The sequence below is a fragment of the Opisthocomus hoazin genome, chromosome 23 (assembly GCF_030867145.1).
Source record: "Opisthocomus hoazin isolate bOpiHoa1 chromosome 23, bOpiHoa1.hap1, whole genome shotgun sequence".
NCBI lineage: Eukaryota > Metazoa > Chordata > Aves > Opisthocomiformes > Opisthocomidae > Opisthocomus > Opisthocomus hoazin.
Window position 1 is genome coordinate 4,800,693 of NC_134436.1, and position 141,817 is coordinate 4,942,509.

Genomic DNA, 141,817 nt, shown 5'->3' on the forward strand with positions numbered 1-141,817 from the left:
CAGGCTGAAACTTCTCCTTTCAGACAAAGCCCACGAACACAGGGCTTTTCTAATTGCATAACTGGCAACTGTGTGGCATGAAAGACAACCAACAAATGACCGTTTCAGAGAATTATGTGGAGATGCTATGGACGTTCAAAGGGCACCCTGCACAGTAAGGTTCTGCACAAATCCTCAAGTCCCCAGGATCCACAAGCCCCATCTGGAGGGGAAAAATGAATGCAAGGGCCAGTGCAGCAAACAAGTCTGAAGACAACCTCACATCCTGGAGGAAACTGCCCAGACTGGGTTGTTCTGCCTTGAGATGCTGGATGAACAGTGGATGTGAAGGGACTAGAGACAATCTTGCTGTGGGCTTGGGTTTACTTGATCATGTTTACATGATCTGGGACTCACCAGCACAGGCTGTACCTGCCAGCATGCCCTGGGGATCAGAGAATGCTTGGGAAGCCAGTATGCATGTATATTATTTGTTGTTTGATATTTTCCCTTTAATGCTTTTGTCCTAAAATAAATATACAAAAGTTCAGGGCCCTGCAGGTTGTGTCTGTTAGCAAGAGAAATGGATGACTGAGTCAGTTATTGCTTTGGAGCAATCGATGCTATTTGTTTACCAGGATGGGCAAAGTCTGGTCTCCCTGGACACTTTTTGCTCACAGCTCCTCATGAACCTGCCCCAAAGCTGTCTCGCCACCTTGCCAACACAGCCTTGCCACCTCTCCTCTGCCTCCCTGGCCTTCCTGCTTGTGAGGAGAGCACCCTCAGCTGCGTGGCAACAAGCAAACTGGCTGACATGCTGCTGCACGGGCCAGGGGGTCTCCTGGTCTGTGAGGACAGAGTACTTTGTCAAGGGACAAGAAGGGAGAAGGCCCACACTGGATCCCAGCCTGGGGCAGTGATGCTGAGGGACAATGGGAAGCAGGACGGGCATGTGCTGTGCGCTCTGTGTCAGCGATGCACCCATCGTCCTGGCACCCAGGCCCAAGCAGGGAGTGTAAACAGCGGTCCTGGTACAGAGCAATGCTCACCACATGCATCCCATCCCCAGTGTGCCACCAGGTCCAGCTGATCCCCACACCAGCACAGGCACCCTGGCACAGCCATCCTCCTCACGTACCCCAGCCACAGGAAGATCCTGACATTAGGCTCCCACACTCCAGACCTGCAGACCTCCCCGTTCAGGCTCGTTCTCTCCCTCAGGGGTATGCTGTGTCTGCGTGGGGCTGGGTCAGGCCCATTGTGGCCTGTCCTACCATTCAGGGCTCCCACTGCTGGGAACTGTGTCCCATGTGAGAGAGTCTGGGTTAGACATTTTCAGCAGAGCCTAGCTTGTTTGTCACTTGTTTAACACTGCATTCCCCTTGGAGTCTCACTCAAATATCTCTGGATTTTGCCCTGGAAGAGTGTTGGCTCTGGGATATTGCAGAGCAAACAAAGAGCAGCGATAAAGCGAGAGCATCATCCCGTCAGAGCAAACAGAGCTGTTGAACATCCATCCCAGCGACTGCAAAGGCCACACAGGTCCACCACTGCCATGACCTCCCACCCCAGTCCCTTGCTGACCCCAAGCTTCTGCTTGTGCTCCTGCCTGGTAGCGCAGGGAGGCCACGGGCCATTTCCAGCAGGCAACACACTGAATTCCCACCAGATACTGCCTGCATGACCTCAGTGCTTCTCCATTCCCAGCCCGTGCTGCCCTGGTCTCCCCCATCCATGGGATCCCAGTGCTAGGGCTGCCTGTTCCTGTACTCTGTGTCCACAGTGATCTTGTTTTACCCTGCTGATGCTCATGGTACCCTGGGGTCCCTGTCCTCCACCTCCCTTCTCCTTTGCTGTCTCCATTCACTAACCTTGCCTTGGGTCCCCACCTCTCAGTCTGTCCCTGCCATCTCCTGCCAAGTCCATGCTGACCCTGAGCTCTCCATCTCCTGGTGTCCATGCGCGTGGTCTGTCTGCCCCTGCCACCATCCCTGGTCAGTACCCAGCACCCTCCCTGCCATCATGCCTGCCCCTGATGCAACCCTGAGCCCTACAGAAACACAGCTGACAGCACATCTGGCCAGGGCTCCCCGAGACATGTCTGCCCTGCAGGAGCAGGGGTGAGGGGACCCCAGCCTCTCCCTTTCTCTATGCACAGCAGCTCATCTCCTGCCCAGCCCAGCCTCTGTGGGCAAGTCAGAGCGTGAGCCCAGTTTCCTGCTGTTGTGTCTCCCGTCCCTTGTATAAGTCAGGCTGGGCAGGGCAGGTCTGATCTGGTCTCCTCTCCTCGAGTTTCCTCCTGTCTCCCTTAGACTGCAGCCAAAAAACAGGATCTTGTGGGGAGAGGTCACAACTGTCCCGACAGCCAACAACTCCTGTTCTGAGGATGTGGAAACCTCCTTTCACCAGTGCTTGCTCGCAGAGACTGTCTCCAGGGTTGGACCATCTCCCAGCAGTAGCTGGAAGCTGGCTGGAGGTGGGCTTACAAGGAGGAGACCACTGGACCCTTACAAAAGCAGGAAATCGGTGTCATTCTCCTTGAAGAGAAGGTACGACTAGCAGATTCCCCGGAGGAGGTGAGGCCACCTTAGAAAGCAGCAGGGATACCTGGTAGTTTCAGCTGATTCCTTGCAAAGCTGTGCTTCTAGAGAACTTCCCTCTTCCTGCTCCTCTCCAGCCTCTCCTCCCTTTGGGACAGCTCTGCCAGGCCATCAGCAGCTCCTGCACCAGCAGGACATGAATCGACCAGTGTCCTGGCCAGGGTTTGGCTGAGGGTTCCTGCTCCTAGACCTGCAGCCTGTCAGGTCCAGGGGTATAGGGACAGGGAGGCAGTGAAGGGGGCCAAAGGACCCCCAGTACATCATACATAACACAGCTCACTGATTCCTACCCAGGAGCCCCCGTGCTAAGCCGCATAAGCAAGAATTTGAGTCCGTAGGGGAATAAACGGAGTGCCAGAGGGAGGGGATGGGAGGGAGGCCACCACAGACCAAGTCCCTGGCATGGGCATGGTGCTGGGAACAGCAGGAGCCACCCTTGGGGGTGGCTCACAGCCCAAGGAAGCTGAGCATCCTCACGGGCTTCCGTGTCTGATAGTCTCTTGGAAGCTCCTCTCAAGTTTGAATCCCAAATTCAGCTCGGGCTTTGAGCACCAAAGCTCAATTTGCCAGCAGGGTTTCATTTTTGGTGCTCTGCTGTTTCTACTTGAAGAAATCTCTGGTGTTGCAGAGGATGGGTGGAGATTGGAGAAACCTTCCTGTTCTCTGCAGAAGTTCACCTGAACCCTGAAACAAGAGATTGATTAATCACTGCTTGAATAATTGCTGGGAACTGCAGACAATCTGTTCCGAAGGGTCTGTGAAGGGAAGGGATGAGGTGAAAGACTGGGCCCATGCGAGGTCACTCACACCAGCCCATTCACACATCAGCCTCAGAGTTCCTCCCAGAAGCTGGATTAAGTGGTTTCTTTTTAGAAAAGAGATCTAATCTCTTTACAAAAGCTTGAGCAGTGCTGTGAGCCCATCATCTCCCTGAGAAAAGCTCTTCCAACCTTCAAATGCTTTCACCACCAGGACACAGGTTTTCAATTCAAGGCTGGATCTTCCTCTTTTCAGCTCCAGCCCTACTCTTGTTACACCTTTCTGTGGGATTTAACCGTTTCCCACTATCTTTTCCACTTGGGACATAGGCCAGGTCCTCAGATCACCTGACAACATACTTTTTCATGAGCAAGACATCACTAGACCTGGCTTTCCAGCCTGTGGTCAGGTCCACGGTGCTCCTTCAAGCTCTCCTGGTATCTCACTGCTTTCCTCCAACTGTGGGTGCCAGACACAGCGCTCCAGCAGTGAGCCATTTACTAGTGCTCCCCTTTCAGACACCCACAGCAGGGCACACCAAATTCACTTCGGGGTACCTGTTCATGCTGATCCATTATTCCTCTTCCATGGACAAATTTGCATCACTGGACGAGGCAGATAGTCCTGGGAGGGCTTCAAATGAGCTCCCCTGGTTGCTGGTTATAAGCCAGTGTTCATATCTGTACCCTGTCTAGGCATGCCTAGAGTCATTGCTTTCCAAGACCTAGCCTTCAGGCTTAGCATGCAAGCTTCATTTCCAGATATTTTTCTGTGTTTATCTGTATTCAGATGCACCCTGACCATTTAACCAGGTGATTCAGCATGAAACCACCCTCGTTCCTTTCTATCTCATCACTCTCGGTGTCATTTTCAAGCTTTACCAGCAAAGATTTCATATCTTCATTTACATCATTGATAAAAATGTTTAATAGCAGTGGACGAAGAACAGGTCCCTGCGGGGAGGTAGGTAGAAATACTGCTACTTACTGATATCTACCCATTAGCAACTACCTCTGAGATCTGCCAGGGAAGCAGTTTTAATCCATCTAATATGTGCCCTGTTAATTCCTTATAATGCAAGTTTTAATCAAAATGTCAGGTGGAAGTAAGTCAAATGCCTCGGAGAGATCCGAGTGTACTATATCAACACAATTGCCTTTCTCAACTAGACCGGTAATCCTGTCAGAAAAATACAACAGGTTTGTGTGACAAGCCCCGGCGTCTGTGCCGCCATGCTGGCTGTAGCTCCTGATTCTGGGGACCTCACATCACCATTTGTTCCTTGACCCAGGGATCAACGTGTGGACCGAAAAGCCACTGGAGACCAGCAATACTCCCGGAGCAACACCTTGACCCCCTGCTCCTAGCTCATAGCCATGTTTCCTCCTCATCTGCAGTGATATTTTGGGGAAGGTGGTCCCTGAGGAAAGACATGAGTTTTTGAGGCTGGATAAGGAGGTCTGTGAGCCTGAGTCCCAAGGGTCTGTCCCAGGAGGAGCTTCCAGTGTGGCAATGGTGGAGCCAGTGTGACCCTGAGATGCGAGGTGGGCTGAGTGCCATGGGAGGACCACAGTTCAGGGGCTTCCCCGGCTTGCAGGATCTTTCATTCTCCGTCACCACAAAGCCGGGCCAGATCTGCATTTGCAGCAGCCCACAGAAGCTGCCTCTGTTGTCTTATTTTTGTTATTTTTGAGAGGATATTTTAGCGCTGAGCACATTCCCTCCTGTTGCCATGGCAGCCGTGACAGGGGTTATATACCGTGAGAAAAATACCAAAATTAATGAGTGAGTGAAAGTGCAGCCGAGAGAAAAACAAGGTTAAAAAAAGAGTTAAAACAGTAATAAAAACAATCTCCCAATAATTTGGCAGCAAGCGTCCCACAGGCGAGACAGTCAGCGACCACTGGAGCTGTTCAGCCCCTCCACCTATCCCGGTGCCAGGGTCGGCCGCTCGCATCCCATGGCCAGCGCGTCTCCCAGCTGCACTCGCCAGCGTGGGGCGGTCCGAGGGATGCGCTGCTCCCACAGCATCCCGCTTACGCTCCGGATCCGGCTGAAACCGCCCGGCCCCTTCCCCCGCAAACCTGCAGCCCTTCATTACGCGGTAGGCATGCGGAGGAGAAGTTCTTTAATGTGCTCATTTCCTTGCATTTGGGTTTTGAGGATCTTTTTGTTTTTAATTGTAGAAACCAGCGAATTGTCAGAACATCTGTGTTATTAGCATTTGCTGCCCAAATCCGCGCTGCTGCTTCTCCTGTGGAGCCCAGAGCTGATGAGAGAGAGAGAACAGAAGAGCCTTTGAACTCCTTGCAGCAGACGGCAGCCAGGTTGCTGCGTGTGTCTGTTGGGGAGGGGGTATTTATACCCTTGTAAGGTTCATTTGCTCTCCGTGTTTCCCTTTCTTCTCGCTTTCCCAGAGATTTAGCTGGATGCTCTTCCCTCGCAGGCTTTGTTCTTCTGACAAGGCCCCACCGGCACCACGAAGCAGCTGTCTCTGCGTGACGCCAGAGCATCCCGGCACCGGGGACCTGCTGCGCCGGGCAAGCCAGCGCCTCCAGCAGCACCTCCAGGGTCAGTGGCACTGCCAGCACCGGGGGCAGGCGGCTGGGAAGGATCTGGAGGGTCTCACGAAATACCTCTGCGGCCAAAACTGCAATCTGGCAGTTTCTCGTTGCTTATATTGGCCCTGCTTTCTGGGAAACAGAGAAGACAAGGTATGGATCGATGACTCGTACCGTAACACCCAAGCGAAGGGCAGACGGGGAACGACAATGCCAGCAACAGGCTTTCCTTGCTGTCAGAGAGCAAGGAGCTTTGCCAGGCAGCTCCTCTGGCTGTGGAGAGGTGGCTCCTGAGGCTGGGACACTTTTTCCCCCACGCTTTTACAGCCTGGACCTGCCTCTCAGAAACACGCCTGAGCAGAGGCTGCAGATGGCAGGCACCGGTCCCCCAAAAATAGGTGGCATCCAGTGATCTATGTGCATGTGAAGCTTCGCAGGCGGCTCTCTGCGCAGCGAGGAGCACAGTGTGTGTCTATCGACCGCCTGCGCCTCTTGCAAAATGGAAATCTTTGGTCACCAGCGATCTCTTAAGTTCGCCTTCACGGCTCCACAGATCCTTGGAGATCTTGCCTTGGATCCACAGGGTCACTTGCTCGGTTCTTCCCTCTGCTGAGGCTCTCCAGCCTGCCAAAGAGGGCTGCCAGTGCCTGATAAATCTCACGTTGTCTCCAGAGAGTTTAATTCCCTCTCTCTGTCCAGAACCCTGGCTCACATTAGATCAACAGGGTAAATCCTGACAAACCCCGCAGCTGCTTTCCCTGCCCTTCCACGGTGGGCTTTGACCTTCCCTGGGTTCTCACTTCACGTGTTCTTCTAAATTGGCTTCATGAGAATTGACACCCAGAAAAAAAAAACAAACAACTCCACACAGACGCAGAGAAGCTGACGTTTCTGCAGGAGCAGAGATGGCCCTGCTGCAGGAAAGTCTTGGAGGAAAGCAGGGTTTTCCACCCAGCGGGGACAACTCTCCAGCTCCTTTCTCCTGCCCAGCAGGAAGCAGCCCTTGCAGGGGCTGAGCTCGCTTCTTGCGGGGGACAAGCGGGGCGATTTGGGCTGAGCCGGAGCCAGGGCTCCTCGGAGCAGGCCAGCACAGCCTCTAGATGGTGCAGTCATCGCAGCCGAGCCGAGCATGTGTGCAGCGAAGGGAGCTGCGCAACAGGTTGGCGTAGCTCAGCGGAAAGCAACGCTCCCATCCTCGCGCTGCGGCGAAGCGGAACGGACTTTCCAGCATCCTGGCGAGAAACCTGCGCTGCAACCGCCCGAGAAGGCGGGCGCTGCTTGGTGAGAGGTCCTGCAGCCCGTGGGTGCCTGGTCCTTGCAGGGAGCTACCCCAGCATCTCCATCAAAGAGCGCTGAGGCCTTCGGCAGGGCCAGGCTGCAGATCCAGCCCGCTGGCAGGGCACACTGGCTCTCCTTGCGGGAACACCGGGGCCCGGGGAGGCATCGAGGGAAGGGGCACGCCTGGAGCACGCTGTCCCCAGGACCCCGGGACTTGCGCTCTCCCATCCCAAGTCCCACGGGGACCAGCAGGCAGGTGAGGACCCATCTGAGGCAGCAGAGCTTGCGAAGGCATCGCAAGGGCAGCCGGGAGCTCGCGGGTGCTTTTGGGAGCTCGCAGGTGCTCTCTGCACCCTAGCCCAGACACCCTGCAATAAAACCATGACTCACCGAGGTGTGACCGGAGGTGACAGTTGCTTTTCCAGGCCCCACTGCCTCACCCGGGCAGGGCTGCCGGAGCCGCACTGCTCGCAGCCTGCCGGGAGCCCTCCTCGGCTGGGGGGGGGGTGCGAGGAGGGGTGGGCACAGCCCCCCGGTGGGCTCGCTCCCGGGGACGGGCCCTGCCCTCCGCACTGCCGGCCGAGCAGCGGGGCTGCGCGGTGTGAAAATAAATGAATGAACGAATAAATGCGAGCACCGGGAGGGGAGCGAAAGGGGAGACGCGTGAGGGCGAGCAACGGAGGGGTCCCCGCGCCCAGGGGATCCCGGGGGGCTGTGGGGACCCCCCCTTCCACCGCCCCGCGGCTTGGCGCGGTGCTCGCAGCCCGGAGGCGGGCGGTGCGGCGGGCGGGCGGCTCTGCCCGGCTCCCGGTACCCGCTCGTCCCGACCCGGCTGGGGCTCGGGATCTGATAAGGAGCCGGAGCTCCACCTCCCCGTGGCAGCGGCGAGAGGCGGAGGCAGCGCTTGGGGTGGGGGGGTGGGGGGGGGTGGGAAGGGGCCGTGCCTGCGCTGCGCTTCCCTTGCACATCCTCACACACACCGAGGGACGGAGGCGGGCGCGGACGGAGCTGCCCACCGGGGCTGCCGCCAGCCCTGCCGCCGCTCCGCCGGAGAGCCGCAGCCCCGGCCCGGGGGAGGGGGGCGGTTCCCACCGGACTTTTTTTTTTTTTTTTTTTTGCGTGTCTCCCCCCGCCCCCCCCCTCCGCTTTTTCTTTTTCCTTTTTTTTTTTTTCTTTTTCGATTTGGTGTTCATCCGTGGATAACGACGGCGAGGAGCCGGGGGGGGTGGGGGGAGCCCGGTCCCGGCGGGGAGGAGGCGATGCAGACGCCGCTGGATCAGCGCGCCGGGGGCCGGCACGGAGCGCAGCGCCGTCCGCATGCAAGTAAGAGCCCCCGCCCGCGGAGAGCTGCGGGGCGGTGCGGGATGCCCCGGGCGGGAGCCCGCCTCGGGGCGGGAGCGCGGGGCCGGACCGGCGCGGCCGAGCATCCCGCTCCCCCCCCCCCCCCCCGCGCTTCTCCGCGCCGGGGTGCGCGGGCGGCGGGCGGTTGCCGGTCCCGCCCGGCGCTGCCACTTGTTGTGCGGCGCGGAGCGGGGTGCGTGGCGTGGGGCGGCTGCGGGCTCTGTCGGGGTCCGCGCGTGTTTTTCCCCCCACCCCGCGGTCGCGGGTGGCTGCGGGCGTGTGTCCCCCATCCACCCTAGGTGTGCGCGCCCGGGGTGCGACTGCGAGCGTGGGAAGTTGCGGGTGAGCTGGGAGCCGGCCAGGTGCTGGGAGCGGGGCTGTGCGTGCGGGTGAGCGGAGCGGGGCGAGGGGGTCTGGCAGGGGAGCACGCCTGTGCCCGCGGCGGGGGGAATCTGCGTGCGTGTGGGTGTGCGTGCGGGGAGCGGGCTGCGTGTGCGTGCGGGGAGCGGGGTGCGTGTGGCTGGGCGTTACAGACGAGGGGGGTGTGCGGGCGAGCGTGTCAGCGGGGCGTGCGTGCCCGCGCCTGACAAAACCCCCGCTTCCCTGCCTGGGTGTGAAGCCGGTGCGGGGAGAGCGGCTCCCGTCTGTTTTCCGCGGGTGTCCGAGTGCGTGCGGGCGTGTGCGGGGCTGGCGGGAGGGACCCCCTGCACCCCCCGGGGAGCGGCGGAGCGGGTCGCTCCGTGCCCGGAGCCGGGGAGCCTCAGCCCGGGCAGCCCCGCCGGCGGCCGGGGAGCGGAGCCCGGTCTCCATCCTTCTCCCCCCGGGTGGGGGCCGGGAGCCGCCGCTCTCCCCGGCACCCTGCGAGGCACGGGGTCCGCAAGCCCCCCTTCCCCAAGCCCCCCCCAGCCCCAGCCGCTCCCGCTGCTGCCGGCTCCCTGCGGCCCTGCCCGGGTGTTTCAGGCCCGCCACGTTTTTGCCTTCCCCCAGCACTCCCCTCCAGGCCGGGATGGCAAGCGGGATGGTGGCAGGGGGGGACAGGAGCCCGCAGGATCCCGGGGGGGCTGTGGGGCACCCCCGGGCTGGGAGGAATGGGGCTGCTGCCCGGGGAAGGCTCTGACAGGTCTCTGCCTCGCTGGCTGCCCGAGTTGGGAAGGATCTGGAGAAGGCGGCAGTAGGAGGGAGGGCCGCGGGCTTCGCCCCCTTTACATCACTGTGCAGCTCCTAAGAGATGATTTTGGGGTAAAGCTGTTCACAAGCGAGTGGGGTTCCTCGCTGCCGGGTGCTCTGGCTCGGGCGCTTGGGCCCAGCCTGTATAAATGACGAGCAACTGCAGTGGCAGCCGGAGCCGAAGGAAACCGTAGACCGTGCCACAAAACACCCAGGAGTCAGCCCATACGTGCCTTCGATGCAGGACGGAACATCAGTGGCCGTTTTTTGGGCAATACGGTCCTTGACCTCAGCCCCCTGCGAGGAAGGGAGCCGGTGGAGCTGTGATTAGCGTTTGCTGCTTGCTCGGATGCTTGCTTCAGCTCTGAGCGTCGGACCAGAGCTTGGGGGGGTGGGGGGATTAGTACTTGTTTGCTCGGTGCAGGGTTTGGGTAGACTTGTAAGCATGGCTCCGAGCCACGCAATCGGCCGTTGGGAGCACTGAGAGGGTGGACTTGGGTGCCCGTTCCCGGAGTGGTGCTGGCTTCTGTGGAACGGGGCCAAGGGACTGTGGGAATCACAGGGAGCACAGGCTTGTTCAAGCAGTTGCTTAAATACTCGGCGCTTTATAACCTCTCTCTCATTAGGGCTTGTTTTTTTTGGGGGGGGGATGGCTGAATTCTGTAGGATTTTGCATGCCACTGTCTTCCAAGAGCTTCCCAGTCATGCATTAAGCAGCGTGACTAACGCCTCTCTCATGTGGTTCAGTCTCTCTCACTCTCTCCCCGTAGGGAGAATTGTGTATGTGGAGGAATAGTTGTTTTGGGAGGGGTTTTTATTTTTAAGTGCTCTGTGCTCTGCCAGCAGGTTGGAAAAAGGTGCCTGGCGCTGGAGAAGAAAGTGTGGGATGGTGCTTAGATCCCATGGGAAAATAGCCCGATGCCTTGGACTGGCCCCTGAGAAGCCTCCATCTCCTGCACAGACGTGCTTTTCCCCGGTGGTGGAGGCTTCCGCCTCCTCCTCCTCCTCCTCACACCCAGCTCTGGGCTCTCACGTCTGCGCTGTGTCATTCGCACCCTTAGGCGCTGAGCAGGATTCCTTACCCCGGTGAACCCGGGCCCCTCACGCCTGCTGGCAGTCCCTCGTGGGGCGAAGGTCCCACTCAGGTTCCCAGCCCCACTCCTGCTCCAGACTCCCTGCTTTGGAGGGTTCCATCACCTGTGGGAACGGGGCTTGGGTTCAGGTTCCAGCCCCTTTTTCACAGAATCACAGAATGGTAGGGGTTGGAAGGGACCTCTGTGGGTCATCCAGTCCAACCCTCCTGCCAAAGCAGAAAGCATGAGTGCTGGGTACCTTTGGGTGATTCCCATCCTCTTCCAGGTTGGTACAGGGCTCCTGGCCTTTCCGGCTCCTTGGGCCCTCCCTCGTCTCAGTCAGAGCCATGTGAGGCATCGCCGTGCAGTGGGAGTTTCACCCTTACCTGCGCTCTTCCACCTCATTCGTATCAAGGCTTAGTCAGGACAGCACTACGTCATCGGCAGTTGCGGCCCAGCCTAGTGCAAACAGACTTGTGCAAACAGTTCAGCAGCGGGCATGGGTGCCTCTCCCGCCTGCGACATCCTCCGGGAGCACCTTCCCCACGGCTGGGGCTGCCCGTCGTCCCCTCCTCCCTGTCCTCACCACACAGCCATCTCCAAAGCGAGCGCAGGGCAGCGGGGCGATGGAGCTCAGTATAGGTTCGGGCACGCCGTGAAGGCAGGTGGGCACATGGCGGGGTCCGGTTCTAGTGCACGTATGTGCTGCGGGCAGACACGCGTGTGACCCAGCCGGGGTGTGCGCACACGCACGATGCAAGTACCCCCGCCTGGGATGACATCACACAGATGAACACCCGGCGGTGACAGGGCCACGCGCGCGTGCTCCCCCCGCGCAGGCACACGCGCCGCTTGGTGCGCACACACCTGCGCCCGGTGCGGGAATGCAAGCGCGTGTCTGGTGCACAGGCTCTCCCGGTGCGGGCACGGATGTGCTCCTCGCGGTGCGTGCCCGCGTGTGGCACGCCTGCACACGCTGCTGGTGCACACGTGTGCACGTGTATGCTTTTCCCTGCAGACACACAGTTGTGTTCTGGGCAGGTGCACACACCCCCAAACGCTCGGAGCGCGCAGACAGATCCGTGCACACTCAGTGCAGACACACACGTGTGCGTGTACACTCGGTGCTGGGTTTTGCCTGTATTGATGCAGAGGTGCGTTGTGTTTCTACTCAGCTTCTTACATCCACCATCCTCAGCCCTGTGCAGGGATGGAAGGAGGCCTGGTTGCCTCTTCCCTTCCTCCCGGGGACAGACATCTCAGAGGTATCTGCACACAGCGCCAGTCTGGACAGTTATGCATGTCCTCAGCAAGGTGGAAATGCCTCTTCTCTGTATGAAGGATGCTTGCAGGACAAGGGAGCAGAGCCAAGCTAGGCTTCAGGACCATAGTTTCATCTCCAGAAACAGATACATTTTCACCTGCGAAGGGAGAGCTCCTCCTTCGTGCCACCGATGAGGCACTTGTCTGTGGGGAAGGGAGGGATGGAGGGACAGGGAGCTGCTGGCTTGAGGGAAGTACCAGGGTGGACAGTACAGGATGCTCCACTTGTTGAGGGTCCGTACGATGCCAGGATCTGCACCAGGAATTAGGCACTTTCTACGTGGCACCACAAAGGGGAGACAGCCGAGAAGTGCTCCCCATCCCACAGGCTGGGTGCAGACTGTGGAGAGAAGGGGCGATGGGAATGGCGAGAGAGAGTTGCTGCCGTGGGGCCATGAGAGATGCTTGTGGCTGTTGGTTGTAGGGCATCCAGCCACTGGGTTTTCTGGGTGCCCGTGAGGTGCACTGCACCCCTTCACGCTCACGGCTCGGCAGAAGCTGTGTGGGTGCGCCTGGACCCTGGAAGAGGAAGGTGTGTTCCGAATGGAAAGCGGGGGACGGGAAAGCTGGTGGCCAGGCACAGGACTAGGCAGAGGGTTGGTGACAGGGCATGTGGCTTGGCGTAGAAGGGGACAGCCTCTTTGGGGCTGGCGGTGCGCCTGGCACTGCCTCTGCAGTGTGTGCATGCTGGGAGGAGGTTTCCAGTGGCCGGGTGCCTGCGGTGCAGCGTGTGCAGTGTGCGTCTCTGCAATGCAGGGGGGCAGTACTTCTGTCACTGCAGCGGGCGGGGTGGGCATGGGCACTGGGTGGGCAGCGCGGGGCTGTCCCTGCGGGGCAGGGTGGGCAGTGTCCCAGTCCGGCGTGGCAGGGCATGGGAAGGAAGAGTGCGTCTGCAGTGAGCGAAGGGAGCAGTGCTTGCCGGCGCAGGGTGTGGGGTTGCCTAGAGACTGTGCAGCAGAGGGGAGATGCTGTGCCTGCCGTCGCAGCGTGCTGGGGCCGTGCAGTGCCGCTGCCCCGCGGGGAGGCACGGGCTCTGCCCTGTGGGGCAAGGTCTGCACCGCTGTGCGGGGTGGGCAGTGAGTCTGCGTCCCGCTAACGCGGGGGTGGGCAGTGCCCCTCTTTCTGCGAGGGGCGCGGGTGGATGGCAGTGCCCTGCGTGCAGTGCGGGATGGGTGATGCACGGGGCTCCTGCATCCCTGCAGAGCCGGATGGGTGGTGTCTTCGTATCTCACAGTGCGAGGCTGGCAGTGCTGCCGTGTCGGCAGCGCAGGGAGGCCGGTGCTCCCCTGTCCCTGCCGTGCCAGTGCCCTGTGTCCCTGCAGTGATGGATGGGTGGTATCCCTGCAGTGCTGGCAGTGCCCTGAATCCCTGCAGTGATGGACTGGAGGTAGCTCTGCATCCCCGTGTCCCTGCAAGTCTGGATGCGTGGCAGCCCTGCATCCCTGCGGAGAAGGCAGAGCCCCTGCCCCCCTCTTGGTGCTCCCGTTTCTGCAGGGCTGGCAGACGGGAGCAGCGCCGTTGTGTGCCCGCCGTGCGTGGCAGGCAGTGCCGCTGCAGTGCGTGGCACACAACGCTCCTGTGTTTCTGTGGTGAGAAGCTGCCTCCGAGCCTGGCCGGCTCCCATCGGGTTGCTGGCAGCAGGCTGCGTGCAGTCCACCCTGTTAGTGGGTGGACTGTCAGTGTGCCTCGTTGGGTCTAATTGCAGTTTCAGTGGTGACAAAGAGGGTGGACAGTGGCAGGAGTGGCTTCCTGCAGCTGACAGGCAGCCAGAGCTGAGGTTTCAGGGACTGGGTTGCTCACTCTCGTAGGGCGTTGCAGGAACTTTGCAAGCCGGGACTGCTCCTCCCGGGCACTCGCTTGCGGAGGCTGCCAGGAGACCACGGCTGGGGCCAGCGCTGCCAGGCGAGCCCCCGAAGCCCCTTCCCTTTGGGGGGCTGCTTTGGGACCATGTGCAGTCCTGCATGGTGCAGGGGGTGCACCCAAAAGGGTATGCCGGGGAAGGGGGTGGGGGAGGAGTGGTCCCAGGGGCTTGGGGTCGCCTAACCTCCAGTGTCCGTGTCTCCTTCCAGCTTCCCTGCAGCGCAGGATGAAGCCGCTGGCATCCTGCCTGGGCCTGTGGCTCTTCCTCCAGCTCCCTGCCCTGGTCTCTGGGACCCGTGTGGTGTACAAAGTGCAGGAGGAACAACCCCCCAACACCCTCATAGGGAGCCTGGCCTCTGACTACGGATTCCCAGACGTGGGGCACCTCTACAAGCTGGAAGTGGGGGCCCCATACCTACGTGTGGATGGCAAGACTGGGGACATCTACACCACAGAGACCTCCATCGACCGGGAGAGCTTGCGTGAATGCCAGCACCTGCTGCCCGGAGACCCCTGCTTCCTGGAGTTCGAAGTGTCCATCACTGACTTGATCTTGAACAGCAGCCCACGCCTGCTCGAGGGGCAGATAGAGGTGCTCGATATCAATGACAACACCCCCAACTTTGCCTCGCCCGTTCTCACCCTCTCCATCCCTGAAAACACCAACATCGGGGCACTCTTCCCCATCCCCCTGGCCATGGACCGGGACTCGGGCCCCAACGGTGTTGCCTCCTACGAGCTGACGGCTGGTCCGGAAGCGCAGGAGCTCTTTGGGCTGCAGGTGGCAGAGGATCAGGATGAGAAGCAGCCGCAGCTGATCGTCATGGGGAACCTGGACCGGGAGCAGTGGGACTCCTATGATCTGACCATCAAGGTGCAAGATGGAGGCAACCCTCCGCGGGCAAGCAGCGCCCTGCTTCGCATCACTATCCTGGACATGAATGACAACGCGCCCAAGTTCGAGAAGGCCCTGTACGAGGCGGAGCTCTCCGAAAACAGCCCTGTGGGACACTCTGTCCTCCAGGTGAGTGCAGCGGCTTTCTTGTCCCCAGCTCCCCTGCTGCCTGGCTGCAGTAGGGACAAGCCGGGGAGCATTTATACAGCCATTTGCTGCCACGGTTCCTCAAGGGATGAAAGACCCTAGAAGTGTTGCAAGCCATAGAAGCCCACAGTGTCACCCAGGGCCAGGGGGCAGGCAGGTCCCTGGGATGTCACATCTGGTAAAACAAGGTTGGAAAGGATGCGTGGGAAGGTGCAGCTAGAGCAGGGGCTGCAGGAACGGGCTGAGGGGCAGCAGCAGTGCTGGTGGGTACGCGGGAGCAAGGCTCCGGGTTATGGGAAGGGCTGGGACCCGAGGTCCACGGGGAGCCTGGCTTCATGCCAGACCGGTCTCAATGCTGCCCACAGACAAGACATAGAGCCTTTCATAAGTTGCATTCCCTTGACCGCTCCATGGAAACTCCAGCTAGCACAGGAGCTGGGGGGCAGGCAGCATCCCTGCTGCCTGTCTGGGGTGGGGGGGCTAGCTGTAACTCCGGGGCTGTCTTGCTGTCTGCAGGGGCCAGGGGCTCTGCCCCATCTCAGCCGGCAGTGCAAACTGGCCCAGGGAGCCTGGGGAGGTGGATCTCGGTGGATTTGGCTTGGAGGGGGCATTGAGATGATAGTAGCCGACATCTGTTTATCTGCAGCTGCCATCTTAATAAGCGGAGCGCGGCCAGCTCTCATCTGCTTGCTAATTCTGACGTGAATTTTTTAAGAATTCATTTTTCACTGTTAAGAGAATGGAAGTTGGAAGCAGATAAGGGAGCTGCACGGCCGGGAGGAGAATGGGCTGAGACGCCGCTGCTGCCATTGCTCAGCTTTTATCTTTTAGGGGGAAAATGACTTCCGCCTTTTTTGTGAGTGGAGGTAAAAGGTGGAATTTACATTTAACAACTTTCGTTCTCCATCCAAATCTGCTGAGCAAGATAACGGCGGAGCAGCAAATGGTGCAGAGAAGAGGCTGCTCGGAGAGCCGATTAGGGAGGCAAATGTTAGACAAACCTCATCTTCTTTAGAAAGCAAATAATAGGCATAGAGGTAGGTTTATGCGAATGCAGAGCTCCTGACAGGCGGGCAGGGACGTCTGGTGCTGTGCAGAGCCGAGGCAGCCCTGTTCCCTGCTTGGCTGCATCCCTGAACACCAGGATGGAGCTGCTGCGGCTCTGCACATCCGCGCCTCCCTCATCCTTGCCTCAAGCCCCTGTTCTGGGAGGGTTTTGCGGAGCGGGTGCAGCCAAAGCCGTCCCTCCATGCTGCTGCCTGGGCTGTGGTGGAGAGGGTTCCCAGAGGATTCCCTGCGTGCCAGAGCTGGCCGGGAGGGGAGCGTGGCTGACCGGCCCAGCCGGTTTTGCCGGAAGAGCAAGGAAAAAAGCCTCTGCGCCGGAGGGCCGCTCCCAGCCGCTCTGCCGGTCCCAGGCTCTTTGCCCCATAGTCCTTGGCCCCAGAAGAGGAAATCCTGGTTTTTCCCCACCAGACATCCCAAAAGGAGGCCGTGGCAGGCAGCAGGGTGGTTTGTGGAGGGACTCGCGCAGCCTTGCCCTCCTGCTCACTGTTTCTCCCTCCATCCCACAGGTGAAAGCCAACGACTCGGACCAGGGCGCCAACGCTGAAATCGACTACTCCTTCCACCAAGCCTCGGACATGGTGCGCCGGCTGCTGCGCCTGGATCGCACCACAGGGCTCATCACTGTGCAGGGGCCCATAGACCGCGAGGATGTCAACACCCTCAAGTTCTCCGTCATGGCCAAGGACAAGGGAGCCAACCCTAAGAGTGCCCGCACCCAGGTGGTGGTCACCATCAAGGACATGAATGACAATGCGCCCTCCATAGAGATACGGGGCATTGGGCTTGTGACCCACCAGGATGGCATGGCAAACATCTCGGAGGATGTGCCAGTAGAGACAGCAGTAGCTTTGGTGCAGGTGTCCGACCGAGATGAGGGCGAAAACGCTGTGGTGACCTGCGTGGTGGCTGGTGACGTCCCATTCCAGCTGCGGCAGGCTAGTGAAACCGGGAGCGACAGCAAGAAGAAATACTTCCTGCAGACCACCACGCCGCTGGACTATGAGTCGGTGAAGGATTACACAATTGAGATTGTGGCAGTGGACTCAGGGAACCCGCCCCTCTCCAGCACCAACTCTTTGAAGGTGCAGGTGGTGGACGTGAATGACAATGCACCAGTCTTCAGCCAGAGCTTCACTGAGGTGGCGTTCCCTGAGAACAACGAGCCCGACGACCTGGTGATGGAGGTGAGCGCTAGCGATGCTGACAGTGGCTCCAATGCCAAGCTGGTTTACTCCCTGGTGACAGACCCCTCCTCCAAGGGCTCCTTCACCATTGACCCCGACTCCGGGGAGATCCGGGTGAAGGCGATGCTGGACCGAGAGCAGCGGGAGCGCTATGAGTTCTTGGTGGTGGCGGCAGACAAGGGCAGCCCCAGCCTCAAGGGCACGGCGTCTGTGGCCATCAATGTCATGGACAGGAATGACAATGACCCCAAGTTCATGCTGAGCGGCTACAACTTCTCAGTGATGGAGAACATGCCACCCCTCAGCCCTGTGGGCATGGTGACGGTGATCGATGCCGACAAAGGAGAAAATGCCCGCATCCAGCTGTCGGTGGAGCAAGACAATGGGGATTTTGTCATCCAGAATGGCACTGGCACCATCCTCTCCAGCATCTCTTTTGACCGGGAACAGCAGAGCACGTACACTTTCCGACTCAAGGCGGTGGATGGTGGGGATCCTCCCAGGTCTGCCTATGTGGGGGTGACCATCAATGTCTTGGATGAGAACGATAACGCCCCCTTCATCACTTCACCCTCCAATGCCACCTACAAACACATCCTGCCCCACACCAGCCCTGGCCAGCAGGTAAGCAAGGTTAAAGCAGAGGACATTGACTCTGGCGTCAACGCGGAGCTGACGTACAGCATCACAGGAGGCAACCCCTTCGAGCTCTTCCAGATCTCCCCGCACAGTGGAGACATCACCCTGGAGAAGGAGATCCTGCGCAAGCACCATGGCCTGCACCGCTTGGTAGTGCGTGTCAATGACAAGGGCAAGCCCTCGCGGCATGGCACAGCGCTGGTACACTTCTACGTCAATGAGACGCTGGCCAACCGCACACTGCTGGACACACTGGTGGGGCACAGCCTGGACACACCGCTCGACATTGACATCGCCGGAGACCCCGAATATGAGCGCAGCAAGCAGCGAAGCAACATCCTTTTTGGAGTCATCGCTGGCATCGTAGCCGTCACCCTGGTCATCGTGCTGGTCGTCCTGGTGCGCTACTGCCGGCAGCGGGAGGCCAAGAGCGGCTACCAGGCAGGCAAGAAGGAGACCAAGGACCTGTACACACCCAAGCAGGTCAGCAAGAGCAGTAAGAGCAAGAGCAAGGTGAAGAAGAGCAAGTCCCCAAAACCGCCCAAGCCCACGGAGGATGAGGAGGAGACAGGGCTGCAGAAATCACTCAAGTTCAACCTCATGAATGACTCTGTCAGCGACAGCCCCCGAATTCACCTGCCTCTCAACTACCCGCCGGGCAGCCCAGACCTGGGTCGCCACTACCGCTCCAACTCGCCGCTGCCCTCCATACAGCTGCAGCCTCAGTCGCCCTCTGCCTCCAAGAAGCACCAAGTGGTGCAGGACCTGCCGGCCACCAACACCTTTGTTGGCACCGGGGACAACAACTCGACGGGCTCCGAGCAGTACTCGGACTACAGCTACCGCACCAATCCCCAGAAATACACCAACAAGCAGGTAGGAGAGCTCATCCTGAGGCCGGCAGCGGCCCCCCCCCTGCACCGGGGAGCCATCTGGACAGAGGTGTGGGAGTGAGCGTGGACTGGCCCCCAGCCCTGCATGCGTGGCCTGGGGGGCTGGCAGAGGACTACCCCGGAGCCGAGCCATGGAGCCTGGTTATGGGGAGGGAAGGGGATGGGGACGGTGGCCGGCGGGAAGCCAAAAACTGTCAGAGCCCTTGTCAGAGCACCCAGGGCTGGGTCCTGGCGGCACTGCCTGGGTGACGGTGATGCGAAGGGTGCTGCATGCATGTACCTCCGCATGTGGAGCTCCAGGTAGGGAATCCCACCCACCCGGGTCCCCTATGGAGACCGGTGCTAAGAGCACCGAGCAGGGCAATGCCCACCCTCCCATCCGTCCCTCCACTTGGGCTGACTTGTGGGGCGAAGAAACTGCTCCTGCTCCTGCCAGAGCTCTGAGCAGCCGATTTCCAGCCCTGCCCCTGTGCGGGGAGCAGCGAGGAAGGCGCTAGCCTTGACGTTGCCAGCCCGGCTCTGCTGGTGCGGCTGAACCTTTCACCATCCCTTCGCAAAGCACCCTGAAAGGGAGTTCTGCACCCACTGTGGCTGCCCAGGCAGGTGGGGCTAGATGGAGGAGCAAAGCTCTGCCTTTCTCCCAGGCTCAGGCTCTGGCTTCCCCAAGGCTTGGGCCCTCCGCCGTAGCCAGCGCAGTGAAAGCTGGGCTTCCCTTAGCGCGAGCATCGGGCTGCGGGAGCTGTGGGTCTGCAGGAGCTGCGCTGCGGCCACTGCGGAGGAGGAGAGCAGATCCTGGCAGCCGGGGTGCTTCCTCCAGGCGGCACGGGTCCAGCTGCGTGCCAGGGCTGGGGCTGGGTCTCGTGCTCGGAGCTGGAGGAGTGGGGCACTGGGGTCTCTGCTGCGTGCTGCGGTCGGGTCGCTGCTCTTGGTCCAGGCGGGGGTTTCTGCTGTCTGCGGGGCAGGGCGGAAGTAGGTCTTGGCTGCGGACTGGGAAGGGCTGCTCGCTGGTGTGCACTGGAGCTTGGAGCCGTCCCAGGAGTTTGTGGGATGAGCCCGGAGCTTGCAGGACCCTCTTTCCTCTGGCTGTCTGGCCAGTTAGCTTGCACCACGTCTCTGCTTTGGCACCTGTCCGGTCTATCCTTAACTACCTAGGGAGGGAGAGGGGGGACAAGTGCTTGTGGCTTTGCCTTCTTCCTGGGGCCCTGTGGGTGAGGACCACCCACTCCCCCACTGTGCTGTACCCTCTGTTCCCTGTGGAGACCCCTGCTCCCTCCTTTGTACCCCAGTGAGCGGCAGGCTGGGCTCCTGCCATGGGGCTGAGCTCAACTGCCCTGTTGGATTTGACTTCAATAAAGTTTTCTATTTTTGACCCGTTGTGCCTTATTTTCCCTGCTGTCCTTGAAGATGCTCTTGCTCCCAGCAATTTCCCAGGCGTATTTTCCATGTCCGTGGCCACCAGAGCACCCAGAACCCGGAACACCCAGACCTGATGCTCACGTGGGCCAGCCGTCTCCACAAGCCCTCCACCATGCCGCAGTGCGGCCAGTTCAAAGGCCTCGTGGTACTGAGCCCCCCTCCCCAGACTGACATCTCTCATCTCCAGTCGCTGCCTGGAGGAAGACTCCCTGTAAGGAGACAAGTCCCTCCAGGACACGTTTCACCACACGTGCACATACGTACACACACACATGTACGTGTGTGGACATGGAGGCAGTCTGAGACATGGACCAGCCAGCCTAGCTTTCTTCCACCCCAACAATTCCCTGCAGAGCTTCTCCTGGTTCATCCGCATGTCCTTCTGAGATCCACCCATGTCCCAAAGCCAGCGCGTGGAGGAGCAGATCCTTGCCATGCGGTGCCTGACTAGCATGACCCAAATCCTGCCAGCGAGGGCTGGAGGACGCGTGCGTCTCGCCCGCCGCAGTGCTGGAATGGGGACGCACACGGTTGCAGATGGAGCCTTGGTGCGTCAGAAGTGCCGAGGGAGAGCACGCGAAGCAAGGTGCTCCCCCCACCCCGGGATGCGATGGGCACCCTTGCAGCAGAAGTGAGGTCCTCCCAGGCAGGCTTGCTGGCAGCGGCAGGGCTGCGGGCGGGCGATGGAGCCAGGTGGCCCCACGCCCCATAAAGGTGGCTCTGCCCCTCCCGGCGGACAGGCCGGGGGTGATGCTGCTGCTGTGGGGCTTGCTCGGGCTCTTTTCTCCAGTGGGCTGGAGAGAGTATGGATCCTGGTAGGCACCCCTTCCCCAGGCCCTGGATGGGGCCGTCCTACAGCCCCCTCCCCCCAGCCACGCATCACATCTCAGGGACCCCCTCCCCTGGCCACCCCTTCCTCTTTCTCATGTTTTTTCTCTCAAACTGGAGCAGACATCCCTGCGTCTGTCACACCAGCTTCACCTCTTCCCCAGGGGCTCCAACCGGCCACACCAGGCTGCTGGAGAAGAGGAGCTCTGGCGCTGGGAGAGCTCAGATCATCTGGGGAAACCAGTGGTTCTGGCTTTGGCGGTTTCAGCCCTGTGCCAGCCTTGGCTCTCACAGCCTCCTAGTTTGTTTTGCTAACAGCATAAGGTTTTATCTTGAACCATCCAGGAAGCGTCTGGGCCTCCTAGGCAGGCAGGGCTGGGACCTGCGGGGAGATGCGATGGCTGCAGAGGAGGAAAGCAGACACCAGCAACCACCCAAATAACTCGTCCCTGAAGGGCTGGGCAGGGCAGTCTGGGGGCTTGGCTCGGCGTTGCTATCTGCTTCCCTTTGGGAACTTTCTGAGAAAACTTTCCCTTCCCTGTCCTCGGCAGCTCTTTGATGAACCTGAGGTGAGAATGCAACTTGTCAGATGCTGGTGTGGGGAGCGTGTCTTTCTTCTGTGCTTCTCCCAGGCTCCATCCTTTGGGGCTTTTTTATTCCGGGGGAGGCTATGCTACATCCCTTCCCGGGTGCACAAACCCAAGGCTTACAGCCCCCCACTATCTGAGAAGCTGGCTGGAGTGATGTTAACTTCAGTGTGCTACTTCGAGCTCAGCAGAGGTGCCTGCACCTGCCTGCAGGCTCAGGAGAACGGTGCAGTATTAATTATTCTCTGTGGGAGGGGGGGGAACGACACAGGGGGGATGAGGGGAGAATATTGTAGCTGTAATGGACAGAAATGAAATTGTCTTGTTTTATAATTTAGCTGAGAGTCTCCATAAATTGCAGATTTAGGTGTTGGCAGATGTCTAGGAAAGTCTCCTACTGTCCTGGGTCAGTGGATTTTCTCAAGGTCGTTCACGCGGAATGAGCTGATAAATGGATCCAGCAATGAGCTGCAGATGGAGCCGAGGGTTCATGGGGCACCTGCCCTGTTTTTCCCCAGTTTCAGAAAGATACGGTGCTGGGAGCGGATCCCAGGCACCGCAGATCAGCTCCTGCTCCCGGGATCAGTTGCACGTGGGTCAGATTTGGCTCTGGCGTGCAGAGAACGAATGACAGAGTGTGTCGGTGAGGTCCTGTGGGCTGCAGCCCAGGGGCTGAGCCCTAGCTGTGCTGGGAAGAGCGCCTGGGCTCTGCGAAATAGCTGTGAATGCACGGCAGCTTGTGAGTATCGATGAGGTGTTTGTGGGAGCTGGGGGAGCACCAGAGGGGGCAAGGAGTTGGTCGTAGGCTGTGCTGACTTTTGGGGAGTTGGTGAGGATCCCCCATGAGCAAGGCAGGAATGTGCAGCAGCTCCTGGCAGGTCTGTGTTGGGGGAAATTCGGTTTATGGCAAGGAGGGGTGCCTATGCCTGGGAGAGCACCGTGGGGCATTTTGGACCTCAAAATGAAGAACTTCAGCCACGGGAGACGAGTGACCCTGTGGCACAGCCTCACCTGTACTGCCAGAGACAGCATGGGTGTGCGCAGGCTGTGCTGCGGGGGGGTGACAGCAGGGTGTCCTCCACGTGTGTGGGGTGACAGTGGGGTGCTCACAGCCTGTACCCCGTGGAGGGGTGGCACGGGGGTCTTTGTGATGGGGGGTGGAGGCAGGTGAACTGGCTGTGCGGCAGGCGTGGGTGATGTGAGGAGGTACAACCCCTGTCCCAGGAGGAGGTGGAGGGGGGTACGTGCAGCCTGCACTGCAGCAGGAGGGGGTACACTGTTGGTACCACAGGGAGAGGTGGCACAGGGTTATGTGCAAGCTGTACTGTGTGGAGAGGTGGCAGTGGGGTGTACACAGTGTGCAGCCTTGGGCAGGTGACAACTCTTCCATAAGCAGCGTGTCTGCAAGGAGACAGTAGCACCTACTGTCCCCATCCCATCGAAGAGGGCATTGGGTCTCTGCTGCCTGACAGCCCGTGGCCCCATCATCACGTGAGACCTCATCCTTTGCTTCCTTGAAGGCTCGCCCAACCTCTGCTACCTGCCTGGGGCTCCTCACATCAGGCTGGGCTGCCTGGCTGGCTTCCAGCTCTGGCCAGTTCCCCTTTTACCACCCTGCTGAACAAGATGCCGCTCATTCCTCCCTGTCCTCCTCTTCCTCTTGCCTCTGAGACCCCCAGGCTCTCTCCTGCCTGATGCTCTTGGATTCAGTGTTGGTCTATGATGAACACGGGCTTCCCTAGCTTGGATCTGGGGGGGGGGGGGGCGGGGGAGGGCTTCTGCTTCCCCCCCTCACCCTCCCCTTTTTCCTTTCGCAATTGTATCTGGTCATCTCCATTCCTTTCTCCTGATCTCTTTCCCTACTCTGCTCGGGCAGTGACCTGCCCGCTCCCTGTTATCAATCTCCCCTGACCAGCTGTCTGCTGGCCCTGGTACAGAGGGATGCTGAGCCCTCTGCAGCGCGGGGCTGAGTCCCCGGCTGGCTCCAACAGCCGAGCTGTGAATCCTCTGTGCGATGAAAGCACTGGCTGTGTGGGCAACAACCCGATCCAAGCCGTGCTGATTGATATTCCCAGCACTGCTCTGCCCGCTCGGCCAGGCTCTCAGCTGCAGTGCTGTTCCCTGCGCTCACAGACCATCCTGGAGTGGGGCCCAGCCCTGCAGCCTGCTTCATCAGTGACCCAGATCCTGGAGCAAAACCCGATGCTGCAACGGGGCAGTGTCTCTCGGCACTTTGTAGTCCCTCCACCCGGAGAGCAGCCAGGAGGCCGGGGATGGGGAGAAGGGTGGAGGGTGGGATGCAGCTGAAGGGGGTGGAGGGTGGGGTGCTCCCGGGTGAGGACAGAGCTGGCATGTTCTGGGACGGGAAGGAGAGGCGGCTGGGGTAATGAGAGGGTGCATGATGTAGGGCAGGGTGGGGTGGAGTGTTATGGGGGAGAGTGAGGGCTAAGCGATACACGGAGCAAAGGGGCACAGAGTGGCTCTGTCTCTGGGAACTGTGTCAGCTCAGGGTGGGGAAGGCAGCCTCAGGAGGGTGTGGGGCAGCAGCCAAGGGGCGGATGCTGTGCACTTGTGTCCCCAGAGCTGGTGTCCACCTGGAACCCCTGGTGAGAATTGTGTCCAAGAGCTGTGCAGATCTGACTGTGCCAGGGTGGATTGCAAAGAGCGGGAGCCCTCCTTCATGGTTTGTGGGGTCTTGAACATTCAACCCCTGTGGTACCCTGCCAAATCTCTCTCTTACTGGCATGTTCTTTTGAATGGTGCCCCTGGAGCGGAGTCCCGTGCCAAGCCCAAAGCACCTTCTTCCTCTTCCACCCTCCATCCCCATGCATACCTGGCATGTGAAAACATCTGTCCGTGGGAGAGCTGTGCTCCTGCATACTCCCCTGCAAGCCAGTCCATCTAAGCTGCAGTTGCACAACCCAAGCTCTGCTCCTGGAATAAACCAAGATGGACAACGGAGTTTACTCCAAAAGGGACTCTGCCCACAGCCCCCTCTGCTCCTTCAGTGCCCCAGGAAGCACACAGTCTGCTTGGCTGAGGCAGAGGAAGACTGAAGAAGGATGAGGAGGAGCCTGGCTGCAGGGGCACAGGCCACCTCTTCTTGTCACCTCTGATGCTAGCTGCAGTGTCCATCAGTCCAACCTGGATGAAGCTGAGTCTTGGTTTCACCGCTGGGAGCCAGGGTCACCTGCGACTCAGACACACTCAGCCTCCCCCCAGTAAGTCCCCATTGACCTTGTCGTCTCTCTAACTTTCTGGACTTTTCTGAAGGTCTCAGTCTGCACCCTTGAGGACCTGCTTTCCGTATCCCATAGGTTTCTTTTCCTGATGGAGTTCCTGACTCAACCCTGTGGTTGAGAGCACAAGAGGAAGAGGAGGTCAAAAAAAGGAACAGAATGAAAGCAACGCCCCAAGATCCCTTAAAGATGTCTCCTAGTTGTTTTACATCTGTGTCTTCCTGTGGTGTAAGCTGTTTACTGCCTCAGTCCTTCAGATGCACATAGAAAAGAGTGAGTAGGAGAGTAGGTTTGTGGCAGTGACCTGCTAGAAGGGCAGGAGAAAGCTCGTACATTATCTCATCATTTGCATCCATTCTGGCATTCAAAGCCATGTCTTGTGGATCCTGCCCGAAGATCCCTAAAGATGCCCCTGCCCTGGGAGGTAAACATCCTCCTGAGCACCTCTTCACCAGCAAAATACCTGCCTCCTGATCTACTGTCTAAATATGGCACAGTGGGGCAGCAGCCAATCTTGGCAGGTTTCATCGAAGCCTTCTTTAAAGCCATCATTTTGGGAGGGCAAGCGAATCACTGCGTCTCGCTCAGAACCGACCCTGCTCTGTAGAGAAGTTGTGGGAGCAGAGTGCCCTGATCCAGCTCCTTGGAGACATCTCTAAAGGCCCGAGCAACCTGAAAGCCTGGAGCTATTTAGCTCCCACATGGCCTGGTTTTCACGTGCTCCAAACTCCCCGATGCTCTTGAGCAGCTGCAAAACTGCTGCCAGGGAGACTCTGACAGATATCCATCCCTTCTGTGGGGGGAGCTTCTTGTCTGAGCCCGGGACTGAGATCGTGCTCTAAATGTCTTGCTAATGTGATGTCTGATGTTCCTCTTACACTAATCTGTTAATCTTTCCGCTTCTTCATCAAAAGCACTCAAGCCCAGTAGAAAGCAAAATCAGTATTTGAGATATTTGAAGAGCCCTTCGTTATTATTCAGGCTGCGCGAGACCTTTTGAGGTGTTGTGATTCAAGGCCCTGGGAGTGTCTAGATGTGCTTGGGCTATTTTTTTCCAAGGATCACAGTTTATTAGGGACTATCAGGATGCCTCTTGCCCAAAGAAGAGAGTGCAGAATCCTGCCCAAATATTCAGGAAATTTTTCCCGTGCCATGGTCTGCAAGGTCTGGTCCAAGGACTTGACAGCTCACCCAGGATTTAAGGACAGGGTGAAAGAAAACCATCCTCAGCTCATCCATACCAGCAGTCCTGTGCCAGTCAGAACAGTAATGCCGGACTGGTGCACGTAAGATAAGTGCCCTTAACAAACCTCACAATATTACTTGTCTTGCCTGTTTGGTCTCTCCAAATGAAGGCTTGTCTTACCCAGTATCATCACCATTCATCATTAGGTGCATGTTGGTTGCAGACCACTAAAGTGAGGGCTCTGCTGGTGTCCAGAGCATGTTGGTGCACAGACTTATGGAATAGACACAATTCCTTGACCAAGCAAAAAAAGCTTCTGTCCTTTGTCTATGAACATAGAGGTGGTTAGAAAGCAGGGTTGCCATCAGAAGAAAATTTTCAATTTGAAAATAAATCAACAAGAATTGTCAGATTCTTTTTTTTTAATTTGACTCAAGTCCATCAATGGACATAGATGCAGAAATATGTATATTTTTCCTAATAACTTCTAAAGGCATGATTCTGACTGACCTTTTTGAATTTAGCTTCATAATTAATACTTGGCTTGAATTCTGAAGTGAAAGTTACCTTTGCAAGAGCATCATTTTTCCGTTTTTACATGTCAGCAAAGATATCCCCCCTGCCCCAACTTTGAAACAAGAAACTGGCTTGAAAAATGATCTGATTTCAGCAAATTGACATATTTTCAATTCAAAGTTGTCAGTTAAATCATTCCTGGTTTCCTGTCTTTTTTTAGAGTCCTGAGTCTACGGTTTGGGACCCCTGCCCTCCCCAGAGCTTTCAATACTATCTGTCAGCTCCCATGGGTGCAACTGGGAGCCAGATTATCTCATTATTTTCCCAGCGTTGTTCTCCCAGTCTACAGCTGTTGGATTCCTTGAGGGCTTTATTCAAGTGTTACTCCCAGTCCTGGAACCTTTTTCTCCCTGGGATCTTCAGATGGTTTTACTGTGATTATGAGACCTCCTTCTGTGTCCCGAGCAATTTCTGCTCTATACCAACTATCTACAAAATGGCTCTATTATGAGCTTAAAGGTGACAGACATTTCAGGACACCATGGTCAGTCCAATTTAGACATTATTCCATAAAGATTATGACCCCTTTAGATTTTATGATTCATCCTTCAGATTATTTATTTCCATATTTTCCTTTTCGGTCTTCATTTCAACCAAAGAAAAGCCAAATTGCACATCCTTGATGGGCTCAGAGCTCTGATAGGCTGAGAGGTTAGGCAGTCTCTGTCCTGAGGCTGTCTAAATGGGTTTCTAATTGCGTTAGATCTTGCTATGAGTTAGATAAATTCCATCTGACCAGGCAGGTTGGCACCGGGCTTTGGCGGCTTCTTTGAGCATCATGCAAATTTGAGAAGGCTTCAGGGCACCTGTGCGGAGTCAGCCCACATTTTACCCAGATTTATTCGTTAGATAGTGCCTTGGGATCTGATGTCCATTTTAGGATGGCTGTTCTGCTATCATTATTTCAGCAGGACTTATAGCACCTCTCCTCTGACTGCAAGGTCAGCACTTGCTAGTTGTCAGCAATGGAAGCCACGTGAACAGCCACTTGACAGAGTTGCTTTTCAGATAATACATGGTTTTGGGATATGTGATTCTCATGGATTCCTGTGAGTCTCTCCTCCAGTTGTGGATTCCTTCTGTCGCTTCATTTGTCAACAGTGAAAAAGTCAAAGGGTTGTTGGGAACAACCCTCACTTCAGACACTGGTATGGGCATGGGCACAAGAGTTTGTGGGCAGAGCGCAGCCATCAAACAAAACCTCGTGAACATCAGATGGACCAGAACTGTCAGCCCCATTGCTAATGTGCTTTGTGCAACCACAGTAGCTGTGATGGAGGTGACCCCAGCAAATCATCAGACTGGTAGATCAGAAAACTGGGCCTTGAAGTCTGCTGGTAGTCCTGTCCAAAATTGTCAGTGCTAGTTTGGAGACACCATCTTCAACGACAAAATTTTGGGAAGGCCTGAATGTTTTTTTCTGAATGCAGGAGGGGTCTTACAGGGGTGCATAGACCACACTTTTGCTTAGAGCTGGGTCCATCTTTCTCCCTCCCCTTTTTTGTGCTGGCTGGAGCTCCAGGCAGACAATTGTCCTGCCTGGTTACTCTGTCTCTCCCTTATTCAAAGCAGGCAGAGCCACCGAGACCTGTTCCCTTGCTCTGCACCAGCTCTTTCCTCAGTTCCTTCATGTTGTGCTGAAAGGGAGCAATCTAGTACTGCTGGGAACTGCAGCTCTGGCGTGGTTTGGTCCACTTTACAAAGTGATAGTTAGCCTTGTGCCTCTGAAAATCAACCTGGAGATGCTGTGGCAGTGCAGGGAGGAACCTCTGGGGCAGACCGAATCCCCAGACCATAAAGGGGACCAGAGGGGCACTGGATAGAGAAGCGCAGTCCTGGAGGAGCAGAGGGCTACCATAGGTGCTAGGAGGCTGACACCAAGTCAGGGCAGCGTTTGCTTTTGCTGCTCATATGCACTCTCCCTCATTGTGCTGCTCTGCCTGGTGCCACGTAGCATTGTGAGCTCTTCACATTACTTGCAGGTACGGCAGCCCCGGGCATGCAGGTGGGTGCAGGAGGAGTAGAGGATGCTCTTGGAGGTTATCTTCAAAAGTCAGTGCAGCGTGCTGTTGCGGTAGCACAGGGAAGTATAGGAAGAGCTATCTGCTCCATCCTCACCCCAGAACACCAGCAGAAGCACATGCTGTTGCTCAGATGATCTGTAAAATGGTCAATTGCTTATGGACACGAGCTGTGCTTGTGTCCTCTTTCCTAAAGCTAGAGTGTGGCCCTAGGTGGTTTTTGGCAATTCAGGTCCAGTTTTCCTTGAGACTTGCCCTGGTTTCCATGGGCATAATATTACCATCAGCCTCCTGCTCCAAAACCTGTGTTGCATTGCACTGGAGCTGTGTTTCTCCCCAGACATGACAGTAGCAAATAAAATAATTCCCACATGCAGCAAAACCTCCATACATGAAAAGCTGGATCTTTGTAGTTTGGGGCATGGTCCCTGGGCTTGTCTTTTTTTTTTTTCAGTGATCGGGGATGTTGTATAGCTCCAGGTTGGTCTGTAAAGAGAGGGGTTCATGAATTAATCTGAAGTTGACTAACTCATGCTACAATGGCTCCCTTGTCGCTTATTTTTATATTCTGGGCATTGGGTCTGACATTGCCTTTCACTTTCAGCCCTGTGAGTTGCTTCATTGTGGCGGCTGTTGGGGAAGCAAGCTCCTTTGGCAGCTGGCTGAAAGGACGTTGAGGCTTCTGGCATGTGGGGAGGCGCAGGAGCAATTGGAGGCTGCCAGATGAGCCCATTAGCCATGGATCTTGCTTTCAGATCAGCAGCGAGGTAGTTAAAAATTTTGATATTTCCACCACTCCAGCATTAATTGGTACTTGGGGGGGAGCAGGGCAGCTCAACTCCATGGGGGCTGTTGCATCACACTGTTTCTATCGGCAGGAAAAGGGTGCCCAGGGAGGATTTTAAGGTTTCCTCTGTGAACAGCACAATTTCTGGTCTGTCAGATGGGACTGCATCTCCTGCCACTTGGTCTGTGTGGTCTATGCAGGTGGAGATGCAGCGCTTTTGGGAAGGAGCCTGTGTGACATGCCACAGCCCTGTTCCCTCATAGCACTGCTCTTGTGTTGTCTGAGTTTGTTTTCCTTTAGCAAAGAGAATCAGCTCCGTGTGTGTCCCAGTGCAAGCTGGAGATATTTGTGATGAAGCAAGAGGAGGGAGGGAGCTGAGTGGGGCTGAGGAGGGAGGGTGCCCACTTGGTCCCCCTCCAGCATCTGTGGGTTGGAACCCTCATGGTGGAGGGCATCAGGACAGAGGAGCCCCCTTGGCCGGGATTGGTGTTGGGGGACTTTGGGGTGTGCGAGCAGGATCAGGCAGGCTGGGGAAGGCTGTCAGGGAGAGCCCGAGAATATTTCTCATCAAAACAAGTCCCTGCTACTGCCAGATGAGCCCTAAACCTGGAACCGTGGGTGTGACCCTGACTTCCCCATTGTGGAAAGGCGGTGGCAGAGCTGGAACAGGCACAGAGCAGGGCAGCAAAGCTGGCCCAACCTGCCCAGCGTCTGCAGGAGGACAGGCTGCACGTACTCGCGTGCTGCAGCTCACAGAGGACACAGTGGAGCAGGATGCAGTGCAGATCTGTGAAACTGGAAAGGGGTAGATCAAGGAGCAATTACTCATGTTTTCTCACAACCCTGCAGGTAGGAGAAGTTCAAGGAAAAATTTCCAGGCAGCAGATGTAAAACCAAAGGGAAGTGCTTTTCTGCGTAGCACATGGGCAGAGAGTTCATTGCTGCAGGATGCCACGGAGGCCAAAAGCAGGTGTGGACTCAAAAAAGCATGAGAGCACTTCGTAGAGGATGGGGGTCATTAAACGTATGCGCTGCAAACAGTTCCTTGCTCAGGAAAAAAACCCGAGCTGAGGCACACAGAAACCCACAGGATTTACCAGGGGATGAATGTCTTCATCAGAGCAGCTGCCACTGCTGGAGGCAGCTACTGGTGCCGGTGCTCCCTGCAGAAAGTGGGGGACCGGGGGCTCAGTTTGCTTCTCAGATGTACAGGCTGGCACAGGCATGTCTCCTCATCAGAAATAAAAGAATGAGCACTGGGGAGTGCTTGAAAGGACTTTTTTCAGAGCCACAATTCCTCATCTAAGAAAATCGACAGCTTTGCCCCACATCCCATTCTAGTGCAGTAGCAAAGTGGAGACAGTAGTTAGAAACAGAAAAACAATGAATATTGGGGGGGGGAAAGGGAAAAGAGGGGGAGTCTATAGCAATTAGTAGAAATGAGTGGTTATGGAGTGTAGAAAATTGAAAAGGAAAGGCAAAAACATTGGAGGAAAATCAGTTTTGACAAGCTAAATACAATAAGGAGTCCTTTAAAAAATGTGCTAGGAAGAGGTGGAATTCAGTAATTGTCATTTCGAAATGGAGATTGCAAAATTGTTAATTATGTAGAAAAATGCAAAAGCATTCAATGAATAGTTCTAGTAATTTGGACTGAGACGTAACAATGTAGGATGCAGTACCTGCCAGTGAGTTGGTAACCATCAAAGACATTCAAAATATCAGCTCCTTCAAATAGTGATATTTGAAATAATCGAAGAAAATAATTTGTCTTCAAAGGTCTGGAGTAGGAGCTCTCTGATGTAGGCTGGGGAACTCAGGATGAGCCAGGAGGAGTGGGAGTGCAGTGACGCCGTGAGCCAGCTGGAATAGTGATGGGGATGCTGTGTGCACCGTGCACTGTCCTCGCCAGCCTCAGGGAACAACTGGATTAATAGCTAAGACAGGAAACTTGATGATGGAAATAGCACTGACGTCAGTCAACACAGTTTGATGGGAAGGGGTACTGGGCAGTGTCATTACATGACAAGCCCAGCTCTTAAACCTTTATTTAGGCATCTGCTCCCGGCTACTATGAGGAACACGATCTGCTCAAGGCATACCTGTGGGTCTGAAGCAGCAAAGCTGGTTTTATGTTGGGGTGAGATTACAGTGTGTAGCTAATCAGCTTGGAGTTTGATGAAGATGCCGAGTTGATAATGTGTTATGTTACTATTATTATTATTTTGAATTAACACTAGTCATTATAAGTAAAGCATTGTTAGATAGATGAAGATATGGTTTATCAACAGCTTAACAAAGAAAAGCAGTCGTTAGTCGGGAGTCCTTGTGGAATGAGGTTCTCCTGGAGGAGCTCTTCGGCAGCGGTACTGTGCCCACTGCCATTCAACATTATAATCAATGATCTGGAAGTAAATATAAAATCACCGCTGATAAAATTTGCAGCTGACATGGAGATTGGTGGAGTGGGAGATCATGATGAAGATAGAGCAGTCATGCAGAGCAATCCAGATTGCTTGGTAAACTGGGCCCATTTAAACAAAGTGCATTTTAACACAGCCAAATGCAAAGCTGTACATTGAGAAATAGGGAATGCTGGTTTATATCCTGGAAAGCACTGACTTTTAAATGGATTTAAGGATCACACTGCATGAGTAGCTCAGCGTGAGCACTCACAGTGCTCCCACCAAAGGGCTAATACAGTCCTCGGAAAAACCTGAGAGGTAGGAGGAGAAGCAAGGCTTTGCAGAAATCCCTGGTGAGGTGGTGCCAGCATTCCTGCAGGGATTGCCTCTGATGGGGAATGGGGAAAAAATGGGGAAAGTAAAGATGAGGGCCACCAAACTCATTCACTGGCTTGTAGGTTGAGACTTAAGGAACCCAGTTTGTTTAACTTCTCAAAAAGAAGATTGAAGGGTGCCTTGACTGCACTGTACAAGCAACTTCTTGTGTAGAAAATGCTGTGTGCTGAAAGGCTCTTTAACCCAGTACAGAAAGGTCAAAGAAAACCCAATTTCTGTAAGTCAGTGCCAGACAAATGGATTCAGTGTCTTTCCATGACTCCAGAGCAAGGCTCTCCGAGTGGAGAGCATCAGCCAGACACAAGCTACTATTATTTTTGAAGTGCATTCGTCACAGCATGGTGAGGACTATGCTGAGTATGAGGGGGGCACTAAGCCCTGTTAGTGCTATGCTGCCGTGCAGGGTTGGAAGGACGTGGGGTGGAGTGTGGATTGCTTTGTCCTGCAGTGGGAAGAGTCTTTTCAAGGGCTGCCAGGCAGGATCTGACACTTAAAGGAGGTGGTTTTTAGGTAAAAGTGATGCTATTTGGAAGGAGACCCCTCAGGGGAGGGATAATAGCTGTCACAGGCTGGGTTTCTGAGGCTGTTTGTATTATTGCAGGCACCCCAAGGAGCCTTAGTTGTTTGTCTAGGGTTTTACAAGCACAGAGAGAAAGCAGGAGCTTCGAGCTAGGGATGCGCCACGGTGACGGAAGAAAGCAGTTTCAGACAGGCAGTCAGGGTGCAGGAGGAAGCTGTGGGACAGCATTGCCCGGCATGGTAGGCAGTGACGTCAGTGCAGTGAAGGATTTTGTAGGCTTTACACAGCTGCACAGCCTACTAAGTGGGCTGGGACATGACCTCCGGAGGCCTGCACACAATTCTGCTATGGGCAGGACTGCTTTGACCTCAGCTCCTTGAGAAGACTCTTGAGAGGGGCTAGCCTATCCCTTCATGACAAAGATTTCACCATCTGCTTGTGAAAACTATTGCAGTTGGCTAAACCTACTCTTGCATTTTTTTTCCAAGTGTCTAACCTCAGTCTTCCCTGCTGCAGGTGAAGGCCATTGCTTCTTGTCTGTCTGTGATCAAAAGCATCAGCTTTCTCTTTGCAGAAGGCTTTTATGAGCTTGGAGACTGCTGCCTTTGCCTTCTCCTCCCCAAACCAGTTTTCTCAGTCTTTTCATGGTTTGTCATGATTTCTAACAGCTGCTTGTTTCTGTTCCTCTCCGCTCAACTGGTGCTTAACTGGTGCACATATTCTTGAAGGTGGTGCCCAGACTGGACACATCTCTGCTTCTGAAGTCCTACTCGATCCCAGCAGAGCGGACAGATCACCGTGTGACTCAAAGACAAAGCGCCTGTTTACACATCCCAGTACAGACACGTTTTTTGGTGAGAGATTGCCACCATTGACGGACAGTCAACCCATGATCTGTTGTAACCGCCAATCCTTCAGCCAGCCTGCTGCTTGCATGGTGATTATTTTTCCCAAGCGTGCAAATGTGGCAGATCTATTCCACATCTGTCATCCAAGCTGCTAATGAAAATACAGGCTAGCAATGGACTCGGGACACAACCTAAAGAATTTCATTTGATACATCATCCCAGCTGAAAGGCCTGTCTTCAGTAATTACTTTCTGAATACAACTTTCTAAATACTTTGCATCCACCCTACAGTGAAATGCACTATATTACCTAAGCAGAGAAGTACTATGCCACACCTACACTGTTTTCCTGCATTACTTATGAGAATATGTCTAAAACAGTGTCAAAAAACTTTCGAAAGTCAAGATATAACATTTGCTGCTCCTCCTCCATCCACAAGGCCTGATGTCTTTTCAAAGGAAGAATTTCAATGGCTTGACATGTTTGTTTGTGACAAACCTACAGTGGCTGTTACTCATTTCCTTGTTATCTTGTAGGTACTTACAAAGAGTTCTTTTATCTGTTTCAGTATTTTTCCAGGAACTGAAATTAAGCTAACTGTTTTATAATTCTCCAGCTTTTCTTTTTTCTCGTCTTTAAAGACAGGCGCTATTTTAGCTCACTTCTAGTCTTCTGGAAGCTCCCTGATTCTCTACAAATTCTTTTTAAAAAGTATATTAAAAAAGAAGAAAAAAAAAAAAAGGCCCTAACAGCTCTGAAGTTACTTAAATCAGGTCTCTGAGCACCTGGGGTGAATTTAATCAGGTCCAACCAGCCTAAAAGCAGCTAGCTCATCTAAATGCTCCCTGTGTGTTCCTTCCCTTGGTTAGTCTCAATTCCTTCCCCTTCTCCTTCCTTCCCTGGTTCTAGCTGTGTGGGATTCCTGATTGCCACTCCGTTGCAGTAAAGACATCAGCAAAAAAGGTATTCAGCCTAAATGGTGTGTTGGTCCCTCTTTCTCTTGATCTCCTTCAGATCCCCATCAAATAGCTCCTTTCTTGGGCTCCTTCCTTTATTTATGGATGATTTTGTGTCTTTTTCTTTCTCTTGGTGTTTGTGTTTCATTCTCTGTGCTCATCATCCTGCTTTTGCCCTATGAACTTGTGCTACCATTTCCACTCCTAGATAATCACAACAAAGAAGGGTTTTATGGAAGGATTTAGAGGGAGATAATGATGTAGCTCAATGGCTTTTTGCAGGGAGCTCCTCCCAAGCATGAGGCAAAGCTGGGGAGTGTGAAGTAGGGTCTTTGAAATGTTTAACAAGCAGACAACAGAAGCGATGGTGACCCTTGATGGAGAACCTCTTAGGATGAGAGATGGTGTCAGGCCAGATGCTGGAAGGTGAAGAATGATGTCACTGTAGGTCTGTGCTGGGCAGTGATCCCATTAGAGAGGGTCTCAGGAGAGGTGGGCTTGACCAGATGAGTCTCTGAGAGCACCAAGGGTACACACAGAGTCTGAGTGCAGAGTGTAGACCCCAGATGAAGGGAGGGGTAGGAGGCCAATGATTCAGGATGCTGTGCTAAGAGGGGACATTTCTGGAGCCTGCTTGTCATGGGAGAGGGCATCTGCCCAGGGTTGCCTCTGGGTGGGAGAGGAGGCCGGGGCATGAGCTGTGGAGGGAGCTGCTGGGTCAGGGGAGCACAGGGACCAGTCAAGGTGAGCTCCCCAGGTGGAGTGGTATCTGATGGGGTGCTCTTGACTGGGGTGGAACCCAGCGCCGCGTCTGTCACCCTGGCTGTGGAGGGCTGAAGATGGACCCTCCTGCTGTCAGGAGCACTGGGCAGCAGCACTCTGCCTCTGTTTAAGGGTCAGGTTTGATTACATCCCCCCCCACCCCCCCCACTTTGCCTTCTTCTGCTGGTGATGCAACAGCTTTTCTCTTCTATTCTCTTCTCTCCCAGTTACCTCATCGCCGAGTGACGTTCTCTGCAGCCAGCCAGGCTCAAGACCTGCAGGATCCCTCCCAGCACAGCTACTACGACAGCGGGCTGGAGGAATCTGAGACCCCAAGCAGCAAATCATCATCAGGGCCCCGCATCGGGCCACTAGCTCTGCCTGAGGATCACTATGAACGCACCACACCTGATGGCAGCATCGGAGAAATGGAGCACCCTGAGAATGGTAGGTGCTGGCAGCACGTGTGCTTGTTCCTTCCCCAGGGACACTGCTCCCGAGGCTCTTCATGCTCAACGCTGCATCTCCCCTGGTGTGGGTGAGACGGGGCAAGGCAAGGAACTTGGTTGGGACAAGCCTGACATGCTCAAGTCTGGTGGGGCTACGAGACTGGAGAGAGAGATGGGTCTCAAAGGAAGGGAGCAGCAAGGACATGGTGGGGAGGGGAAAGGTGGATGAGGGGGAGGAGACCTGGGGGAGGAGATCTGGGGGAGGCCAGGAGATGTAGGATTAGGAAGAGTCAAGGAGGCAGATGGGTTTGGCATGATGTGGATAAGGGGTCTGAGATGGCAGCTCAGGTGGCACATGGAGGGGATTGTAGCCCAGCCGATGGTGAGCTGTCAGGTGGTCCCATAGGTGCCTGCCCCCATGACAGGGCAGGGGTGTAGGGGTGGTCGGGGCGTGATGCAGCTCTCTGTGCTGTGGTGGGTGTTGGAGCCATGGGAGTTTCCCGGGGAGCAGAGAGGGAGAGCAGGTTTAGTGGCATAGACTGAGGTGAGGAGATACATGGAGTGGAGGATCAGAGAGCATGGTGGTGGCAAACCAGAAAGTGACGTGTTCTGCCTTCATGGGGCTCTTCAGGTCACCACCTGCTCAGGTCCACCTTAACCTGAGAACCCCACCGGAAATGTCTGCAATCTCACCACAGGAGAGCTGGCTTTCCCCCACCCTGGTGCAGCTTCAACCCCAGTTCTGCTTCTTGTGCTGCCTCTGTACTGCCTGCCTGACTACCCTCAACCAGCCCACTCCCCAGTCTATCTTCTCTGGCCAGCTTAAGTTGCATTCTTGGGCTTGGCTCTGGCTGTGCACATAACATCTAATTTCCTGTACCTACTGCCTTCTGTGCTCTTGTGCTGAGGGGAGCTTGCAGTGGAGCTGGCAAGTTTAAAGAAACCTCTGGAAGGAAAAAAGAGGAGGTGCAAAGGGTTCTCCTGAAGTCTCCTCCTACTTCTGGGAGCAGCCTTGAATTTGGGACAGGTCTGCATGTATCTGTAGCAAGGCATAGTGGTGCCAGGTCTGGCAGGGTTCCCAAACCCATTTGTTGCTCGTGCAATGTGAGGCACCCTCCTTTCTGGGAGTGTCGTGCAGATAACTTTCTTCCCAAAAGTACCAGCCAGTCAACTGGGAAGAGCAGTGTGGAGACATTTCTGGAGTCCAGTTGCAGGATGACAGTACTGGACTTCCCAAGTGCCCTTGAGTACCAGCCAGGTGCCTACAAGAGACGCTTGAAGGGCATGTAGGCAAGGAGATTCCACATGGCTGTGCTGAAGCATATAGCATGGCAGTGGTGATGATGGGGCTGGAAGAGGAAAGTTTGAGCCCCTGAAGGTGACAGGCAACCCAGAGATGATGAGGAAGGAGCAGGGCTAAAACTAGAAAGATGAGAGAGAGAGGAGGACCTGGAGGGTCTGCAGCAGGAGATGGAGGGCAGAGAGGGCTGCCTGTAGTCACTGGGACATTTGTTGTCAGCCTGATGGGGATAAGCAGACCTAAGGAAGGCTAGGGGACACTGCCCAGAGCAGTGGTTCTCACAGAGACAGACCACCTGGGCATAGTTCCCTGTCCACAGAGTCACAAAACCCGACCTCTCCTATAAATCAGGCAGCTCCCTCCCTTTGCATGTGAGTCCCAGAGTATGTTCATAGCCCAAGAGGACAGAAATCGCCACATACCTGTCCACGAACAAATCCATATGTGATGCAGACCTGTGCAAAGGCTCCCAGGGGATAACTGTAATGCTTGCTGTCCCCCAGCCTGTCCTGGCTTGGCTCTCTTCACGTGTCAGTGGTTGGGAAACAGGCTCTGGTGCCACCAGCAGCTGTCCTGACCTGGCTAAACCCAATTCAGTGCAGAGGCCATGGCAGGCCAAGGCTCTGGGGAATCCACTGGCATTAACTCTGTTTTTTGTCCTGGTGCTCTGCAGATAATCTGGCAAAGGCAGTGCAATGACCTTTAAGGGCTGGGGTCAGGGCTGTGATCTGTTAAGCAGACTATTAGGGGACCCTGGCACAAAGCCAGGTGATTTGAAGATGATGAGTCGCTGATCATGTTAGATCAGTTCGTCAGTTACATTTCCCGTGGTCTGCCTGCCTGAGACATGGCACGTCAGACCTCCCTGTGGTGCAAACAAGGCCTCTCTGTCTTGTTTGTACAGAAAAGGGTCATGTCTTGCTTCCTGCGAAGTCTCCAGTGATGTGGGGCCATCATGACCTTTTGGGGGATTGTCTCACAATGCCCTTGTCTTGGCTTCTGCAGCTGCTCAAGCAGCACCAGCCCCTCAAAGAGATCAGATTTTGCATTTTTGTGAAGCTGGGAAGACTGAGCTGTTCTTGACCTTATATTAGACTGAAGAGACTAATTGGATCCCACACACCCTATCTTGCGGCACGAGCGCAAGACTGACACGACTGTGCATTTTCTAGGCTTTCATCTAGTTATAAATATCCAACATAACAGGGCTTCCATTGCTTTCTCCAGGAGATTATCCCTGCAGCCGAACCAATCTGATAAGCAAGTATGCAAGGCTATTTATAGCTTTTCAACTGGAAGACAGATCCATGCCTTTTCTTTGTAGATGGTTCTTCACTTGATTAACACACATATCAGTGTCCTCCTTTTTTGGACACCTTTCACTGTGCAGACTGCAGTAAAATGCTGTATTGCAGGGGCTGAGCCAGGCCCTTTTCAGGAGGAATTATGATGTTTCTGATGAAGACTTCTCCGGTACCTTGGCAGTGGTGTGCCAGCTCCTCCGTCATCCCAGGCATTTGTCATCCCTGGTATTTTACCTAGCTGCCCACTGTTTCCTCCCCAACATTTTGCCATGCTGTTATCCACTTGTGTGGGGTGCACTGAGCTGGAAACTGAGTTTAGTCTCCCACTTGGACACACGTTGCTTTTGCTAAAGACATCTGCTCCCCCCCGTATCACAGATTTGCTTTAGTTGGAAGGAACCTAGGAGTGATTCTGCTCTGCAGAGGATCTGCCCTGCCATAATGCATGCAGAATTTGGATTATGAAAGTGCCAGTCTCTCTCCATTGACTATGGAGAGAATTTAGTTAGGTTACAGGACCAAATATGTGCAATTCAGGAAAAGCTACATGCAGGCTGTTTCACTCTGTCCCTGTGTGGTACAAAGGTACCTGAGATGGCGATACATTGGATCAAGTATTACTGAATTGCATTCTTCTGCCCACAGAACAGGGGCAAACATTTAATCTGGTTTATCCCCATTATTTAAAGTGGAGACCCCATGCCATTTTTAATGCATGCCATTACAGCCCTGCACTGAATATGTAATTAATAATCATCTCATGATCTTTCACAATGCACTTAGTGCACTAGTATCTGTACTTCACAGATGTTAATGAGTTTATCCTCACAGCTCTCCTTCCAGGGAAGAAATTCCACCATAGGTGGGGAATGAAATAGAAAATGATAATCTGCATTTCTGAGAAGTCTGCTAACTTTGAGTAACCTCTTGGATGAGCTGGCAGCTCCTCAGTCTACTTTTTTTGGAGGGTAAGAGCCACCATAGGATCCCAGTGCTCCTGAGCCATGAGGCAGGTCTCCAGTTGCTCTTGGATGGCGAAGCCGAGGCTGCATCGTCTGCCTCTGGGCAACTGCTGACGTACGAGGCATGAGCAGCATGGCTTTGGGACGTTGTGATGGAGCTAGATGTAAAACCTTCTCGACTGGTTCATAGCCATAGGCTTTCCTGATAAGGCCAGTTTTTTTTTCATGGTCTCCTACCTCCTTTGTACACCTTAGCACAGCATGTCTAAATGAATTGAGATACCGTTTCCAGGGGTTGACTTCTGGACTTAATAAAACCCTTTCAGTCCAGATTTTTCTTTATTTTGAGAAAAATTGGTAGATTGATCCATTGTAAAGCTAGAAGGAGCAGCTTGTCTAACTCTTGCGTGACACAGGCCATAAAATTTCACCCTGTGGTTTCTGCGTCCCACCACGGCTGAGTGGGAGCGCTCCTTTGGAAAGATCCCATTTTGTTAGCAGATTGCAAATGGCGGTGAGTGTTTGAGATCCCTGGTGAGCCCTGCGAGTGGTAGATCATCTCTGCCCCCAGTTTCACAAGCCTATGTTTAAATTCTGCTTGAACTGCTCTTGCTCCCATGTATTTCCATTGAACCTTATGATATCAGAAGACACCTCACTTCATGCATTCTTGTAGATCACATGCAAGCAAGTCAACATTTTAAGTTCTCTTTGATATACTCAGACACTCAGTCAAGTCCCTTATTGTGAGCAGAGCCAAGGCAAGACATTTTGGCAGCTGGGTCTCTCTTCCTTTACGCCCACTCTTCCTTGCGCTCCTCCCAGCCATTGCCATCTGCTCATGACACCACCACAGACCTGCAGTCCCATTCCCGGGCAGCAGCAACATCTGGCCCATCTCGAATGTATGTGCTGCTTTTTGGCAACCCTTGCAAAGGCAGCCTGGGGAGATTGTTTTCCTCCTGCTCCCCTCTGCTACACTTTTGATTATAGTTCAAGTCTTCATTTCCTTCATTTCGTTTTTTCTCTGCATGATGGCCAATTTGCCAACAACCTTTTACTGGTGTGGATGTGTCCATATGATAGCCCGCAGCTCTCCAGCAGTACTCAGTGGCATCAATAGCAGCAGCAGGCACAGAGATAATGTGACTGCTAGCGTTTGTTTTCATAGTCTCACGACAGGCATGCCTGTCCACCACATGCAGACAGAGCTGCTTCTGGCTAGCACTGGGCTGTGTGTGTACCCTGCAGTATCACAGCACCTTGAGAAGGGGGGTCACTCAGAAGATGACTCCCAAGCCAATGGTCCCTTCTCGCTGCTCATGGTGATGAGATGGATTTGAAGCACTGGGCAGCCACTACCTTGTGTCTTCTGCTTACTGTCAGTCTGGTTCTGAGCTTCTTTTTAAGGTTCTCGCTATTGTTGTTCAGTCCCTTCCAGCTAGCAGAAGGGACAAAAAAAAATACTTTCTGTCTTCTCCTCTGATAGAGTGAAGTCTCTAGATCTTAAAACCTATTCTTTTTTTTGCGGTATCTTTAAATGTCCATTTTGTCTTGCAGAAAGTGTTCCAGGCACATGTTCAGTCTGCAGATTTTTTTTTAAATGTACCCTGCAGCATTTTTCTTTGTTGCAGAGCGCTGAGGAATGCTTTTGACTGGGCTCCCGTCTGGGATATGGGATTCGAGCTAGCTCTGTGCCTTCCCCGGTCAAATGCCGGTGAGCCCAGATAGGATGTCTGGTAGACTGACCTCTTCTGTTACGGAAAGTTCTCACACCCTGTGGGCGAAAACTGAGGGTATGGTGTAGGGCAGGATAAATGCTGCTGTCCGTGGAATAAAGCAAGCTAATCTCTGGCTGGCACTGTGCACTAGTCTCCTCTTTACTGATGGAGAACCAGCAGGTCACACATCTGACCAGCTGAGGACTGTTGGTTTGGGTCTGACTGGTGCTTGGACTCCTCTCCAGCTGAGACATTTTGAGATTTTTTTTTTTAACTGATCTGCAGCCCTTTGCTTTTTAACACTGACTACTGATGTCAGGGCTGGAATTACTTACTGTAGATGTTTTGTTAGTACTATTAGTTTCCAAGTGCTGCTCTTGTTCAGGCTATGCATAATGAAGATCTCTCTGTGACCATCTTCTTCATCTTGTCTACTTGTATAAATCATGTCTGGGTTTCTCAGTGATCGTCAGCTCTACACATGTCTGCATTTCTTCATAAGAAATTGTGAGCTTCTCTGCTTTCTTCACTTAATGTTTGTTCATCCCCCAAAATAGCTTCTGATTTTCCTAATTGCTACTGAAGAGAGATGTGGGAAAAGATTCTTATCATGAGAGACAACATCCAACAGATTGCAAATGGTCATGGATTACACCATCTTGGTTTCAACATGCCATTTCTGTCTGAGTTGCAATTTCAAACTTGTTCAGACTCTATTTCTTCTTTTCCATGTTTTCCAGCACCCGTGTCTGGGTAAACTCACTCTTACGAAAGAGCCGTTCAGGTCAGAGCAGTCACGGCACGCCACGTCAACAAGGTCACCTTCCATAATTGTACTGAGGATCCCAGGTTAAACAGGGTACAGCTGTTTTTTCTTCCCCAGATTGAGTAACAAGCACATTGCTATGAGCTACAGAGAATGCCTTTAATCCTCTCAAGACCTTCTAAGAAGGATGCTACTTGCTTCAGAGGTTGTTCAAAATAGCTTTAAGAATTTATTTGGCAGTGTCTTCCTTGTCTCACAGGATTATGTGATAGTGCACACGTGAGATTGTCCTCAAGTTCTCCAAAGATCCTTGGAAGATACTGGACATCTCTAGAGGAGTTACTTGAAGGAACCAAATTTCCCTGTTGGATTCTGATGACTTTTGTCCCTGAACTGTGGCTGCAGCGTATGAAAAATCTAGGCAGAACAGTAGTTCTAAATCAATGCCTAAGAGACAAAGCCCATCATATTTCAGTAGGAAAGTGCCTTCTCTTGTAGAATATATGGGTCTCTGTGGCTGTATATGTGCCTCCTGCATCTGAGATTGGATTTTTTGAATTTCATGCTATTCCTTGTGATCCTAGGCTGGGCTGTGATGTCTTCCATTCCCTCTTGCTGTCTGTGGCAAGATGATGGAAATTAATGGATGTCATCTCCCTTCTTTTATGTCCTTCACATTCTTCCTGCTCTAAATCTACTGGATGGAGAAAATCCTGTCATTTTTCTTAATTGTTATTTTTTCTTCCATTTGAAAGCCCTACCCAACACAATCCTCTCCCTGCGCTATCGTGAGCGCACATCTCGGGGAGGTGACCCTCCTCTAAATTTGCTGATTTATTGGGCAATATGCAGAGACCATAGGCTTGGAGAATATGGTGATAGCTAGCCCAAAACTCACGTTGCTTCTTGGAACCATTCTTCCATGTTCACTAGGCTTGGTCAGCTCCACGGCAAACTTCGAGACTTTTCTTACAGGAACCAACTGCAAACAGGTGGGAGCATGTAATTTTTATCTCAGAAATATAAATGAGCTTGTGCAGGGAGGATGACTTCTACTGTCCCAGGGAAAGGAGGATTTCCCAGTCTCCCAGATGAAGGAGACCAAGCAATGTCATTTACCTCCTCTAGTCCAGGGCAGGAACATTTCCCATCACTGTTTAATCTCAGCAGGCCTGGGACAGGGTGGTAGCTCTCACCTGGCAAGACCTGCACTCCTGCAACCCTAGTGACATTAAACCAGGGAACTTTCCACCTTCACAAGGTGGCTGCAAGGTGAGATATAGGTTACTGCCACTCAGTCAGCACAGGACTTCTTCGTTTTTTTGCTTTTGCCTGGCAATTGTTGCAAATGCCCATGCAAATACTCATGCAAGTGGTAATTCTTATCTGGATCAAATCTATATGCCCCTTCTTTGATATAAAGTCTATTTTCCACAGAGTGGTTTATGTCATACTCAAACTATTCATGGGTTCAACTCAAGTTTTCCAAACTGCAGTACAGGAAGAAGCTTTCAGAATTAGATCCACAACAGGAACAAGAGGATGGTATGGGTCCCTTCTTCGTTAGTATCATGTTGCTCACCAGAGAGGACGTTTCCTCAGAAGTTGGATGAAGCTCCTTCTGACTCTTCTGTTTTCCTTAACATTTAAAACATGCATTTTAGCAGGGCTTGAGACCTGGTGTCCTGCCTTTGGACAGGTGCACTGGAGCAATTGCAGATGGTCCATGTGATATCCATGGGGGAGAGCCAGCAGCTGAGTTGTGAGCATTTCTGTTGATGAACCTGTCAACCACAGCCAGCACACCGTGCGTTTTGTTAGCAAGAGTGCCAAAATAGGCAGCTCCACTTCTCTCTGTCTTGGTCTGCTCATCCCTGTCGCTGTGCCATGTGCTCTGTTGTGCCAGCACAGCTGTTTGTCTGGCTGCATAGTGAACTGGACTGGGGAGCTGGTCAGGCTGAAGTTTTGCTGGATCATTTTTTTTTGCCATATTACATTTCAGTCAGAGCAATTTTCTTAACCTGCCTACTCTGTGGCTCCACAAAGAGCTGAACTTGCAGAAAACACGGATTTTGCAGTGGGCCAGTGAGCGGCCGGATGAGGTCGGCGTTCAGGTTTAGAATATGTCTAAACCAGAATAAGTGTCCGTGTGTAAAAGCAATCGACAGCTAGGATCCCTCAGCAGTCCCAGACTATTTGTTGTTTTCAAAGACCTGCTTCCTTAGAAAGCTCCTTTTGAAGTAATTTGACATGCCATTTCCAGCTTCTGTGTGATCTAACTCAGTTATTTTCCCTTTATCTGCCTTCCAATGCTTCTGAATGTCTCTATAAACCTTCCTGCTTGGCAGTACCTCTTCCCATGTAAAGGGACCTACATTAGTGTGGGATTTAAACTTAATGCCAGAGAAGCTTATGAAGTCTCCCGTTTGAGCTTCCTGAGGACTTCACACTGCATTTTCTTTCTCATAAAAGTAGCATGTGCCTGAGTTTGAAGGATCGGTCAGGTGTAGATCCCTCAGGTGGAAAATATCTCTCGTAGGTATAAGACAGAGGATAAGGGATTCATTCCTGTCCCCCGTGAAATCAATGTGAGCTTTGCTATTGAGACAGGTCAAATGTCAGTCTCAGTTGTTCGCTCTTCGCTGGGATTTTGTCCTTTGTGCTCTCACTATCAATGAATCTCTCTTCCTGTCTCCTTCCCACAAGCTCTCATCCATCCTGATTTGAAGTCACCTCCATTAAGTGGTTGTAACGCTAGCTCTTTGCTTTACTTGCAGAGAGGACACTCCATAAATCTAACATTAGTCATGGCATCTGGCGAGAGATACCAAGGATAGGCTGCTTTGACTCAGAGGTTATCTAACCGTATCAGCCCCTGCGTTTGCCTTACTTTTCAGAGAGCTGAGGTTCCCGTGCAGGAACCAGGGCTCATTTCATGTGAGCTGATGCAACCATGCAGTCTGCTCAGGGCCAGTGCCAACACAACAGCAGTGTGGAGAAGGCACATGGTGGTCATCTGCTCCTTCCCTGGGCAGTGTAGTTGGACTGGGGCTCCCTTTCGAACACCTCAGCACTCTGTCAGGTCTGAGCAGGACAACAAGGTTTCAAGAAGCAGAAATGGGGGAAGCTTATGTGCTTTGTAGCTGGCAGGCTCAGTTTTCCCAGGCAGGAACATCTAGAAAGGTCTCTGAGGCACGCAAACGACCAGCTGTCAATGTTCACTGTTGCTGGAGACCACAGTGGGATGGAGAAGGGGCTATACCTTTGCAATGGCTACAGAGCTTCCCAGATCATCTCTGTGATGAGCTTCAGCCACGCTTCTCATGGGAAAAGAGGGCTGCGCCTCACTGGTGGAAGAACGGGGCCGCCGAGGGTCTGATGGATACCAAATCCTACATGGGTGTTCCTTGCACCACCATATCAATGAAAACAAAGAGCCAGATATTGTTCTTGGGCTGCGAGGCCATCTACCCCACCACAGCTCATGTCTACTTGGCTGAAATCTTTCAGTCAGTGTTCCTTAATCCCTTCTGTCCATTGGGAAGAGTTTCTCCACAGTGCTCACCCCAAACCATGCCAGGGCTCTTGTTCAGCAGAGAGCTGCTCTGAACTAGGCGAAAGCAGGCTAACATCAAAAAGAGCTGGACGATGCGGACAGTGCTCATGGTGGGTCTTGGAGATACTTATATTTACAATCAGGAGCCTTACTCCAGCATAAGGCTGACCTTACAAGATTTAACTTATTTAACTTTTAAAATCATTTGGTGTAAACTGGCAAAAAATGCCGTGAGTCGGGAATAAATCAGCTCAGATGGCCCATGTGTGAGAGGACATGTGCCTCTGTTTTAGTCTATCTGTGTTCATATACTTATCCAAAAATAAAAGGTAAAATATTCTTACATGGATGGCCACAAGCCCTCTCTACAAGAAACACCAGGAGAGGCTGGGGAACGCACCTGGCAGAGAAGAGCAGGATGCTGGAGTACATGGGCACAAGTTCATAAAACCAGCAATTCTCAATCAGTTATATTTCTGTGCCTGTTTTAAAATGACCTTGCTTGGAAGTGAGAAAACAAGGAGGCAGTGAGAGAATGGAGGAGAGGGTTAGGATATGATCTTTGTTCAGGGATGTGTCAGAACAGCATGTTGTGTTGTTTTATAGCTGCTGAGGAAAGAGAAGATGGAGTAAGAAACGTAAAATGACAGAGGGAGAGTAGATGTGATATTTGCCTGATGTATTTTGCTGGTAATTAGTATAATGCCAATTAGACATAAGTAATCTTTTTTTTTTTTCTTCTTCAGCTGTATAAGTTATTGCTTGAAAATATGCCAACTATAACTAAGATATTAAACTTTGAAGGATATGGAGATCTCTGTTCCTTGAGGATCTCTAGATTAAATTACCCAGTCAACAGGGATCTTGACAAAAGCAAGACTTATTATATCTAGAAAGAAAATGAATAAAAGCAAAAGAAATTGTGTATTCCGTGTCTAGCATCTTGCTGCTTATTAGCCACACAGGAAAGGGCACCCACAGAGATGCAGATAAATCAGTGAGAGAAGGCAAATATCTTGCCTTTCGTGAAAACAATGCTGCTTCGACGTTATTGTTCACGCTATCAGTTTTCCTCAGCAGCCAGATCCCAAACTCTTCCTACCTTCACACAGTTCCCCGCTGCAGGCATACACACAAATTTTATTTTTCACTCTGCAAGCCCTCTTGTCTCTCTTTGCTAATACACATCATAAGACACAGGACTTGCGTTGTTTTGCCTCTTGGTCCCTCAGGACATAAACCTCCTTAATGATGATTAATGGCTTTCTTCAAAGGGTCAATTGCTGATCTTAGACCTCTCAAACCACAGATCCTTTTGAGCTCTCTACCTGTCCAGTTCTGGGCTGCTCTTTCAAACAGGTACACCACTGCTTTGCTCAATGACACACACGTATTTTCTATTGCTATGGACTATGTGTAAGAAGCAGACCTGCTATTACCATTTTCTCCCTTTTGAAAAATAATCTATAAAAATTATGCCCTTGGACTGAATCTGGAAGTTTTCATACATCTCTGTTGGACTGTGAAATCAAAATCTTCTCATGATCATCCTGCTGTTCCCTTGTGCTGTGCTTTGGGGGTGACAGAGTGGCAAATCTCCTTTGCCAATCTACCTCTACTGCAGAGTGAAGATGTATCCACATTGTCCTGCCAGGATGTTAGGCAGCAGGTTTAATCCTTGCTTGTTCTTCAAAGCGTGTCTTACTCATTCTGCGCCTTTAGGACTGCCTGTGGCAGGTCTCCCTCGAGTGGTGCAAACTTTATTGCATCTAACCTCCAGCAATCTGTAAACTGCAGCACCCAAGGGTAGCTGGAGGTTGATATTCCGTATCAGAAGCGATTATCCTTCTTTTTCCCACTCTCCCACAAGACCACCTTTCTGCCATCCTAAGAACAAACATAGGACAGAGCAGTATTCATCAGGATCTTGTTTTATTTCCTGGATCTTCCCAAACAAACCATAACCCATCTGCCCTGTTCCTAAACCTCCCCATTTGCACCAGTACACTGGTATCCTCCTGTTTGCTCAGAGCTGCAGCTTTAGCAAGTTGCATTGGCATTGATACCTCCTATTTTTACATGAGGGGGTGACTTTTCCCCGGCTGTGGCCATCAGCGCTGCAAATCCTTTCAATGTCTCGGTGGGGGACCATGCCAGCAAGATGGCAAGTGGTTCAATTCAGAAATGTTAACCACCTGGGTTGATTACTTGGCGTGTAATTTGGCTGCACCACAGGAGGATCTGACCAGTGCATATGCTGCTTCTGCCATGTGCCAGCCACAAAATCTCTCCCCGTTTAGCTTCCACTGCAGATTTTCAACCTCTGAGTTTATGGGTGTTTGAGGCATTAATAACAGGCATTTTCAGCTGGGTTTACAGTGTGTGTGTTCACTGCAGAGAACTGGGCTGGGTAGTTCAGGGGTTCAGGCTCTCCTGCATGGGCTGCTCTTGATCTTCAAGCAATCAGTAGTCAGACACCCTCATTTGGTTTCAGATTGTTCCTCCAAATTAGTATGACCATAACTCTGGTCTAACGCTCACAAAACTGCTGTATGTTGGATTTCATGTGCATTTGCTACTCTGGCTGGATGTGGTGTCTGGACCATGTGTGCATCCTCCACCAACAGACAGACATTTCCTTCTCAGCCCAAGAGCATGAGCCCTGGATTTAGTGCCCGTCCTCTGGTCCTTCAAATATCCACCACAAATTCTGGCAAGGATCTGGCCTCTTCCTCCTCAGTGTCTGCCTTCATGGTTCAGGCAACCAACACATTTCTACAGTCAGAACATACTGTAAAAAAGCTGAAATGACAAGAGAATACACTCACTGTTACTCTTAAGTAGCCCAGGAAAGATCTGTGGAAAGAAAACAAAGCATATGCACGCAAATCCGTACTGTCATTTCCTCTCTCAGTTTCCTTAGGGTTTGGCTTGACTGTCTTCCAGGGGCTCTTCCATCTCCCCTGCTCTGCTGCTCTCCGAGTGGTCTTGGTTTTCTTTGTTTCCAGATACTCTTGTTGAGGCAGGCCCTTTTCATAAAGTTGTGATTTCTTTTGTCAGTTAAACACCTATGTGACTTCAAAGGCCTTGAACAGCTTTTCGCTGTGTGGCTACTGGCCCCCCTGCAAGAATAATTTCCCCCGATTCATTGTCCTGCTAGCGAAAGATTATTAAATTGTTGATGGAGCTTAAGAATGGTTTTGTTCAAAGGCAGACATGCATATGCCAGTTCTTTTCTCCTTGACACAGGAGCTTTAATACAAGCGTACAATGAAAGGCAGCCATCAAGCAGCAAACACAGAGAGTGCTCTGAATACCAGACCAGTATTCCTAAATTGCTGTGCATGTGAACTGGTGCACCTTGCAGTGCACTCCTAGGCTGCACAAGTGGCTGCCTGCTCACTCCCGTCCAACACAAGCCTGTGGATGAGGTGAGAAAACTGGTCTCGCTGAAAATTAATTAAAAAAAATTAAAATATCATGTGTTAATTCTTGCTCGTATGATTAGGACACTAGGAGGATTGAGGAACTAGCAGGTGAGCAATGGTGGGAGAGGACCAGCTTTTTCAGGAGAAGTGGAAGGCCTGTACAGTGCTGGCATCAGGCTGAAACAATTGCTTTATACCTCCTGCTCAGACCGTGTCAAGCACATCATACATCTCCCAAACAGGCTGGGCATTCAGACCAGCTTTTGGAACCCGCAATAAGGATCATTATATAGACTGCGCAGCCTCGGGCTGCTTGAATTTCTGTATTATACAGACGTATTTTCGATTGCTTATCACTTCAGCAGATTTCCAACACTAAGGCTTAAATTTTCCATGCTGGGTTTCCCTCAAGTTGATTTCTTTTTCTTTTTTTCCTTAAGTTTTAGCAGAGGTGTTCCAGCTGTTTCTGAGAACAAGACATGCTGTCTCAGCCCTGCTAACAAACTGGTTATAAGAATTTATTTTGAAGACCCATTAGCTTAACCATGCTTTGGAAGAGAGGTGTGGAATTTGGCATGGAAGCTGTCAGCATCAGTTGGGGGTTGTTTGCCCCAAAATGCCTGAGTGTCTCATTGAATATATGCCAGCACGCATTCCTGTGTATCTGCGCCCACACACCATTGTGTGGCCTTCAACCAACAGCATTTCTCAGGGCTCAGGCATCCTTGCGCTCCCTCAGAGACCTGGTGCAGGAGCTTGCTGCAGTTGCTGTTGCTTGATGGACATCTCTTCTGTTGCTTGATGGCATCCCTCCTGGACATGCTTCTTCCCCAGTACTCCGGGGGTCCCCAGTTTTCTTTGGGGTGCTGTGTACTGCATGGCGTGGGTTGTTGGTTGACTACAGGAGGATTGAGTGTGGCTTGCTCTGCTGCTGGGGCATGTGGCACGCATGGGCTCTGGTGTCAGGGTGCACCTGTGTGTGCCTTGCTGGGAGAGCTGCTTTGGGGCAGGGTGGGGGGTCCAAGGTCCTGCTAGATGGAGCTAGCCTGTACTGCCTCCCAGCCTGCCTGGGGTGCAGGCAGCTTTCTTGGCTGAATCCCACGCTGACATTGCGGAGGTCCATCCAGAGTTGAGAGGACCCTGTGTCCCCCCACGCACAGCACCATCATTGGCAGACTGGCACTGGGGCTCGGTCCCTCGGTGTCCTCCTGGGCTGCCAGCACAAAGGGACTCTTTCTTTATCTTCTTCTCATTTTTATTGTCCTTCCTGGGGCGTGTTCCCTGCCCTTCTCCTGCTTCTTCCTCGGCGAATTGGTAGAGGCTGCCTCAAGCTCCAGTGCCCTCCCTGATTAGTTGCTGCCAGGAAGGGAAGCAGGACTGTGGCTTTAATTAAATGATAAGGGCAGAGCCCCGGAAGTGGGGAGATAAGTGCAGCGGTGTCTGCCACCACACATGCCCAGGCTCTTTCTAATTAGCTTTGAGAAGCTCTAGAGAGGAAGATTAACCCTTGGAGGGAGGCTGGTGGCAGCAGTGGGCTGCAGCAGATGGAGGGTGCTGAGGCCAGCCCCAAGGATGGGGTGCTGCAATTCGCCTGGAAGTGTGTGTGGGATGTGGGATGGAGGGGATCCCTTTTGTGTGCTCCGTATGAGTCCTGTGCCTGAGCAGAGGGGCTAGGTCAGAGAGGATTAGATCCCTGCCTTTCACAGGCTCAGGCACAAGGTAAAGCTCAAGGATTAGCTGCTCAGGTTCCTTCTGTAAGAAGTATTTTCTGCTTTAATGCATCCTATGCCTGGTAGCTGTGGGGTGGCTGGGGGCACCTGGGTTGCTGCACTTGCCCCCGCTGCTGCTCCAAGGCTTTCAGTGTAAGTGGGCGAGTGTCCCCAGCCTCTGCAGCAGTGCCAGGAGTGCAAGGCACAATCCTCCTTGAGGAGCCATGGGACAGGTCTCTAGTCCCCTCCAGAGCCATGATGTGTCTCAGTGATGCTCTAAAAGGGGAGGAGGGAGATGGGCTAAGAGGACCACTATATATCAGCACCCCATATTAACATGAACCAGGAGCTCCCCAGGACCTGGTACTACAAGGGGCACAACCTCAGCAATCCTGCCATTCACCTGTGTGCAGCAGGCCTGGGCTGGAGAGTGCATTGCTCCGGAGGGCTGGGGAAGGGCACCTCAGCTGTAGGCACCCCATAACAAGGTGGCTGGGAGCTCCGGCTCTCACTGGCCCTGGTAGCCTGGGCTCTTTTGGTCACACACCCCTCCTTCCATCGGCTGGCAGCACTTGGGTACCTGAGGCTCGCCAAAACGCTCTGGGCAATCCATCTATGGGTTCCAGGAGAGTCCCTGGCTGGACAAGGGGGACAGGTCAGCCCCACAGACCCCGGTTGGGACAGCCACTGGGAGGGTCTGGGAGGAATCCTATGCATGGGAGGCCTTGACAAGGGAGAAGTGGGAATGTGGAAGAGCAATTGTGTAGGTATTTGGGTAGCAGGAATGCGCATACAAGGCACGCATGAGCTGACAGCCCCTGGGGATAGCAGGTGGTGTTCCTGTGTGTATTTACATAACCATCATTATCCCTTGCAAGAGAGGACTCAGAAGAGCCCTGTGCTCTCACTTGCCCCTGCTCCTTGAGCAGGGAGGGAAGAAGGGCAGCTGCTCCGCAGCCCACAACTCCTTGTCAAGATGTCTGTGCAATCCTGAAGGTAGTACAGGAGTTGTTACTCAGCTGGGCTGGATGTTGCAGGAGCAAATAATAAGACTGGGAAGATGGTTTGGTTATTGCACAGTTTCGTTTGGTTGTTGCGTGACTCCTCGACCTTTCTCCTGGTTATTTGTTGAATGTCTGTTTTCTGTAGGTGTCACAAGAAGTTCTTTGTTGGCCAGAGGACAGCATTTGGATATTACAGGAACAAGGATTTCATTTTGGAGTTCGACTTGTTAGTGTTTCATACAGCGTAGGTGAACAGGATTTCCCAGTAATCCTCTTTACCTGACTTTATTTACAGTTGTTTGAAGTTCTGGCAAACTTTAACTGCAAGGACACAATTTTCATAGTGGGCATTTATCAAATATTTTGAAAAGTGTCAGTAGAATCTGTCCACTTATTTCACTTCCAAAAGGAGGTAGGAGAGGAAATTGCTGGTTTTTTCTCAGTAGTAAAGGAATCCCGCTATCCTCCAGCCCTGTACTTTGGAGGTGTAATTTTCTGTGATCTCTTGACCCTTTCATTGTACTTTCTCCAATTTCTGCACCCTGTGGGACAGAGTCTCACTGGCAAAGCCTCTTCCACCCAAAAAGCCTGGTACATCTCCCAGGTGGTTCTGTCCTCTCCCCTGCAGGCGCAAAGGACCCTAGGGAACATATTTTCCACCAGAGCGTAATTCTAGTCTGCCTCACAAAGCAGACTTGCATGAAGTGAATTAAGACTGCATGGACAATCCTAATTTTGGCAATTGCTAACCTTTGAACCCTGTAATCCTATTAAGGTAGTTCTTAATGTAATTATTCAGTAATTTAATGTACTAATTCTGCTTTTTATAGTCCAGTGAAGTTTGAAGCCCCACTGTGCCAGGGTGGCAGATCATGTAAATGGCACCACAAGCACAAAATCTGTTACAGGGGGATTGAATTTGTTTCGCTGGGTATCACAGGGATTGCGGTAAAGCTGAGGGGTAGATGGTGCTTTTTGCAGGTGCTGTAGTCTATCACTGAGCCCTGTGAGCCCTGCCTGGTCCCTGCAGGAACACAGTCAATGTCCAGAGCCATCTGTCTGGGTGCTCCTGCCACCAGCGCAGGGTACAGATTGCCTCCCATTGCTGTGGCAATGTGGCTGTGGGATGCCTGCGCTTCCTAGCCAGCTGGCCACTTTGCACGGGTAATGGCAGTGGGGAGATGGTCCCTCAAGCTCCAGCTACGGCAAGCAAGGGAAGAACATGTTCTCCGGGAGCCTGGGCTCAGGTCCTCACTGCTGGCAAAGTGGTTTAGTGCTACCTGTGCTGGTGAGGCTGAGGCTGGTGGGTGCATCTGTCCACATTAATTGTGTGCCCATTCTGCTGTGATACCCTCGGCAGGATCTGCGAAGTCACTTGCTTTGGTGCTGCAGTTAGTGTGTGCCATTGTAATATACTCCAGAGGCCATGGTTTGATTCGTGCATGCATCTGGGGTCTGACAGGCCATTAACTTGGGAGCAAGCTGTCTGTACTGGTATTTAGATACTATTGTTTAGCATGATAGGAGAGATGTTCAGTGCTGTAGGGTCTGGGGGAGATGGCTGTGCGCATTATATCACTTGACTTTGGTGCCTAGGAGAAATCCATCTGTGTGCTGGCATCAGTGCTGGCTCTGAGGATCTTTCTCAGTATTTATTGTAAGAGTGGGCGTTGCTCGTTATTGCCCCGAGAGCTGTAGGTGTGGCATTGAACTGCAGTAACCACCTTTATGGGCAGTGTTGGGTCGGTCTCAGATACCAGAAGCCATCTGTCTGCGTGCTGTAGTGACGGTGTTAAGTTTGGAAAGCCATCTGTCTGGGTGTTGTAGTGCTAGAATTGGTCCCCAAAGCCGTCTGTCTGGGTGTTGTAGTGCTAGAAATGGTCCTGCAAACCGTCTGCCTGGGTGTTGCAGGGAGGATATTAGCTCAGTCTAGGAAAAATAGGGACCGACATGGACCAGGCAGAGGTTTCCGCTTCTGCTTTCAGCTTCTGATATTTCTGTACTCATTGATCTCTGGAGCATCACTGTGGAAATGGGCAGAGGTCCAGCAGCCTTCCCCAAGGCCTGGAAAGTGAAGTTGGTGTTGTGCTTGTGCTGCTCAAGAGGGAGAGGCCTTTGGCCATGTCCACATGTGATGTGGGAATCAGAGACCATAAAGAAGATGGACTGAGCTGCTGCTGAAGGCGAGCTTGCCGCTCTGGTCCCCTGTGTCCTGAGGGTGGGCATTCCCTGCTGGCGATAATGCACTGGCCATGCTCGCCTCATCTGGGGACTTTGAAGCAGAACCTTGTGTCTGGGTTTTGCAAAGCAGGTCACAGCTCCACAGCTACCCACAGCAGAGCTTCACCCTCCCAAAATCCCTTGCAAGGGGAAGGCGTGCTGGGAAAGAGCCACTGAACTCCTGTACACCAAAGGAAGCCCTTGCTGAGCTGGACAGGTGGGGACAGGCTGTTGAGCATCTCTTGCTGCCAACGTGGAGGGACTCCTCCAGGCTACTGAGTTGGGCATGTGCTGCAGGGGAAAGGCACAGAGTGGGGTGAGTCAAGGGATGGGATAGTACAAGGGACGTGTCCCAGCACTGCCAGGTTGAAAAAATGTGAAGAACAGAATAGAATAGAATAGAATAGAATAGAATAGAATAGAATAGAATAGAATAGAATAGAATAGAATAGAATAGAATAGAATAGAATAGAATAGAATAGCAATGGGTCTGCCGGTATAAGAAAATGGGGTGTTGAGGCACGCTATCCAAACAGCTGTACTGTTAGGGTGTAGTGAAGACGGAGCAGACCATGAAAAAGTGGTGCCTGGAGGAAGCAGCACTGCAGGAGTGTGGTATCTGGAGGGAACAGCACTGTAAAACATGGTACCTGGAGGAAATGGCACCATTAGAGCAGCAGTGCCTGGAGGGAAGAGAGCAGCGGGGGAAAGCAATACCTGGAGGGAGCAGCAGCACAGAACATGGCACCTGGAGGACGTGGCACCATGGGGGACCAGTACCTGTAGGCAGCAGCGCTGTGGGGGAATGATGCTTCCTGGGAACGGCGCTGCGGGGGGAACGGCCCCTGTAGAGAGCAGCGCCGTTGGAGAGTGGTACCTTTGGTAACCACGCCGTGGGGGACAGTACCTGTAGGGAACAGCGCTGTGGGGGAACGATACCTGTAGGGAGTCGCGCTGTAGGGGAGTGGTACCTACAAAGAACAGTGGCACAGGAGAATGGTACCTGGCGGCAGTACCGCGGTAGGGCACTGATGCTGGTAGGGAACAGCGCTGTAGGCAATGGTACCTGTAGGTGTGAGCACTCCAGGGATTGGCGCCTGGAGGGAGCAATGGTGCAGGAGAACGGCACCAGTAGGCTATGGTGGAGTGGGGAAATGGTATCTGCTCTCAGGAACTGTGCTGTTGGATGGGAGTTATTGGAAAGAGCAGCACAAGGGAGGCTGTTCCCATCACACGGATGCTGTAGGGGCAGGCAGGGAGGTCAGTGCTGTTGGGATATGATGTCATGGGAGGTCACTGCTGCAAGGGAAGTCCCAGGAGTGGTCTACAGAGTTTTGCGGGCTTGGTGTAGAAGGAGAGGTGTCTCCAGGTATCTGCAATGGAGCGACAGAGGTGGTAAAGCTGCCTGTACTGGAAACACTGCATCCTTTCCTGGCTGAAAGACAGCCATTCTGAAAGAAAAACCTTGCACCCCAGCCCTCAGTTTGCAGCATGGGGTGTGCTCCACCCTGCTGCTCCCTGACCAAGGCTAGAAGAGGTACACTGCTTTCAGGATCTGAACAGGGGCAGCTGGTTGATATTGGTGGCCTATGTTCTCTGTGCCGTCAGCTAGTGAGGATGAGTTGTTTTGACCAAACACTATAGGAAAGCATCCTGCTTTGCCTCCAAGCTGCTGTCCCCACACTGTCACATTCCCCATTTCTCTCTACCACTGAACCCCTCCAGCCGCTCCTTGCATGCTGTGCTTCCCTCCTCCTCCCTTCTGGCATCCTTTGCCATGCTCTGCTGTGTCACGTCCCCTCAGTCCCACCGTCTTCCCTCCCAGATCTGCTCCACCACATCCCCTCACCCGCAACGCCTGGCCCGCTGTGCTGCATCATCCCTGCTCACCCGGCGCTGTGCACTACACATGCGGTGCTGATGTCTGACACGAATGGAAGACAGGGAGAACCAAACCAGACTGCACGTTGCAGATGGTGGCAAAAAAAAAAGTGGCTGAGGCTGGCTTTTAGCCTCTACTTGAAGCTACCTGGCTTGCAGTGGGCAAGTGAACCTCTGCACATCTACTGCAGGAGATGGAAGTGCCTGCTGAATGGGGCTGCCTGCTTTTGTCTGCTGTCTAACAGTACTGAAGTGCACTGTTGAAATCCCCCACTAAGAGCAATAATACTATTAGAGGAGCCCTTGCAAGTAGCTGCAACAGGATGTGTTACTGCCCCGCATGGGGATATATAGAGGGAAATAATTAGCAGCAGCACCAATATGTGCCTCTTCCCTGAGGAGACAGCCTGGCACAGTCTCCTTCACAAAGAGCAGAGGTGCCCTGGATGTCGAGAGACAAGACCAGCCACGCCAGCATAGAGAACAGAGCCATGGCTGGAGACAGCTTCCCCTCCTCCAGCCAGAACAAGGTCCCAGGGTTCGTCTTGGTGTAAAGCCCCAACCGTGCCCCCTTTTCATCTGAGAAGTTCAAAGGGATGCAACTTTTACCACCCCCGATTCATTCCTATGCAATGTGCTGAGGCAGAGCAGCCCTGAGGCAGCTAACAAGAGGATGCCAGAGAAATGCAAAGCTGTAGAAAGGGGGGAGCCAGAAGACTACGAGGACTGTGAATGCCCAAACAACCACGCAACCCTCCTGGCTGGGAAGTACAGCCTTCTGGCGAGGAAATGCCGACAACAGGATGGGCCAGCCCTCTGGAGGAGTGCAGCAAGAGGACAAAGTTCAGGAAAACACAGCAGCTGATCAGACATAGCTTTTACTTTGCATGGCTAGGATGCCGTGGAGGAATGAGATGCTGGAGAGGGCACGGCCATCCTCTTCATCACCTGGGAACTTTGTCAGCTTTCATGGATTCAAAGTCACAAAACTGCATTCCTAGGGTGGAGGGTGGATCCAAAATCCTGAGTAAGGTGAAGTGAGCACCGTGACTATGAGGTGAGGTTTAGACTCTGCCACCTCACCACACTGCAGGGCATCCAGAATCAGCACTTTGTGAACAAAATTTCCGCTGGTGTTTACCCCTAAAGGATTTTTGCTTGTCTGTGTTGGCACATTGAAGGCTCCGGCCCGCTGGCATGAGCTGAGAATTAAGCTGTAGGGTTGTGTTTGCTCTAAATCACAGCTATTCAGGAATTACACCCTGGCCCGTTCCCGGGCTCTTGAAGTGGAGCGGGTTGTGCCCATGGCACAGAATACGCTCCTTTAGCGGCAGAGTTCTGATGCCAGCATCTCACTGCAAGTGAAGGGACAACACTGGAAAAAGACTTTGGTGCCAGAAACAGACAATGGGAAAACCAGAATAAAAGACCCTGAACACAGCGTTCCTGCTTGATCCTGTGATTTCTAAGCTGCTGTTGGCATGAGGAAATCACCATAGCTTTGTTTGCTGGAGAGATAGCTTTTATTTCAGTCCTGCCAGTACCCTTGGTAGACTCAGAAAAGCACCTTCCGCCAGAGCAAAAAGAGGTGGCACTCATCCACACCACATCCTGGGAGTGCGCAGCACCAGGGCATTTCTGGAAGTGGAAATGATGATGTGGCCTCCCATTTGTCTGGTAGGAAAGTAGATGAGAGAGAGACAGCAATATTGCCTGTTGAGCAGAAGTGAAAGACAACGTAACATGACCTCAAAATGACGAAGCTGGTGGCCCCCGGGGTAACCTGTTGTTCTGAGAGGAAGAGCTGGTAGATCATCTAGGACACAGGCTTAGACTTGCACAGAGTAGAGGTGAAAACTGAACTGTCTTGCCTCTGGTTTCGTATCTTGCTTTCTATCTGTAGCTGGGAGAAAGAAATGAGGCAACTTTCCACATGCTCAGGAAGTAGGACAGTTGATCTGTGGCCAGCCCTGAGAATGACCTCAAATTTCTGCACTGGCAAGCTAAGTTGTCACACCGACATGTGTGGGCATCTTGTCCCCTGTGATGCTTGGGCTCCTGCTTTTGCACCCTGCAGCATGAGCGTGGCTGTCCCCTGCACACGAGTTCGAGTGTGTCCATTTGTGGTGCATGAGCATGTCGGCGTGCATCCAGCTGGGCTGTGTCCGTGTGTGTTGGTGTGTGTATGTGCACATCGCTCTGTGATGCTCAGCCCCGGTCCCTCTGCACACAGGGGCTCGGGGTGCCACGAGCCAGGTGGCTTCAAGCTTTGATTCAGATTCCCGTGTGAGTCCTGCAAGGGCCACTGGGCTCCAGGGAGGCTAGGATAAAGCTGGAGAAATTAGTGAAAGATCAGCAGAGGTGGCCAAGCAGCCTCGAGAAGGCTGGAGTGGGGCCAGGAGAGGCCAAGGGACTCCTGAAGGTGGTAGGTACCAGAGGGATGCTGTGGTGCTCGGTGCAATGTGACGGGGAGGGCTGGCAGAGGCTGAAGGGTCCAGGAGGATCCTAAGGGTGGGTGTGGAGGCTGGTGGCTGTGCAATGATGTGACCCTCTCGTCCTTTTTCTGCTCCTCATTAGAGTCCCCTGAGCGGAGCAGGCTGTGAAGGGGGTCTGCGCTGAGGTATGTCCTTATGGCTTCTGCCAGGATATCGCAGCTCACGTGTGCGCCAGGGGACGGGACACAGGAGCTTACTCACAGCACGGGGAGCAGTGTGGGTGCCAGAGCCTCTGCAGGAGCCAGGGGTGGAAACTGGTGTGCCTTAGCCCCCAGAGGAGCTGAGAATTTGGGATACGGTGACTGGGGGTTGTTTTAGGGCAAGATATGCTCACATTGGTTTGCTGCTAACTTTGCCACTTCTTCCATGCACATGTCTTTAGCTCTCATTTATGAACTTTGTCAACCACCACCAGCATCATAGGCAGCCTTCTCCTGCAGAGACCTTCCTCGCATCCCAGAGTGACTGGGGATGCCTGTGTCCAAGAGCCCGAAACTGGTGGCAGGAGAATGTGCTGATGAGGTCAGAGCCCCCAGAACAGGGTGGCTGGCTGCAGTTTGCTTCTTCCCAGGGCTGAGGGAGTGCCAGCAGGTCTGTCCTTTTTTGGGAGGAGGGCATTATGTGTACGAGTGTGTACCTGGTGGGAAGGGGCATGCCCTGAGCTGATGAAATTCCCATATGTCTTAAGTCCCCAGAGCTCCGTAGAATCTCCCTCCATCAGTCTGCAGGGCTGTTTGTCAGCAATGCAGTGGAGTGAGCTCTGGGGTGGAGAGATGAAGAGGACTTCTCTGAAGCAGAAGGGGGCTATGTTGTGCCCCATGTTGGGGTAGACAGCAAGGAATATCTTGTGTCTGGGATGGCTCTTGGAGGGGCACTCACCGCTGCATGGAAATGCCAAATTTTGTCCTCATGTGACAGATGCTGTGTGTGTGAAGGGCATGTGGCCAAAGCTCAGGAAGGTCTTGTAGTGTCTGGGGTGGAGGGTGGCTGGTATGTGAGGACACCAGACAATGAACTGATGTAGCTGGTGGTCAGAGTTTCCCAGCTATGCCGGGAGCAAGGAGCTATTGATGCCCTCAGATATCTGGCTCTCTCAGGGGTGGGTGTTTGGTGCACAGAGAGGCTTGGACGCTCCTGTGACAGGGACTCATGTGTGTCAGATATGTCCAGCCTCTCTGAGGGTAGACATGGGTTTTCCCAAGTGTGCTTCACTGTGCTTGGGGATTTTAGGCTCTGCAGGAGACCAGCTGATGTCTGAGGACTTTGGGCTGGGCTTAGGGCTCCTGCTGATGGGTGCTTGGGGAGGCTTGCAGGTGGCCTGGCATGCCTGATGGTGAGCAGGACAGGGCTGCCCAAGGATGGTGCTCAGAAAATACAGTTGTACCTCAAGGCAGTGATGAGCCTGACTGTGTTTAGGGCAGTTCCCTGTCTCAGCACAGTGAAGCTGTCAGTGGTGACCAAAGGTGCTGCACCAAGGGAGTTCCTGGAGCTTAGCAGGGCCCGGGTGGTGCCCACAGCTGTGGGGTGACCAGTCCAGTGTCAGCCTGTCTGCTGCTGTGCACATCTGGGCTGTTGAGCACCTCCTGTGCAATGCTCATCTCCAAAAGATGTGGGCTCAGTGAGCTCTGCCCTGTGCTCTGCATCCTGTTTGTCTCCACACACCCGCTGCAGGGAGGGTGGTTGTCCAGGGGGAGCTGGGGCTGTGAGCTTGGATGGGAGTCATCAACTGCCAGGAGCCTTGGGTTCCCCTCCCAGCTCTGCCTTTGCTCCCTGGGGTAGCCATGGGTCCGGCTGTCCCCTCCCACAGTGGGAGTGTGCGGGTAGGACAGAGAAGCCCAGGCTCTGCTGCTCTCCCCTCTGCTCCACCCTCATATCCTGAGCTGGTGGTATCCAGGCATGCATAACGATGCTTTCGCTTGCTTCTCTGCAGATCTCCGGCCTCTGCCTGATGTAGCCATGACTGGGACCTGTACCCGGGAGTGCACAGAGTTCGGCCACTCCGATACCTGCTGGATGCCCGGCCAGTCCTCCCCCAGCCGCAGGCCCAAGAATGCCCTCAAACTCTCCACTTTTGTGCCTTACCAAGACAGAGGGAGTCAAGAGCAAGTCGGGAATGGCAGCCCCAGACTCTCAGAAGAGCGCAGCACCAAAATGGCCAACCTCCGCCTGCTCCCCACGTACAGTGCCTTCTCCAATAGTAGCCATGAGCCCTGCAAGGACTCTCCCATGGAGGAAATTCCTCTGACCCAGACCTCGGACTTCCAGCCAGCCACCACTCCCTCGTCCCAGACCACCAAGAGGGAGATATACCTGTGAGGATGGGCACGAGGGGCAGGGAGCAGACACGCTTCTGAGGCCAGTGTCCAGAGGAACATTTTAAACTTCAATGCTTTATCGCTCCCGTGGCTGGTTCTCCAGGCAGTGGGCTCGGTGGACAGCAGGGCAGGGCAAGGCAGGGATGAGAGGAGCGCCTTTTTAATATGTTTTTTCCTGGGGCTGGCGGTGGGTGGGAAGGATGAAGGCATCCAAAATCCAATTTCTGAGCACTTGCGGGTGCATGTCTCCAAACTGCTGCATCGCAAGGGAGGGCTGAGCAGGCTCCTGGTGCAGAAGGCACGGCTGGGGAGAAGGGCTTACGTACCAAAGGTCCACACAGAGCTGGTAGAGTTCCTCGGGTACAGGACGAGGGGTGTCCCCGCGCATGGGAAGCAAGCTGCCTGTCTCTTTGCTGTAGACTCCTGTAAATACGAATCTTAGGAATGACATTCAAGTCCTGCCTGATCGAAACTTTTTATTGTCCTTGAAACAAAAGACATTTAAACAAAAACAAAAAAAAAGGGAAAAAAAAAAGAAAACAGAAACAAACCACAGGGAGGAAATTCCAGCTCTGAAAGATTTGCTGCGTGGAAGAGCCCGCAGGAGCGCAGCGTCTGGCCCACACTCGTGTTCTATATTGTAAATAGAGACGTGACCAGTCCCTGAAACAGCAGCTGGGGAGGAGGGGCAGCGTCCTAGCTGGACTGTAGGGACTTTGCTATTTTTCAACCTGGATCTTTCTGAACATTGTCACTGTGCCCACAAGCTGCAGGGTCCCTAGGGACTGCCTGGCGCCATAGGCAGGGTCTGCATTGGGGGGCATTTCCCTGCTAGTGGCCCTGCGCCCGGTGGGTGGAGGAGGGATGCTGAAGTCCCCAGTCAAGGGACCGGCTGGGTCCGGAGAAGCCCTCAGTCCGACTCTGCTGGCAGGGAGGTCGTCATTGGCTGTGGCATCTCAGCCCATCGCCTCGTGCCTCCTCCGGGGCAGGGGATGCCCATGAGGCCGGCTGTGCCATGCCTTCGACCTCCGTCCCGTCCGCCTGTAAGCCACCATTGCCTTTGAGAGGAGGAGCTTTGTCTCAGGGTCACACTGGGGGCCACCGAGCCCCTGCCCACTGGAGTCCCGCTGCCCTTAGGCCACAGGGCCACTCTCACGGGATCCAGCTTTCTCTTCCATTGTCAAAGGTCAACCAGTCTCCCCGGTGGGTCCTTGCTGCCCTGGCATCCTCAGCTCCCTTTCAGGGTACCCCACTGAGGTGACGCTGCACACGTGGCAGGGAGAGGACCCTCTCGCCCCTTGAGGGACTTCCCTGAGGGGGATGCCTGGCAGTTTTCGTGAGCCTCTCTGCTCCCTCAGGAGCCAGGGCACAGTCCTGTTTTGGGGGGCTCCGTGTGGGAGGGGTCTAGGGGCCCTGCGCCTCATTCCTGGGTAGCCCTTCCTGGTCCTCCTCCACCAGGGTGCGGGGAGAGGCTCTGCTGCACCGTTGTTCTTCCCGTACTCATGTGCACATTGGTCATCTTCATCTCTGGGATCTTCCTTAGGGAGCGAGGCCAGTGGTAGCTGCAGGCTGGTTCCCTCTGCGGCTCATCTTCGATCCACGCGGTCCATTGCCGCAGGGCTTGTGGATGGCTCTGTTGGGCTCAGCCAGCACGGGGACACTCCAGGGACAGGGCACCCAAGTCGCTGCGGGTCAGAGACTGCCCTGCCATAGCTGTAGTGCCTGTCGGGGTGCAGCATGCCAGGGGATCCCCTTCCCAGCCTCCTCCCGCTCTCCAGGATCCCTCTCTCTGAGCAGCTCCTCTCCCTTTGCTTCGGTGGCGGTGGCAAGATGCGGCCAGCTCCCCGGTGCAGCTCTAGTTGACCTGTGGGGACATGGTGTAAGCTGAGCCTGGGTGACAAGGGCGGCAGAAGGTGCCTGCTTGCACCTGCTTCCTCGTGCCCCAGCCCTGCTCCTCGCCTTTCCTGGGTGGCACCATGCCACGCTGCATTGTCTGCAGCCCCGGCACCTCGGCGTGCCACCCGGAGGAGGCAGGACCCTCCTCCGAGCCTTCTGCTGCTGCTCCCCGCCAACCGGCCGAGGGCCCCTCGAGGCAGGTGCGATGCTCCCGGTGGACGTCCACCTGCCCATCTGGGCATCCCTGCTCTACCCTTGCCCATGGTGGCTGCCCGACGGGGCCCACATTCCCCTGGCCTGGCTGCCTGAGCAGGTCACGCTCCTGAACTTGTTTTTATTGTAGCTCTGTAGTTTCAGGGCCAAACTGGGCAGAATGTGCAATTTGGCCATGCTGGCCAGGATCTTTGACTCCACTGCCAACTCGACTGCTCATGCCTCCCCTCGGCTCAGGCAGAGGCAGTGTCCAGTGTCCCTCTTGGGGACCCCCCAGGAGAGCAACATAGCCACATCTGAGGGGTGCTTGTCCAAGATCAGCTTCCCCCGGCCCCTTGCCTGTGGATGGGCTCCCTACCTTCTACTTGGGGTCACCAGAGGGACCCTGAAGCTCAGAGCTCTATGGCTGGGGTTACTGTCTTGTCTCCTGGAGCACCTGGCACCTGGCAATGAACAGTGTGAGCGTGGTGCAAGGGAGGGGTGGGAGGGATGGGTGGGAGTCTCCTGGGGTGCACAGAGGGATGGTGGGGCAGGGTCTTTGGAAGGGAGCACTGCAGGGAGACAGCATGGGTATCTGGGGGATGGAGAGGGGATGGGTGTCTAGGGCGAGTGTAGAGGGGGACAAGGGAGGGTCTGTGGGGAAGAACAGAGGGGGCAGTGGGAGTGGGTCCTCAGTTGGGTGCCAAGGGGTGGGAGGTTGTATGGGGTGCAGCGGGGACGGGTCCCTGGGGAGGAGAACGCACTGGACATCGGTCCTTGGAGAGTGTGCACTGGGGATTTGTCCCGGGGTTAGCCGTGTCACTGGGGATCAGTCCTGGGGGAAGGTGAAGAAGAGGTGCTGTTAGAAAGAAGCTCATTTGCACATTTATAAGCCAGAAGGATAAAGCCTCTGTGCACGTAGGGGGGGGGATGCTCCCCACGGGCTCCAGTCTAGACAAGCACAGGGAAGAGGAGGGGGGTTCGACACCTCTGCGGAGGAGTTCACTGTATCTCACACTGCACTAGGACAAGCCAGGGGTAAAACCAAAGGTGGGAGCCAGGGAGCAGGCGGGCTGCGTGGGAAGGATCTAAGCGACCCCTTTGTAGCTCTTCAGTGTTGGTTCTATTTATACGAGATTTCATTTCCTTGCTTGTGATGCCTTGTTTTTTGTACAGTTTTATGTACATGCAGGTGTAGCTTTTCTAAAGGAGAAATCCTATGGCAGAGTAAAGTACCCAACTATTTTTCAGATGGTGACCTATGTCTAAGGCAATGCCTCTTGCTAAGGTTGTATTGCTCTCAATGTGTGATGCATTTCCCTGTGCGGGGAAGGCTTTGGGCCTTGGGCTTAGTTTTCCCCGGGCGCTGTGAGCACAATTGATTCCCTTGTAATTCTTTCTGTTCAGAGCAGTGAGCATGACACCGTTGTGATCCCCTTTCTGTTCTCTCCTGTTCTGTTTGTTTGCTGAGCTGTCAGATGACCAACTCCATTGTAATTAGCCCTTCCTGAAGCTTTACAATAAAAGTGTGAAAACCCGGGTGTCTGTGCCTGATGGATTCTTCCCTCACGTCGCATCCTCAGAGGTGGCCTGGAGCATCCTTGTGGAAGAAAGCACATGGAGGCAGTGAAGAACCTTGGTGGCTGTGGGGAGATAGCTGCTTCTCCTGCCCTGCTCCAGGTGCAAGGACCCCTGGCGTGGTTGCTCGTTTCCCCTCTCCTGTTCTCCAGTTTAAGGATGTTTCTGCACAGGTATGAGTAAAATAATCCCACAAAGCAGTTTGCCACAGACCAGTCTCCTTTATTTAAAACTGTTACAGCAAAAAGACATCTCCAGCCCTAGGCAGCCTGCACTTGTGCCTGTCACCAGCTGAGGTGGGAGCCAGGGAGGGTCCCACCAGCTATCTCTGAACTCCCTCCCACCTCCTTCACTGCTACTTGGAGACCTCATGGCATTTCCCAACATATTGCAATCTCTGTTACCAAGCATGGTTGAATTTTTTAGGTTATTTAGACCCTTTTGAAACAGCTGGACCACTTCAAACCAGGGCGCATTTGTGGCTGCTTCCTACCGCAGCTGCAGGGAGCTTGTTCAGCTGTGGTGGTTGTGCTTTTCTGCTTGCTTTTGGTCTGCATTAGGCCAGACTGAGAGGTGTACAGAGTAGTTTCTTAGCTCAGAGCAGAGATGTTTCCCTCATTAGTCAGGTTACGTATGGGTGCTACATGTCTCAGCCTTGTTGGGCTCTCACATGGCGCTGTAACGCTCTTTGCTGAGTTGCAGGCACTGGGTTTGCCGTGGTCATAGCACCAGGCAAAGGCAAGACTCACCCCCAGCTTGAGAGCAGCTGACAAGTGTCCCTGGGAAGGAAGCATTTCCAAAGGAAGATGTAGACCACCGTCTCCTCGGTGGGCTTTTGTAGAGACTCCTTTTTTACCATCCCCTTCTCCCTGAGCTCTTCTCTGGGCCATGCAGAGGGGAACCAATGCCCCCCACTCCTGAGGGATAATGGCTGATCTGATCTGAGCGTGTGGCACAGAGCTCATGGGTGAGGGACTGAGAGGGTCATAGGCTCTCAATTGCCCCTCTGTGCAGGCACACACCAGCTGGGCAGCAGGGATTTGTCTCCAGGGTCCTGGGGAACCAAATGGCCTCGCTGCCTGCTGATACCTCCATCCTAGGGAAGGAGGATCCAGTTGTTGAGGGTGATGCCAGACTCCCACAGCTGGCACAGGGGAGCAAGTAGCACCCATGCAGAGCTGTCAGCACCCGTCTGCCCTAGGATAAGCAGGATCATCAAAGATTGTCTTTGTCAGCAGACACAGTCCCAGGACCTCCGTGTCCCTCCTAAACATGCCTGGCCTTGTGCTGTGCCCTACCCTTGCTCTTGAGGCTCCCTCCTCCTCCTCAGTCAGCCCAGTCTGTGCAGACCCTCTGTGCCCCCTATTCCTGCCTCCTTCCCCTCCTCTGCTCTAGCCTTCTCTTCCCCCCCAACATGCCCACTCCCTCACATCCTCCATGCCCTCCTTCCCTACTCTGCTGTGCTCCCCCCACAGCACCCCTCACTATCCCCTCGCCTCACCCCAGTGCTGCAAGCCTTCTCGGTCCTTCGGGAGAGCCCTGAGCAATGCATTGCATCCAGCCAGCTCTGTGCTGGTCTGGAAACTGTTTGGTTTCCATGGCAGCACACATCGATTATCGGGGTGGGAAGGGGCCTCACGGATGCTGCGGGTGAGGATGCTGCGGCTGCCTGGCATGGCTTGGGGCTTGGACACAAGGTACTTCTGTCAGTACTTCCCTCAGGATGGGTTTTGGTGCCAAGTGAGCCCCACAGGTAGACATAAAAGGGTATGCTCCAGCACAGGATGGGTCCTGCAGGGCTGGGCCTCATGAGCAACTGAAATGGAGTCAAGTGACGTGGCCTCGGTGTCCCTGCAGGGTCCACCGGTCCTTGGAGGTTTGCACAGCCTGGGACTCCACAAGCATCATTCCTAGCCTAAGGTAGAGGAGATGGGAAGCTGCTCCTCCTGCCTGCTTCTTGGTGGCCTCCCCTGGGGTGCAGGCATCTGCAAAGAGGGGTGATGGTCTTTCTGGCTGCCAGGTGGGGGTGGTGTGTGAAGGGACATGGGCAAGGAACTGCTTGCTGCATAAGCTTTGGTCTGAGCTGAGTTCTTCAAGTACATCTGGTTTAATAGGGTCCTTGGCTTACAGCAGGAACTGGGAATGTGCCAGGCCAGGGACATCCATTTTGATGGAAAAATTAATTCTCGTGTCTCCTGAGGGCCTGACCTTGCAGCTTCAGCTGTTCAGCTGCCTGTACAGATTTGGCAGATTCATTTTCAGTGCTTGCATGGTAAAGTGGATGAGATTTGGGCTCTCGTTCTGGCTCTAACCAGGAGTGACCAGGTGCAGTGGCACCACCTTCCTCATGGAGGCTGCCTCTCCTGAGGCTTTCTCACGGTATGGTTTTTCTCAGTAAAAATCACTGTGAAGCTGAAAGCAGAGTTACCAGTAACCAGAGAAGATCTGCGTTTACTTGGTTTCTCATCTCAGTTCCTCACTTGTAGAAGAGTAATGGGCATTTCGGCAAGAGAGAAACAGGGAACCAGGTGGAAATCTTAGGACAGCTTGATTTATTTTCACTGAATTTTTAAGGAAATAAAAGGATCCTGAGATGGTTCCTGGGCCAAGCAGATCTGGTGGGAGGAGAAAGTGAGCCAGCAGAGCTCTGTGCAGAGCTGGCTGAAGTGGTCAGGCAATGAATTCCCACCATGGTGGCTTCCTGGCTTGGGTGAGTGACAGGAGAGCACAGATTTTACTGCCTACCTGTGCTGTGATGGTGGCCACAGACATCCTCCCAGCGTGGGAGCAGGACGCTGGGCCACTGCTGTGCCAGTGTCATGCTTGGCATAGAGGTTCAAAACCAGCTGAAAGCAGTTTAAGAGCTGACATCATCTCTTCTGTCAGGGATGCGTTTATGCCATGATGCCCACAGACAGCTGTGGGGACACGAGAGCAGAGCTGGCTGTGGACAGGGCAGTGATGGGCTTGAATAAACATACCCCATGGTGAGATCGTGTGAGGAACAGAGCCCACCGTGCACAAGGAGTGAGACGATGGTACGGGGAAGTTGCAAAGCCCTGCTTTAGGCTGGTATTAGGCTGCGGGGAGGTCACGCCTGCCCTGCTCATCCCTCCTGTGTACCACCATTAATAGGATGAGTGGGGCTGCCTCTGCTCACAGCGGCCATGGAGCCCAGCCTGCGTATGTTGAGGTGGCCCCTGGGGGAGATTGGATATTGTGCCACAGGAGAAGCCCCTGTAATCGCCCACAGGATGATTGGGATTTGCAAGCAGCTTGGGGGAGGCAGGAGGACCCAGCCCCAGGCAGTTTGCCGTGGTGACTCTGGTTGTCTGGCAGTGTGATGAAGGGGATTAGGAGATTTAGAGCAAACCCAGCCCCCTCTCCGGGGGGCTCTCCAACTGAAGCCCAAGCAGAAAATGCAGCTCATTTTATTCCCATAGGCAGATTGCTGGAAAGAAGGCTGGGGTGTTTCTAACAGCAAGTAATCTAAGAGCTAATTGGCATTGTCCAAGACAGGGAGAGTCTACCAATTTCCTCCACGGCCAGATGCTCAGCCCCCAGCAGCTTTCACCCCACGCTGCTGTTCCCACCCCTTTCCTGAGCAGATACCAGCCCCAACCACTCTGCAGTGCTGCAAGCACGCTTTAGCCTGGGGTGAACATCAGATCTTCCAGCCCAGGATGGCCTGGCACCATGTTTTAAGTAGGCACAGTTGGCTGAACTGTGCTTTTCTTTCCCATCTACTTGTGGTGATTGTGGAGCTGAGCCTGGCCCACACAAAGGCAGGGACTCTCAACAAGGGAGTTCTCACGGGGGCTTATGGCAAAAGGATCTAAAGGGATTAGTGCAAATGGAAGCCACGCTCTATTCCAGTGGAGAGGGAAGCGTGCCTGCCCTTTCTTACCAAGCTTGCCTTTCCCTCCCCGCTTGTCCATCAATCCTGACAGGCGTGCCAATCACCAGATATCTCAGAGCCCATATTCCTCACAAAAGGCAGCTTTCTAAAACTCGCTGTCCTAGGCTTCTCCAAATTCACGGATGCGATACATCAGATATCTTAGCTCCCTGAGCCTATCTTTCCACCCTGATCTCATTATGGGCAGCCAGCTTTTGTTGCAGAACCCAGTTGAGTCCCACTTTCACTTGTGAAGCAGCTCCAAATTGCGATTTTACCAGATACACCTCTGGAGAAAGACATTTTTTCAAAAGGCTTTAAAAACTAAGGTTTGCAATGTCAGGGTGGACACCAAATAATTTTCAGTTCTCTATTTGCAGCAGCCTTGTCACACGCCCAGCACTGCAAGGAGGTGGGGTGCTTTGGAGCCCCTTGGTGCTCTGCCTGTGTTTCTGGGTAGCATGGAATGTCTCTGGAGGGCCATCAGCACCTACTGTTGATTTGTTAGCCTTGCAATAACACTGAGGTTCCCACCATAAACCACTGTGGTGTGATGCTCGGCACCATGCAAACACAGACCAGAGATGTTTGGCTCTCTGGCATTGCCACACTGACGTGATTTATAACATGCTCATGTTAGGGTGTGGGCAGACTACCAACCCACGCAACCACAACCCCAAGCAGACAGCTTCACCACCAGCTACCTTGCTTGGGAAGCTCAGCTGCCTGCAAGAAGGCAGTTGCATGTGTAGACTGAAACCGGGCATCAGGGATTGTAACTCTACAGCTGAGACGAGCCATTGGAGATGGCACAAAGATGGCTGTCAGCTTGAGGGGGGGGGCTGTAATTTGGCAAAATTGACAGTAGCTGTCACACAAAGCAACCGTGGGCAATGTGGTGCCAGCCACCCTCTCTTGGCTGCAGCAGCTTGGAAAGGATGGAGGGGTGCTGCTGCAGAAACTGCTCCTGCGTCTCTCACCACACAGAAGAAAGCGTCTGCAGGCAGCCGCATGGCAAGTTCATGGAGGTCAGCTGCAGCAGCATCTCTGCACACACCAGAGATGAGCTTTGAGCATCTTTGCAGGCAGCAGGGGAAATTCATGGATGTCTTGATGCTGTGTCTCCCAGCCTTGTCCTTAGCTGCTTTTCGTTTCTTCTTCTGCTGCTCTGCCCACTCACAATGTGTTGCCTTCAAGGTGATATCAAGGCCCTGCAGCACATTTCTTCACCCAGGTGAACTCAAACATAAACCACTTGCAAAGCTGGGGAAACCCCTAAAGCCCAGAGCTTTGTACCCAATTACAGCGGAGGTTTGCAAAGAGAAGATGGCTGTCATTAGGAAGTGGATAATAAAGGTCATTTTGCCTTGCCCATACACGAAACACATCACCCTAACAGTGCATCTTGTGTGCTCCATTCCAAGCAACCACTTCCACTTGCCCCTAAGCTCGTACTGCCTTGCTGCAACAAAGATCAAAGCCATCAGGAAATCCTTGAAGAAAGCAAACGGCTGTGTACAAAGCCTGGGCAAAAGCTTTGGGGCTAGGCTCGTGTGCAGGGGAGGGATGACCAGAGGAAGCAATAAGGCAGAAGGGAGATGCAGAGCAGTGAGGAGAGTGGGAAGGTGTCAGAAGGGATGGAGCCTTCTTTCCCTGCCTTATCTTACCTCCAACTAAAGCCTTCCCCCATGCTCTCCATCCCTCCCACTCACTGCTCTGCTCCTCATCCTGGCCAGTGTTTGTGCTGTCTCCGGTTTTGCAGGGGACCTTCTCCTCTGGCCCTGGCAGGTCAGAGTCCTCTTTGCATGCTCAGCGCACAGATTGAGCATCTCCCACTCACCGTGCTTGCTCACTGCAAGCAGACCCGTCACTCACGAGTGGGAGGCTAGGCGGCACCACCCCCCCTGCGTTATTTATATCACAGCCCAGCAGTCACCTCCAAGCATGGCTGAGAGGGCATGGCATTCCTTTCCTGGGATAAGCTGTGCTCATCCCAGCCCTTTCCAAGATTGCTGGAAAGGATGGCGTCTTTCCCAGTGCCTCTCTGGCTGCCAGAGCAGGTCTGCCATGGCACAGCTCCCTCACCACGTGGACAAGCTCATCCAAAATGCTGATGACATCACCTGCGCCCTAAAATGCTTTACTGAGGGTAAGGTGGGTGGGGAAGGTCTGGCCATTTTCAGAGACCAAAATGCAAAGGAAAGGCTGTTTGCCCCTGCCTTGCGTAGCTCTCCGTAGGCCGAAACCTGCTGAATTATGCTCATGACTCAAATTTGCAGGAGATGAAGAGATGATAAAATCCTACTTGCTGTTCCAGGGCTCCGCCCCCAGCCTGATGAGATGCTGGCATATGCTCCACCAGCACAGCCACCAGTGATGGCTGAGCGTGGCAGCACACCGGAGGCAATGCTTGAACCCTTCACAGATGTTGCCCATCAAACAGCCTTTGGGACACGGTGAGATCCCAGATGGGTCACATACGTGAAATAAAATCAGCCACAGCTGAGTCTTCTGTGAGCTGGTTTTCCTCTCTTCTGGCAAAGCTAAGCACTTGCTCCATGAGATTCTTGCCCTGCCTGGGAGGAAACACCAAATACCACAGTTCTCATGCTGAAACTGAGGGCTGTCTTGTCTGGCTTTCTCCCTCCTGTCTTGCTTCATCACTTGTGTTTGTCCTCCCATCCTCTTCCTGCAGGGCAGTCCAGCACCAGCCCAACCCTGAGGACCTCTGGAGCCTGCCTTGTGTCTGTACAGAGGTCTTAGTCACCTTGGTATCTTGTCCCCAGCTCTGGGGATGCAGGGTAAGTCACCGTCCAGAGCCTGGCCAGCCTGAGGTCTGCCCTTCCTCATTCCTGTCCTGTGGTACCAGACGTTGCTCAACCTCCCACCTCCCCAAGCCTAAATGAGAGACAACAGAGCTCACATACACTCCAGACCTGAGCTTGGTTAAGCACCTCGTGCCTTGTCTTGAGCTGGACACTCTCTGAGACTTTTCCAGGGCCAGAGGTCAGTGACGGCAGGGGGAAATTGATGCAGGCGAGACACTGGTCCGGGAGCAATCCCCGGCTTACCCTGTCAGCTCTTGTTTAACCTGGCAGCCTGCAAGGCTCAGTGAAGACACCAAAGGGAGTGGGAGGCTGAGCCTGCTCCGCCAACAGACATGGCATGCAGCCCATTTTGGGACAGCTCTTTGTAGCCTGGCAATGTGTATAAGGAGGGGTAGACAGAGCAGCTCTCTTCCCCTGGCCCATAGCCTTCTTGGGCAGGAAGGGTGTCTGAGCAAGAGCTGGGGTGGAGGGAAGCACAGGGAGGTTGTCTATGAGGAGCAAGGAGCAGAAAGGGCATGCCTATGGTCCATCAGCATCTCAAGTTGTAAAAGAAGCAGAGTAGAAATTCCAGGACCAGCCAGTGTGCATACCTGCTGCAAAGATGGGAAGAGACCAGGTGGCACATGTAGCTAGACTGAAGGAAAGACAGCGCTGAATGGAGCAGGACAGGCTTTGTGGGGTCCTGTCTCCTGGGCTGTGCATCTGGGTCTTACCCACTGACACAGGCAAGACAAACACCTTGAGTGCAAACTTTCCTCCAAGCACCCTCACCCTTTCCCTGCCCTGGGATGAAGTGGTGTCCACAGCAGCCTGGGTACTGTGGAGGTACACAGCCCACTGGGTACAGCACACGCTACAGGACAGGGACCAACGTCAGTGTGTGAGCAGCGGCTGCCGGTGGTGCCTGGGTTTGCACACAGATGCCATCCTCCTCCCCACACAGCAGAGAGCTCTCCCTGGGGCTAGCAACAGGGCTTTGTGTTCGTGCACGCCTGCACCACAGGGATGCTGTGCGTGTGACCATATGTCCAAGGGGGAGCCATGCATGTGGCCAGCCACAGGCGATGTCCCCGTGTCTCCTTCCTGGGCACAGGGCGGGGGGCACACACTGCCTGCGCTCACACACGCAGCCATGGGCAGGTGCGTGTGCTGCATTCGGCCAGGGGCGGTTATTATTCTTTATTAGTTTTCCTGTCTGTCTGACATATTCTTTATCACTCTGTCTCAATCTTTCACTCGTCCTCCTTCTCTCCCTCAATCATCCTCAATTAGTTTTTCTGTCTGCCTCCCATTCCCATATTCTTCATCAGGCACTCCCTCTCCCTCCCTCCCCCACTCTCCGTCTCCTCCTCTCTCTCTATCTCATCTCCACGCAATTTTCTCCCCTCCTGCCTCATCTTCCTCACTGCTGTGGGAGGCTGTCAGTGTGGAGTGGTCAGGAAGCACAGGGCTATTGTTCTTTTGCAGGAGGTGGTGGCTGCTCAGTGGCCAGTCCCACGAGTGTTCCTGCTCCATCTCCATCGCTGACCTGGCTGCCAGGCACTGGGGATTTTCCTAGCTGCCAGAAGCAGCCTGGGGATGTGGAGTGCCTTCTCACCCACAGCCACCCCACCCCCCACCCCCCACCCCACCCTGCTGTCACATATGCTGCTATGCTGCTGAATCGGTTGCAAATTAACCTCCTGGCTCGAAGCAGCTCAGGACCCAACATCTCCTTCAAGAGGGAGCAGATTCTGTTGGACGCTGCATGCTTCCCCATCCCTCTGCTCCTCCTTCAGTTCATCCCAGTGTTGGAGCTGCATCCTCCAGCAGTGGAAGCACTCATCTTGTGCTCGTTCCCACCCCCCTTCCAGGCTAGTAGTAGAAGTCTCTGAATAGGCTGGTGCTGTAGGACTCATCTGTGAGACTGAAGGCAGCTTGCCAGTTGCCAGAAGAGGTCCTGGCTGACAGCCCCAGGCTGATTCACAGCCTGTGTTACTTCTTATCCCAGTGTCTATGCCGAGCCTGCCTGCACAGACCTGCAGTCATCAACCACATATGTGGGACATCAGAGCAGGGGTATGGCCATGGGGTAGAATGGAGTTGCATGGTCAGAGACAATGAAGACCCAGACAGAGAATATCACCAGTGAGGGACCTGAAGCCTTGAGGCGTGAGGAGAAGGCAATTGCATGGAAGGATGCTCTGGAAGGCATCTTTGACTGAGGACAGGGTACTGCAGTAGATGTGTCCTGTCTTCCCCAGCAAAGTAGGCACAAATATTTTGCTTCATCTCCCTCCCTTTGGAGGCCAGAAGATGAAAGTCTGGAGTGCTGGAGGATTCGGGTAAGTGAAATGGGTTGGTGGTGGCTGCCATGCCTCAGGCACCCAGAGGAATCGATCAGCCCAGACTGATGACAGCTCTGTGTGGAGATAGTATCTGCTCAGTCACTGCCCTCCCACGACCCTGGAGGAAGAGGGTGCCCACAGGACCTGGTGCTGACTGCAGCTGGCAGCTCTCTGCATCCTTTTCCCTGCCTCCCAGGATGGATAAAATTGAAGCTGGTATTGCAGGAAAGACCCTTAGTGCCACAGCAGCCCCCTCTGCTCTGTGCAGATAGCAAGGGTGGGTGTCTTGACCCATCAGCTGGGCAAGCACAGGGTTTCTGCAGCCAGACCCAGAATGGTGCTCAATTTTGGGAATGAGCCATCCTATGTAAGGTCTGGTTTCCCAGCACTGCACTTGCTCCTGTTGCTGGCTGAGAAGCCCAGCTCCAGAGCTGCCTTTATTCTCACCCGCAGCAGCAGAAAAACTCATTTCAGGGGGAGGTGGGGGGCTGAGGTGCAACCTAGAACCCACATCAGACAGGAGGCCTCATTAGCACCCAGCAAAGCCCCAGGGCCCTTGCTGTAGAGTGGCAAGCTCCCCTCCCGGCAGAGGGGTGCTGCGAGGGGTGATCAGTCCTGCATTGCATCCGCTGCTGATGCTGATGTACGTGACAGGCGCGGGGGTTGCCAGGAGACAGCATCCTCCTCCTCAGGCGCTGCACAGCCAACGCGGCTCTGTGCCGGTGATGTAATGCTCCTCCAGCGCTGCTCATTGCCGGCCTGCCCTGTCTCTCCCTGACAGCGATGGAGGGGAAAATGCAAAAGCCTTTACAGACATTCCTGTGGCCTTCCTCAACCTGTGTTGTGCTCCCTCCCCACCTACGGGTGCAGTGAGCAAGGGTTTGCAGAGACCAGCTTCAGCATCAGCACCGAAAGTCCTCTTGCGCCTTTCCCGTCACGAGTCGCCAGCCCTATCTCCTGGTGCGTGAGGTCCATCGTGGACCCCTGCTTGGGTGTTGCCTACATGCAAACAGTGCACAGCAAGATCTGAAAAGGTCTTCATCATTTGTTCGGATATGGGGGGGAGAGGCAGATGGCCACTTGCTCACACATAGGCTCATTGAATAAATATCTGGCTACAAATTATCTGCTGATCTAATAAAAAAGATATTACCTACCTCTACAAACCTAGTTTCAAATTATTCCTTCTGCTCCCTTCAGTAGCCTACTGGGAGATCACAGGCAGGTTAATTTGCTATTGAACGGGTCCCAACTGGAATTAACGCTTCAGCCTGCCTCTGGTTTCACTTGACAGTTAATGAAAGTCGCTGTTATTCACTCCTGGCTCTGAACTTTATACGCTGCACCATGTTTCATGGGTGTGAAAGAGCTGACCAGGATATTTTTCTTTGGACTCACAAAGTATTCAATGCTTGCAAGACCCAAAAGGTGCTGAGATGATAGAAAATAAACTGCGATTTGGATGCTTTTACATGAGAACTTGGTGTGTTCCTAGCAAAAGTGGCCTTTATCTGGGGACTGTCATTTTGATTATTTTATATCTGTACAGTGCCCCAGAGGTGTGCATAGAAAATGAAAACAGATAAAGAGCCTGAATGAGGCAGCGCTCTGCCAGAAGCCCTAATAAACCAGCAGGCTGGGTTGATGGGGGGAGGCTGGCATTGGGGGGTACATTAAAATGATCTGTCCTGCAAGCCAGCACTGCTGCCTGCTCTGCAGCGGGGGGAGGGAGCAAGGAGGGCAGTAGGTCTGGTCCACGATGCAGGGAGATGTGCCTTGTGAATGCCACTGGGGTGGAGCGATGTCTCTCCTCTGTCAAGAGAGCACCGAAAACCATCCTGCCCCAGCACCACCTGCGCCAAGCTCTCTCTGTGACAACAAGGACTTGGGTGACCTCCGTCCCTGTGGTGTTTGAAAAGGGTATGGCCAGGGACAGTGTATGGACTGCCTCGTAGAGGACCACCTTCCCCTGTGCTGGGCTCTCCTACCACAGCTTCTACCTGGACAAACTCCATTCAGGCATGATGGCAGCATCCCATGAAGCCCTGTTGCCGAAGTCAAGGTCTGCAACAACACAGACACAACAGAAAATGCAATCTTTGCAGTGTCTTGACCATCCCATCCCACCTTCCCCACTCCGCAGCAATGCTTGCACAGCCCTGTTATCCCACCATGTTCTTCTTGCTCCATGACCCTCCCCTCATCCTATGTACAATTTCTGCAGACCTCGTTGACCCGCCAGCCACGGGCCAGAAGCTTCTCTTGTAGCCCAGGCATGGTTCGACCGGGGCTTAGTCCTGTCCCCTGCCCCTTCAGACCCATCAAAAACCGCAGGAAGAGCTGAGTCAGCGGCTCTGGCACTCCTCTCCCCTCTCTGACACCCTGAAGTCCCCTAAGTAATTTCCTTCTCCCTCAGTGTTTGCACCCTTCAGGCACTCAGAGACAGTTATCCGGCTCTTGCCTGCATGATTGATTGGCAAAGCTAGACAGATTTAGTTCATTTAATCTACCTCCTAAATCCCATCCTTCAGCCCCTTCATCATTTTCCTTGTGTCTCTCTATTGTGTCTGTATCTCCTTGGGACAGCAGTGCCTCCAGCTGTGCCCAGACATACAAGCTGCAGGCAGGGGCTGCTGGCACCAACACAATGCCCCACAGCCTTGGTGTGTGTAGCATGACTGCGGCACCGGGGCACCCCATGTCCCTGGGCTGTCCCGCGGGGTGCCATTCTGGGAACCAGGGCACCTAAGGGTGCTTGGGGGCACCTTGTGTGCCAGGCATCATTTGCTTCTGGCAATCCCCTCTGCCTGTAGGAACCTCCTTGGCAATTGCTGCTCCAAGCCCAAGACCCTCCAACGTGATGGGCAGTCCTCAGTGCCCTTGTCAGACCCCTCTTATCGCTTGCTGCTTGACAAGTGTTGCAGAAAAGAGCCGCCAAAGTAGGCAGCACCAGGACAGAGAGAGGAGACATGAGGTCAGACTGCAGTCACTCAGGTCTCCGTATCGGTGCCTGTTGTGCATCTGCTCCATACCCAGAAGAGCACCAAGCACTGGAGAGCTGCTTCTGGCCAAATCCAGCGCTCTGCTTTCATAAGTACTCCCTGCTGCAGAGTTTTCTCTCTGCAAAATTTGGGCCAAAATCTCTGCTCCAGGCTAAACACAGCAGTGTTTCTCATACTTGTGGAGAAAGATCTCAAGACGATGAGGATGTTTGACTGATCCGGCGAGGCTTGGCTGATCCTGAAGAGACCAAGACTGCAGGTTGAGGAGTGGGAGTATGTCCTGCCCCTCTGGGTCAGGGTTTTAGGGGGTCTTCTCCCACTCCTGTCCGACAAGACATTTTGTCCAGATGACCTAGAATACAAAATTTCCATCCCAGATTCATCCAACAGACATACCTATAATTGTTGTTTCTACCTCACTATCTGATTAGGACTTTCCTCTGGCTGCCTCTGTCCAGATTCCCTGTCGGAACTGTTGCATTTTGAGCACCAGAAGCCCAGTGCGGCTCCATCCAAAGCAGCAGGACTGTAGCTGCTGCTGAGTCCTCCAGAGCTGACTGCTCAACAAGGAAGGAGCCTGAAAGCAGAAAACACGTCTCCCCAATCACCAGGGTTGCGTTTTGCACCAGCCCTCTGATTGCTGGCACAAAAGACTGAGTGGGGAGAGGGTAGGAGTGCTGGGGGTTAGCCACGGGGGCAAAAACGGATGTACAACCTGCAGATGCTCTGGGTCGTGTGCCTGGTCCCCCTCTGCCCTCACAGTCCCGCTGGACTCTGCTGTAATTTTGTTATTTTCCAGAAGTCTCCCTGGCTATCGGCTCTATTGTTGGGTTGAAGATGGAGCCGTAAAGTTATCGTTGCTGGGATCACTGTCTTTTCATGAAGGCTGGTGTACTTCCTTTTTCCAAATCCTCTGGTAATTTCCTGCTTCTCTGTAACTTAAACAACTCTATTGTTGGTCCCTGCTTTATTTCATAAGCTCCGTCCCACCCTGTTCCCTGCTGCATGCCCCTAGCCCTGCTGAGCTGTACAGGTTCACCCTGCCTTTGCTCAAGAATTATATTTGACGATTTGACAAGGTTTTCTTTGTTTTCTTATTGTCTGTAAAAGCTCTTCAGCTTTTCTTTCTTTTTTTTTTTTTTCTTTTGGTTAAAGGCAGATTTTAGAAGGCTGCGCAGCAGTTCAGCCATTTGAGAGTCATCATTAATTTAATCTTCTTCCTAATTTATTAATGGCTCTTACTTTCTCTCCAGTATTTGAGATTCCCCTGGTATATTTGTAAAAAACATTTTATTCCCCTTCACCTCTTTGGCAGCGTTCGTTCACTCTGCCTTTCCTCCCCATCTCCAGCAGGTTGAAGTCGGTCACTGTCCTCCCTGTCTACAAGACAGTCACGTCCCATCCCATCACATCTCCCAGCAGTTTTGCTGCCTGTTCTTTGTGTGCCCCTTGTTAGGTGACTTGCTGGAAGCTACCCGCTTGTTGAAGGAATATGTCAGGCTCTCCCCATGCCACCCCCAAAAACAAAACCCTTTCCTCCTCATGGCTCTTGTCAGCAGGCAGGGGAGCCAGGGACGCGATGCAGAATCCGTAGCTTGCTGGTTTATTAATTACAGCCCGGCAAAACTGCATCCCCCCCCAAGCTGGTAAGGCAGCCCTAGACTTTGAGAAGAAGTCTCTGCTAATCAACTGTACTCTGCAGGCAAGACCTGGAGTTGCAAGCACACACCAGCTAACGCATGATAAATGGAGCAAACTGATAAGCAAACATCACTTGAATAGCGGTAAAATAGTGCCAAGACTGACCTGCAACAGTAAATATATTAGGCTTAATCCATCACTGGCTGAAGTCCCCTGCATGACACAAGATCCCAGTGGCTGCAACTCCCTCTGGACTGCAGCAGGGGCTTGCAGGGGGCCCCTGAAATCTCCCCATTGCTTGAAACATGGTAATAACTGATCCAGTGGTGACCAAGCTTGTAGGAACCAGGTGTTGCGAAAGAGCCAGCTAGGAGAAGGATGGGTGGCATCTGCCAGGTGACTTCTGCTGAGAAGCAACTTGGGAGTTCCCGCTGTTGGGGATCTGTCCAGCCCAGCTCCTGGGAGCACCTCAGTGTCTCAGTTCTGCCCAGATGTTCCTCACCACTCCCTGATCATGGGGCTCTGTACCAACACCCCCAGCTGCAAATGCTCCCACAGCCAGGAAGCAGCTGGTTACTCCAAGGAGACAGCATCTCACATCTGCCCCATGTGGCCCTAGAGGCCATGGGGGAAAGGAAAGGAGCTGTATTTTTACAAGAAATGCTGAGGGTGTTACTTCTTTTCTTCACTTGCAAATGAAACAGGCCCATCAAAGTCTGAATTTTTTCTAGAAATAAAGTTCTGGAAGATTTTCTTTTGGATCAGTCCAAACGTTCAGTGTCAACAAAGCCAAAATACATCATTGCAATTTGGACTTTTTCAAACAGAAGTAGAAAGAATACTTAAATTAAATTTTTTTCCTAAACGTCATTTTGAACAAAGAGAGAAATTCCTCAGCCTGGAAATGTTGAAACCGACATTTTGATAGCACCAGAATAGTTAATCCTATTAAAATAAAATAAGATGGGTATAGGCACATTTTGTTCTGTTTTTTGATTTGGGCAAAGCCACTGTAAAAGATAAAATCCTAAACTTTTTGAGAGAGCTTTTTAACACTGTATGCTCCAAGCAAGGTGATGGGACCCCTGCTCTGTGCTGGTGGCATTTGGAGCTGTAGCAGTGACTGGGTCGGCAGAGAGGAAGCAGCTATCGGGCTCCATCACCCCACCTTCTGCAGGATGCTGTGTGGGAGGTGTCAGCTCTGCCCACGGTGTCTTGGGTGCACCCATGGTATCATTCCATGGGTGCAGCAGCAGTGCTGTTAAGCTGTCTCTGAAATAATCCAACCAAATAAGCATCCGTTTTCGGGACACATTATGAAATGCTGATTTGTTAAGCAAGAAATGTTTTGCTCAGAACACCTTAGGTCTGCCGGGTTTTCACCAGTGCTGCAGCTAAATTCCTTCACATGCCTGCAACCTGCCCCAAAGCAGGAGTCTCACCCCAGTGCCACCTCTCTGGGACGGCTCCAGTCTTGTAAGACTGATGAACTTCTGTGTCAGTTCATTTTAGAGCAAAAATCAAGTTAGGAGAAAAAAGTATCATGAACTGGAACTGTCAAAGCACAAATTGTGTTCCTAGATTGCTAGTAATGAGCAAAATGGAGTCTGGTCGGCAGCAGCTGGGGCTCCTCCACTCTGGTATTTGCTCAAGATTGTTTCAGGTCTCTCCGTCCCTGCCATGCAGCTGCCCTTCCCCATGCTGCAAATTTGGATGTGCGTGACAGCCCCTCACATTTGCAGCACCTGTCCCTCCGGTGTGGTGGGTGCTATGTCTCTGCTTTCCCCTTCAAAATCACTCCCTGGGTTTGAGGTATCTTGCCACCCACCAGGTCTTCTCTTCAATCCCTCACGGGCTCAGCCACACTCACAAACACTCCTGGCCCTGGAGCGCTAAAAATCCCCTTCTCTCCAGCTACCATGCCTCTGTCTCCAGGCTCCCCAGGTTTTCTATCTGTTGACCAAAGCATTACTTAAAATGTCTCTTTTTTTCCTGCTCAAAGCTGCATGGTATATAGCCAACCTGTTTTGACTGCAGCGATGAGATTTTTCATCTGAATTGCTAGCTGCTCTAAAATGCAGACCCTGCCTAAAAGGGAGCCAGGACTGCATACCCACCACCCCTACGGACGCCAGATCAGCAGCACCGTGCCTCTCTGCCTGCTGATTGTTGCCGGTGGCTGCCTGCATTGCCCTGCCCCATGCCGGTGATGGCACCATTCAACCCGCAGCAGCCAGGATGCCGGTCAGAAGCCAGATGGGACCATGTCTCCCACATGAGCCGTTATAATTTCATTACTAGCCGTCAATGCACTTGCAAATCTCCTGCCATGCTCATGATGCTGAAAAGACACCAGTTCCTATTCCACCAGCATCCCCTGGAAAGGAAAATGGGAGAGAGATGAGCACAGGCATGTAGAGGTTGAGGGCAAAGACCCTCTCTCATGCACAGCCGCATGCAGCATACAACCTCTCTTATTTCCACAGCCAGCAGCAGAGGTGTCTTGGGCAGCACGAGGGCAGCTTGGCTTCCTCCCCTCCCGGCGCTTCTCCTGAGCAGGGCTGAGCGACAGTTGTCTGGCTGCGGCATGGACCGGGGCCAAGACTGGCATGTCAGTGTATTCATTCATTTTTTTTCAGATGGATAAAAGCAGAAATCAACAGCACTTGGACTGGAATGCCCTGTGGTTGCCTGACAGCGGCAGCCAACCTCAGATACGGTCTCACAAACACCGAACAGACAATGAGAAGATCTAATTATAGAGAGGAGAAAAACAGCTATCTAACCAGGCAAAGATTCTTATTTCTACCAGAAGACTCCGAGTGGAAGGCAGGAGGACAAAAGAAACAGGGAAACGCTGCTCTGGGCTGACTCACGGTTCACCTGACCTCAAGGAACGAATGTCCCTGTCTCCGGGAGTTAGCATACACAGTGATGACAAGCAGGTGTCACATCAGTCCACCTGGATCCTGGCAGGTACCTGCGTCACTGCTGTGCCCTATACCAAGCAGCCCTTCCCTACCCTGGTACAGGCAGCTAGACATTGTTTCAGTGCCTCAAAACCCACGAATCAGTATTTATCACTGTGGAAGAACATTCATCTCTGCAAGATTCCTTCCAATTCAAGGTTCACCTTCCCCTCTACACTGCCCCAGTGAGGCCCCATCTGGAGTACTCTGTCCAGTTCTGGGCTCCCCACTTCAAGAAAAATGAGGAGCTACTGGAGAGAGTCCAGCGGAGGGCTACAAGGATGGTGAGGGGACTGGAGCATCTCTCCTACGAGGAAAGGCTGAGGGAGCTGGGCTTGTTCAGCCTGAAGAAGAGAAGGCTGCGAGGGGACCTAATATATACTTACAAATATCTCAAGGGCGGGTGTCAGGAGGATGGGGCCAAACTCTTTTCAGTGGTGCCCAGCGACTGGACAAGGGGCAATGGGCACAAACTGAAGCAGAGGAAGTTCCGTCTGAACACGAGGAAGAACTTCTTCCCTCTGAGGGTGACGGAGCCCTGGCCCAGGCTGCCCAGGGAGGTTGTGGAGTCTCCTTCTCTGGAGATATTCAAGACCTGCCTGGACAAGGTCCTGTGCAGGCAGCTCTGGGTGACCCTGCTTCGGCAGGGGGGTTGGACTGGATGACCCACAGAGGTCCCTTCCAAACCCTACCATTCTGTGATTCTGTGATTCTGTGAAGACGGGCTCTAAAGTCTTTAAAGGACTCGCTCCCAGCTCTTGCATGCTCTCAGGGCACATTCTTTCACCCCAGCTGCAAACCTACTCCAACAGCACTTGCAGGCACATCAAGGTGGCAGAGATTGGTAAGCATTTGAATGACTGCCCTGTTTCTTCTCATGTATTTGGGGATATATAGCAAGTAATGAATCTGATATTGTGTGGGATTGACTTCCCACCTAGCCTTCAAGGATCTCAAATCAGGTTTCTGGATACTATCATAGCAGCAATAATATAGAGAAATTGCTGTTGTGTCAGGAGAAAGCACCGCACCTGCAGCAGCACCTAGGGTGTTCTGGTTCGGCTGCCGCCGGCAACAAAAGCGCCACGCGGCCACCCCTCCCCCCACCGGGGTGCGGAGGAGAATGAAAAGAAACAGGCAGAAACTGGTGGGTCGGGATAAGGGCAGTTTAACAGAACAGCAGACAAAGGGAACAGGAACAACAATGATCCAGAAAAGGAGAAAACACAACAAAACAGACCGCACAACACAGACGCTCTCCCGAACCGCTGCCGTTGAGCCCTTGCGAGCCGCGAGTGAGTTCCCGCCGCACCGCCCACCCCACCGGAGCCCAGCATGACGGCACATGGTATGGAATACCCGGCTCTGTTTGGCCAGGTTGGGGTTGGGTCAGCCCACCCGGCTGTGCCCCTTCCTGGATTCCGGTGAAAATTAACCCTGTCCTGGCCGAACCCAGGACATAGGGTCATTCCACAGAGGATGGAGGGCTGTGGGTGCCAGGGAAGCTGCAAGATTGAACAAGGATGCTGCGTGCCCTCAGCTCCAGTGGTAAGAAGCACCACTCAACCCACTCCCATCCTCAAACTCTCCCTGGGTGTAAACAGCGTGGGAAGAGCAGAGGTGGTTGGCTGCAGCAAACTGCAGGGCAAGCCGCTGGGAGATGCCTGTTTGCCGGTGGTTAGGAGATCAGGCTGTGTGCGGATCCTGCACCCCACGGTGTGTGCACTGACTAAGACAGCCCTGTGCCGCAGGCTGATGGGTGACACTGCTGAGCTGGGAGCTGGAAGCCAAGCTGGGGACAACTTAGAAACTGGACGAGTTTCAGCAGGTACCTGAGGCTCCTCTTCCAGCTGATGTGCATCTCCAAAGACCAAACTGGATCCCTAGGCTGTTTTGAAAACAATTATCTCTGCTCTGGCTACTCCTATGAGCAGAGCCAAGGCAGTCCATGGTATTTTTCTTTGACTAAGGATGATGGCAGCTTGGGTTCAGCCTCTGCTCACAAGTACAGGAGAGGGGCTGTATTTTCAGCCCTAAAACATGGAGTAAATGTGCTTCAGAGAAGTGTTGAGAGGCCTTTCTGGGAAGAGGTAAATCAGGGTTGCCTCGTGGCTTTTCTCCAGGAGTTCTGCTGGAGGCAACAGTGTCAGCAGTGGTCCTCTGCCCCTTTCTTCTAACCTGCCATGGGGGTCTCCACACCCTCTGTGCTGGGCTTTGCAGACCCAGGAATCCTGAGAGCTGAGAGCATCTGTGACTGTCTCCCAGCACAGTTTCCTCTCCAGGCATCCCACAGCCAGGTTCGCATCCCATCCAGGCAGCCACTTTGCTGGGCTGCAGAAGTGCCATGTCACTGCAAGCAGGCTGGCAATCCCTGTCACTGGTGTGACATGGATGCACAGGCTTTCTCCAAGAGCTGACATCCGTGAGGTCTCGAGTCAAGGAACTGCTGCTGCTGCCAGTGTTGAAGAGCTGGTCCAAGAGGAGTGATGAAGTGGAAGCAGAAACAGCTGGCTCTGGCACCGGGACCCGCTGCGCTCGGCGAGTGGCGTGTGTGTCCTGCCAGCCCGACTGAATTTCCTGAGCTGTCAGGTCAGATGGAGAAGTGCCACATCAGCCTCGTCAGGTCACGTCATGGGGGGGAAGGCAGCGTGTCAGCAGCAGTGTGTGCAGCTCTCGCCAGCTGCAGAGCCCTCTGGGCTTCAGGGAGGCCAAAAGAAACGACGGCTGCGACTTGGCACAGGGAAGTGGGGTTTTCAGTGGGGATGGGTGATGGCTGGGCTTCACACCTGCACAGGTCCACTGGCGTTTTATCAGCCATCAGTCGAAGCTAAGACATGCCTGCTCTCAATGTCTGGCCGTAGAGGAGGCTTGGCCACTGCCAACACTGAGACTGGGCCACCACGTCACATGGTGGCTCGTCTTGTCAGGTTTGGCGAAGAAGCCAAGTGCATGGCAGGTGACATATGTTGATAGATGTCCTTTTCACCCAGTTTGGTGCCAAACCTCTGGGCAGCAGGCGGGGAAACAAGAAGCAATATGCAAGGGAGATAGCATTATACCAGCTGGCTCATTCATGCAAACCTGGAGCATGACGTGCAGCAGCTCTGCATGTTCACAGGTCTGGAGATCTCGGGTGGGTCCCAGGCCCCTTCCAGTGTTTACACCGTGGTGTGTAGCCCATCGCACAAACTGTTCAATACATTTTGCTGTGACTTTTCATCCCCACTGCTGCTAGCAGTTTATTCCAGGACTTGTGGCTTGTTCAAACCTATTCTCCTTTGTGCCAATGTCACCCATTAGCTCAAAGGATTCTCCTCCATCACCCTCCCTGGAGCATTTTTGGGGAGCAGGCTGCCTTCTGAGCCATCCTGGTGGGGAAGCAGGATAAAATCTTCCAAAGATGGAGAGGAGGGACACATTGGGAGTCTCAGGGTGAGCAGGACTGGCAAGACTGTTCCTGATGAGGCCTCACTAATGCACCGTCTGCAGTGCTGATGGGTTTCTCTCCCCAGGAAATATTGCAGCTCAACTCACACAGGCCTTTTTCACTGCTGAACCAAATTGGCAGTTTATGGCCCTTCGGTGACTGACTTCCCCAGCAAGCTCCTTGCGCTTTTCATTTACTTCCAGCTACGGCTAAAGTTCCTGCATCGGTTCTGAAGTACCTGACCTCACATTTGTACTATTGAATTTCCTTCCAGGTCTCTTACTGCGGTCTTTAAGGTCACCCAATCCCTTCTGTTTGATATTCCACTGCTGCCATGCATTGGCTTCCTCCTTTGAATCATCAGCAGGTTTTATCAGCAGTCTCCTACCTTTTGTGCAAAGATCATTAGTGGAAATATTAAGCAAAATCAGACCCCAAATGGATCTTTGAGAAACTCCATTAGTAGCCCGCCTGCAGCTTAGTGCTTGCTGTTTTAACACTATCCATTGCTGCCTCCCCTCTAGCCATTTCCCATCTTACCCCTGTTCCTTATAATTTCTCCATTAATCCCCATCTTCACCAGTTTAATTAATAATTTCTCATGTGCATTACATCAAATGCTTGACTGAGGTTCAGGGAGATGAGATCTGCTTCAATTCTTTTGTCTGGGAAAGCAGATACCTTCTTAAAGAAAGCTATCAAGCCAACCTGCCACAGTATGCCTTTGGTAAATCCATGTGGTATTTAATCCCGTTTTCTATTTACTTCAACAGTTTTAATTACAATTTCCTTTAAAATCTATTCTAAAGCTTGTCCTATTGCTCAGGTCGGGTCTTAAGTCATCTTTCTCCAGATCCTATTTTTTCCTCTTTCTGGTCAGCCAGCTCTTCAGCCCAGTCAAAGACTCATGTGGGCACAAGCCCTGTTGTGGTGGAGAAAAAGAAAACTACTGGAAAAGCACTCTGGGCAAGGGAACCGTGATGCCCACACACCCACCGCAAGCAAGCATCTAAACCTTCCCAGGATGGAGCCTCTTGTCCAGGGGTGGTTCTGTACCACGCACTGTGCATGTAGTAGGATCTCCATACGGGGAAGCTAAGGAGTTCAGAGTCCAGGTCAGCACGTTTCCCCAGGAGGTGACGGTGCCAGTTACGCTGCTGTGTGCTAAGATCACTTATCTGCAGATATGTTTCTGTGCTAGAGGTTTCAGAGGGCACCAGAAGGCTTGGTCCAACAAGTTTGGCATGTTGGACAGGATCGGTTATCAGATGACACCAGAGTAAGGTTGGAAGGACCCGCATCATCTCTACATCTAATTTCAATACCCAGGGAGAAGAAATAAAAAAAAAAAAAAAAAAGAATGGATGGACATCCAGGAGTGAGAAATTGCGGAGACTTGCAAGCATAACACCCAGATGGATCCCTGATGAAGAAGGCTGTGTATCTAACCCAGCCAGGACACCTGCAGAGGTTGGAGAGCACAGACTGTTAGCGGCATACTGAGACAAGGAACCTAAGGGACGAGGAATCAGGGCAACTTGTGCAGTATATGAGATGGGACACCATGAAATTACCCTCATTTCCTGCTGAGACTCCTGGCCTGAGCCCACCTCTGAGCCTCGCACTTGCTGGAAACTGGTGCAGGGATACACTGTGCCCACGGGGTTCTTCTCATTAAAAGCGAGTAACACTGTTCTGCCACTTTGTGTAGGCATTTCATGAGGTTGTTGAGCTACTTCAATTGTGCGATGCTTTCCTCTTCGAGCACCTCAGCATGCACTCAACAGAGCTGCTGACCCTCCAATAGACTTCTCCTGGCTCAACTCATGTATAAACCATGGTACTGCCCTGTAATGTTTAACCCAGAAAAATGATGACTGAAAGACATGTGATAGCTCTCTATAAATATTATGGGGAGAAAGAGAGGGAGGGAAGGGTAAACATCAGCATGGGATCTTGTTATTTAAACTATAGGCTAGTGTTGGCACAAGAGCAAATGGGATAAACTATTTATGAACATATTTTGAGTAGAAATTGGGAAAACTGCTGAAGCCATCAGAAGATCAGGGTGGCTGTAGAAAAGCCTCCCAAGAGGAGCAGGGAGGGGTTGGCTCAGAGCCTTTTCGCTGTTTCTGAAAGAAAACCTCTTTCATAAGAGAAAGAGAGCTTCTTTTGGGTTGTGCAGGTCACTCTGCTCCCGGGACAAGGAGGGAGGATCCCACAACCTGGGGGTCCACAAGGGAGGAGCTACACCATGCCCTTTTGCCTCCTCATCCCTCTGCCCTTCTCAGGTACCATCACTGCCCTAGGAGGCTTATGGTGTGCCTTGCAGCGGGGCTCAAAATATTCCTCTGGAAAGGTGGCAAAAGTCTTCTGGGGGACCAGCACTCCTGGAATTACCATGTCTGAACATGACACTTTCCTTCTGTATGCAGCAGTTGATTTTCTTTCCTTCAGAAATGGGAAATTTTTTTCCTATTAGCAACAACTAGAAACCACTCTCCTCTAAGCTGGGCCTTCTATTCAATCAGGACAAGCAAAATTATTTTAAATTCTGAAACTCTTTGCTGGGAAAGGGTCCCCTGAAATGCAGGTGGGTGCAGCAGCAAGGGACAGAGGTGGTGGTCACTTTGTGAGAGAGGAGTAGGGCTGGAGCCACCAGCAGTGTCACCCAGGACGGGGTGGAAATCACTACCAAGGAGCTATTCGGGTTTGGTATGAGGCACTGTGGTGATGGTGATGGGAGGAGAGACCAGGGGTGCCCCATACGGCATGGCATTGACCCTGAAGGACATGACTGGAGGTGGCTCTCACACCACCAATGTGGCCAGAAGGAGTGTCCCCAGACAAGGACAGGAATAAGATGAAAGGCCTGAGTCTCTTCCCAAACACTGGTTACCTGACAGCATGAGGCACCATGCCACAGACACTAGGGGTGCAAAATCCTGTCCCTGTATGCTCCTGCCTGAGCTTTGCATGGAAGACATGTTCTCATCTCTTGGTAGGTCCCAGCATTGAATAAGTGCATCAAATGTCTGCAGCAGCAGCTACAACAAACCCTTTGCCCAGAAGGTGCGCTCCAAACTGGACGGCCTCAGAGAGCCCCCTGTCCTCCCTCACTCTTGCACCATGCCTGCCCCTGTTCCTCCATCTCCTTCACCTTTCTTTCTGTACTCTCTTGGTCTACCTTCCTGAGAAGCTGGTACAGCTGGGATAGATGCCAGCTCTGCTTTGGGCTGGTCTGAGCTTTCTCCTGACCTGCAGCTGATGGATCCATGGAGAGGTTCCACTGATCCTGCATCCACCTCCCAGCAGGCTTGACTCTGATATTGCTATGCGTGGTACAAACGACAGGTCATCTCCCAGCTTCAGAGAACCCAGTCCTGAATTGACAGAAGTGCCTGTGAACCAGAACCAAACCAAAAGACTGTGTTTGTATTTACGTGTTTTTTTCCAGCAACATATGTTTAGCAGCAGATGCTTCCTATGGGAACGTGACCAAAGTAGGGATGCCTTTGCCTGGCCCCTTTTCCACACTGTGAAGACCCAAGGGGAAAATGCAGAGCAAACATTTGTTTTCAGAGGTTCAGGAAGCTGAATTTCCACCCTGACAGCCCCTTCGCCCTGCACAGAAAGTCTCTCTGTGTTTGAAAAGATCTGTTCTTACCAGCTCTGGTGTATAAACAACTGTGTCCTCTTGCCAGCCTGCATTTCTCTTGTAGCAAAACTCATATACATATCATATACAAATGAGGTGTAGCCTAGGATTTTTTTGATTAGTTCCCAAAGCAGCCTGAAGTGCTGAAAACATTGCACAGCTTTGAACTAGTGAATGAAAGAGTCAGAGGAGTTCCTGAAGTTTCCCCAGAGCCTGAATTTTGGACATCTATTACTTAAAAGTACTTTTAGACGTGAAGAATTTGCTAGCTTTTCCTAATAAAAGCTTGATAACACCTTTTAACTGGACCAGGCCCCGGCCCCTGAATCCTGAGATCACCAGGAACTCCAAAGCAGAAGGTACTTGTGGGGGTGAAGCTCCTCCCCAGTCCAGGAGAACGTCATCCGTGGGCTGGTGTCCCACTCCCCATATGGATCCGCTTCCACTTTTCCTCTTCCTTCTCCTGATCATGTTTAAACACAGAAGTTGGAGGCATGGTATGTGCTAGTGTGTACCAGTATGGGTGACTGGAGGAGATGGACAGGGGTGGAAAATTCAGCCTCCCGTGTCCAGATCCTAGACAGCCTCTTGGGCATCTCTGGAGTTTGTCCAGATGACTTCGTTGTCTCTGGAGTTTGCAACCATGTGCTGCAGCTAAACCATGCACTCTGGGCTAAAGACACGAAACTCTTCTGCACCCTGCTTGGTAAAACATCTTGGAGCAGCATGTAACCTGTTACAGTCATCAGTCTACATCTGCATTTCCCTGCAAGCAGTGCCTGGATCTCCTACCACACACACGTGCTATGTCTTACTGGCTGCAGAAACAACTCTGCTGGAAGGAAAAAAAGGATTCTCTGATTCTGCCTGTGCCACAGTGGCATCGGCTCCAGGGCAGGGCCTCCAGCAGTGAGCTGCAGCCATGAGAAACGCTGAGTGGACTGTTAGTGCTAAGAACATCTCCTCCCTCGGCAAAAGGAGCCTGGCTTTTGTCACTTCCTATTTCTCAGCTTTCAAACACTGGATGTTCGTCTTTGCAGTCTCCAGCCTTATCCTGCTGCCTCCTTCATGCTCCCCATTGCCACCTCCGAACAGGAACCAGCACTTCCATGCAGCTGACCTAGCAGGCGGTGTCAGCAGGTCTTTTTCCCTCCATCCAAGCATGCCTGTGCCCAGCCCTTTCTCTTGGGGATTTTTTTCAGCTGGTGCAATTGCCCAGTGTACAAGCAAGCATCAGGAGCAGGGTTTGTCAAACTAAACGTGCTCTTCTGTGGAGCTCCTGAGTGTTAGATGACAATGCTGCAGCTTGTCAGATGAACTGCGACAGAGCTCCTCAAGAAGGTAAACCCTGCAGGCAATCTGGAGGCAGGAGTGCTGCTGGAAGAGAGGACAGTGTGGGATTACACAAAGACCCTCCTGCAGAAGCAATTCATGAGCAGAGCTGCACTTTCCATGGTCTGGATGGGTTTTCCTGCTTGGTTTGGGGTTCCTGTGGTGGATATAAAAGGCCACTTCCCTGTGATGACTTCATCTGTGCAAGGGGGCTTTGCTGGTATAATGTGGCAGTATTTGTGTACCAGCAAGACACTCATACTGTCTAAAATCCCCAGTGACGTTATTATAAAACTAGTAGCTTAACTGCGATGCTAACCTCAATCAACTAGCAACAGGTAGCTGCCTGCTCATATAACCTTATCCGTGTGCCTTTGTCTCTCTCGTTTCATTAACAAATTATGATCAACTGAAACATACAGCCTTACAGCTTGATAGCGCAGCTATTTGCTGGCTGCCCAAAGGGCAGAGTTGCACTAAAGTTTCAGGGGCAGCAGGGTAAAACAGCTGGATCTGTGGGCCTGGGGAAGAAAGGACCCTCCTTCTCAACAAGAGCAAGCTCCTTGAACAATAGACTCATTTGAGCAAGGGTGTTGATTCATAGGAATGATCCCACAGCAACAGCCAACACAAAGGAGAGAAGACAGATTTCTCAGCTCAGGTCCTGGAGACAGATTTTGGAAAGAAAATTCCTCTGGGATGACTGTCAAAGCCTATCTGTGACATCTAAGTTCCTTGGCTCACAAACAGCATCTGAGGAGCCTTGCAGCCCAATGACTGGAAATAGCAACCCTGCCAGGAGGAAATAGCCATGCCTCAGAGAGATACAGTGCAAAGAGTTCCTCTGGCTCCATGCCACTACCTGGTCTTCCATCCCAGGAGGCTGACAGCATGCTCTTACAAGCTCCAGAGTTTTTTGCTCATTCTCTTTTGGCAGATATTGCCAAAACTCATGGTCCACTTAAAGAAGTGCAAAATGTGGTCACTGGCCAGAACACACATAAGTGCCTACAATCTTTGCTTGAGGTCTTGTGATTGTAATTAGCACAAATGCACTTCCACAAGCTATTTTAGATAAAGTCATGACAGTCTGTCAAACTCTGAACATAAAGTCCTCCAAACCACTTAAGTCGATGCCAGCATAGAGACCCTATATCTGTAGAGTTGCCTGTGATGTAGACTTGCAGTTTTAAGGTGCTCCAGACTCACTTTTCTCTGCTCCCTCCCATCAGCCCAGAACTTGAGTCTCACAGACACCTTTGCCTGTTGTGCTCCATACAGATCCCACCTGCATCTTCAGCAATAGATCTTGATTTTGCTGGGGTGGTCCCAGGTCTTGGAAGTGGCACAAATGTCTTTGGAGTTTCTTACTTGGAAATGCCTTGGTCATATTCATCTCATCAGTCTGAACACTTGATTTTTTTAAATATTATCTGTCAGTGGCTGCAGAAATGTTTGTGTTGGAGGCATAACCCCCTCACAGGGGAGCCAGCTCTGAGATGACAGCAATGAGTCAATCAGGGTGACAAGCATTCTGGGTCATGAGCTGTGAAGGACAGTGTGCGGAGTTGTGATGTGTTAAACCCAGGTTGGCATGCTTCTGAAAAATGACCTCATAGTCTTGCTCCATTTTCCAGAGACTCCAAAGCCACCAGAAACTCCCCAGGGCAAGCAATTTGCCCATCTTCCTGCAGAAGCTGACAATCTCAAGCCCAAAAGAGATTCTAAAAGACACATGCATTTAGAAGGACACCAAAAGGTGCCTTTCCACCTCAACTCACCCATAATATGGAAGCCAGAGTGTTTCTTTTCCCTTCAAACCTGTTCTCTGCGTTATATCATGGGCTGCAAACCCAACACGTCCAATAGACCCCCCCTAGTCACCTCCCTTGGGCAGGACTCCAAAGGCATCACTGGTGTGACAAAACTGTCCCCAGGTGTATTGCAGACACCACACCTTGCAGCCTGGGGCTCAACAGGTCCTGCTGGGTCCTGCCCTGGTTCTTGAGCGGAGCTGCCAGCAGTGGGACATGGGCTGAGGAGCTCCCTTGGCTTGTAATCAGGCACGTGTGGACAGAAATTAGATCTGTGCAGGTCTGCAGTGGCGTCTGCAGGCCAAGAATTTGGGTAAAATCATGATCATGGTTTAAAAATGAGTAGCTGGTACAGGGAATTATAATATCCAAGGAGGTATTTTGGGAAGTCCCACAGAAGTCTTTTTCTGTCCAGCAAGGATCATACCACCCTACTGAAGCTGGGAGCTTCCTGTGCTCCCTTAGGCCCTGCTGAGCCACACTTTGAGGCTGCATGTGAGACATGCTCCAGCACACAGATCTGTCCCTTCACCAGCCCTCACTCCAGCAGTTGCCATCCCTGTCTGGGGCAGAGCATCTGTGTAGCTTTCCAGACGTCCTACTGCTCTGGCAAACCTCTGCTAGAGAAGAAGTCCATCGGGAACCCTGGGAAATGGCTGTCACTCATTTCCTTTTCATTTTCAAAATGCTGACAATTACTATTTGTCCCTGGATGGTTTTCTTGCTTTGGGCTTTTCTTTCAGTTCTTGTGAAACTGAATCATTTTGTGACCTGACAGGAACCTGGACCTGCTCTGAGCCTACAAAGACAGCAGCAGCTAAAACTGCCGCTGCAGCTCTTGGCTCCCAGCCCGACCCTCGTGCCCCCGCATGTCCCCCCTGTATGTCACCGGTGCTGGAGCGCCTGGAGGTGGGACAGCCTGCTCACGGCAAGGGTGGTTGCCTGCTGAACACTTACTCCCAGCATCCATAGGTTGAATTAAACATGATGAAATTTAGGGCAGTTACTAGCTCTCCCTCATCTCAGCACCCCCTCCCTGCAAAATCTAGGGTTCTGCTTTACTGCATGCACTGTCTCACCACTGTCCTGCCTGAGCATCCCCATGCTCCTTATCCCAGCCCTTGGCACATCTCGCACGTTCACTTTCAGCACCGTTACCCACGAGCCACCAGCTGCAGCTCCCAGGCGCTTTCCAGGCACACTGATGCATGCTGTGGCCGAGCTCCCACCCCCGTTGTTCAGCTGCCCAGGTCTATAGGAAAACTGTGGGCCACTGCCCACATTACCAATCTTTGCTCTCTCTGTTCAGCGCCTGCCCATTTCCCGAGCAGGGCGATGCCTGGCCTTGATGTCTGTGACACTCTGGCCTGGCTCACTTTGAATTAATAACATTCATTTCACAGTGCCAGAATTTCACTGAACCCTTTTCCTTATTTTTCACATGATTGCCAATCTCTTTTGTTTCACTAGCCGAGTCTAACAATTTCTCTAACTGTCCAAAAGGGCCATTAATCAAATGAGCAGCCCCTGGTCCATGCTGTACGTGAGACACATTCATGTGTGCAGCCCTGTGGAAGTCAGCCTCTCCTTCGCGTGGCTGGGCTCAAGCTCTGCAGCACGTCCTGCAGCCTCACCATAGGCCTGTTCTTCTCCATTGACTTTGGCTGCCATCCTGGCTGTTTTTGTCTGTGTGTGAGCCTGGGGTCCTTGCTGGGACCTGGCTATGCTGCTGTGCCATGCTTCTCAGATCCCTGGCTATTGCAGATGGGGTCCTGCTGAATCTCTTTGCCTGGACCTCCCTTGAGTCCTGACCAGTGCAAACTGTCACCTGGTCCCAGGCACCATGCAAGGATCTGTGTCAGTGCTGGATTATTTGGTGCAGGGGAATTTCTGCAGCATCATCAGGGCTTGGCTGATCAACCTAGAATCAGCCCCCTGCCTGGTTCATCTCTCTGCCTGGTTCATCTCCTGGTCTTGTTCCCCTCCCTGCCTGTCCCTGCCTGGTTCATCTCCTTGCCTGTCCCTTTGAACTGTAACATGGACTGAGCCACTGTTGCATGGAGGAAGGCAGCAGCAGTGAGAAGAGAAGGGGGTGCCCTGCACCTAAGTGGGGACCACCTGACTGTGCTCCTGTGGGATGCAGAGAGGGCAGAAAGACCAGGGGTTGTCATGCCTTAACCGGGTTCTGCATGTGGACTGTGCTGGATGGTTGCCCGCACATTGCCAGCCCTCAGGTTTGTGCACAAGGCTGTTCTCTGTGCCCCTCATCTCTTAGCAGGTGCCAGGGAGGCCAGGGCATGCTGGCTTCTTTCTGTTTTCATGAAGCCTTATGGTTCCAGTGAGATATGTTGGGGGTCAGCTCCTCGACCCCCTTTGCCAGCCACGGTTGGGTAATTTGAGGCTGCACTTGAAACTATGCCTGAACATCTGAGCCCTCAACAGAGCTTCTACTTCCAGGCAATTGGCTTTGACCTCTTTGTAGCTGTAGGGTATCTCTCTGTGTCTTTTAGAAAGCCTCTAGACAGCTTGAACTCCGTCCAGCCCTCCTAGATTTTTTTGATATGATTCAGCTATTTTCTTCCTCTCCAGTTAGGAATAGGAGCTCCCGGTTTCCTTGGACATGCTCTTTGTACAGCCTCTATTTTTGTCACTGAACCTTCTCGCAAAATGCTTCCTGGAAAGACGAAACTAGGCACAGGGTCAGTCTAATCTGACCAGAGGCAGGCATCTTCACCTGAGCTAATCAACCTGGGATCCCCTTACAGTAGATTTGGGGCATGTGCTGCAGCAGATCAGACGTATCTTGCCTGGAGGTTTATTTTTCTCTGCAGTGAATGCAAACGAGACAGAAATGAGTGGCCCAGTTTGCGAGATGTAAACTACAGACATCTAAAGTCAGGTGAGATAAACTCTGCCCAGGCATCTGAGCACTCTCCTTCTGCACACTCACACCCACTTGCACACACACACTGCATCAGGCAGGGCAGTATCTTTTTCGGGAACCATAACACAATATCAGCACCTGCAGAGGGGAACTCAGCAGCAGTGAATTGATTTTCCTGCAGGGCTTTTAGCTAATAGATGTCCTGCTCTCACCCGCTCCCATCCCATGTGTCCCTTATTGCAGAGGCATTGCCTTGCCTGATCCAAGGCTAAATGTTTTATCATTTGCTAGGGAAGATCTGAAAGACTTTGTCTAGTGGCACAATGTAGCAGCTGTGGCACAAAGCCTTAGCTAATAACATGGGGAAAAAAGGCAACAGCGACCTTGCATATGACATGAATAATTAAGGCAAGTCAGGCCTGCAGAAGCATGAGGAGAATGACCTGAGAGTGGCATGGCAGCAAGAGAAAGAACATGGATCTGAGAAAGGAGGTGAGCATGACTGTGAATTCGTGTGCCAAGGTCATGGTTCGACATGGACATGTTCCTCCACTGGCATCCTCTTTAATCAGGGACCCACCAATGATGTCAGGATGCAAAAGAAATAGAATGGTAGATGCTAGGATCGTCTTCACGTTGGAGGTAGGGCAAAAGCTGCCACAGGCATGGTCCTTGAGCTGCAGCTGATCACAGGCTCAGGTGAAGCTCATAGTTTTGATTTCTTGCAGCAAAACTGTAAGAAAGAACTAGATGTTCCTTTTTGTGGTGTTAAGTAGAAGCAAGCACTCTAGGTAGCAGCCAATATCAGGGTGATGGAAGTGCTGCACTTCAGGGAACTGGAAAGCGCTGGGATCACTTTGTCTGGGGAAGAGAAGATGAGCAGGGAAGTGGTGCAGGGTACCTGCTCATTGCAGGTATCACATAATGAACAACCTGTCTGTCTGCTCACCTTTTCTCTAAGTGAAAAAGAAAGTGCCAGATCATTAAACCAGAAGACAACCTAATTAAAACTGAGAAAAGGAAATGGTTTCCTATGTACAGCAAAAGCTTAGCTGGAGGGACTCATGGCCACAAGGCACGCCTAAGGATGTGGATTTAGCAGGGATCAGAAGAGGGTTAGATCTGTCCTGGTGGCCACCCTTGGACAGGATCACACATTTGGCTTAGCCAGGAGATAAGCCCGCGTGCCTTGGGCCATAAACCAACCACTTGCTTATGCTCTCAGGCATCTGCATGGAAAGGGACGTCTGCCTGGGGATATGGCAGCACTTTATCTGGAGGCTGGAGACAAGGCCAGACAGCAGCCTTGAAGAGGAGATGCAGGCTGCAACGGTAGCAGTCAAAACTGGGAAAGGAAACAAGAGGGTCATGGAGAAGGAGCAGCAAAGCTGGACTGTCCCACTGGAGACAGGATCTGACCACTGCTTCCCGGGATCATGCAGATGCCTTGTTCCTGCTGCGGGATCCCAAGGGCTGCCAGCTCCCTCTCTCTGGGGAAAGCTGGTTGTTGGCTGAGATGTGGAGAGAGGAGAACAGGAATTTGCTTCTGACCAGAGAAACGAGGAGGCAACAAAGAGCAGGAGCTGGTTTCTGAGCAGGATATAGCTGTCACAAACAGGGGGACTCTGGGCAGGGTGGGAAAAGCCATGGTGATGCAGGCGTACTCAGCCCTTTGGGGGACAGGCTGATGTGGACAGGAAAATGCAGCTGTTCTTATGAATCCCAAAGCTAGGAAGCCCCAGTAGTTTAACAGAGATGGAAACACCTCTGGCACAGAAGTCAGGCTGAGAGCCTGTGCCTTGTAGCTGCTGGTGGCAGTGCCCATTTGGCCTGATATCTCTGGGAGGAGCCCTGACACATCCTTGTGGACATCTGGGACATAAAAAATCAGTGCTGCTTACAGATCCCTTGGCAGAGCACAGCCACCAGACGAGCACTGGTGAAAATCCCGGTCCCCCAGCAGCACACAGCGATCCCTTTAGCCAGGGGGAGAAGTAAAGGGCATCATCAGCCCCAGCCCAGAGAAAGCTCCACACAGAAAGAGCTGTACCAGCGGCAAATCTATACAAAATCCTTTCTAAACACAAACAGACAGAACATTATATGAAAGAGCTTTAAAGAATAGAGAAAGGAACACTAATAACTCTTGGTAGGAGCCATGACCCCAGCGATGAAAGCGTCAGTCAGGCTATTTGAATTGTAGGGAATTTCAAAGAGACTCCAAGTGTGGCGGGGACCCACAGGCATTTCAGAAAGGGGGAGATGTGAATGGTAAAGTTTGGGCTGCTTTGACACGCCAGCCTATCCGGCACGGATAAAGGATCTCTTTCTAATCAGCAGTTCTGGGACCCAGCAGAGCACACGCCGCGCAGGGGTTCCCAGGGTACATTATGAACATTGAATTCACACACCAAATAGCAACCAAAAGGAGGAAAAAAAAAACCAGTTCATATAATTAAACTGCGACTGAAGAGGGAAACAGCCTCGGCGCTGGGTGAGCTGGGAGTGCTGGAGTCAGGCAGCTGGAAAGAGGGAATGAGGGGGCGGGGGGAGCAATTGTGGTAAAAACCTGGAAAATTCATTTTGAACAAACTCATTAGAAAGATTGCAGCCCTGTCCTCAGAGGGGCAGAGGAAGAGCTATTGTAGAGAGCTATTGTGCTGCTCAGGAAGGACTCAGTTCTGCAATGGCACCAGACTATGGGAGGCGGATGGCAGGGCTCCAGGGCTCTCCGTGCCGGGAGCTTTAAGCCCTCTCAGGCCAGCAGCTCCAAGAAGCAGGTGGATTAGGAATTTCCTTGGATGCAAAGCAACTACACATGGGGGATTTGTCCTATCGGGCCGCTGTGCTGGCCAGTGAAGGCACTCCTGTTGGCAGAACTAGAGGCTGCCTCTTTGCCATCTTTCTCAAAGCTGCCCTCCAATGTCGGTTTGAAGTTTTGATCCAGCAGTTGTACCTGCAACCCAGGACCATGGGGGCTGGAGGGAGTGGTGGAAGCACTACGAAAGAACAGAGCAGGACCCCAAGAGAAGGCAGCTGTTCCTGTTTAACCTTCGTGAGCCAGTGCTTTACCCCAAAACCAAGACAGTATTTGTTTTGCTCCCTGTAGACGTATGTCCTTTTTCTCACAGCAAAGCTTTTAGCCATGAGGGCTGGCAGCTCCCTGCACTGCTTCAAGCTGCCTGGTGCACCACCCCCAGAGGACACTTTCTGTTGGAGGAAGTGGAGAGCCCATCACCCCAGAACTCTGCTATGCGTGCTAGGGTTTGGTAAGCAGGACCCCAAAAGATTGCAAGACTGGCTGTTTTTCCCACCTGGGGCTGCAGGATTTTTGTTTTTTTGTGAGGTGTCCATGTGCATGTCTGTTACAATAGCAGTATACAGGTATTTAGAAAGGCTATTTGCACAGGGCCAGATGCCCTAATTGGCAGCAGTGTCATGGGGCTCCCCTTGCCATTTGAGGTGTGTTGAGCACCCACTGTTGCACCTAAGGAGAAAAAGCTCCTTGCAGGCAGTGACAGGATGACAGGATATTTAACTCCCATCTCTAACAATGCGGTAGGGTGCTAGTGTGGTGGGGACCTTCCACTTTATCTGTCAGCAGCAACCTGTACCCAAACAAATCCCCACACCAAGCACTTGCTATACTCTTAGCGGTGAAATGAAACTCAGCGCTTAGACCTGACTCCAGGGAACCGATGCGTTCACCTCTGACTCACCACCGTTTCAAAGAGCGTGCAGGTGGGGAGCACAGCTCGCGATAACGTATGATCTACCCTGTGTTACTGTGCCATGGCTTGTAGGGGGAATTAACTGATGAATGGGGTTGTTTTTACCGGCCAGATGATCTCTGCCACAAGGTTTCTCACTGGAGACAATTCAAAGCATGCTTTATGCTGCCATGTGTGCTGGCTCTTTTGCACAGCAACACGAGAAGGAGATATCACGAAGGCATCTGGGCTGGGAGTACATGTAACCATCGTTGAGGTTCAGTGCAAAACTTCATTGCCAGGAGAAACTGCAGAACAGCTGCTGTTGCTTTGACAACAGCCGAAGCAACCCGGTCCCTAGGTGAGGAGGATGTGAGCTCTGTGTGAGCTGTATGAATGTGTCTACCAGCACCATCACCTCTGGTGTACCCCCTGATGGGGCTGGCTTTGAAGGCACAGGATGTGCCTTTCCTTGCCCCAGCAGGTGATAAAACCTCTGACCTTACGAATACCTGCTTTTGGAGGAAACCATACTTCTGGGGTACTAAAAAGCTCCCTTCCCTGAAATAACATCATTGCTTTCTAGAGTGGTCTAGCTGTCAGCTCAGCCACACAGTGCTGCATCGGTCAGAAGGTACCATGTGAAAGTCCACCTAAGCCCAGAGCAGAGGTGTGGGAACTCGTGTCTCCTACCCAGTGCCCCTTGCTAGAGACAAGCTGGTGAAAAGAAATATACAAAATCTCAACATACTGGTCTGTCATTCCTTCACCACAGGATCAAGAAAAAAACCAGGTCTGGGTGCAGACATCAGAGCACATGATATCTGGTGAGCATTATACCCAGCCATGAAATGGGGCTTGACACTGTGATCTTTTCTGCTTGGCCAGGGTTGGGTGCTCAGTGCAGTGACCGTTTGCAGTGCCACTGGACTGGGGAGTCACTGCACAGGAAGCCTATGTGTTTCACCCTGGGTTTGGTTTCCAAGTCATTCTGAGTATGTCTGTGCCTAGGTCCTGGACGTGGCTGTGCAGCCTTCAAAACTCCAGGCCCTGGAATCTGAAAATCCACCATTGTTTTGGGACACCCAACTCATTGGTTTCTTGAGTGCTGAGGAAAAGTATCTCCAAACTCATTTACTAAACAGTAGTGTTTGATGAGCATTCATTGTGCGCTGGCTTCTTGAAAGCTGGATCCCTGTCTTTATGCTTCGTTATTTTTCCAGAGATCTACTGTCAGATGAATTGGCTCGTAATGCCAGAGTGCATAGGAACACCAGAACTAGCACGATTGGCCAGAGCCAAAGCCTGTCTGCTTTAGGACCCAGATTCTGGTGTCCTTTTCCATACCAAACATTGGCTGGTTTTCCTTCATGTTCTGGATTTTCCCCAGGACCATTCCCAGCCTCACAGACATTCCCATGTTTCACTCCAGGGCAACACATGGTGACAGTGGCCAAGTGGAGACCATGGATCAAGTGGAGCTTGGAATCATCTCAGCCCACTGGTGGAGATGAGAACAAACGCCCAAGAAGTGTAGGGGAGATCTTGCCTTAAAACTGGGAAAGAGAGGGCAGTTGCAGGCATGGAAGGACAGCTTCTGTGAGCACGGCTGTGCTGCAGAGCAGAGGGGACAAGGTCTGACATGGAGAAGTGTTTTGCTGGTGCTGATTAGTCTGTACCACAGGGGAGAGAGGGGCAAACCCCAGGCAGAGGGAGTGCTTGCCTGGGGTATTTTCATTCAGTTTTCCTTCCCTGCTGAGCTTGATGCTTCTTCAGCATGAGCAGGGCCTGACACATAAAGATGGGGAGGCAAATCGCAGCCTGCTTGCTTTCAGACACATTATGAATGGCTACAGGAATTAGTCCTCTCTGGAGCAAGGATGAGCTGCCGGGAATGTCATTAAGAACATGTTCATCTGCCTTCAGCACAGAAGTGGTCATTGTACATGCAGAGGACAAGAGGCAGGAGGGCCTGATATTAACCGTCTGGGTTACAATAATGTAATTTACTTTTCCCAGGGGACAGGAGGCAGCTCGGATGACAAATATGTCAGCGCTTAGTCAGAGCGTTGCTGGGTAGGTTACTTGCTAAGTGAGTGTGTAGTACAATGCTTCAGGTTTTTTGGTATCTCATGGGTCTAAGCCATGGTACCCCCTTAGAAACCTCATCTCTGGACTAACTATGAACTGGCAATATCTAGATGTTTTAAAAAAGTGATGATGTGTACATAGCAGGAGGTTCTGTCCAGGCCAGAGAGAAAGGGAAAGCTGATGATGAGATCAAGGAAGAGCATAACAAAAAAAAAAAGCCATGATCCAGGGTCAAGGGAATCATCTGACTGAATTTCTTCATGGACTTGGCTCCACTGGAGACCTACTCAGTCTTGCTGAGTGTACAAATCCCTTGTCCTCAGGTAGGTTGGACAAACCGTTGTCTACTCCTCTCTGCTGACTAGGGAAGCTGAGCATGACCAGCAGAGCTCTAGCCTGGCATTGTACACAACAAAAGCTGGATGAGATCCCATCTTACCCTTGAGCTGGCAGGGAGAAAAGGGGATGTGGAAAGAGTACACGTGGGCTGCCTTCCCTCCCTGCCACCCAGGCTGCCTGCCGGCCAGGTGCCACAGCTCCTGCAAGCACCTTGGAGCCACAGGCTGGACACTGGGCTCCTCCTGGCACTGCTCCAATGTGGTGCTTGCCCAGGAAGTGTTGTGGCCAGGGATGAGCACCGCCCTGCACATTTACTTTGGGCCTGGCTGGTTTGCCTGGCACTACAGTTCACAGAAGGTTTCTTGGTCATTTCTGCACCATTCATGTCCCTCAACATCCAAATATCCATGGAGACAAGACATCGCCTTCACCAAGCCTTTCCTGCACAGAAGACAGTGCCCTCTACACTCTGGCAACAGTGAGCCGCACATTTTTGACCTCCGGGCTCAATTACTGCAGCTCATTATATCTGGGAATGGAGCCAAGCAGGCTGAGAAAGCTTCCACTGGTGCAAAACGTAGCAGCCTGCGTGCTCAGACGCCTGGGGGCTGTGATCCATCAGCCTGCAGCTCCTGCTTCTTTACCTGTATTCCCAGTTAACTCAGCAGCTCTGCTAGATTCCAGCCCAGGACGTGAAGCGTCTCACACTTGCTGAGACTAGCTATCCTCCAGCATCAGGCTTCTCAGCTGGCCACATTTGGGGCTGAAAGGGGAGATTATGGAAGAAGGCAGCCCTTCCCAGGCAAGAGGCACGACATCCACCTCTTCTGGTGGACTCTGTGATCTCTCTCACTTGTTCTCTCGTGGTCTGGAGGTCTTTTCCCTGAAGATGGTGGGGTTCTCTGGCCTCGGCTTGGGGTCAGACTCCCTGGCAGAAGAAGGGCAAGGAGTCAGGGGCAGAGGATGGGGCAGCCGTATGCACAGAGGAGGTGGCAGGTGAAGCAGCCCTGGCTGACGTTCGTTCCTGCCAAGCCATGAATCCTAGCAGCTGAAGCAGCCAGATCCCCTGCTCCTGGGTCCCTGTTGTCTCAGGAGAGCAGGAGATGCACTAATACCCCTGGTCTGCCTGCAGGGATGACGATAATGCAGATTCGCATTAGGACGTGTAGCTGCTGTGGAGACTGACAGGAGGAGCTGGGTGCTTTCCTTTGAGCTTCACAAATTTGGGTACTTCTCTGCGTTTGGTCTTCTCTTCCCTTTGCCTCCTACCTTGGTCTCTTCTGACAGGCTCTTCTGCTGCCGTCACGGGTAAAGCAGTGAAGACTTTAGCGATACCCGAACAACAGTGCAAGTGTGGCATCCTTTTCTCCCCTCTCCCACCCTCTCCTTTCATCCCCTCCCCCAGCCTCACTAACTCACTCTCGTGCTAGTTTATGGCCAGAACATTTTGTTTGCAAAGTGCTGTCAGATGCGACATTAAGAGGCGCAGTAAATCAGAGCACAGGGGCCTCTCCAAGCCTCCGCAGATGAAAACCTTTTATCACAATTTGGATCTGTTTGCACTGGTATGAAAATTATGGCTCCAGTTTAGCATCAACTTCCCATTATTCATGTCCCTGTGAGCAGCGCCTGCTAAATTGGATTGTTTCAAGCCTCCCCGCCCTGCTGGCCCTGAGAGCCCGGCAGATCCCTCCTGGCTTCCCATCCTCACCTTGATGTCTTCTCCCAGTGGAATGCGAGCAGGAAGGAAGTTGCAGCGCACTGTGCATGCTCCTGGCTGGAGGAGGGCTTGAGAGCGAGGAGGAGAGGGATGACAGAGCAGATGGAGAGGCTTCTGTGTCAGTGTCCCGGCATCCCGTGCTGAAGCAGGCATGGTTCCCACTCTGAGCTGCACCCCAAACTCTGCTGCTGCCACCCCCTAAGGTGGGAAACACAGGTTGCTGCCTGTGGCTCTGCGCACATCCCTTCCTCTGCTTCTCTGTGCCCAGGCACTTTCTGGTTACCAGCAAGTGTTTGGAAGAAGAAGCAGAGTTGAAGGAAGGAAGGACAAGGGAGAAAGCTCTACCAGGGATGCAGATGGAGTTTGGAAGGAAAGCAAGTGATTTTCAGCCCGACTTTAATTCTTGTTATATCATAATAAATCAAGATGCGCCTCTTCCTCATCCTGTCAAAGAGGCCAGTTGGGGTATTCCTCGGGGCAGAGAGGGAGCGTGGCCAGGTGTAGGGACAAAGAGTGGGGCAGGCTGGAAGGTAGGGCCTTACACCTTGTGCATGCTGTCCCAGGCAAGAGCTGGGAGCAGTGCTGAGCCCTGTCGGGTAGCTGTCTCTTGCTTTGGCCAAGGGAGGCTATGTCTTTTCCCAGCAGCACCAGAGCAAATCTGCTTCCCATCAGGGACTCTGCCTCTCTCCATCCTGGTGCTGCAAGGGTTGCAGTTTCAGGGTGTGCAGTTTAAGACAAGGACTTGTCAGAGATCAGTGCGCTATGGCAAGTCATTAGGGGCAACAGATGGACCAAGAGACAAGGTCAGCAGAGGGCACTTGATCCAGACAGTGGTCCTCAAGCTGGCCAGGCACGAGCTGGTTAATATGTGGTGTCCCAAGGACCCTAGACCAGCACAGCCTTTTGGATGTGAGGAGGGAGTACTCTGAGCTCCTCTCAACATCTGAAAGTGCATCTCACACCAGCACCGCTATCCTGCCAAACTGGAAAACGCATTATATGTTGGTTTCCACCTGAAACACTGAGGTTCCTGATAATGAGGCACAAGATTTTCTTTGCAACGAATTCAACTAGAAACCTCTATTGAAAGGTGGTAAGAGGCACTATCCAGCCCTGGTTGGAAGTGTTGGATGTTCCTGCCAAACTTAGCTCAGGCTCTGTGGAAAGAACAAGTAAATTTTCCCCTGGACAGCATCAGCTGGAACAGTGTGCAACCATCATCCAAAGGGATGATCCCCAAAAGGAGGCTCATTAACAGTTACACCATGTAAGTGGAGTTTATGATGGTCAGAGAGAGCGCAGAATGGAGGCAGGACTGGCCACTTTTGCCTGTGTGCATGTGTGATGTGCACGTGCGTGTGAGAGATGGAGCAGGATTTTGCTAACGCAAAAATAAGAACAAGCAGCCACAGAACTAGAGGAACAGCAGCGTGTGTGATATCAGGAGGAGAAGAGGAGGAAAAGCTTCTTCCAGGTGAGGCTGACTAGCCGCACAGACTGGTTTCACGCAGCCGGCGGCTTACTGCTAATATTTGTGCTTGCTGAGTCCAGGGGCATAGCCCTGCAGATTTGTTCTCACTACCCAAGAGGGACTGTGCCTGCGTGTCACCGTGCCCTGTCACAGTGTGTGCCACATGACACCACAAAACCTCTCAGCCACCGCACAGCAATATCTGGCTAAACGAGAAGCTGATCCTGTGAAGAAAGACGAATCTTGTAACTACAGCTCAGCCACCTGAGGTCCCCACCATGGGAAGCTTTGTCCCCAGGTCACCACCGACATCTTTTTTTTTTCCCATTGTTCGAGGGAGTTCAAGCAGCAGCTGCAAAGATCTGGTTCTCAAGAAATAGGGAGTTGGTGCAAGGGTTTTCACATAACCAGACTTTTTGACACATCTGGGAACATTTATTTTCTTTTTTGTACCTCACTGCAGAGACCTTGCCACGATTGTAATTGTGTGTTTTTTTAGACAATATGGCCAGATGCTCTCCAAACAAACCTTGAAGTCTGTTGTTGCAAGGCAATAGGTATTTTAATTTTAACTGAATACCAGTGTGACTGCTCAGAATGAGACAATGTCACCATCCAGCAAATCCCTCGGGGTTTATCTCCCACAGACAGATTTGGAGTGAGTTTTGCTGAGCAGGTGACCATCCCAATAAATCTGGGCTTTTCTTGTGGTGTGTTTTTTTTATTAACACTCACCCACTGCGTGGCCCCCAGGCTATCATTTCACTCCAGTCAAGTCCATGCTAAAGATTCCCATCTTCTGTCAATCTCAGAAGTGAGATGACACTAATAAATATGCTTGCAATGCTGTGAGTCTCCGGTGCTCTCTGTATCCTCGCTTGCATTGCAGGCTGTTCAGAGCAAGGCTGGCTTTATTTCTCTGTCATACATCACTGATTTTCTACACATTCAGAGTTCAACAACAGCTGTAATAATTAACCATTTAATCTAAATCAGACACTGGGTCTTGTTTGCTCTTTCTATATTGAAGATGGAAAACACTCACAAAGATCAGATTCTGATGTTCCTCAGCTTAGTGTTAAGTGTCTTGACTCTGCAAAATTGCTTGGAGTCTTTCATTTTGCTCTTTAAGCTCGTTAGTCCAAATTAAAAACAGCATTCATTCTAATTTCAGCTTCTTGAAATCCCTCCAAGATCAGTGCTATTATTCTTTCAAATGCCTTGGGAGCAGAACTAACACCAAAAGATATGCACTTACATTCCTGATGTCCAAATGGGTTAATAAAAGCTACTAGCTTCAGCTTAGGGACCCTGTCATCCACCTTGCCAGAGTGCGTGTTGTGCTCCTCCCAAAAGCTTCACTGCCATTTCTGTAATGTACTCATTGCCTGCCACTCACTCTTAAGGTTTTCTACAAATCGCGTAGATTAACGCCCTTCTAATTTTATTGATGACCTCTTTACTGTGGCTTTGTCTTTTCAATAGTGCACAACTGCTGAATTTTGTGATGTTTGGACTTAAGCTGAGCTTGTAGTGAGAATGGATTTCTCACTGGACTGCTTGAGCCATCTGTCCTCATGTGGATTGCACTGCCGGGAGAGGACTGCAGAGAGCTTGACCAAGCTACCACTGCACTGCATCTCTGCTCAGACAGCAAAGCAAGGTCTTTAAATCCTGTATGTGTTGCAAGTCAGGGGTTACAAACAGGATCTCAGAGAAGTTTCAGCCTCATGTCAGGTGTGAATGTAGTCTCACATGCAGCTCTTTCTCCCCCACAGCAAACAACTCTCCATTATCTTACCAGGCATTTATCTCTTTAGTCTCGAAATGGTCCATCAAGCCACACGCTCGCTAGGTCATGCAACTCCAGTTTACAGCGGAGGAAGTTAGTGAGTCAGGCAAGGTTTACAGTCTTTTCCTAAGGGATGTTCAGCTTCATTTCATGAACTAATAAAGTTGAGCAATGAGAGAGAAGGAGAAGTAGCAGGAGAAAAGCTGCATTCACGAATCGGCCCTTAGCAGGCAGGCAGTTTAGAAAAGACCACCAACTAAGGCTGAGGGGAAAGCCAAAGTGTCTGTTCAGTGTCTGCTGACACTGTTCTGCATCAAACTCCCTCACGGGGATAGCCACAGGGATGCCTTTCCAATCTAAACCCCCCTTTCCTCTCTCCACAGAAGCTTGGCAGCCCAGCTAAGGGTGCTGACAGTGCCCAGCCTGGGGAGTACGCCTGGAGACATTGCAAGTCAGCAGTCAGTACACCACTGGGAGATTTTGAAAGAGTTTCCTGGATGCCCACACATACAGCCTGCAGATCGCACAGTGCAGAGCCCCTCACTGAGAGCAATCCATTGCTCCAGGACATTTCATACTAGCTTGGCAAGCAGCTATTCTGTCTTCATCCACAGACTGATTCCTTTCCCCATCATGCTCTTATTAAAGAGGCATCCCGTAAGTTTGCTGGTCAGATTCCCACCACCCTTGCCCCATGCTGGAGAAGACCAGTGAGGCTTTCCCTCGGGAGAGGGGCAGATCTGGGCAGTGCTCTGCAGCCTTGCACAGTTCTTGAGGATCTGGAAGGGGAGGCAAGCAGCAGGGAAGGTGTGGGAAGGTGTTGGAAGGATATCTGCATTTATTTCCAACTTGGCACAGTCGCACAAGAGGAGCAAAGGTAGGGGATGAATGGCAGGAAAGTCTTTTGTTCACCAAGATGCACCAGAGAAGGTAATTTTGAGAGCACTGTCTAAAGTCATGCCTGCCTCCAATCTTGTACAGTCTTTGGAGAACTCAACAGAAGATGGAAATTATGAGTCTAGAAAGGTATAGATGCAGTTAATACCTATTTTACATGTACAGTCTATAATATGTTGCCATAGTCTTGAAAATGTTGTGACTTGGATGCCATAAAAGCTGTAAGGAACATGCTAATTGAGAACACAGTCAGGCTATAAATCCAGAGAAGATAGCAGGTCTGGTAGGAGACAAACCCAGTCCCAGGGAAAAAGCGAGGGGGAGGAACTCAGCTAAAGAGTCGGGAAGGAAATTAAAGAGAAGGGGGAAAGAGGGAGAAAATGGGACTCCTCAGTTCCCCAAGGCTGGTTTAGCCTCAGGTAACACTCCAGGTTGATATTAGAAAATCAAAGGAATTGATTCAAATGGAAGTGCCATTAGAAGAGAGAATTTAGAACAAATTGGCAGCATGAATAGGAACTAATTGCCAGAACCAGGGAGATTCACCCAAAAATCTTAGGGAAGGAGAAGATGACATTTCCCATCTACTAACTGTAACACATAACCTATAGCTTAAAACAGTCTCTGTAGCAAAGTAAGGGAAGGTATCAAATGTGACACTAGGGTTTTTGTGGGGGGTTTTTTTGAAGTATTAAATAGGACGTACAGTCTTACAGAGCAGTAGGTCAGACTTCAGTGTCAAGCAGGTAGGTAGAAATTGTACCAAAGAATAGAGCTATTGGGTAAACAAATAAATAGGATATAATAGAAGAAAGTTTCTTCAGTTTCTGTGGAAGGAAATCATGCATCAGATATCCATCAATGTTCACTGAAGGGATCAATATGTGCACAGGGGTGATCTGGTCAATATAATCTGTTAGGATTTTCAAAATGCTTTTGAGCAATGTCCCTCGTCAGAGACTCAGTGGGAAATTAACGTGTTATGGGTCAAAACCAAAATTTCTCTCATGGGTAATTCTCCTGGTTGAAAAATGCGAAAGAAAGGGTACAAAAAAAATCAGTGATTTTCACAGGTGGAAGGGAGTTGACCCATAAAGTCAAAAGATGAGCTGGGCTGCAGCACTCAGTAGAGGTATAAATGGTCTGGGAAGGCAGGGAGCAGAGATGTTGCAGAACTCACCAACGACATAAAATTAATTTGGGCAGGCAAACAAAATCTGACTGTGAGGAGCTGCCAAATGTCATGGGACTGAATGCCTGGGCCAGTAAATGATCTGGTGACATTTGACTTCAGTGGAAAGTAATGTGCATGGGAGACAAAACTGCCTTGCTTGTACATGCAGGCACAGGGAAGGGGCTTTGGAGTTACAGCACCTGCTTCTAGCCAAAAAGATCACCTTGATCTATGGTGGTGGCAGGAAAACAAAGTCAGTGACGAGAGAGCCATCATGAAAGAAATGCAAAGCGCAATACACAACTTCTGTTTGCTACTTTGTAAATTAAAAGGGGAGCCAGCTTTAAAGGCTTGATTGGGAACAAGGTGGAGAACTTACATGTTGCATGTGAAAGACAAGCATCAAGTCCAAGTTTTAGAGCAAAGATTTAAAATGGTATGTAGCACAACCACAACTGGCCCAGGACCTGGCACATCCATGAGACGCAGCATCCCCACGCTCAGCTAGGTCCTGCCTTGTGCTGCAGGAGGATGCCATGCAGCAGTTGACGGTCTCCAAGAGGTACACCATCTCCATCTTTCAGGGAGTTTAGCCTCTAATTTTAGTCAGAAAAATACCATCATCTCATGCATGTCTTGCAAAAACTAATCTGTCTTCATCCCTTTGGAAAGGTTGCAAGCTCCTGTATGGTATCAGTCTGGCTCTTGGGGAGTTTGCAGATATCTTCCCTGCAGGTTGAACCCCCAAAATTACACCTGGGGGTAACTCTACTGACAGAAAACAGCCCTCTCCTCCCCTGTGGGCTCATCTGGCAAATATGGTATCAGTCTGGCTCTTGGGGAGTTTGCAGATATCTTCCCTGCAGGTTGAACCCCCAAAATTACACCTGGGGGTAACTCTACTGACAGAAAACAGCCCTCTCCTCCCCTGTGGGCTCATCTGGCAAACCCCAGAAGTTTGCAAATCCTCCAATATTTTCAGCTGCATTTGAATTCTCATTTTCAGTAAGAGATATGCTAACTTCACGGCTGTAGCTCTCCCTGTGACCAAACAGGATGCCTAGGAGGGACCTGGCCTCTTATGCAACGCCATTGCTGGTGGCACTGCCTTTGCTGCAGCAGCAATGCTTAGCACAGCGCGTGTCGTGCTGGAGCTGATGCAATCCCCCCTCCAAGCCCCTAGCACCGAGCACGTTGAGCAGGCAGCTCGTGCTGGCAGGCTGAAGGGGAAAGCTCCCACGAGAGAGCTCCTCTCACACAGAGCAGGCGTGAAAACAGAGAAGTGCATAAAGATCACAAGAGCATAACATGGCCGTGCCGGCTCAGGCCACAGGTTTGTGTAGTCTGGCAGTCAGCCTCCAGACAGACGTTAGAGGATGCAGAGGGGAAGGGTGCAAGAAACAATGGAGGTTTAGAAAGGTTCTCCTCTCAGCCCACCCCCAGCATCCCACAAACAGCTTTTCAGGAGCTTTTGGAGCTGGAAGTTGCATCCGGATCACCATGTTCAGTGCTGCGGCTTTGTCTAATCTCCTTTCAGATCTGTGTATGGTTTTGGACCCCACCACCTCCCAGGGCAACGAGTTCCAGGTTTCAATTATGCACTGGATAAATTGGTATGCTCGGGCTGCTGCCCGTCCAGTGCACTGGGCCTGGCACTCTCAATAGCTTCTCCTGGTCCCTTTCTCACACTCCTCCCCTCCGGTGTCCTCCCTCCCCACACTCAGTTTAGGCTCTTCAGTGCCATTGCTGGAATGAACCCTTTGCAGGTCCCACATCCATGGGATGGAGGGGGAAGGCAGGAAAGGACCTATGGCTCCTGGTCTGCTGAAGCAGCAGTGATGTTCTCGACTGTTTTCCTGATAATCTCTCACTTCTAAGTGGCTGTTTTACCCCTTCCTAGGGTGATATTTTGTAAATGCCCTCCACATTGATGCCTGGGTCTCCTTCCTGACAGCTGTGTGCTGACTGTGCACTGGAGAGTTGGTCTTCCTCATATGCCTGGACTTTCAGTGAATCTTTATAGTCTCTCATGGTTCGCCTATCCTCAGTTAACTCATCTCAGCAAACTGGTTCAGCACACTGAGTCAGCCCCATTTCCAGACCATGAAGATGCCGTCTGTCTCAGCCCTGGTGTGAGCCCACTTGGATGCCTCTTTGGAAGCCCTGTGCAGTTGTTTTGCAGTGTTATTTACTTGGCTGTCATAGTCTTTTCTCGCACCCTGTGCAATGTCTGCACTGCACTGTTTTGTGGGCTGAGTATTTTATAGAAGCGAGTGAATATTTCATGCAGCTGTACCACCACCCAGAAACAACCCAGAGCTGGAGTATGCCCAGCGGCAGGGTGAAACTGTGGTGTGTACCCTGGGGCAGAGCCTGCACCCTTCTCCTTCTGCTCACTCAGACTGGATCAGGCCAGATCAGCCGCAGATTGCGTTCCCCTCCACCCTGTGTTAGCACTGCAAGATGCAGTAATAGCTATTGGCAACATCACTTGCCTGCTTGCCTCTCATTTCCGCACTCTGCTCTCGCCAGGGACCGCCTGCAGACCCTCTCCCAGGCTCTCTGAGTGACCCTCCGCTGCTTTCTGCCTCCCTAATCTCCTGTGCTGCCGGAGCAGTCCCAGCTCTCCCATTGACCCGTGTGCCCCCTGGCATGGTGGTACCCCTAAGCCGACAGCAGCTCTGCTCTGACTAACATTCTCCTTGGAAATAAAAAAACCCAAGGAGCTTGAGAAATGCCTGGTCCCTGTAGCTGCAGGGCATTTGTCTTGCAATAGCATTTTGTTCGTGCTAAATTAATCTGCTTGTAAGTTCAGTGCTGCTGCTGGTTTGGGAAAAGCAATGCTCTTGGTCCTCCCTCTGCTTCCCCTCCCAAACTCAGAGCACCATGGGACAGCGGGGTGACGAGGTGCCAGGCACGGGGTGGCGGCAGCTGGAGGGGACCCACTCTGCAGCCGGGTAGCCCAGGCAGAGGCCAGGCTGACTGGGGTGGGGGCTCTTCATCAGGCATTAACCCTTGTAAGGCAGAGTGGCTGCCTCGGTCACAGCTGAGGTCCCTCGAGCACCAAGGAAGGGGCTGAACGCTTGCCAGAGGTCCGCAGGGAGGCTGGCGCTCACGTGGTTTCCTCCCCGTTTCCAGCCACCAAATTGCATTTACAAGAAGCAAAACATACATTAAATAACTCTCGGCTGTCAGAGCAAGCAACTGCTGTGGGGGATGTTCTGGGAGAGAGAAAGAGAAACAGCTGGTCCATCCAGGAGCAAAGAGAGGGGGTGATGGCAGGGGGTAGGGTGATGGGTTGGGAAGGGGCTTGGGGTGGAGAAGGTTGAGCGTAGGGGCAGATGTGCTGGAATGAACGTGTCCTCGGCTGTGACTGTGGTTGGTGGTGAACAGCCCGTAGCGTAGGATCCCTCATTGTGAGAGTCTGTCCTGCAGTCTCGGGTTTAGGGTGCTTTTGCACACAAGCTGCAGGAAGAAATGGATGTAAACATTCAGTATCTCAGATTATAAATCCCGGCAAGGCGTGATGGGTCTGGAAGGTCAGCTGGCACCATCGCCATCCCCCAGCAAAGGCTTCGGGGCAGAGGCAGGGGTGGGTGGCTGGGATGCTCCACACATGCCCCCCGCCCATCCTCTGCTCCTGCTCCAAACAGGAAACAACAGTCGTGCCAGGAGTGTCCCGGGGAAAATGAATCCAACAGGGCTCAATGTATGGACAAATCCCAGCAAATATCTGCTAGCTTCCTATGGTGGATAATGACACGTCCTCCGAGTCCTCCAGCCATGATCCCAGGAAAGTCAAGCCTTTGAGAGCTAGGCTGAGCTTGTCCTCGGGTTCCTGCTGTAAATTCCCACAGTGCTGTTTATCTGAGCACGCTTCAGGAAGCAATTGGAGATTCCCACAGGCAGCTGCACTGCTCCACCACAGCCTGCATCTGTGTCCCGAGGCAGGGGCAGGCCAGGGCAGGGGCCTGCTCTTAGGGATGTGCAGGAGAGCAGCTCCTGATTCATTGCTTCCCACTGTGTTCTTGTGCAGATGTGGAGCAGGTGAATCCTCCTGCTTCCCCGTTCCTTCCTTGTCACGTTCAGGCAGGCGGCATTCCCATCTCAGCCCTCCTAGCAATGCGTCGGGAGCTTTTATTTTTCCCCGGGTGGCTTTTGTCTTTCATTCCTGTTTGATACTTTTTATTGGGACCTACGTAGGCAAGCGCAGCATCTGAATTTCCACCTCTGCAGCACCTAGACTGTTGAGGGGAAGGCAGGGCAGAGCCTGCATGAGCAAACCTGTGTGGAAGTGAACCGGATCCCTACCTGGAGTGCTGTGTTTTCTCAAGAGAGTTTGCCACTGTTTAAGAGAAAATTTGAAAAGTAATAACCTCAGCAAAGCAGAAGGAGGGGCCCCTGGAGGCAGTTCAGCAGCAGAGAGGGAACCCTGCAGGTCTGCATGAGTGAGAGCGTGTGAGGGAGGAGCGGGAGAAACAAAGAGGGAGGATGAGATAGAAAGGAGCATGTGAAAGAGGTCACCTGGGATGGGACCACAACAGGCAGGTGGGGTCTGCAGTGCCATCCATGGCTTCGGTCTGGGTGTGGTGTGCCAGGCTGTGGGCAGCGTCTCTGGGGGAGACCAGCAGCTTGGCTGCGGGAGGGGGACATGTCCCGCAGTGCTGAAGCACCTCGTGGTGCCTTGTGCTTTCTCCCTGGTCACCCTTCACGGGCTGAGAGGGACAGATGGGGTGACTGTTGTGGTCTGCTTGTCAGTCCCCCACACCGCATACAGTCCCATCCAGGGCACCTGCAGCACTTGCTGCCTGCATCTGCTCCTGACCTCTTGCAAAGGTCCTTCCTGCATGATCAGCTCCCCATCCTTTGGCTGCTTGTGGAATGGCATCTGCTTGGGGTGCTTCGAGGGTGAGGTGCTCACCTGTGTTTCAAGGGCTGGATTCCTGCAGGCATCTGGAGTTCAGGGAAGTGAGTAGCAATGCGGTTCACAGCCCCGCGCTGAGACACATCCCCCTCCTTTGGCGTCCAAGGGAAGGGGCTGCTCAGAGGGCGTCCCAAGACGAAAGGCGAGGGATAGGAAGGAGGGAGGGGTGTCTTCCTGTGCAAAGCCTTCCTCTGGCCCTTGGCTATTGTGCTGCTTCCTTCCTCCTCCCCGAGGGCTGCAAAGGAGCTGGGCTTTATCAGGGCACTGAATAAGACCAGGTAATCCAGGCCACAGCTGCTTCCTGCTTCGTCTGGGCCATCGCTCCCTGAGCAGGAGGGAAGGAGATGAATAAGACACTCTGCCGCTGAGAAACCTCGGCGAGGAACAGCGTGTGATTTCACTCCCCCACACCAGCCAGAGCACAAATCCTCCTTTCTGGGGCTTCCTGCTGCCTCTTTCCCACCCTGCTCACATCAGTTATCCCAAACAGGGAGCAGTCGGCTAAAACCCTGCTAATAGACTTCAGCAGGAGCACAGTGCTGGGTCTAATTAACCGCCTGACAGCTCCTCTGTATTGGACACGCACAAGTCTCTCACGCACAAGGTGTGCAATGAGCTCTGCTTGCCTGCCTGGTGCTGCCTCCTCCGAGGGCTGCCTGCACTGCTGTAGTTCACGGTGCCAGAGAGATGGTGGGCGAGTGGGATGAAGACCCCACGACTGGCAGGGACTGACAGATTCAGAAGCGAGTAGAAGCTGTACTGAGACTCGAGAGAGGGCAGAGGTGCCTGTGGCTGGTGGCTGGCTAAAGGTGGGAGTTTTGCCCTGGTCTCCTGCTGTGGGAGACGGTCCCAGGCATAGAGCCTGGAATTAGAGAGGTGACCCAAAAAAGAGATTTCTGGGGCTTGGGTAGTCCCATGCACCAGGCCAGGACCATCCGGAGGGAAGTGCAGCAAAGAGCCAGACACTGACACTGTTTGAGTGGGGACCCCAAATGATCGAAGCAGACTGGAGGCTTAGGGCAGGCTGCAGGAGAGGGGCTGGCTGCAGCATCCCTCCCGTGTCCCTTCTCCTCCAGGCTCTACATGCAGAGATGTGCAGAGGAAAAAGGAAGATCACCAGCACCAGCAAAAGCAGAACACAGTGTGTTAGCGTAACTAAAAATAATCTCTGGGTATAGCATTTGTTTGGCTTCATCCGAAGGACTACATTGCCGGAAGAATGGGGGTGCAGGCAGGAAGAACAGGGGAGTCAGAAAGCAAAACCTCCAGCTGCAGGAGCACCTCCAGGCTCCCTGCAGTGATGGTGGGACACGCCTGTGGGCTGATGGGTTTTCATCCCCACCACAGCTGCCCACAACTAGCCCATGTGGTAAGCTAGAAGAAAGCTGTTGCTTTCTGGTGAGCTCATGGAAAAGACAGGTTGCATCCAGGGTTGCGAAGGTTAGCTGGGAATAGCAAATTCATTGCACAAAAAGACATTCTTCTTCCAAAAAAATCAGTCACTAACCTGCATCAGAATGGAAACAGAGTCTTTCAACACGGTTTCAAAAGAAATGAGGTACCACAAATAGTTCAGGAGTCAGGTCATTCCTCCAGGCCATGGGAGACTTAAGTTTGTGGCTCATGTGACCAAGTACTCCAGTCACTGAGCGGTGTAGTCCATCCTGGAGTCCCTCCTATTGCTGTGCTTCTGTTTTCTAGAGATAAATAAGCCCTTGCTGGGTTAGAGAGGGACAGACAGCTCCCAACAGAGGCTGAACTGCCATCTCCACATTTCAGCTGACAGCCTGGGCCACCAGTAAGATGTTCTTCCAGGATCCTTCTTCCCCAACCGCAGAATCCACCCTCAGTCTGAAAAATGCACGTCAGCACTAAGAGCCTTTATAGAAATTCTTGGGAGAAAAATTTGCCAAGTCAGACTGAGCACAAAACAGAATGACCATCTTGGGGATTGTCTATGCACCACCTGATGGGAGCCAGAAAGGTCGGGGAAAATCACATTGATCTCAGTTTATACTCTCCACAAAGCACCTGGAGTAGGTGGGCCTTTGGTCTGAGCTGCCTTAACCATTGCTATGTCCTCCTGTGAAACTGTCCTCAGCAGCACCCATGAGAAATCCCGAGTATATCCACCTGTGGGCTCAGTTTTGGTGAACAATTTTTTTTCCGATGTGAAACGGTTGCACTGAAAGTTCCACGCGGACGTGCGTGGATGTGTGTCCAGCTTCGTGTGGCTCTCCCTCTCCTGCACAGATTTTTGCGCTGGTGCCTGCATGCCACGCAGCAGTTCTTGCACAAAGCAGGAGTACGCTGCATGGGCCACAATCGTGGCAGCGGTTTTCTGCCCCTGTTAATGATTGTTTTCTACATTTCTCTGTGCATGCAGTACAGGACATCAAATTCCACTGAAGAATACTTTCTGCAGCAGGCTTATTGGGAAGGATTACGCTGAACCCCTGCCTTCCTTCTGAGCTAGCCCCTCCTTGCAGTGGTTACTTTGCCAGCCAGAAGAACCCTGAGCAGCACGCTATGTGATACAGGCTGGGATCTCATCCTGTCATAATGCTTGGAAGCTTCCCAAGAGTCACACTAAATGTCTGCTTTCTCCAGCACCCCCTGTAAGATTTACTGCTCCAGGTGTCTGGTGGGTGCTCGCTCATGTCGCGATCACATCGCCTCGCTGGCACACAGCAGCCCTTCACCTCTGGGGCCCACAGCGCTTCTGCAGTGCGGTGTGCCAGGCTGGGGTCACAGAATCACAGAATCACAGAATCACAGAATGTTTGGGGTTGGAAAAGACCTCTGTGGATCATCCAGTCCAACCCCCCTGCCGAAGCAGGGTCACCCAGAGCAGGCTGCAGGACATTGTCCAGGTGGGTCTTGAATATCTCCAGAGAAGGAGACTCCACAACCTCCCTGGGCAGCCTGGGCCAGGACTCCGTCACCCTCAGAGGGAAGAAGTTCTTCCTCGTGTTCAGACAAAACTTCCTCTGCTTCAGTTTGTGCCCGTTGCCCCTTGTCCTGTCGCTGGGCACCACTAAGAAGAGTCTGGCCCCATCCTCCTGACACCCACAGATATTTATAAGCATTTATTAGGTCCCCTCGCAGCCTTCTCTTCTTCAGGCTGAACAAGCCCAGCTCCCTCAGCCTCTCCTCGTAGGAGAGATGTTCCAGTCCCCTCATCATCCTCCCCTCATCATCCTCATAGCCCTCCACTGGACTCTCTCCAGTAGCTCCTCATCTTTCTTGAAATGGGTCCTGCTCCTCCCGCCAGACCCAGGGCCCATTTGTATGCTGTTTATTTTTATCCCATGGCTGATGGATTGGTGCATGGGTTCAGGGTTGTCAGATGATTTTCTGCCAGTTCCTTCATATAGCAATTTTTTTTCTTTTTTTTTTTTGTAATCTCTGAAGCAGGCAAACCCCTCCCTCTGTTTGTAATTGAACATCTGTAGGCTATAGATGTGGTTGCTGTTTGTTCTCGGTGAGGGTTCCAATTGGGCTTTAATGGATTATGTTGTCTGCTGCAGGACCGTTCACCAGTGCTGTCGCTCAGGCAGCCGCTCCTGCAGCGGCCCACGCCCTGGCACCTCGCTGCTGCTCTGGGGTATACGCAGCCAGAGAGGCGAGGACGATATCCTGGAGGTGTGCAGGGCTGCATGTCAGCATCTCAGCTGTGTTTGAGCTAGGGTACACGGTTTCCTCTGTTGGGCTAGGCTAAGGCTTCCCTTTCACTCCTGCATTGTGTCAGGGGTCCCAGGAGCAATCAACGCCGTATTGAAGTGTCATTGTTTTTCCGAGGATGTTGTTTTGTTCGGGGGTCAGGTTTCCAGGTCAGATTCCTTTCGGGAAGGTTGGGCTTCGCATCCCTTTGTCTGGTTGCGTTCTTCCTAGCGGGACTGGGGGAGCTGGTGCAATGTATTATTATTATTTTTTTTACTCCACTCCTTGTTCTCTGACTGTTTTTCTACAGGACGATTGATCTGCAGCCCTGCGGGATGTTGGGGTAGCATATGGGAGTCCCTGCGTTGTGTGTTGGAAAGAATACTTGCTTTTCCCCAGCTGTGGCTGTATCAAAGCAATTATTTTCCATTCTTGCTCTTGTTTTGGGATCCTTCCCACCCTATTGCTATGGGCTAAAGAATTGCATTGCTGCCCTTGTGAAACTTTTGTGGCCGTGCTAATATTGTTTGAGGTACTGCCATAATGTTTGTTTAAAAACATATTAATTAGGTTTTCAGTAATTGGGGTTTTCAGGGCTCGCTCATATTGTTCTGCTAGTGTAATTTGTTCTATTGATCTTCCTCAAGATACAACTCAGAGCCAATCTGCAGCGAGGCTGCGGCGTGCAGCTTGCTGTTGCTGTTCAGCGTGATTTGTTTACCCATCGGGCTGGCGGCCCGTGGTCTGATGAGTGTGGCCATGTACTGACTCTCAGCCCATTCCCATTATCACCGACCAAATCCATCCCAGCAGCTGACCACTTTTTCCACCTCCCCAGTCCTGGTGAGACGCACAGCTGCGTTTGTGCAGGGTCCAGGGATGAGGCTGGTGATGGCCGCGGGCACCCAGGGTGTCTCCAAGGCATGCTGCCGTCGGCTCGTGCTCGCATCGGCTTCGCTACCGCAGACCCGGAGACGCTGTGGCTGTGTCTCCTGCTGTGGTGCAGCTCAGCGATGGGTTTCCATGGTAACCCCAAGGCTCGTTCCCCGATTCCAGGTTTTTCAAAAGCGAAAATTTTCGTTTCCATCAAAAGAGCCTTTCTGCCAGGAGACCCAGCACCACCTCCCCCAGCCTGCACCGAGGCTGCCAGCTAATGAGCCCAGCCCGGGGAGCCGGGCGCCTGCAGCCTGTCCTCTGGGCAGCTATTTCTGCTGGCAATCTGCCCTCGTCCTGCGATGGATGTCCTCACCCATTGCTTGCCCCGAGTGGTCACCGTGCTACAGAAATGAGCTCACGTGCAGTGCGGCTGGGCTCATCAGGAGCCCCTCACTCCCTCCATGGTCAAACAGATGCTTTCCCCAGCATCGTCCCACCATCTTGAGCCCACCCTTTCGCCCACGTGTGGGGCAGCCTCTTCATTTGACCCTTGCTGGGTCTGTCTGGCTGAGTACCTCCCCTTGCCCATGTGTCCCTCTTCAGCAGGACCAGAGTGGGATGATGGTGCAGCCCCCAGTCACCTCACCATCACTCCTGGCAGCAGCATCTGGCTCCTTGCATCCCTCCCTGTGCATCTTCACCGCTGTCACAGCGCACCTGGCAGTTGCGTGAGATCGGGTAGAGACGTGACCATTTTTCTGCCAGCAGACACAATACATTCCGAAACAATAGTTGCTGCATAACTCATCCCTACATTTAACAGAATTTTACAGGCAGAAAAAATCTCAGCATCTCAATAAATCTTGTTGCTGAGATAAGGAATCTGCATCCAGAGCCTTGTGCCGAGTAAATCCTGCCCAGCTCCAGGACACATGAGGAGCATCCTGTACTTCACACCTGCTTTGGAGCCCAACGGGAGATTTATGAGATTCAGAAATGAAACCACTGTGCTTTGCAAAGACTCCATTTTCCCCACTCCACACTGGGGCACTCCCAATTGCCAGGCAGATGGAAAATGAGATTTGTCAGATAAGCTGGCAAGGTCCACTGGGCTTTGCAGGTTTGAGATGGGGGAAAACTCCCCAGTTTTCACAACTTCTGGGCCAGTGTTGCCACGCTTGCATTCCGCGGCAAGAGTACAAGCAAAATCTGAGTGGACAAGACTGCTTCGTACGGTCACACATCTCCATGGTGTCATTAGGAATTTTCTTCATGGTGCTCAGTCTCACCATGGCAGGTGAGCACCATGAGCCCCCTATATCCAGGGGATTCTGGTGGATAACCGGTACCAACAGGACTTTTGGCATGTGAGCTCTGCGTGAAGTCATTAACTCATCCTTCTGGCTTGTCTCATTAGTGAAACATCTTGGAATGTCCTCTCCTAAATGGGCACCAGTACATCACAGAGTCAACTGCACAAAGGGGGAGATCTCTGGAAAAGAAAATGCTCCTTTCCGCAGATTAACATGAGTACTAACCAAAAAAACAAAAAAAAGCAAGGGAGCTGCAGTCCGTGGCAAGAGGCGTGGAAGTGATTTGAGCTCCCCAGCTCTGCCATGGCATCCCCGAAGCTGTGGGTCTCAGCCTGCAGTCCCCAGGAAGCAGCAATATTGGGCAGGCCAGGAAAGGTTCTGTGGGACAATCCTGGGAATGGCTACCCCCTGCCCGAGAAAACGCATTGCAGGCATGCCCCATCTAACGGTTTGCAGTTCCAAAAATGCTGTGGTTTGTCCTGCTGCTGAGAAGACATTCTAATTTCGTAATTTTTGCAGCCCAACATCTCCCCTTTGGATAGAGCAAATGACTGGAAATTTGAGCCCTTCCACAAATCATCTTACTGGTGGAGACCTGAGCTGACCCATATGCTGCGCATACTTGTACGTAAACTTGGGACATGTGTTTGGAGAATGGTGGTGGATGGGAGGGATGGAAAGGGAGCACACAGGTGTCTGGAGGGTGGGGATAGTGCTCTGCTGCTCCAGTTTCTCTCCTCTGGTATTTCAGGTGCTGCAAGAGAAAGGATGTAGGAGAAAAGACTGAGTGACTGGCAAGGAAGATGGAAAAGAGAAAGCGACTGAATCCAGGAGGCTCTGGGAAGGAGAAGAAAGGTGGCAGACACCTCATTGATCCCAGAATCATGATCAGCATTCCTTATTTGGTTTGGAATGGGTAAGAATCAAACTCCTGTACAGAGCCTGAAAGAAAAGTCCTACCAGCACTGGGGCTGAGCCAAGGTGTGCCACGACTTCTCCCAGTGCAAGCCCTAGGGGAAGGGAGGGATGGAGGATGATTCCACAGACATACACACACTATGACATGCATGCACCTAGGTGTGCAAAAAGCTGTGGGAAGGGTAGAGGTGCTGGACATATTGGCTGGAAGCAATTCCTCTCTGCTTAGGGACACATGATTCAGACCGTTTTTTGAAATAGGATTACAAAGAAGAAATATGACTTTCTAATCCATTCTCTCCCCGGCAAAAAGAAGACTCAGTGAGCTGCGCAGGTCAGGAGAAGCACTAATCTCTACAGTATCCCCACGCTCATGTCTGGCAGACCCAGACTGCCTATTAGTGGCTGGAAGTGCCCTGGTTGTCTGCAGCAGTGGGAAGGCAAAAGCTCAGTGAATGGGATGAAGTTGCAGCTGTGAAAGAAGATCCTGTGGGGTCCTGATCCTCCCGTGCAGATACCTGGGAGCTGGGCAGCGAGCACAGACCCAGACTGAGTTTTCCTTCTCACTTTGGAGGAAATCAGGTGTTGATGTGGGTTAACCCAGAGCACTGCAGTGCTCCTGGGTAGACTGTTTATCCCACAGCATAAGGTGGGGTGATGCCCTGCAGCTCCTTATGCTGATGGGGTGATTGGGGTTTCTGGGAACACCTGAAAGTCAACCACCAGAGGCACAAACACCCAGCAGCACTGCGGCCTAGAGTTGTGGCGGGGTGTGGGCAATACCACTTGGAGCATCCCTCTGCGTGGGCTGTGGCTGGACAGCAGCAGCTGAGCTGAGAATGGGGATGGGGTAGAACAGTGCTTCTCCTCCTCGGGAGTTGCGGTTCCTCCTGAGCTTGTCCTGAAGGGGCAATGATGATTTTCTCTGCTTTTTAGTGCCGAAACCTGACCCTGACAGACACTGAATCCAGGCGAGAGGCTCCAGGGTCTTATTTCAACTCTCCTTCTCCACCCTCTGCCGCCACCACTATCTGATGCTATGCAAATGTTCCCAGGCTCCATGAATCCTTTGCCTTTTTCAGTCCCATCTCTGATTTCCATGGTGCATCAGAAAAGCAGTGGCTGGCTTTCCTGACTTCCCTGCTGTGCATTCATTTCGACCTGTGAAGGGGAAGTGTAAAGTGTATCGAGAACAAGGGTAGATTAAAAATCCCCACAGGTTCAAGGGCAGATGAAGTGGAAGAGAAGTCTGCAGAGGGTTACTAGCAACACAGTAATGATGCCTGGCCCAGGAAGTCCCTGAGCTGCAGGTTGTGGGACGATGGGGGCTGATTAGAGGGGAATATTGTGTGTGCTTGCCTGGTCCTTTTTGCTCTTCCCTGACATCTGCTCTGGGCTCTGTTGGAGAAAGCTACCCAGCCTGTCCTGTGTCCTATTCAGCAATGCCACAGAAAGGAGATCCCAAAAATGTACTGTGCTGGGAGGAAGAACCAAATGAAGTGTGAGGATATGCATCATTCCTAAACCATGTCCACCGAGAAACTACCCTTGCCCAGTGCTGCTGCGGTGACAGGACCCAGCACTTACCACTGCTTAAACAGTCCTCTGCCTCCTGCCCCTTTTTTCCCCCTTGCCTCAGCTGCCAGATGGTAGTGCCAGCACAACTGTGGGAAACAGTCACTAAAATGACAGGTTTTTTTAAAGATTTTTTTCTACCCCAGATCAATGCAGAGAGATGATCAGTCCATTCAGAGATGGCCCAAGGGCATGTTGCTGCCCATGCTGCCTTTACGCACTCAGAGCTTTGAAGGCCTGCTAGGATTTCCTGGTGTTGCCACTTCCCTCAACCAAATTTTGTTTGAACTAAACCACATTTTTTTCTGGGGAAAAAAAAAGTTAAAATGTCACAAAATGGAAATCGCCACAGCCCTGGGGCGTGGTAGTTAATTGCCCTCTAGACCTCTACATCTATTCTGAATTTGCTAATGTACTACCTCTGTCTCTGAATCTCTTTTTTTTCAAGCTGGTCATTCAAACTCATCATTTACCTGCATGCACTTCAGCTACACTCGCTTCATCAGGTGGAGCCGTGCTGAGCAGCGAGGGGTTGGCTGGGGGAGTGTGGCAGCGCTGCTGCTGTGATGGGAGAGGGGCTGTTGCCATTTTGGCAGTGGTGCACGGACTGGAGGTAGGCAGCACACCCAGCCAAGGCGCCCAGATGTGTACGGGGTGGGCAGAGACAATTCCTGCACAGGCATCTTGGCGGTAAGGCTGGCTGAGTGAATCTGGTGGTCCGTGTGGTGCACACCAAAGGTGAGGGACTTGCAGTGATGCAGTTTGACCCAGACCTGTATTTTGCCTTTACAAAGTGCAGGATTTGGCAGCGGTGTGCGCGGGCTCCGTTCCCAGAGCATTTTGTAAGGGCAGATGGCTCGGAGGCAGGAGGCACAAGTGTCAGCACACGCTCGATGGAGAGATGGTTGGGGGGGAGGCGAAGCTGGAGGAGGTTTCAGGGCAGAGATGAGCTCCCATTGCATCTGCCACTGGAATCCCCTCCTGTTCTCCTACACACCCTGCAGTGCTGACCTTTTCTTGCTCTTAGACTTGTCAACATGACCCGTTAACTGAACTAGGAATGATTTCCCGCTGATATATGAAAGGTTCTTGGGAATGTCAATTTTTTTCTCTTGTTTATTTTTTATTTTTCGCCCAGCAATTAACTGAATTTCAGTGAGTCCTTTCATTTAGCAGGAGCTGTGGGTTGCTGGTTTGCTTGCCAATGCCAATTTGACCTGGACTATATTTGAATACATGATCATATTTCTGTCAAATTTGCAACAGCAAACAACGTGCTATTTATTCCACCTTCAACCTGGCTACACACTGGCTGTAAAAGGGCAGGCAAGATGGGATACATCAGGAAGTTTGCTGGGGAAAAGCAAATTCCACCGAATGCTTTGAACAGCTGAACCATCAGAGCAAGTTTGCACTGGATCAGGGCTCTGCGATCAGCAGTGCTCTTGGCCCCCCAGTCAGGCACTGACATCAGCTGTGCCATCTTACAAAGTCATCTTACTTCAACAGCAAAATCTGAACTGTGCAATTTCCTGGATGCTGTTATCCTACAACATATGTACCACCAAAAGGTCTTCTCCACGCACCAGTTGCAAAGAAATTACAGTTTGTTGTCTGATTGTAGAGCCTAGGCATGAACAGAATTATCAAACAGATGTCAAAATCGGGAAAAGGCCCTTAGACCAAGTGCATCCATCCCTTCTTTCCCACAGAGGGGTCTCCATACTTTGACCTGCAAGGAGGATGTCTGCCTTTCCAATAGCTCTGCTTTGGTTGAGCTCCAGGACAGCAAGCATTTCTTGGAAAATCATCCCTCATTACTTGAGAGATCCCAAGTGACTTTCTGAAAGCTCTGGCTTTCTGCAGACATCCCAGGAACTGCATAAAGCTTTTGAAATTCCCTGTGTGTATCATCTCACCTCCCCACACACCTTCACACATTGCACCACTCTGTTTGGTCTGGCTTATTCAAAAGCAGGTGACCAGCCATCCCTGGAGGGATAAGAAAGGCTGACTCCTCCATCTCCACCCTCCCAACAGCTGCACACTTTGTGCTTCTCCAGCCCTGAGTACCCTCCCTTTCTGGTAGACTCCCCAGTGCATGTCTCCCACCTTCCCCCTCTTTGGGGAACAGGCAACCAGCTCTGGCGGAGGGTGGTTGGAGCTGGATGGAGGAGTCTCGGAGACGGGAGGAACCATATCATTCCACAGGCAACTCCTCAGAGTGGATAATTTAGGTGAGGGGGCTGTTACTGCTCACTGGTACTTTGGAAACCCTGGCAGCCTGGGTAGTACTGGGGCTGCGAACCCAGTCAAGCACTTTTAGCAGAGGCCCAACTGGAGAAGCCAGTCCCTTTGGACAGAGAACGACCAAGCCCACCCTCCAGCTGCAGGGATGGGAGCAGGTCTGTCAGGGTTTCCAGAGTTTTCCAAAGCCTGGCTGCTGAGAAGAGCTGCGACCAGATGCCTAGTCAGGCTGGAGATCGGGACAAGAGACGCAGGGGGCACCGTGGAGGGTTGCTGGAAACCACTGAAAGCTGCTAGACTGAGAGCAAGCCTAGAAGAAAGCATGAAGCACCCTGGGCAGTGGGCAGGGCAAGGCTTCTTTACGATTTCTTTTATTTTTATTCTCACTCCAGCAAAACAGAATTCTCACATTTTTTTTTATAGTTCTCTTGCGTTCTGCTAAAAGCTGGCTTTTAAATGCTTCAGGCACTTCCCCTGCAAAGCTCTGGCCAGCTTGGGGCCCTGCCTGCACTACTTAATGTGTGCAAACACAGGGTATTAGGGCAGACACCCCAGCCTGGGGCATATCGTGGCATGGGTCAGGCCCCAGGGATTTTCTTTCCAGACAGGTCTGTCAGCTGGCAATGATACATCATTCCTCCTTACTTTCTAATTCCTCCTCTGATGGATGCAGCCAGCCCTTCTCCAAACCTGACATTTATAGCACCAGTTTTCTCTGGGTATAAATATAACCTGAATGCGTTGGAGTAGCAGGAAAATCGTTTAAATGTTCCCTTTGACAGCAGGTTTGAAGATTGCTGACACTAAAACCACTTACTTATATTGTTCTGTATCATCCTGCACTCAGCCTTCAATCATCCTCATTACAGGTGTGTCAGGCACTTTGCACGGGGATGCATGCACGAGCTCACTCTCTCCCACCCGCTGCCCAGCCCATCACACCTCCTACAAGCCCAGAGACCCTCATATTCCCAGTTAAATATAGAACAGACCTAACAGCCACACAAATGGATGAACATGCGTGCATACCCCTAAGTTGTTGCACATGCTTAAGTCACAGGGAGAGCAGGTATATGTATGCATAAGCCTAAGGTGAGTGTGAGATGTATGGACAAGAGGTGCATACAGATACAGTCTCCAGTGTGCTTGCTTAAACAACGTTACCCTCCCTTAGTGCAAACTGGGGAGGCCAGCAGCGCTCAGTCCTCAGCTATGCCCAGCCTCCGCCATTCGGGTAGCGGCACTAATCGCGCACGTATGCGGTAGAAAGGTTCAGATTTGGATTCAGTGTTCCTGACATGAAGGTAGAGGATTTACCAGTCCTGATGTGGTTCAGCATCCCTTGGCCTGTCTCTGATATCTGACTGGAAACCCACCTTGTGGGCTTGTGGGAGCGTGGGGAAGCTGGAAGGCCCACCAAGCAAACATGAGAGCACCTGGGAATGGCCAGAAATCAGCCCACTTCTTCCCAGCACTGGCAGCTGCAGGTGATTGCTGGCACACAACAAGTGATGCTGCTTGCAGAGGCGAGAGTGCTGCTCCTCTGAGGAGCTGGCCACCCTGTCTGCTCCTGACCAAGGAGAAGGCCATGTTCACATGGACTTGTGCAGATCCACCACGGGATGCAAGCACACCCCTGTCACCAAGCTGCCAGTGACAGTCCCCTCCCTTTCCCTTTCCATGACAGAAATGAAAGCAGAACAGCTTGCTCCACAGGGATATTAAAACAGCCCTCAGGCAACTGGTCTCTAGGAGGAGGTTCCTCCATACTTCCTCTCCCAGAGCCTTGTCACGGCATGAGGCGGGGGGGGGGTACTGCAGACACCTAAGAAGGAGCAGATAACTAACAGGCACCGTGGCAGGTAGTAACACATTACGCTGACGCACTAGCTCCTGCAGACACGAGCCGGTGATGAGACAAGTACAATGCTTTAAAAGCTGGGTAGAGAGATGAGCCCTGAGGTACTGTGTATTCTTGTGACTGAGACAAAAGCCAGGCAGGGTATGATATGCAATGGGAATCCGAAGATCTTGAAAAAGATCAGGCTAAATGCATTTTCCTGTCCATCCACAATGGATTTCTGGGCCAAATGAATGGAAATGTGGCTCTCCCAGGGCTCACGAAGTAGCAATGCTGAAGGATCTCAACCAGAGCTGTCCGGAGGTGTGAAATACAAGAGCAAAAACACTGCAGGAGAAGCAGTTCTAAAAGATACAGACATTAAAGAAAGAGATTGTGATGAAAAGGAGTGCCAAACGTGTGGTGACACAGCAAAGGAGACGAGCATTTCGTGGAAAGTTTTCAGCAAACTGCTCTGCAATTAAGTCTTCTTAGGACCAGATGGATCAGGCTGGGCTCTGCTTTCAGGTGTTTTTATGCTAGCGGTGCCCTGAAGAAATGTATGTTCTCCTTCTGTGTCCCAAGACAATGGAAATGGACTTAGTTCTGCCCTGACACGAGGCTAGGGTGAGCTCCCAGCTGGGGGTGCAGCTGGTGCATGGGGCTCCTGCGTGCAGAGCTGCTGGGGCGATGTCCTTGGACATGCTGGAGCTGCAGTACCATCGGCACTGGTTCCCAAGGAGGAGATCACTCAACGTGTGCCCTTGTCTCTGGTGATGCCAGGTGATGTTCTCTCCTGTAAACATAAGGAGAGATGACATATGCTTTCCTTTCTGCTTGGCTGGCTCTAAAGCTTTCTGTAGTTAATCCTCTGCTGAGGTGACACACTGCACATTATGGGCCAGAATCAGAGGTGACGTGAATGGTGGTGTAAGTGACATGTTGGTGAGTCAGGGTAAGTGAGTGGAAGGTGGTGTAAAACTCAGTGTTGCTGAGATGCCAGCGGGCAGGCAGGGGCTGGGAGCAGGACACCCAGCCACCTGGAGAATGGGAGAAGAAAAGGCAGTGCATACAGAGACTCTTGCCTGGCAAATCTCCACCAAGACCCAGCACCAGTTCCCTGCTGGAGTGTGAAATAAGCGGGGTGCCAATGTGCACTGCAGGTTGCATGCTTGGGGAGGAAGGCCAGGGGAACCTCTTGACCCCCTCAACATTTAAAATGGCAAGCTGAGATCCCATGCAGCTCTCCCACTGCAGACTCCACAAGGGAGGACTGAGGAAGGCTGCTCTGGTCATTGCCCAGTGCTGGCAGACCTCTTCCCTGCCCCTCCATATACCAGGTCCTACCACAACTCTGCCACAAAAAGTGTCCATTCAGCAAGGTTGTGGCATTTTGTGTCAGCCAGCCCCAGCTAGGGTTGCTGGTTATTGACCCTGGCTTCAGCGGTTTCTCCTTACGCACAGTCTTTCAGGCAAATCTGTCATATTGGTTTAAAACCAGTCAGACTTTGTGCTGTGGTTTTCTCAAACTAAAAAAACCTCATAGGCTACATAACCTTACGGAAGAGACTTCACACAGCCCCTCGTTAGCATTCCTGGGCTATTCTGCATGAAAGCAGTGCTCTCTAATAACATCTGTGTACTAATGTCTAGCCATGCTACTCTTGGGCATTACCTTTTACAGTATTTTCCTTTCTTCATGGAAGCTCATGCTAAACACTGCTGTAACCCATATTCTGGTCTCCCCATGCATAATTCTCCATCTACAACCAGAAAAATTCTCATCTTTTAACACAAAGATGCTTTCTCCACTCCAGCTTCGTGTGTGTTGTCACGGTACCCCCCCCTTAGCCCTTCTCCACAGAGCAGTGGCACCACGCAGAGAAAATCTAGATGTCGCTTATTCTGCTCTGTGGGAGGCAGAGCTGTGCCCCTACACCCAGCACACTCTGCATCGTCCTGGACATTATTTTTCTCTGCTTTCCTCATACAGATTTGCAGAGCAGGTCATGGGAAAAGCATTTCTTTCTGCCAAGCTCGAGGAGGACTCTACCACCTCCAGAGAGGCAGCACTGCTTTCTCGCTGTTCTGTGAGCCGGTTGCCGGCTCTGCATTCAGGCTGGACCAGCAGTGCTGAGAGGATGGGACATGCATGACAGGTGCATCTTTGTGGTAACTGGAGTAGGATGCAAGGATGCAAGAGGGAGAATCTGTGAACAGCTAGGGTGACCCAGATACTTTCAAGTATCTGTCTAGGCTTTCGGGGTAAGATTTTTCCCCATATAACTCATAAAATGAGATCCCACTCCTGCCAGACAGAGGAGCCTCAGGACAGAGAGCTCCTCACGAAGCCCAGCTGTGTGCCACCAGGACAGGAGCAGGGTGAGGATGGGCAGAGAGCCCAGCCATACATAGGCTCACGCAGGGATGAAGCACCTGGCACCACGGGGCTCTGCAGCTGCTGGAGAAGTAAGGCTCATCGTTCCCAGGGCATTTGGGAAGCTGCACAACACTGACCTTGTGTTTCCCAGGGAGATCTGCTCCACCTAATCCTGGGACGATGGAGGAAAACCCCAAGCCGGGCAGAGGCACCAGTGAACCCAGGACCCTCTCTGGAGCAGAGGCTCACAGCCCTCTTCGTGGGGTAGTCCCACTGGTTTGCTGTGTCCGGTTGGCTACAGGTGTCTCCCCACTCTCTCCCTCTGTCTCAGCTTGTTCCCACTCAAGCCACAACACATGGAGCCCTTGCCTGCCCCAGTATAGCCACTGCAAGGGACACACTGAGAGCCAGGTGAAGGATCCAAGCTTGCTTAAAATGCATGCTGCCAAAAAAACATTGGTTTCTTGGAGACAGTGGAGTTTCTTGACCCCATTCTGAGGTGCAGAAGTAAGCATCAAATCCCCCAAGCTGATGTCACCGTCAGAAATTTTGTTGTACAAACCCCCACCCTCTGATGCCTTCTGGGTACCAGCTGCACCCAAAGCTCAGCTGCATATGGTCGGGACTCTGCTGAATCGCAGCACGCAGGAGCCTCCAACACCAAGACCACTGCTGTGTCCTCACCGCTGGGTCATCCCAGGACCAAGGCGTCCCTCAGCTGCTGCATGTTTTCCTGGGGTGCAGAACACCAGAAGCCACCAACTCAGGGACATGAGCACGCTCAGCTTCCCTTTCTCTCCCTTGGGACCACCCCATCACCTCTGTTACCTGTGTGCTCTCAGGCTGCTTCGTGATGTAGTGGGAAATAAAAGCCATGTGAGACTCTGACTGGGGCTTTGAGGCATGGGGGGGGGTGTAGTTTTATTGCTAGATTAATAATTTAACAGGACAAAATGAAATTCACAGCACTGAGAATTTGAGAGATTCATACAGAGCTGAAGTTGCCCACTTTTTGCCCAACAAGCGGCTGCTCCCATTGCGCAGCTGTCAGACATTTCTGTTCTCCCCGCCTCATTCCTCCAAGCTCCCTCATTTCCAATTTGCTCCTCTCCTTTCAGAGGCAGACCCTTCACACCACAGCAGGCGTTTCCCACAGCCAAGCAAGGTGCATTTCCCAGCCTCCAGCTTTGGGAGGAGCTGGATGCTGTTACTCCCGAGGTATGATATCCTGGCCAAGCGGATTTGGCACTGAGAAAGGGACAATTCACAGCCAAGACGACTTACCTGGATTGAATTAATCAAATCCATCAGCAGCAACTTTCTCAGCTCCCTGACAGCGTGTGCATGTATGGCTGCGCGCAGTTGTGGCTGAATGCGTGTATACGAACATGGGCCACAGGCAGGAGATTGGCACAACTCTCTGATAATAAATTGTGCAGAGAACAGCAAGAAAGGGAAAAAATCCTGACTTTGATGTGCAGGCATACATGCTATCTTCCATCTCCAGCCCAGCATGCAACCCAGAGTGGCCCTTGCCAACCTGCTCCATGCTCTGTGCAGATGAGGTTGGATATTGCAAACACAGAGAAAATTGGTTGCATCAGAAATGTGTGCAAGGTGCATATTGGGTGGAAAACTGGGGGGACTTGCTCTCATCAGGAGCTCTCTGATTCATTGTCACGATTCCTGTGTGAAAGTCCAGGTGCCACTGGAGTGCCACTGCCACTTCAGTGGGCTGAAAATTTGGCTTAAGCAGAGGCAGAGAAAATAGCAAGAGGTCCCAACGTGCTATTATGGTAGAGCAAGAAAACTCATTTACAAATGAGAAACGGGAATACTAGTTGTTAGTTAATGGTTAACTCGTTAGTTAACAGTGCTAGGGCATGGAGCCCACTACCAAGAACTACCTGTGGCAGATCTGATCCAGAAAGCCAGGCCAGAGGGCTACCAAAGTCACAAATTTCAGCTCCCAGTAGGCAGTGTCAGCTCCTTTTTTTCTTGGATGAATGATGGTTTATCATAAGAGGAATTTGGTTTCTTAATCCTGCTCCTCTTAGGAGAAGGCAGTTTGGGAGCACACTTCTCCAGTGCTAGAAAGATGCTACCCATTTCCAGCTGGGATTTCACGGTCCCTTCACCCCTGTTCGGTGCCATATCAATAGTCTCCTTAAATGGCATTGGGGTTTATTTTCCTTGTGTTATAAACTGCAGTTGAATTCCTGCTTAGCCACTCTGAAATATTGCTGTGCAAATCAAGGATATGAGCTGACTTATCAGGAGAGAGAAATACCAGAAGGACTAATGCCTGGCTTAGGCGCTGCACAGCCGCTGAATAACAGAATTTGTCCTGCAAGGCAGGAGCCTGGGACAGCAGCAGACCTTGGGAGACTGCGGGCATTACCAGGAAAGCACAGCTTTCAGCCAAGTAAAGGAAAGGCCATGCAAGCATCTTCCACGAGCAATCTGCAGGTTTTTCCAGCCCCAGGCAAGCTGACCAGTCTTAGAAATACGCTCCGCAGAGAGGCTGGGTCCGCTGTGCTGCTGCGTTCTCCATTGTGCCCAAGCTGTATCCACTGGGTTTTGCTTTCGGCAACCTGTACACTCAGCTCCTTTGGGCTGAGGACAATTTGTGTTGCCTCATGCAAGACAAAGATCAGAAAGTTTGAGAAGTGAGTACAGCAAAACCCCTTTTCAGGGCGCACACCCACCAGGATGCTCCTGACACATCGTTCTTCACAGTGGCAGCTCTTGTGCTTGTTTTAGCTGGAGGAGGTCGAGGCAAATAATTTTCTAGTATGCTTGTGTGCTTGCATGTGCAGGCACATAATGCCACAGAGATTTAAGAATACAGTCTCACACAGAGCAGGAGCAGTATACATTATTCATCATCAAGGTAACACTAACAAGATGAGAACATTTAGTTGTTAAATATTGGAAAATAAAACAAAAAAGCCCATTCTCTTGTAAAGAACTTGGCAACTGTGTCCTACAAACCCCTTTTATACTCCTCTCAAGTTGCCACACTGTTGTATGTCGCTATTATGATAAAGCCAAAGCAGGATTTTAGAGAAGCGCTTCAGTAGGGATGGCCCCCCGCTATCCCCATGGGAAGAACCAGCTCGTGCTCCCCATGCAGGGTGAAGGAGGAGGGGGGATGCCTCCAGTCTGTGGTTAGAGGAAAACAAAGTGGGAGTCACATATCCTCAGGACTCAGCCCTGCCCAAGGGGGATTCCTCCCAACCCAAGGGAGATCAGGGCAGTGACCCTCCGCAGGGGCTGCTCTTCCTCCAGCAGCAGGAGCCCTGGATATTCCTCTTCCAGTCGCCCAAAGGCAGGTGAATCACAGGCTGCATGCCTAACACACTGACCATTACCTCTGCGCCTTTGTTTCCCCATTGCATGACGATAGACATAGACTGAAGCATCTTGCAAGTATTTGCTAATTCAGCAAAACTGCAGTGTGTCAGTGATTCATTTGCTGGAATCAAACCAGAAGATGCTTTTGAGCCAGCTGCAAGTTCACTGTTTTGCATCTCCTGAACCTGGGGTTTCCAGCTGGGGGTCCTCCCGCCCAGGGACCTCTGTGACCATGGGGCCAGACTCGCGTGACAGGCACAATGCTGCAGGGGCATCTATTCCAGGACTGTCAGGGTCTATGGCAACACAACAGTCAACAAGACATATGCCCTTAGGCAGGGATCAAATATTAAATTCCCCAGCGTAGCGGAGTTCCCAGCTTTAATAATTATACTTATCCTGTTCAGCAAAGGCCCTTGAAATCTTCTGATGGGAAGTGCATAATTTAAGTGCAAGGTACTTGTATTGTTGTTAGTGGTTAGTGGTTAGATCTGTGCCAGGTCTGCTCTCCTTTAACATCTTCATTTGATCTGAAAAAGGGAGGGTAAAGAGCATGTTAATTAAATTTGCAGAGGATATGAAATGGGAAGGTGCTGCAAATCCTGGTGAGGACAAAGAGCTAAAAGATAATGCACTGGGAAAGAAGGGTCAGGCATAGGAAGGAAATAGCCAAATGAAATTCATTCTGAACAAATGCAAAGTAATCCAGCCGGGGAAATATAATTTAACACCATGGAGACTGGGAGAGAGACATTTGGAAAGCAGTAATACCAAGCGGCCTGAGGGACAGCAAATTACATTGGGATTTGCGATACATTATGGTGGGCTGCGGAACAGGAGGCTGTACACAGACAGCTTTCAGGGTTTTCTGACTAGGCAGAAAGGTAGGTTTTCTGTTTTCTGCTTGGGCTGCCATTGCATGCTACACTGCCTTTGTATGCTGACCTGCTAGGGGCCCAAGAGGTCCCTTCACTTCAGTAAAACCAGGGATGTTTGAGTTCAAGGCATCCCAGGGCCAGTTTGGGGTCACAGCGGAGCATGGGATCCAAGAGAGCACCCAGAGTCCTCGATGTCCCCTTCCCCACTGCACGCCCATGTCTGCAGCCCCACACTTGGATTGGGCTATGGAGCTGGAGGAACACCAGGGCCAAATGCATCAGCTCTGCGCTGGGGACATCTCTCGACACTGTATAGGAGTAGATGGGCTAAGCACCGGGCTCGTATCCAAACCTTCTGAGCACAGCGCAGAAGGCAGCTCCTCAGCCACGTAGCAGTGGCCTGGAAGCCCACATCTCCACTGTCTCTCACCCTGCAGCCACAGCATCAACACCTCTAGCATCAACTGCCAGGGAAGTCTGCCGCAAACACCTCCACATTCCCTGCCACCTCCCTCTCCTTCACCTCCTACCCTGTCACCTATGTCCCTGGCACTGCCTGCCTTGTCATCACAGCACCAGCACCAAGCATCCTCTTCTCATCAGCTCTGGGCAAGCCTTAACTTGGGGCCAGCTGCTCACGGGCATCGTCTGCGACGGGATTATGGCACTGGCAGTGTGGCCACCCCAAGTGCCGGTCCCCTGTCCCTCTGGGACACCATCTGCATGGGCCATGCTCCGCATCCCTCTCAAGGGGGTGAACGTCAGTCACCAAAAGCGGACACTCCTCCTGCTTCCTGGAGTGTGATCAGCCCTGCAGGCCCCCGCTTGCTCCCATCATACCCAGGCAGCCGCGCAGAGCAGACAGCTCCATTTAAGACGCGCAGCAAGTTTCCAAGAAATCATGCTGTCTTCAAAGTGAGGTTGGCATGAATATTTCAGTGCAGCTGCTTGGCCCCAAGTACCACACATCACGTCTCCGAGAACAGTCATTACAGGGGCATCTGCGCACAGGGTTGCCAGTGCCCGCGGCTGACGCCAGCATCAGGGGGACCGTACGCTGTGCCCTATGCAATAGGCAACCCAGGCTTTCCCTCCGCCAGCCCCATGCCGCACCCCTGCCCGTGATGGGGCAACACCAGGGTCCTTGCTCCTGCTCTCCCCTCTGCACAGTGGGACCCAGAAGCTCCTGCTCCCAGCCTGCGCCGGAGATGCCCAGCTCCCGCCTTCGCTCCCCTGCACACGAGAGGGCCCGGGGCCGCGCACGGCCCGTCACTCTTACTCTGTAGACAAGTCCCCTCGCCAAAGCCGCAGCGTGGCAGCTCGGCTGCAGCCCATCTCCATCCCCATCCCCCTGCCCGCAGCTCCCAGCTCCCATTCATCACCCTTCGCTTGGCGCGCGCGGCTCCCGTCCCCCCGCCTCGCCGGTTGATGACGGCTGGGCTGCGCGTGGCCTTGGGGGGCTGCGTGGCCTTGGGGGGCTGCGCTGCCTGCCAGCTCCTGCCCGCGTTGGAAGAGGCGGCTCGGGAGTGGATCCACACGTCTGCGGGGAGCGGACCGAGGGGGCCAGGCGGCAGGGCTGGGGGGAAACCAATGCACCGTTCATTAGCCTCGCTGCCTGTCCTAATTGCCTGTTCAGGCTGAAACAATTGAGTTAGAGGCTGCTCTGCCTAATTATTATTGTTCTTCTAAAAATAATGGGGGAGGGAGAGGAGGGGGAAAATGAAGAGGGGAAAGGAAGAGGGAAGTTGAGGGAGGGCGGGAGCAGGAGGGCAGGGGAAGGGGGAAGGCGGGAGGGATGGGATGCAGCAGCTTGCAGACTAAATGACTTGTTTAATGACTGTGAGCTCCGAGGCTGGTAGGGAATAAACAGGTCTGAAATTGGTTAGCCCCCACCCTCCTCCTGCCTCTCCCACTCCCTCGAACTGTGTTTATTTCCAAGTGATCAGAGGGAGAATAAAAGCCCATCTAGTGTAATAGAGGGAGAGGATTTAATCTGTGTGCCTGGGACTTCAGTAAAGTGCAAACATCGATCCAAGCCGGTGGGGAAAGAAAAGAAATTTACAGACCAATAAAAGTATATTAAAAAACTTCCCCTGCCCTTTTGCCTGGGCGGGGGCGATGCCACGGGGCTGCTGGGGGCTGCAGCCAGAGAAAGAAGCCCATAGATGTGGCACCTACTGACCCAGGGTGCTGCTGGGCTCCCAGAGGTCTGGCTCCAGGGCCTGGGGGGTAGCGAGCGGCCCTGGGTGCTCCCCACGCTTGCCCAGTGGTGCTGCAGGGCCGGGAGGCTGAGAAGCAGAGGGTCTGGCAGCCAGTTTGACACTTAAGGAATTAGCTCTGCATCATTTGGAGTTTTCTGCTCTACTAATTTTCGGCCGGCCCCTCATTCGCGTCTTTTTTCCCCAAATTTTAAAGGGGCAGCATGCCGGATTCCCAGCACCTCCTCAGACCTGAGCGGGAGAGCTTGGCCTTGCTGCCTGTAGGCTCACATGTTTTGTTGGCAAAAAATGGCAGATTTTGCCCTTTTCTCCAACAACCTCTTCCCTTCCATGGGCTGTGCATTAATGCTTCCTTCCCTTGCTGGCATTTGCACAGTGCCGGGACCCTGCTGCTGGGCAGCACCTCACCTGGTGCAGCATCCACCTGCCCAAAATCTCCTGGGGAGACTTCAGTCGCCAGGCTTGGCAAACAGATCTACCCGGCTCTGACTCTGCCCTTTGGTGTTTGCCTTTGACTAACATTTGAGGTCTCGTCTGTGTTGGCCTGTCGGTTGATGAAAAGGAAATTTCAGTCCTCTGTTGACTGACAGTGCACTTTAGACTTTCACGGAGGGAGAAGGAGGGAATATTTGATCAGTGGTTTGCATTTGTCATGCACAGCCCGCTGTACCAGGGACAGGGTCCGTTAAAATACTGTCCTGGGCTAGGAGGCAGAGAAAGCCAGGTCCATTCACACCTATTACCCAACCTGATGTGGAGAGTCTTTATCACTTCGTGGAGCAGTCTGTCTGCCTGGGAGGGGGGTGTCAGAGATAAGAGCATCCCAAATCCCTGCTGGCTATTCCCGCAGCATGTCTCTGCTCCCAGGACATGGCTGGTGGGGTGGCATCCAGTCCCCTCTGCTACCAGCTACAGCTGCCACAAGCACATCAGTCCTGGCTTCAAACCCCTGTGCTGGCTCCAGCCCTTATTCTGATTTAATGCTTGGTGAAGTGAAGGGATCATTCCCAGCTCTGCTGAAAACAATGTCTCAGCCTGCTGTGGGGACAGTGGCGCATTCAGTACACTGAAGATGACAGAGCCCAGGAGTGGCAGGAGCCTGCCTGGCAGCGGCAAGGGGCTCCACACAAAGCAGATGGACCCAGAGGCTGTCTGACCTTTATATTACTCCTTTCCACCACGACAGCCAGCTGAGGACACATCATTCGAACAAGCCCTATCATTTTCCTTCCCTTATCCAACAGAGCCCAACACTGATCATCCCATTAACAGTTACTGGTCAAGCTAACAAAGGAAATCAATGAAATTAACAGCAACAACAACAAAAAAAAAAGAATCCAAGCCAAAACCCAGTCCTAGACACAGCTGTTATCCCGCATGAGAAGTACCAGAAATTCCCCACTGTCAGCTTGGGCCTTTGCAGCACACTATTGATTCTGCACTGATAGCCTCCAGCCACTGCTGCGAAGAGCAGGCAGATAAATAATCCCAGCTCAGCCCCCCTTCTTGGATATCCCAGGACCCTCAGAACTGCAGTCTGGGGACCCTGACCATTGCCAAAAATCCCCATCGCCAGCACTGAGTCCCTCTGCTAGCGCACTTCTCTGGCTAGGAGTGCATTGTTGCCCAGGGGCTATCCCAACACCCCACCCCTTAGCAGCGTTGGGAGGGCCCCTTCACCCCAGCCTCCAGCCTTGCCGTCCTCTTTAAAGCCGGACCTTAATGCTGTGCATTCCCAAACCTCAACACTGAAGTGGCCCTTTTTGGCTGAGCCCTGAGGGCAGCTGCCTGCTGCCCCCTTTCCCTCTTGCAGAAGTGCCTGTGGGCTTGCATGGATCCTCCTGTTCGGATTTGACCCCAGCAGCCCACGTCCTGGGCATCACCCTCACCCTTCCCTAACTCCCACTCACACATCCCTTCAACCCCAAAGGCACCGTCTCCCCACAGCACTGCCAACCCCTCCTGCCCCACCACTGCTGCCCCTGTGCCTCCAACCTACTCAGTCCTTACAAGCTCCTGAAACTCTCCCCTGCTCTGACCTAGTAAAGCCTCTCCTGCTCACAAACAGGGGACATGAGCCTCTCCTCCTCCCACATGGGCAACACAAGCACTTCCCCTGTCACCCTCACAGATCTCCACATCGCAGAAACACACCTCCGCCCCGTGCAAGAGCCTCTCTCTCCTGCACACACACAATGATGCTGACCTTGCCATCAGCATCCCCTCCACTCGCACCCGTCCTCCGATGCCCGTGAGGTTGCTGTGCAAAGCCCCATGGCTCAGGCAGTGCAAGCACAGCCACTACGAATATTTCCAGCAAACTTTCTCTGGTGTGAAATCTGCGATTCCTGCAGAATTCTCCTTGCAGACTTGTTCCCTTCTGCAGGCTGGACTGTCTGCAGGCTCCAGTGCCATCCCTGCTGTGCCATCTATCCACAGCAAAATGTCACCAGGGCAAACATCTGCCCCATAGGACAGGGGAAGAAAATTCCCCCAAGGGGAGATACTGTGCTCCCTTTCAGTAGAGCAAACGGTCTTTTATTAACCACTTAAGGCATGTTTCCCCGCCATTGTCCCATCTGTCTGAATGCACTGGTCATAGCCACAGGGGACGCAGCTCCCCGCTCCTGCTGGAGCAGCAGGCAGCTGGCTCCAGGCTTCCCCACTGCTTCCGTGCGTGGGGCTGAGACTGGGTCCACAGCCCGCAGTGCCCTGTGGAGCTGGAGGAGGAATCACTCTCCCTCTGCCACATTTGGGGACCCGGGTATGGCTGGAGAGATGCCCTCCCATGGCTCCTTGTCTTGTTATGCAAGTTGGCAGTGTCTGGGTGAAGGGGGGGCCAAGTTCTCCGATCAGAAGTGGCCGTGAAGGCAACACCGTTGGGCATGTTGTTGCTGACAATGCTTGGGGATGCACCGTGCTCTCCTCTGTCCTCGTGTTCCTCCTGAGATACAGCTTCCTGGGATCAAGCTCTGCACCTCTGCCTGGGCATAGGACCTTCCCAGTGGCCGGGTGCGGGCCGGGCGTGAACACCTCGGGTTCTGCTCTGATTCTCCCAACAAGGGAACTGAGCAAAGCCCAGCTGGACCTGTGACATCTCTGGGGTGGCTGGTGGGGCCAGGCGTGGGGCATAATAGGAGAAGCACTGTGGGTGGGTGCGCCCTGAGGATACAGCAGCTGTGGGAGCATCAGGAAGTGAGGGAACAAGGGGAACATCATCCCCAGATGGAATAATAGGCATTTTCTTGTAAGGAGACTAAATAATAAGAGCTCCGGCCTTGAACAGAGATGACTAAAGAGGGATGTGATTAGAGTTTTGCAAAGCCTTGACTAGCACAGAGAAAGTGATTACGGAGTGATTATTCACGACTTCGCATTATGTATGAACAAAGTGAAATTATCCAGCAACTCTTTTAGGACAAACAAAAGTAAGTACCTTCTCCCCTGCTGCATTATTGCATTGCTACCGGATGCATTCAGACACCCAGAGAGAACAGCTCTGCCCACAACTATCAACCACAGTTTTCTGGAATAGCCTTCAGCGTGGGGAACCCCTGACAGCTGGGCTGAGATGGCCGGAGGAGGGATGACCCCAGTTTCTCACATTCTTCTCTAATCACCCACTCCTGGCTGCTGTCTGGCCAGAGAAACTTCTGCTCTGAGTCCATAGGGCCATCCCAGTGCTCACTGATGTGATTCTCTCTGCGCACGCAGGTCATGAAGCATGCAACAGAAACCGAACCGAGTGGGACGTGGCTAGGAGCAACTCTCAAGATCACAGCAGTGACAGTAATCAAGATGTTAAGTGACAAACGCCTGACTGTGCAGCTCGGCAGCTTGTGTGCAGAGGGTCAGCATGGGTGGAAGCAGCTGCCTGGCAGCAGGCAGTGGGCTGACGCCTCCAGCTACCTCGGGGACCTGAGGCTGGAGGAGCTTCCAGCAGATGAAAGGAAAAGGGCTGGTGAGAGGGAGAAGCACGGGTGGACAGAAAGTGCTCCTCTTTCAGGTGCTTGCTCCAGCAACACATAAGCTAATGAAGAGCCGGGGCTAGGCTGCTGGAGCAGGCTGGACAACCAGGCACCACGGTGCAGCAGATTTAAAGGAGAAGCCCCCTTATTAGGGGTGCCCAGCAACACAGACCTGGTGGTCAAAGTTCAGTGACATAGAAGTTGAACATTTGTTTTAAAGGAAGGGTTGAGAAGGCAGTTAGGAAGGAACAAGGAGGAATCTGAGCAGATAGAGGCAGAGGTGCCATCATTAGCATCAGCTAAAGAGCTGGTAACATACGAGCTGCAGACAAGGAGGGTCTCTTAACCCCGTGTCCCAACAGTTCATGCTAAGGAATGTATGCAGTCTAGTTTCCAGGAATATGAGCACCACCTCAGCTTTTTGCTAAGAAACTGTTCTGCAGACTGAGGATGCAACTGCAAGTATGTCTTTGCAGTATGAAAAATGAGAACTGTGTTTTGCAGGAAAAAAAGCAGAATGTTTGTGTCTTTCTCCCACCCACAATACTTGTGGCATAATCGAGAGATGCACTGACCCAAAAGGATGTGAAAATGGGTCAGAAGATTGCTTTTTGTTTGAAGACAGCCTGGAGCATGCTGTGGTGCTTTGTGTCCTCCAGGGCGGAGGTGGCAAAGGGATACCTGCAATAAGTATTGATGACTTTGACAGCAACCTCCCCCACTTCTTATTCGAGAGTTTAGTTATGGGCTACAGACAACTATAATGCTCTGGTTCCAGAAACACCTGAGGTAGATACTTGAATTTATTCAGTTTAGTTTAAAGATTTAACACATCTGAAATTATTTTCCTTTTCCAAGTTTAGAGAAAAAAAAAATCAATATTTTTGGCATTATGAGCTGCACAGGAAATCTAGTGCTGACCAGCTTCATAAGTTCGTTTAGCCCAGCTGATTTTCCAATGATTCAGTCCAGCTTACTTCAATAGGTTTTAAAGAGGAGCTTGGCTTTTAACTGTGTGTTTGAAACCTCTGAATTGATCGACCGATTGATTTGGGTAAATCTTTCACCAAGCTGGATGCCCTAATTGATGCTCACCTTGCCAGGGTGCAAAGTGTCCATTTGAGGAGGCAAGTCCCTGACCTCCCAAAGACCATTTGGGACAGCTCACCCCATTGGGCTCATGAACTGCACAAGGCTGTTGGCATTTCATCAGAGGGATCACACATGAGGGTGGTAAGTTCAACAGGCCACAGCAAATGATGAAAAATAAGCATCAACCATCTCTAAGAAAGAAGTTCATATAAGAAGAAACACAGAATTTGTCCTCCAAGAGCTGACTTCACAGAGATTTAGTTCACTTCAGTAAGTGATGCTTTAGCAAAGTGACATTATAGGTATTTAGATGCTTTCACAAAGTGATAGGCTTCCCAACTCATTTAAGCTCCCAGCTTCATGTCCTTAGCAATATCAGAAAAACTGCTCTGATAGGGTTACAGATTGAAAATTGTGAGTTTTGGGCAGGTTTTCATAAATGTAGCTGTAATCACAGGGAGTTTAACCAATTTGTTTATTACAGGAAACTGGTGAGATGGTAGGGCAGGACAGAGGTAGCTGAGGGAGCTGCCGATGCTGTGATACTGATGGCAGTCTTATCTGACGTTATATCGGGTACCTCGCCTTCACACTGCAGTCCAGCAGGCGCTTCCTCAGATATGACTGGCTTTGCACAGCCTCTGAGGTACCAGAGGGGCTTTCAAGGGCTAAATCTCCAACAGTATGAGATTTTGGAGTACACAATGAGAAGGACACTTGATACTATAATAGGTAATAGGAAAAGGATATTGTAAAATAAGTACGTAGCATCTTCAGGTAAGTGCAGCGTATTCAACTCAGCAGAAGTACAGGCAATTAACCCACTATGGAGGTGGTGGCCAGGGTGGATCCATTAGCAATTACACATGAGGAGCCATGCAGGACACAGGGTTTCAAGGACTGGCAAGGACAAACATCAGTGCTTCACCTTGCAGCAGACCCAGTGGTTGAACACACACACCAGCACGTCTCAGCCCAGCTCCCAACAGCGAAGAAATCACTGAAACAATTAATAGACCTTGTGCCTGGCAGCACCCACTGGAGACGATAAACATTGCTCAACAGGAAGGCTTCAGCAATCAATATCCAAACTAACCTTATTTATTTCTTATTTGAAAATAAGCTTACCAGGTGACAGAAATAATCCGAATAATGAGTAATAACAAAAGATTGCTTTAATCCTGCAGGAGCCCTTCATAAGCTGGTGCAGGAGCGGTGGGGCAGGGCATGACAACTCTTTCTACAGAGGCTCTGCAACAGCCTTAGGGAGCAAAATGGATGTCACAGCCAGCTAGCACGACAGGGGAATTTCAGGCAGCAGGAGGGAATCTGCCAACCTGACCTCTGGCCACCACACAGTGGCTAATAGCCCTGCTCACGTAAGGAGTACACTCACCTAAAAATAGCACAGTCAAAGATGTAGCAGCCAGCCAAAGACGTAGCAGCTCTGAGGCTGGATGCGTCCCTTTTGCAGACCACTGCCTGCCCCAGGACCCGCCTCCTCCCAGGGATGCTCTCTTGTCATTCAAAACCTGAGCCCTGCTGCTTAGCTTGCAAAATTTGACAATGGTAGTATGGATGCAAATAAATATGGCAAGGTGTATAGCGAATTCATGTTTGAACACAGCTCCCACAGAGGTAGGCCAGGGCCCGAGGACTTTTTTTAACACATTTCCCTGCAACATGCTCTCAGTAAACAAGTAGAGGTGGTGGCACAGACCTGGCCTTTCTAAAACAATGGTGGCACGGCTGCACGAGACCAGCACCAGCTGCAGCTCTGGAAGAGCATCCTCAGCAGTTTGCAATGGGTGACAGAAGAGTTTGATAACACAACCATTTAATTATCAGGCAGACTAATACAGGTGAAATCCTTACTTCCCTCCATGATGGAGAATCACCTGTGGCACACAGGGTACCAGCATTTCCAGCTGCTCTGCCTTGGAGTCTCCAAAGAGCAGATACAACATCCCATGGATGGACTGCTCAGGCTCCAGAAGACTTGCAGCAGTCCCTTCCATTCCTGGCCACCTCCATCCCCATCAGACCCTGCAGCGTCATGGAGTGGTCTGTTATGTTCCCAAGGGGCACAGCCTGCTCCTGCATGGAGCAATAAAGCCCCTGAATGTGTCTGAGGCCATAGGACAGAGGCTGAGTGAGGTTTGCAAGTCTGCTTGCCAGCAATGGGAGTCATCCAAAGGGATAAAAGGCTCTTATGAAAAACAGAACGATTGGGATAGGCCAAAAGCCTCTTCCATTTAGGCTGTCTGAAGGTCCATTGCCACTCTGGCCTTGCCACGTCTCCTAAAAATCTTACGGGAAGCGACAAACTCATGTTCTGTAAGTGGTTTAGGGATGAGACCTGGGGAGCTCTGCTCCCCTCCGTGGCCCACAGCCAACCTCCCCAAGGAGCTGGGGGAAACTGGTGCTCAGGAGCCCAGCCCCTGCCTGGGAAGTGCTGGCAGCTCCCGGATGCTCCACAGTTCAGTGCTTTTGGAGACAACCTTAAGAACATTGCTGCAATTATCCTGCTGTTTAGGTGTCCCTGAGGAACGGAGAGACTCTCATTATCTGGTGGACTGAGAATTTGGGTGTGCAGGGGATGTCAAAGAGAATTTTGAATGCGGAGCCCTATGAATAGATAGCTACCCATCCATCACCTATGCATCCACCTTCTCCACTGCCCCTAATAAAGGCAGCAGTAACAAACCAGTCCGCACCAATGGAAAGGAGAGGGATATGTGCTAAGCTCTTGAGGGGTTAACCCACTCTCAAGCATGGTTCAGTGAAATTGTCAAAAAATCCCTTCTGACAAATTGCCTGAGAAGAGAGAGAAAAATATAAAGAGCTGAGCGCATGGTAATGATTTCTGAAAAGTTCCCCAGCACCAAAACGGCAAAAAACCATTAGCAAAGCAAATTGTATTTTGTGCGCATAATTCACACCAGAACACAGAATCCAGGCAGCTCCGCTTTCTATTATTAATGGGACAGCATGCCAAGTCATCTAGAAAGCTCTTCTCACGCTGCGGTGACACAGGGCAGGAGATGGGCTCTGCTCCAGGGAGGGGAGGGCAGCCCCAGCCCCACACCCCTGTGCTTCTCTCCTGCTTTGCCCCTCGAAGCCCCACGAGGTGCAAGGTGGCCCACGCTGTGGGATTTGCCGTGCACGGCTGGACTGGGCATGCAGACCTCATCTCCAGTCAGAAGCACGTCAGTGTTTGCCTTCCCCAAGCCTTCGTGCCCGCTGCGGAGGCTGCCGTTGGGCTCCCCCGTGCTGACCGGCTTTCGTCATTCGTCTCATAGGTTTGGGAGTGGCCCTTCAAAGCAGGGTGCTCCCAGGACTCCAGCTTTACAAATCTCATTTTCCCTCTCTTTTTGATCCACCACGCTGCCGGGGAGCCTGAGGCTGGCTCTTTGCATGTCCCAAGCCTTGCTGTGCCTCCGCAGCCAGCCAAGCCCAACGGAGCTGAGCTGCGCTCCACCCCAGCTACCGAAGCTCCCCTTCAAGCACTCTCCGGGTGACTAAG

The 141,817-nt window shown here is 52.4% G+C and overlaps 1 protein-coding gene across 4 annotated transcripts; it reads left to right on the top strand.

The window, feature by feature from the left end:
* The first annotated feature begins 7,091 nt into the window (after positions 1–7,091).
* PCDH1 (protocadherin 1) lies at positions 7,092–62,980 on the top strand. 4 transcript variants are annotated; one of them, XM_075441950.1, is made up of 6 exons: positions 8,140–8,500; positions 14,151–14,965; positions 16,555–18,747; positions 35,519–35,738; positions 58,169–58,211; positions 60,017–60,102. In XM_075441950.1, exons 1-5 carry the CDS (start codon positions 8,437–8,439, stop codon positions 58,192–58,194), a joined length of 3,318 nt encoding a protein of 1,105 aa, XP_075298065.1. In that variant the 5' UTR covers positions 8,140–8,436; the 3' UTR covers positions 58,195–58,211; positions 60,017–60,102. The 4 variants fall into 4 exon arrangements, with proteins under 4 accessions (XP_075298064.1, XP_075298065.1, XP_075298063.1 ...); XM_075441949.1 differs by lacking the exons at positions 8,140–8,500; positions 58,169–58,211 and adding an exon at positions 7,092–7,433 and having other exon boundaries at positions 60,017–62,980; XM_075441948.1 differs by lacking the exon at positions 58,169–58,211 and having other exon boundaries at positions 60,017–62,980.
* The last annotated feature ends 78,837 nt before the right edge of the window (positions 62,981–141,817 follow it).

Coding starts and splice junctions, on each gene's coding strand:
- PCDH1 (XM_075441948.1), top strand. CDS start 8,437: ATGCAGACGCCGCTGGATCAGCGCGCCGGGGGCCGGCACGGAGCGCAG. Junction 14,966..16,554: donor TGGGACACTCTGTCCTCCAG/GTGAGTGCAGCG, acceptor TCCATCCCACAG/GTGAAAGCCAACGACTCGGA. Junction 18,748..35,518: donor AGAAATACACCAACAAGCAG/GTAGGAGAGCTC, acceptor CTTCTCTCCCAG/TTACCTCATCGCCGAGTGAC.